At 39.7% G+C, this 136,222-nt stretch overlaps 2 protein-coding genes across 13 annotated transcripts; both read right to left on the bottom strand.

The window, feature by feature from the left end:
• Positions 1 to 11,577: 11,577 nt before the first annotated feature.
• Positions 11,578 to 49,051, bottom strand: LOC104611793 (uncharacterized). Of its 9 annotated transcripts, none has more exons than XR_016085803.1 (8): positions 48,849 to 49,046; positions 40,442 to 40,726; positions 39,556 to 39,690; positions 29,488 to 29,544; positions 17,236 to 17,370; positions 13,581 to 13,655; positions 13,381 to 13,470; positions 11,578 to 13,159 (listed from the first exon to the last, which is right to left on the bottom strand). XR_016085803.1 is itself a non-coding variant. In XM_088904166.1 (7 exons), exons 2-6 carry the CDS (start codon positions 40,721 to 40,723, stop codon positions 13,590 to 13,592), a joined length of 675 nt encoding a protein of 224 aa, XP_088760292.1. In that variant the 5' UTR covers positions 40,724 to 40,726; positions 48,849 to 49,046; the 3' UTR covers positions 11,578 to 13,470; positions 13,581 to 13,589. The 9 variants fall into 9 exon arrangements, 5 of the variants coding, with proteins under 5 accessions (XP_088760292.1, XP_088760293.1, XP_010277310.1 ...); XR_016085804.1 differs by having other exon boundaries at positions 11,578 to 11,946; XR_016085802.1 differs by having other exon boundaries at positions 13,381 to 13,655; positions 48,849 to 49,043.
• An 8,209-nt stretch (positions 49,052 to 57,260) lies between these two features.
• UNG (uracil dna glycosylase) lies at positions 57,261 to 127,300 on the bottom strand. 4 transcript variants are annotated; one of them, XM_088904376.1, is made up of 7 exons: positions 126,713 to 127,299; positions 126,402 to 126,622; positions 125,202 to 125,360; positions 119,726 to 119,756; positions 109,337 to 109,472; positions 108,692 to 108,775; positions 57,261 to 57,602 (listed from the first exon to the last, which is right to left on the bottom strand). In XM_088904376.1, the coding sequence occupies exons 1-7, from the start codon at positions 126,975 to 126,977 to the stop codon at positions 57,584 to 57,586; spliced, it is 915 nt and encodes a 304-aa protein (XP_088760502.1). In that variant the 5' UTR covers positions 126,978 to 127,299; the 3' UTR covers positions 57,261 to 57,583. The 4 variants fall into 4 exon arrangements, with proteins under 4 accessions (XP_088760502.1, XP_010277313.1, XP_010277314.1 ...); XM_010279011.3 differs by lacking the exon at positions 57,261 to 57,602 and adding an exon at positions 90,094 to 90,596 and having other exon boundaries at positions 126,713 to 127,298; XM_010279012.3 differs by lacking the exon at positions 57,261 to 57,602 and adding an exon at positions 91,948 to 92,247 and having other exon boundaries at positions 126,713 to 127,300.
• Positions 127,301 to 136,222: the final 8,922 nt, after the last annotated feature.

Genomic DNA, 136,222 nt, shown 5'->3' with positions numbered 1-136,222 from the left:
CTTGACCATAGGGGCCATACATGTTAATCTTCTAGTTAATTTCTATTATTAGGTAAAATTTCTCTCTTTTTCTTTTTTGTCCTTTCTTTTAGACAACAATTAGTGGTGCCTCTATTAAGTGGATTTTATATTTGAGAAAATTCATAATCACCATTAGGGGTGGCAACCAGTCGAGCTTTTCACGAGCTGCTCGAGCTCAGCTCGCAAAAAGTTTGGCCCGACTCGGTTTTAACCGAGCTCGAGTCCAATTCATTGGCTCGACTATAAAACAAGCCGAGCTCGAGCCTTGTAGAATTATTATAATTATGGAAAATAATTATTTAATATATATAATAAAATCATAAAAAATAATATATATAATAAAAATATTATAATTATTATAATTCTTATTTTTTTTAAATATCAAATAAAAAATAATTTTTTATTTTTATAAAATATTTTTTTTTCTCAAAATCGAGCTCGATCTTATGAATTTTTTACTTGAGCCGAGCTCGAGCCTTGTAGAATAGTCTTGAGCCGAGCTTGAGCCTCATACTATTTGGCTCGGCTCAACTCGAATCCACCCTAATCACCATGCTTTTATGGTGAAAGTAAACTTGAAGCCTTCATTGGATAACCAACATGTCTCTCTTTATCTCATTTGCTTAGTTGGGTTATTGATACTTTCTCATTCACTTAGTTACTTTATTGATACTATCATTGTATATTCTTATTCTATGAAAGAGTTGTTCATTTTATTGCAATATTTTGTACTTCTTTTGTGGTGCAAGTAGATTTAAAGCCTTTCATTACATAACCAATGGGTCTCTCTCTTCATTGTAAACCAAATATTTTCCCATGTTTTTTTCCTTATTTTTGCTTCTTAAATCAATGTGAAATTGTGATTAATGTTTCCCTCATCACATGAAATTGTGATTGAGATTCTTCTATTTATACTTGATATCAACCTGTCGTGGTGTGTAATTGTAACTAATAATGAGGAAACTTAAATCAATTTCAGGAACTATCAACCTATTAAGTGTTTTGGTTCTCTCAAGTGTCAATGAATCAATCACCCTTTATTCCAAAATGATTTTGTTGTTTTTTGTAGGGAACTTAAAGAACTTTAGAAATTATCAACCTCTTATGGTGTGTAGTTGTAACCAATAGTGAGAGTTAAGGTGAAAGAATTTTAATTAAAAGAAAGATAAAAATATAGTGTTTTGTGTCTCTCAAGTGTCAATCACCCTTTATTCCAAAATGATTTTGTTGTATTTTTATGTAAGGAAACTTAACAAATCATACTTTTTTGGTTAGAGTAGATTGTAGGTTAAGGTTATGGGTTTACCATTTAAAGAGATTAAAGATGCCAATTTCAACTATTGGACAATGTATGTTGTTAGCTCCAATCATATTGATATACATTGAGTTTTATGTATTAATAAAATTAGTACATTATTGTTTTATGTTCATATTAGTATGTTTCTGTGAATTACCCCTTAACTAGACATCTATAAGATTTATGTTAGTTTGAAAAGGTTTTCAGCCATTGGATAAATTTAGAGAGTTTATTCTGACAAGGTCAGCACTAATGTACTATCGAAATGGTGTAGTAGCTTATTTTAATTGTTGGGGTTAGACCCTAAGTACAGTTAGTGGGTGTTTATAAGAAAAATTGAGCATGGACCAATTTTTAATTATGCCATAGACCTTGAAGATGAATAGACAAAGTTGGAAAGTTGCACTTAACCCCGGACGTGATAATAATATTGCACTAGGTCTTGGATTGAGCTACTTTTGATATGCCAATCAATAAAAATCCTCTTAGGGTCAAACATATGGGTATGTTGAAGCAATTTATAATGTTACCTAAGTGGGTGACCATTGTGATAAGATCAACCCCTTCGCTAAACAAAGAAAAGATCAATGTTTACACTATCTCTAATGGAAAATTGTTAGTAGTGGATTTCAAATATTTTCTAAAATCTCTTTGTAAAATGTATTTATATTTATGATATATTATTTTATGAAAAATATTTGCAAAAGGTTTTAATCTCAAAATCTATCTAAGAAGAAGGTGTGACATTGTATTTAACAGTTAGGGATGAGGTCATTCCCTATAAGCAATGTTTTGATCATTTAGGGCTGAGAGATTAAGAGCAAAAAACCATTATAAGGTTGAAACCTGATGAACTTTATCCTATATCAATCTATAATCCTTAGGTTTCATAAGATCATAAGATAGTTGAAACCAATGTCACTTAGACTTAAGTGTTAGGCCTAGACTAAGCCCAATTTGATTGGCTTAGGGGTTCATTGCCTTTAGTTAGTGAATTCTATCTATGTGTTTTCAAACATGGGATGAACTCATATGGACTGATATGATACATTTGTGGGTCCCACACCATATATTATTAAGGCCTAATAAGGCTTGGAACAGTTACTTTAAGTGAACCACTTAAAGTAATAGACTTTAACCAATTAACTAATAAAACTAGTTGGACTAGTCACATGACAACTTAAATTGTCATGTGATTTGGATTGAATATGGGTATAGATATGGGCTTGGATCTCCATATTACCTAATGTAATTAGAGACCTACCCAAATATGATTTGGATAAGTCCTAATTACATTAAGAGGGTTTATTTAAAGAAACAAGAGGGAGAGTTTGAACTACTCTTGTCTAGCTAGTCTCTTGCATTCTTTCTCTTCTCTCTTGTTTCCTATAAACCCTTATTCGAACCATCCAAGAAGGACTTTGTTCCTTCAATATTTTTTGTTGTGTTTTGAAGAAAAAACATCAGATTTGAAGTGGCTCTCACAGCTGCATAAATCTCAAGTAGTTGGAGAACAAATTCAGTTGAAAGATTGACCTCCAACATTAACTGTGTCATCTTTAGTTGGGAGGTCAATTTTGGTCTAAGTTTTGGGTGTGAACTACCACTCTAGGAGCTACAATTTGTGGATTATGTATCAAGTAAATTCACTTCAATTTCAGATTCCAAATTTGGTTCAAAACATTACTAGATCGATCCTAGGAGAATCCAATTCACCTAAGTCCGAGAATCTAGTTCTTGGGTTCAAACTAAAAATTTTGAAAATCAGCCATTTAACCCTAGCTGGTTTGGTTATCAAACTATTTATTATTAGTCCGTTCTTCATCAATATTTTGGTCAGACGAATTAAGTTGAATAGTGTGAGAGTGGGTTTTTTCTCTTGTTTTTGTTCTTCGAGTTGAGTAGAAAGGGAGAACAGGTGTACAAGGGTTAAGGGTTGGTTTGAGTTACAATCCACAAGATATTTGTAATGCTTATCAGTTTTCTTTCATAGTTAATAATATGTTTCATCTCTCCCGTGGACGTAGGCAGTAAAGCCAAACCACATAAGTCTTTGTGTTCTTTGTGGTGCTTGTTTTTATTTGTCTTTGCTTGGATTTCATCATTTTTGCTACTATTAGATTTCTCGTGATTGCTATTTCAAATACCTTGTAATTTTATATTGTGGGTGGTTGTTGTGAGGCCTCAACAACGTGGTATTAGAGCTCCTAGGTTAGTGTTTACAAGGTGTTTATAAAATATCTTGAGAGATAATGGCAACAAAAGGTACAAATTCTCAGTTCTAGATTGGGAGGTTTGATGGCAAAGGCAGTTTTACCTTATGGCAAAGATGGGTAAAGGATATCCCGGTTCAACAAGGCTTGGCTAGAGTGTTGAAGGAAAAGGATGGGAAGCCATAAGACATGAAGGATGTTGATTGGGAGGACATCGAGTCAAGGTGTGCTAGTACGATTCAATTGCTCTTGGCTAATAATGTTATGGAGAAAGATTATGCACTGGAATTGTGGGATAAGTTGGAGAAACTTTATTTGGGAAAAAGCTCAACTATAAAGCTATATCTAAAGCAGAAATTGTACGGGCTGAAGATGGAAGAAGGTAAGAATCTCTTGGAACACCTAAATGTGTTCAACAATATCTTGGATCAACTAGAGAAAGTTGATGTCAAGGTGGAGGAAGAAGACAAGGCCCTTTTGCTTCTTACCTAAATTCTTAATTCGTATGAAAACTTGGTGGCAACATTGTTATAAGGGAAAGATACAATGAAAATGGAAAAAGTTACTGCATCTCTTCTATCCAATGAGGTTAGGAGGAAGCCCAAGTATAAGGGTAGGCAAGACTCTGCGTTGGTTACATTGGGAATGGATCGGAAATGAAGGTCGTCTGATAGGGGGTCTAAGAGCAACAGGTCTAAATCCGAGGCCAACGAAAAGGGCAAAGTACAATATTATAGATGCAAGGAATTTGGTCACATAAAGTGAGACTGTCTTACATGAAAAAAGAGTGGGGATGAATCCAGAAGTGTGGCAATTGGATATGATGATGATGGAGACATTTTCACAGTCTTCGAAGGTATGTGCAATTTTTGTCCAAATGAGTGGGTTTTATATTCTAGATGTTCTATGCATATTTTCTCTAAGAATGAATATTTTGACACATTCTTAGAGAAGAAGACAAGTATTGTTTCCTTGGGTGATAGATCTATGTGTAACATCACGAGTATTGGGACAATGGAAATCAAAATGTTTGATGGAACAGTTTGCACTTTGGGTGGTATCGCTTATGTCCTAAAAATGCACAAGAATCTAATATCACTTAACCAGTTAGACTCCAAGAATTGCAAGGTTTTTGTTGCAGGTGGAGCCATGAAAATCACACATGGTGGTATGGTCTTGATGTGGGGAGGAAAATGCAAGGGTTTGTATCATTTGGTTGGAAGTACAGTGGTTCCCAAGACCTCGATAGGATGTTAGAAACAGAATTTGCAAGGTAATGTGGCAACACAGAGGATCTCTTTTGCGGATAGAGTGGAGACAAATGCTACAAGTTTCCAAAGTATAAATGATGGTGAGTGGAAGATTCCTGTTGGAAGGGAGGAAGGATCGAGGTCCCTCTCTAAAGTTAACTAGGATTGTTAGCTTGGGTACAGTAACACAGGTACATTAGCCATTTTGTTTGCATCAGGTGGAGTCAGGACCAAATGATTCCAAGTTATGTGTAGCTAGCTGGTGATGTTTTACAAGGTGTTTGCGATATTTGCAAATAGGTGGAGGCACAAATAGTATATCTCTAAGGTGGAGATTATTGGAATTGTGTCTTATTTTACAACCGCAAGATTAATTTTAATCTAACAGTTGATGTGGTCCCTTTTTAGGTTAAAGAGGTTTTACATATAAAAACTTTCTTTTGTATGTAGGGTTAAGGATTTTTTGGAGAGAATATGTGAAAGAAAAATATAGAGTGCTCTTGGTGTGAGAGTGAGTTTTTTCTTTTGTTTTTGTTCTTTGGGTTGAGAAGAAAGGGAGAACGGGTGTACAAGGGTTAAGGGTTGGTTTGAGTTGCAAGTCACAAGATATTTGTAATGCTTCTCAATTTTCTTTCATAGTGAATAACAGGTTTCATCTCTCCTGTGGACGTAGACAGTAAGGTTGAACCACGTAAATCTTTGTGTTTTTTGTGGTATTTGTTTTATTTGTCTTTGCTTGGATTTTTTCATTTTTACTACTATTAGATTTTTCATGATTGTTATTTCAAATGCCTTGTGATTTTATATTGTGGGTGGTTGTTGTTAGACCCCAACAGGTATATAATGGCATTATAAAATGGTTGTTGGAGAATGTTTAAATAGATTTCATAGTTAACTATATAAATAAGAAACATTTTTTTTTAATTTTATTAATGTCTTTTTTAAATAGGTAATCTTGGTTTTTTTATTTCCATATAAATATGTATGTGATTACCATATAATTCTAGAGATTTTCGCTTGACTCCTATTGTGGATTATCAAGTTGGATCCCACCCAAGTTGCAGCCTTAAATAGGAGCAAAAGTAGTTTTGACCAATCTCCTTCCTCTTTCAGATCCAAATCATATAATGTTGCATAAAAAAGTCATCTCCCATTGTTTCTTCCTTCATATTTATTGGTCTAAATTTCTGAATGTATTTATTCTCACAGGTTTGTTGCTGATTGTGCATATTGGAGAAAGCAGCTGACCAATGTAGCATATGTGTTGTCAGTAAAACAACGAACTCAGCTATGTTACCACTTTCATGGAGAACTTAGTTCATGTGATTTGCCAAGGTATAAACTACTTGGGTTCTTTTTAGTTCTTACTTTTTCCCTCCTTTTTTTACCTTTGTTCTCATCTATTGTGGCTCTTTTGATGAAGTACAGTAACCTAAAAGATACCATAAAGATGCAATTCGAAACATATACATGTGTCAAGTTCATTGTTTTTTCTCCCATTGTTTTTTTGTAGTTTATTTTTTGCATTATTTTTTCTTGGGAAAATGATGTAAAGTTTATATTTCCTTTAAATCCCTTTTGTCATCATATTAAACATTGGGTTTTCTCGTGCATCCCATAGGTCCCCGCTAGCTAAACTTATATGTAAGGGTAAATTATAAAAACCTCTCTTGGGTTTTGACCCTAGCAAAATCCTCCCCTCTGATTTTGAAAAAAAAAAAAAAAGCTACAAAAAAACCACTTGGCTTTTTACATGGAAACGCTAACGTGATCCAATTATTTTTAAATATCAAATTTACCCTTAAATCTATCCATTTAAATTTACATGGAATATTATCTAAAACTTACCATGACTCTTTTTCATTTAAACTCACCATTTATTATCTAAAACTTTGGGTTCTCTGCAATTGACCTATGAATCCTCAACTTACCCACATTAAGGTCACTCCCCATGTGTCTCCCAATTACTATAGCCCATCCAATGCCCAAATTAATCAAAATTTAAAAAATGCCACATCTTCAACCTCTAGATCCTGCCCTTTCAGCTTTAGTCTTTTCAACTTTCAACCCCATGTCCAACAGCAACCAACAACACTGAATCGATATCCAGCCATTTAAGTGGAACACTTCCATTAATCTCAAATCAAACCACTCTTCAGCAATCTTCATAGCCATAAACAATGGAACCAAATGTATTTCTTGCACTTCTACCAATAATCTTACTGCAACTAAGTTTTTCCAAGCTTTAGTACTAGAATCTATTTTCCTAAATCTTCCACATGCATTTCCTACTGCATGAAACATTTGCATGCACCACGCATGGAGAGGAATCCGAAATACTTGATCCAGAGAAGACTTCTGCCTCCTACTTATACATTTCTTATAACTCCCACAAGAGGATTCCATCTGTCTTATCTTAGTTTAGGCAGACTAACTACTCTATTTAACTCCCGCCAAAGCACTTCATTTGCTTCCTCTTTTCAACTTAACATACCCACTTCAAAACCTCTTCCTCATCTGAATCCACATTAACATATTGACCAACTAAACACGTCTCCAGCAAATTTAATTGATCTGAGATTTTACCCACATAAGTTATGATTCTTGAACTATACTCATTCTATACAATTCATAGCATCACTGCCCATGTATGTCTCAACATGATCTTTTCTACATCAAAGTAAATGGAATGTACTTTTTATCAATGGAAACAAAGTTACAAACATGATAGACCGACATAAATTTTATTAATTGAAATCAAACTTACGAGGGGGACATAAAGACCTTACCTCTCTGAAAATCTATATAATAAGATTTCAACTCATTATCACATCCAAATCAACACCGGAATCAAAAGAAGAAGAAGAAGAAGTATGGGCTCTATTATCACAACCAAAGTTAACAAGGGCATTAGTCAAGTGATTACCTTCCCGATAGGAATGTTGGATAACCAAATCTAGATCCAACCGAATCTCCTCCATTTTAAAGCAGATTATTGAGGGGACTAAACAAAAATTGATTGTTGATAAAGATCATTAGTACTTTTGTTTTTCTAAAATCAAACTCATTGATTGTAGAATTAAATGGATGTTCCAATTTCTAGAGGCTTACTTTAATCCATAGATGAACCTATTAAGTTTGCATTCTATATGTTTCTATGCTTTGTAATGGAGCCTTTTAGTTGATGCACATGGATATTTATATTAAGATCTCCATTAGAATGTAGTTTTGACATCCATTTGTAATAATATAACTATGTGGTTGTTTGAACAACCGTATGACAAACAAATTAGTCAAACAATTGCTTTCGAACTAAATGTTCATTATAAAATGCTTAAAGTGAGTCAAAAGGGATGTGGAATGGTTAGTTGGTAATGATAAAAATATCAACTTCTAGAAAGATAATTGGATAAGATCTGCAACATGATTCCTGCCCAATACTGGTATGGAGATTGGATTCAAAGGGAATTTTCACTATAAAATCGGCTTATAAAGAAGCAATAGTGATGCACAGGGGTGTGGGTGGCCCAAATATGATGCTTAATAAAATTTGGGGGTTCAAGATCCACAAAAAAAATTAAAACATTTGCTTACTTCTAAACTAGGAGTGTTTCCATGCATTGATGGAAGTTGTTTTTGTAATGAAATGGAGGATATGGATCACATATTTAAAAAATTGTTCTTTTTCCAAACAAGTTTGGAATACTATAAACTCTTAACATTACGGGGCCTAGGGAAAATGTTTTGTCGATTTAGGAGTGGTGGTCAAACTTAGACAGTAAGACCATATCGGTTGAACTTTTGGCTCTGGAAAAAGCTTGCTTCATTCTTTGGCAGATTTGAGAAAACAGGAATTGAAAATCTGTTTCACAACCGGTGCCTCCACCTTTCAGCCATCATTGATAGAGCCTTATCCTTTTTTCACTAACTTTATTTCTGGAAGGGCGAGTTCAACAAATCAAAACATTAAAAACAATGTTGAAGCCCATTCTATGGAAGGCACCAAGAGTTGGCACCATTAAAATAAACTTTGATGCTTAGGAGGCCCATAAATGTAAGTGAAGCATGGGCACTTAGGAGGCCCATAACATTGCTCTAAACATCAAAAATCGTCCCATCTGTATTGAATGCGACTCTCTTGGTAATCTCCTGCTTGAAGAACAAAGTTAACATTCCATGGAAGATGGAAAATGAAGACCATTATAGAAGATTGCTCAAAGTTGGTTGACTGCCTAGATTGTAGTGTCACATACGTTGACACTTTCAGGGAAGGAAATCAAGCTACGGATTGGATGGCACATCAAGCTCTTATTTGTTCTCCCAACCATATTAGTTTCTATATTTCATCTCTTCATAGTGTGTTAATGTATATCTGTTGCAGTGATTCCTGGGGCAGAGCTACCCCCACCTTGTGTAGCTCCTCCTGAAGTCTTACAAATTTAATAAAGAATTGGAGCCAAAAAGGGGTGTCTAAAGATGCCCTTGTTTGATAGAGATTGTTTTACAACTAAATGTCAAATCTAAATAGACAGCCCATTTGGACTGAAAAATAGGGTCTACAAAATGAAGATCAATTTTATTATTGGTGGGACAAAAGATAGGTTCTATTAATGAATGTTGGGATTGTCACCTTGGGCAATCCTCGTAAGGATGGCAATTTTTCACATAAAATTATGGGCCCAATCTGCCCAACCTTGAATGGGGTTGGTTTTCCTTGATCATAAATGGGGATGGGGTTTGCATATAAATCCCTAAACCCACCCCAAACCTAGTGGTAGATTACTAAAATGCCTCTATACTTAACATTAATTTCTAAAGTAGCCTTGAGTATATAAGGTGACTTAGGATTCCCATAATCCCATTTCCCCCAAACTCCTAAAACCCTAGGACAAGGATGGGGTTGAATCCCTACCCGACCACTTGGGATATGGTAGGGTAGGGTATAGGATAGGGGATTTTTGCTACAAGACGGGGATGGGGAGGTGCCCACCCCACACTGCCTTGTTACTTCTAAGAAAGGTCAACTTTATTGTTAAGAACACATGAGATAGAAAAACATTGTTGATGGTTATTAGTTATTACCATGTCAAATAACTCTCCTAACAAAAGTTAAATTTATCATCCAAAGTACAAAAGAAAAAGCACTACACTTGGAGAAGGTCAAATTTATTATCATGGGCAACCCTCTTGATGAAGATAAGTGTTAGGCCCCTTTGTTTCGTGGTGAGCTACTTAGGTAGGTAAATGCCTTTACTTAAATAAGTGTTACCTATGAAAATGTTACCTAGGTAAATACATTTACCCATATTCTTTTGCCATGTGGAAAGTGAACAAACTTCCTAAAAGATCATTCTTTTGTTCTGACAGGAACATTTGCCAGTTTCCTCCCTTCGTGGATAAGTAACTTAACCACCTTCCAAATGGGCAAAACTTTTCCAAGAAAGTTGCCAAAAACTTTTCCATGTGAGCCCCAGTACTCAATTAGTAAAAGAACATGAAAAGTTTGGTCTAACTTTTTCATTGACCAACTTCCCTGCCCCCCCTATTGATGATTATTACCATCTCAAAGAGCCCTCCTTATGAATGCTAATTTTATTGTTAATAGTACAAGAATGAGACCATTGATGGCCATTAGTATATTTTTTCCTTGTTGAAGGTTGGCCTTTAGATACAAAAGATACTGCAATGGTCATTGTCACCTAGACATACACCAAAGAGAGATACCGTTGATGGTTATTACCATCCCGAGAAGCCCTCGTGATGAAAGATAATTTTATACTTATGCTGTGTTTGGTTGCAATGTAAATAAATTCGCACTGATGCAAAACTATGACAGTGCAAATGATTTGAGTGTAAATTCTGATCTATTTTTGTTTCAAATTTTAGCTTATTTTGTTTGATAGCAGTACAAATGAAGTAAATTAAGTCATGAATCAGAATAAAGTAAAATCCAAAACAAAATTTAACAAGAATTTGTATTTTTCACATTTGCACTCCCATGCATTTGTACTAGTGCAAATAAATTTGCACTGCAACCAAATACAACCTTTAAGAGTACAAAATGCATCTCTAATGACCGTAACCACCCCAGGAAAACCCCTGCTGAAAGTCCACTTTATCAACATTTGCACAAAAGAAAAGGAGAAACATTGTTGATGATTTTTACCATTTTAAGAAACCCTCCTGACAAATAATGTTAATTTTATTATAGGAGTATAAAAGGTATTATTGATGACCATTGCCACCCTAGGCAACATCCCTGTTAAAGGTCAATTTTATCAATATTGGTAGAGGAAAGAGAAATATCACTGATGGTTATTACCACCATCTTCAGGAACCCTCTTGACGAAGTCTAGTTTTATCATCAAGAGTACAATAGACATTTTTAATGGGCATTGCCATCCCAAAATCTCTATACTAAAGGTTAGTTTTATCAACAGGGGTATAAAAGAAAGAGAGACACCAATTATAGTTATTACCATCCTAGGCAACCCTTTCAAAGAAAGTTACTTTTATCGTTAGGAGTACCAAAAAAAAATGAAAACTCTATACAAGGTTAGTTTTACCAGCAGGGGTACAAAAGAGAGACACCAATTATAGTTACCATCCCAGGCAACCCTCTTAAAGAAGGTTAATTTTATTGTTAGGAGTAAAAAAATAAGTAAGTAAACACTTCATTCTCATGGTGTAAAACCTACTGGTGCCTAGGATGGTAAGAGAAGAACCACTAACAATAAAATTAACCTTCTTTAGTTTGCTTATATCTCCATGACGATAATATCAAATCTCACCTATAGGATTGAGGAGATTAATTCAGCAAATATATCTCCATGATGATAAAATTGTCGTTGAAGCTCCAAGGACATCCATTGACAATAGTCTCATTCAAGTCTTTACTGAAATTGAAAAAGAGAAGAACCACTATGGTAGTCCACCATGCGGGATGGAACAGAGTCTCCAAAAGTTCTCTTTAGCCTGCTTATTTCATTGGTAGACCAGTCAAAACTCCAATGATTAAGCACTTCTTCCAGTGGGAAGAACCCTTCGCATCTTTACTTTATGCCTGTATATTCCTTTGATCATCTGGGTTAAGGGTTACAAACTTCTGGACGATATCTTCTTCACCTTCATCATTTTTTGTTGTTTGAATCCATCAACACCTAGACTGATCAGTGGAGAGATTGACAAATCTCATACAATGGTGAGAGGGATGTAATCAATTGAACTTGGTAGAATTGGATCTATACATAATTCAAAATCTAGTGACTAAAAACAACCTTGTATCCCATAGACAAAGGTGAGTGATGCAGACAAAAGCATTATTCTATACTTCTTTTGAGTCAAAACAACATAGATGCTAGGCTTTGTTTACCATAATATATTTTACAACTATGGAATAACAAAAGCATAGAAAGGCACATTAATACAAAGCTTACAAGTATCATAAAGAGTATTGGAAAGACAATTTTAAGAGACATGTCAGGATGCATTTAAGAAATGGATGGATACGATGGAAGAATTGAGATACACATGCTTAACTCACATAGGCCCCACATAGGACTGTAAATAAATGAGATTGAATCAGATATACTTGTCAATATTTGGATTCAATTATACCTAGATTTAAATTTCATTTGTTAATATTCGGATTCAAATTGAATCCTAGATTTTGATTGGATTGAGATTACAATTGGATACTGAACCTGTGATTCTTTAGTGAAAATACAAAGTTCAAACCAATTTTACTTAGGGGTGCCAGTAGGAATGGGTTAGGTCAGGTTGATGTCAACAGTCAACACTAGCCTACTGCGCAAGCTGCTGAACCCCCAATCCTAACACTAATTAGGTTATACATATACACAATTATACATAGATCAAATTTGAATCACACTTGAGCCAATCAAATTCAAATTAGAATTAAGACAAACATATAACATTTGCAGCCCCAGTCCCTAAAGTACATCAAGATCATCAAATCTAAGCTAGAATGACTATAAATAAGGTATGAAAACAAAAGAAACATGCACATCAATAATTCATGTAAAATATGGACGACTGATAAAAGAATTAAAATATATATATGTATTTTTTAAAAAAAATATAATAAATATCATTAATATATAAAAGATATTAGTTTTAATTTTTATAAAAGGTTTCTTAAAAGATAAAACATAAAACCCATAGATTTTAACAAGTTGCCATTGTATGGTGCAATAGAAAGAACTCGTGCCTTCCATGTGATGGTCTGGGTTCAAACCCCTTTACTAGCATATAATTTTTAATATGAGAAGTTGAAATGAAGTTAGATGATGCCATTCCACCCATGCCACATGCTGGTAACCCAAAACAACCATGTAATCCGCATTGAAGCTTTAAACCTTGGAAAAACAAAGAAAGCACCTTGTTGAAAATAAAAACATCATAAATAGATAACTGAAGATACACATAATAGTATTCATCAAAAAAAAGAAACACATAATAGCCTTTGTTTACATGAAAGAACTGCTGATGGTAACGTAGAAGTGATTATACTACATTTGATTGCATATAAATATAAACGCTTAGTTGTATGCCAAAAGAAAAATGTAAGGCACCTAACCTTCTTTATCTCCATTGTTCCACCAGCTTCAGAAACTTCGACAAAACAATGAATCTTTTACTTCCACAATGTAGAGTGAATTGAATAAAGCTTACCAAATTTGATGAGTGATAGTAAGGTCAATTTCATGGGTAAGCATGAGATTTTTCATTACAAGAAAACTGGAACAGAGGAAGGGAATCCAAAAAAATCTGGCTCACCAAAATTATTTACTTGTAAATCCACTCATTTGCACGGCCTCCAGTCTCATCCATATCAATGAAAATACTAACAGCCTGAGACAATAAAAAACAGCAAACTAATTTTATAAAATACTGATGACATAATCAATGAGGATAAAGAAAACTTATCATTAAAACATGGATTCTCTACATTTGTACATCATCTATTCCTTTGACATATAAAAAAAGCCATTACCCAATGTTGGTCCCAGCTATCTAGGGTCTTGGGAGGGGTAGAGTAGGTATGGACCTAAAGCTTTTTGCATTTTCCGCACAAAGTGTCTGCGCTCAGACTGGAACCTGCATTCTCACGTTTGCCAGCTTGAGAATTTACCATTACACCAAGTAATGGACCCTATCTATTTGTTTTACATATACCTCCCATAAATGTGGATCAAGATGCTCATAAATGGTTATCAAAGACATTATTAGGTTTTCAATTACTATCATCTGTATACTGTTTTTTATAAGCATTTACATTATCATTTGTATAACAATTTAATTGAAATGGATTTATCACTCCACCATTTTATGCCAAGAGTATCACTTGGCTGGAACCTATCAGCATCCCTTAGCTAGTCCACTTTTGTGCATAGGTATGTTTTCTCCACTTCCCAACAAATCTTGAAAGAAAAAGAAGGGACTTCCAGGAAGTTGTCTTAATGGACCAGTTCATAAACATTCATTGTATTTTACTTAACAGATGTTTTATAAATTACATCTATTTTTCTCTTAAAACAAGCACTTACTAGAAAAGGGGGAAATTTTCCCCAAAAAAAAACAAATTTAGGGTGCATTAGGAAAAAGGATCATTAGTACCCATCTTGGGGGCTGAAGGTTGGAAAGAAAAGATAAAGAACCCTAAGGGCCTAAGGTTAACTACAATGATATTTGAGAACTGGAAAACTAGCAACTTGAATCAAAATGATCCTCTCTAGAAAGGAGGGAGCAAACACAAAAGCCTACATAAGTTTGCATCAGATGAACTGTTGAAAAAGGAAATGTGTTCAAAGCAACCATCCAATGACAAAGAGAAGAACGAGTTTTGTTGAATCTAGTTTGCATCTGGTGGGGGTATTGAGTGGAAAATAAGATTAATGAACCCACAAATAGATTGCTTCGTTTAAATGAATTCTATTGACTAATCTTTTTAATGCATTGAGCTGGTTGTTAAATTTCTAATTAAAAACAAAGGGTTTGTTGCTCTGCTCTTAGTTTAAGGCTGTAATTTGTTCAAAATAGTATGCATAGGAGCATTGGGAAGAGCTTGTTTCAACTAGTGAATAAAATTCTACTTCTACACTTTTTTGTTTCTAAGATAACTTTTTGATGTTTTTAAAGAATATCTTGTAGGAAATTCTTACAATAACTACCTTTAAAAATGGTATCTATATTTCACAGAGTATGTGTTGGATTTACTTAGAGATATAGGGAAGGTAGTTGGTAGATGATGGTTTGTGGAAAATAAGGATATCAGAAAGTTCCATGAAAGATTGGAGTTCCTGGAAGCTTGTCTGGTTGGAAAAATAGTTGATCTCAAAGAAAACGTGGACAAGGTAGAAGCATGGGCATCTCTCAAATGGAGTAAGGACAGGTTGATTGGAGTAAGAAGTTTGAAGTTTGAACAAAGGACCACTTCTTCTAATGTTTTGTAATAAAGAAGTGACTGAATTGGTGCTAATGCATGAAATTGAGAAAAATAAGGAGTTTGATGAAATGACAAGTGGTTTCCAGATTCTGGTATGATTCATGGTGGATGAGGAATGAGGGTGGTGTGGATTGGAGTTTGGGGATCCCTCTGCGTGCCTGGAGTCTAGGGGCACTTTTGGAGATCAGGAACAGGTGTGGAAAGTTTCTAACGTATGATGATAGAAATAGAAAAAAGAAAATGGTTGATTTTGCAAGGATTTGGTGGAGGTTATTGAATTGGAAGGCATTCCACCCACTATCAATCTCTCTAATGCAAGAGAGCTTTACGAACTTAGGGTTTTTGTTGAAGGGGAAGATTTTACAACATTTGAGGGAGAGACAATGGCAAGGAGAGAAATCAATGAGAGGCAGAAGCAGCAAGAAATTAGCACACAAGGGTCTGAACCAAAGAATTTGGAGAAGTAGAAAAGTCATTGCTAGAGGTTGAAGATGAGTCAGGTGGTGGCATGGATATTTCGATCAATTTGGAGGGGGTTTAAAGTTGGGACAGGTGGAGATTGGAGAAACTACAAAAAAATGTGTAAGGAGGCGGGGTTGGTTAGTTTAAGTGGGGAAGAAGTTGAGGGTTTTAAGGACTTAACATCGAATAGGGGTTTTGGGCTGTTTTAAAAAGAAAAGGATAAAGTTTTTAAAGTGGATAGCTCAAAGGAAATGGTTAACCGTTTATAAGGGGGAGTGCATTTTCAGAAAAATAAAGAGAAATAATAAGAAAGTGGGATTTAGCTCGAAGAGAGGGGATGACATAAACAGGAGAAAGTTAAACTTGAGGCAAACAGTTAAGGAGAACTGGGTTTGGGTGGTGACAAGATTCGAAAAGCAACAGAAGAAAGAAAAGCAGTAGGAGATCAAAGAGAATGAAGGCATCAAAGAGTTTAATACACAGCAAGGGTTAGAAGAACAAGCAGATGAAAGGGTCAGCAATTTTCATGCTGGTTCTGGAGATGAAAGGGTCAATCAGTGCACTGTAGAAGTTGGAGCCTCGATGGTTATGAAGAAATTCAAAGGATCAAATACTGGACATTTAGTTCACATTACAAATTTTTTTTATTGATTGAAAGATGGCCTGTTGGGTGCAGACCCCTATAATAAATTCAAGAAGGTATATAAGAGAAAGCATGTGAAGCCAAAAATAGAATTTGGAACAATGATGGGTGGTACATTTCTTCTGATAGTTTGCAAGAAAAGGTGGAGAAGATGAAGGTGACGAAGGAAAAAAAGATGACAAAGGAAAAGAGTGAGGATGAGGAAAAGAATTCTAAGGACCAAGAGGACAATGATGAGGTGATTTTAGACGAAGTGAGAAAAAGAAAAGGTTGGATTTGGAAAGAAAGTAGACACAGAAGTTCAAGTAAGCAAATGTTGGGACTCTTTTTTTCTGGAAGGGGGAAGAATTTGCAAGAAAGTATTTTTTGGAGATGGAAAAGAAGAATGGTTCTGGTTGATAGTTCTGGCATAGGGTTGTGATTTAAGGTGCTCATTGGATGAGGAGTGTATGGGTCAGGGGTGATGGTGAGAGTTGGGTTTCTTGTGTGGGTATGTGGTTTTCAGTTGTGTGGTGTTCTGATTTTGAAGGTCTAGTCTGGAATGAATTTTTTGTCCAAAGGTTTTATAGGATGGAGGATGGATTTGGGGATGATATTTATTTATTTGTGTGTGATATCTTTCACCTTTCTTGTACTCTTAAATATTCCTTTTTATTTACACCAAAAAAAGTTGGGCTTTGTCATTCACTTGGGCTGTTCTCTCTTATTTTTGTTCCAAGCAGTTTTATTGTCTGGATCATATGCTACATTGACCAATGGAAGTTGAAATATAGATTTTCCCTTCTATCAAGACCAAATGATAAGGATATGCATTTTTTTCAAAGTATAGATATATGGATGGTTATCATAGTGTATATGGAAAAATCAGAGCAACATTCTACCTTTCCTATTCGGGGCCGCTCCTTTGACTTTGCCAGGCTATTCCTTATATGTGAGACAGCTCCCCAACATTTCAGTGTGTTTGCAATATCATCAAGCCTCAGTAGATACTCTTCCTCAGTCAGTGGAAAGGATCTCTAAGAGGAGGTGTCCAATCAAGAAACATTGTCATGAAACTATTCTGGAAGTTTAAAATGTATGACTACATATGCATAAATTAATCTAAGTGCTGGTAGTTTCAGTCAAACCTTTTCATCAGTAATAGGCAATTACTTAACTTGTCAAAAAGCATGAGTAAACATTAGGGGCCCAGAATTATGAGATATGAAAAATTACAACAGATGCATGTCAATAATCAAAGTTGCATGAATCCAACAATTTAAACTGTTGCATGATGGGGAAAAGGTGAGAAGACATAGGGGTGCAAGTCGGATGGGCTGGGCCAGGTTTAAGCTTAACCAGGCCCAACCCTAAGAATTGGGCCTAAGGCCTAAGCCTGACCTGTGTAGAGACAGTGAGATCTAGCTGCAGGACTATTTTTGTACTTTTACTTTTCTTTGTTGTATAACTATTCTTTGTACTCTCTTTCTTTTGTACACTAAGGGCAGATTTGTCCTTTTACCTTTTTATTATAAATATATCTTTTAGGGTGTCGACTGACACAAGGGGTCACACCCACCAAATCTGTTGTCTCTTTCTTTCTCTCTTTCTGAACTCTCGACTTGACTCTGACATGGTATCAGAGCAGGTTACGACCTGATCTTCACATAACATCTCGTTGAACATCTCGGCTACTACTGGTTCAAGAACTCTCTAACAGTATTTGAGAAGTTCTTGAGTGTCTTTTAATCTTCTTCCTAGATGGGCTACAGATCTGTTACCTGGACTGTTGCGCCATCGGATTCACCTTTCTTCTTAGATCTCCTTGTAGAGACATTGGATCAGCCTGAAATTTTAGATCTAGTGTTGCCCAGAGAAGATCTACTGAACCCCTTTAGTTTGGTTTGGATCGGTTTTGTTTTTGAGGGGTTTTGATCCACTCTTCAGTTCGGCAGAACTATACAGTTGTCTTTTTTGGACATCAGCTGAAAGGTATTCTCCCTTTCTTTCTCTGGTTTGAATCTTGGTTTTTGGAAGTGTGTGTTGTTGCCTTTTGTCTTCCAATGGCAAAAAAAGGATGGAGGTTCTTCCTATTAAGTTCAATGGTACGAACTACGCATTATGGAAGTTCAACTTTCAGTTCCATGTCGAAGCTAAGGGTCTTTGGGATATCTAGATGGATCTGTATCTAAACCTGATGACTCTGACATTAAGGGACTTAATCAGTGGAAGATCGACAACACAAAAATTGCGTCATGGATTCTAGGTTCAGTCGAAACTGATATTGCTATGCCTATGAGAGGGTACAAGACAGCCCATGAGATGTATCAGTATCTCGAGAAAGTTTATCAGCAATCGAACACTTCTAGACAGTATCAGATAGAGATTGACATCTTCTCATACTATCAGGGAGACAGAAAAGTCCAAGAATATTATGCCAGATTCATCAACCTTTGGATAGAATATGAGTTAGTTCACATGGGAAATGATCCTTTAGACTATTGTGTGAAGTACATGAAGGAACACTTTGACAGGAGGAAAATTATGCATTTCCTAATGCATCTAAGGCCTGAGTTTGAAATTGTCCGATCTAATATCCTAAGACGAGGAACACTTCCTAACTTAGATACTATCCTTGGAGAGATTTTGAGAGCGGAAACCAAATTGACTACACAGACTGCATTGGATGGAAGGAAAGATTCCAACATTGATGTCGTCTTCCTGGCAACTAAACCAAAAGGGAAGAAGGATTTTTCTAAGATACAGTGTTATGAATGTAAGGAGTATGGGCACGTTGTCTCCCATTGTAAGAAGAAGAACACATGCACCTATTGCAAGAAGGTCGGCCACATTATCACTGAATATCCTACCTGGCCTTAGAAAAGGTAGTGGATCAAATCAGAAGAAAGGCATATCAAACTATTATAGATGGTTCAGATGCCTCCTCCTCTATTACTTCTGTAGTTGGTCAAAATGACACCTCTAGCAGCATGTCTGAAGAATGGATTCAACAGCTCATGTCCTCGGTCATCTCTTCAGCCTTCTCTACTATTGGTCTGTCTGGTAAGTCATCGACCTATTGCCCTTTACCGAACCACCTCTAGTATATTGACTCAGGAGCCTCTAACCATATGACAAAGGCCACTCTCGGTCAGTATCCCAAACCCCATCTTCCCAATAGACATATTATCACTACAAACGGTGAAAAACTAGACATACTTGGTTGTGATGATTTGTATTTATCTACTTCTAAATCATCACTGTTTCATTTATCCAAAATTTTATTTGTACCTAAGCTTACCACCAATTTGATTTCTGTTAGCCAACTTGTAGAGGAAGGTAGCAATGTCTCATTCACTTCCGATGGTTGTTTGATACAGGACCGGCAAACTAGGGAGGGGAAGGGGAAGGGGCGTAAACTGGGAAGACAATTTGCTTTAGAATTTGAGAAGAATAAGACTGCTCCTGCTTCTACTTCGTGGTTGCTTTCTACTACTTCTAGCTCTGGATCTTTTAACTATAATAATGATTGGCATTTGTGGCATAAACGCCTTGGCCATCCATTTTCTAAGAAACTTGATCAATTATTTGCTTCTAGTAGTTTACCTGTTTCTACTGTTTCCTTTAAGAATGTGAATAAAGATTGCATCACTTGTGGTTTATGTAAGAGTCATATTTTACCTTTTCCTTCTCATTTCGAGCATGCAACAATTACTTTTTATTTAATACATAATGATGTCTAGTCGTCTCCAATTGTCTCACGGCAGGGATATGAGTACTTTGTAACCTTTATTGATGACTGCACTCGTTTCACTTGGGCTTATTTTCTTTGAAAGAAATCTGAAGTGTACACTTTATTTAAACATTTTCACACCTATGTTACTACCCAATTGATGCTCGAATCAGTGTGCTACAATCAGATTCAGGGGGAGAGTATATTGATGGGAATTTCCAAAATTATTTAAAACAAAATGGAATTTAACCCCAAAAATCCTATCCAGGCACCCCACAACAAAACGGGGTAGCAGAAAGGAAGAATGGGCATATCTTGAGTGTAGTCAGAACTCTTCTACAGGATTCCCATGTACCCTCTTGGTTTTGGGTGGAGGCGGCCAGCACTGCTATGTATCTCATAAATCGTCTTCCATCATCTGTTTTGAATAACTCTTCTCCTTTTCAATCTCTCTTTCAAAAACCTCCAAACCTATCCATGCTCAAGGTCTTTGGTTGTGCTTGTTTTGTCCATCTTCCACCTCATGAACGCACAAAGTTAACTACACAAGCAGCTTTGTGTGCCTTTATGGGGTATAATTTAAAACATAAAGGGTTCCTTTGCTATGATCCTTCAGTTCGTCGTCTTAGAATCTCTCTTGAAAGTGTCCTTTTTTGAACATATTGTAAAATTCTTAGCTCCTTCTATTTCCTTGTTGCACAATTTTGATTCTACAGGTACCTCAAATATTCCATTGTCACCTCTGCAACAACTTCAGACCTACTTCAGGAAGCAACGACCTTCTTCAGTCTCCATCCCCCCCCCCTTTGCTTCGCCTCCAATTGCTGATCCAGTCACTCCAGCTACCTCAGTAAGTGTACCAGACCTTCCTCCTGAACCCAATGCTCCCACTTTACGCCATTCCTCTAGAATTTCTTACCCACCTAACCGTTATGGTTTTTCACAAGACATAGCTCATTTTTCGTTGTTTTATCTACCACAAACATTCCCAGATCTTCCTAGCAGACTATAGCAGAACCACACTAGAAAGATGCCATGGACTTTGAGATTCGAGCCCTTCTTGAGAATGACACCTGGGACCCGGTCAAAGCTCCACCTGAGACATCTCTTATAGGAAGTCAATGGGTCTACTCTGTGAAACTAAATCTGATGGAAGCCTAGGTAGATACAAAGATAGACTGGTAGGCAAAACTAGAAAGTTACACATAACCCCTAGACTCGATTATGGTACTGCACTGGGTGTCGGATTGGGCTGCCTTTGATATGTCAATCAGTGAGATCCTTTGGGGTCAAAACCTGGGTATGCTAGGGCAGTCTAAGAATTCACTCGAGTGGGTATTCATAGTGATAGGATCAGCCCCTTTGTCAGACAAAGTGAATGATCGGGACTGCACTCTCTCTGATGGAAACCAAAACTTCCGGCAGTCAATTTCAAACTTGTTTAAGACTTGTTTTGCAAAATATATTTATATGATAATATATATATATATATATATATATATATATATATTATGTTTTAAGAAAAATGTTTGCAAAAGGTTTTAATTCTCGGGACCCATCCAAGCAGAGAGTGTGACACTGCACCTTGCAGCCAGGGGAGAGGTCCTTCCCTGCTGGGCAGTGTTGGATTATTATGGGCTGAGAGGTTAAGTGTAAGAAACCATTTAAGGATATTTACCTGATGGGCTATATCTTACTTAAGTTCATTGTCCTTGGGCCTTCATAGGATGGCTGGACTCAAAGATCATTCAATGTAAATGTTGGGCCCATTAAGAGCCCATACTGATGGACTCAGGGGTTCACTATACTTGATAGTGAATTCGGCCAGGCCTTTTCACAGAGACTGGCTGAACCCATGTGGGCTTATGTAAGGTCATTGTTGGGGTCCCACGCCATACAAAGTGAACCAAATGGGCCAACAACTACGTAAGGACGCGAGCCACTTGCTTAGTGGGCCTAAAGCCCATGATTAATAAGATTAATCAAGATGTCACATGACTACTTAAGCTGTCATATGACATGGGGTGAATCTGGGTATGGAGCACCTAATCTTATAAGAAGATAAGGTCTATCTCTAAAGAGAGTCCAGATCTGATTTAGATCTAGATTATCTCGTAATTAGATTAGGAGATAACTCCATAAGAGGTTATAAAAGAGGAGGGGGCGGACCAGTCCAAGACAGTTTCATATTTTTGCAGTTTCTGGTCCTCTTTGCACCCTTTTGTCTCCCAGTTTTCTCCCACTTCGACTACAACTTTGGGACTGATAAAGATCAATTCTTTCTCTGAGTTTTGCAAGAAAAATTCAAAGAAATATCGTGCTCACCTCCCTTCTTCGATCCAAGGTGTTGGATCACAGTTTTGCTGAAAACTGTGTTGCTAAACCTTTTGCTGAAAATATCGTGCTCACCTCCCTTCTTCGATCCAAGGTGTTGGCTTCAATTCAAGCTGCGACATCTTCAGTGGAAGCTGGTTTTGGAACTCTTTGGGCGTGAACTACCACTTTGGGAACTACATTTGTGGAACCCATATCAGGTATACTTCTCCCTTTCTTTTGGTTTCAAATCTGGTCCGGTTCGGCACAAGAACGATCCTTAAAAAATGTGATTTTTCTAAAACTGGGAATACGATTCCCGGAAGGGTAAAAGAAAATTTTTGAAATTTCGCCCAGACATCTAGCATGGTTCAGCCATCCATATGATAGATTTCCCCTTGCTTCAGTGATATCAGAGCCAAAGGTTCAATCTTGAACCAAAATAAACCAGATCTGAAGCAAAACCCAAATCAGTTAGCAATTTTCTGAGAAATCGGTTCTCATATTTTGAGCGATTTGATCTGAAATTAATTTTATTATATTCTGATATAATTATAGAATTGTTCTATTATATTTTCTTTGATTCTTGGGTTGTCTGTGTGATGGAGATCGAATTCTTTAAATGGTGCCAAGATCTGCGCACCCGAAATTATTTATTTGATCTTTGGTCTGTAAATAATTTTTTTCCTTTTTAGAAAAATGTATTAGGATTTATTCTGATGTAATTAATAGAAAATTAGGTTTTTCTATTTTTTTACATTGGAAGACTTGTTGGAGCACGCGGAGGAGAAGAAAGTTTTTGCAAAAAAACTGCAATCTGCGATTAACAGTTTTTTGTAGGTTTGCAGTTCGTCCGGATCAGATTTGGACCATCACACTTGCAGCCCTAGATTATTTGTTTTTGCTGTGATTGATTGTCAATATTCAGCTATTAAAAATTTCAGATCGATTTCTCATGAATTGTTGCATGTTTTGGACACCAAACCCTAGGCTGATTTGACCTAGTTTGGTCCAAACTAGTTGGACCAAACCAATGGTTCAATGGGGTCTGATCTCAGCCCCATGGGTCACATTTTAGGTGGCTCAAATTCAGTTATGGGCCAAGGGTTTGATGGCCTATCACATGGACCAATTCGGCCCTCTCTTGAAAACCTAATTTTTGTTAAGTTAAAGCAACATCAGCCCATTTCAACATAACAGCTATGTGGGCCGAACTGCTTTTTGCAGTTTAGCCCATATACCTAGATGAAATTATTGGATAATTCATGGGCCTTTATTGGGCTGATTGTGTCTTAACTTAAATTAATTAAGGTTTTACAAGCCTTTTAATTGATTGGATCAATTTATGTGTGTGCTTGTGATGTGCTGAATGTGATTCGTTCATGGGCCATAAGTGCTTGGCCCATGTTTAATCGTATGTGGCTCTCTGTGAACATCATGGCTGAATGCACATCATTGCCATGATGCCCACAGATCATTAGGTGATCTCCCTTTTCAATGGGCCCCGTGATTAGCTTCCTCCCCAAGAGGAACCCCACGGAACCTTAGCCCATTTTGGGCCCATTTGAATCTGACTTTATGAAAGTCAGTGGGAGCCACTTTGGTATGACCTAAACCAGACCTAGGGACTGTTTTGCTTGTTCCCTCTAGATTAATATGAGTGCAAGAGAGAGGGAATATTATATGATGAATTCTCTAAAGTCTTTCCGTCATTAGCATGAAAGCGGGCTGAATCGATGGGTGGAGATGCACCATAAAATTGGGTTATCCATTTTGTTGGTCCAGTCAGTGGGATTGCTTCATGAGATGATAGGGACGTCATAGACCGAGGTGGGAGAGGCCTATCCTAAAATGGAACTCTTTCACGGTACCTTGGGGTCCACGATATGACAGGTCAGCACTTACCAGACAGAAAGGTTTAACCTAAAATGGCAATGAACCTTGTTTGATGGAGAACAAAGGGAAAGCTCATTGGATGGGTGGATATGATCCTTCACAGAAAGTGGTGGGTTTTACAACTGAAACAGTTGGCTCCATGCACCTATGTGATTTCCCACATTTCCAGGGACATGCGATGTGTCATCGTCACTGAGATAGGAGGGAAATCTCAGAGATGAATCAATGGAGATGGAACATAGATAAAAGACCATTCTATGTAAGATAACATGAAACAATTTTAAGTTGTGGACTAATATCTGTTGCCTTTTATCAGAAATGGCACATAGACAATTCACCAAACTGTTGGATGGCAACAAACTTAAGGGACCCAACTATGCTGACTAGTACCGTAACCTTAACCTGGTCCTTATGTCCAAGAAATTGGACAAGGTTTCCAAAAACCAAGCTCTGGAATGTCTGGGTGACAGGGCATCTGAGGCCCGTAGAAGGGAATATCAGGAATGGGAAGAGAAAAATTCTCTTACCTGGTGTTACGTTGTGGCATCTTTAAATAATGCTATCCAAAGGCAATTCGATAAGATCGAAGTTTGTAAAGACATTCTGGATAGTCTAAAGACTATGTATGAAGAGCAGAATCGTTCTGCCCGGCAGAAGGTCCTCAAATTGTTGATGACCATGAGGATGACTGAGAGTCAGCCGGTTCATGACCACGTCATGCGGATGATGGAGTACATTAACGAATTGGAGGCACTTGGATCCCGACTTGACGATGACACAAAGACTGATGTCGTCTTAAACTCTCTGCCCTCCCTCCTTCAATCAGTTTGTCATGAATTACAACATGAACAAGTTAAAAGTAAGCCTTTAGGAACTCAGCAATATGTTGCAGAGGGCCGAAGGACTGATCAAGAAGGATAAGCCAGTAGCCATGCTTGTTGAAGGTGGAAAATCGGGCAAAAGAAAGAGGAAGGGCAAGAAGAGGCCTCAGAAGAAAACAGGCAAGCCGAAAAGGCAAAAGAAAGTAATCAGATGAATGTCACTTCTGCAAATAAACCAGACACTGGAAGAGGAACTGTGCTCAATATCTGAAATCCAAGAACAAAGGAGGTAATTTCGAATCTCTTGTCATAGAGACCAATTTGTTGGCCACTTCTGCACCCTGGTGTATTGACTCCGAGGCTTCTACTCATGCATGTAATACATTGCAGGGGTTCAAAGAAAGCAGAAGGCTGAATGACGACGAGGTGATTCTTTACTTGGGGACTTCTGCAACAGTTGCAACTACAACTATAGGAACTGCAGATTTAATTTTCAGAGAAGGAATTGTAACTCTTAAAGATTGTCTTTATGTACCATTACTAAGAAGAAATTTGATTTCAGTTTCAAAATTGTGCAAGGATGGTTATTCTGTTTTATTTAGTGATAAGATTACTATTAAATTGAATAACAAATTCCTTACCTATGGAGAACTTGAGAATGGTCTCTATGTCCTTCGTCCTTCTCTGGAAATGAACATAACCGAAACTACGTTAGAAATTATCCCCAAGAAAAAAACACGTGATACGGTTAATCCCACGTGCCTGTGGCATTACCGACTTGGCCATATTAACATAGATCGTATCACAAGATTGGTAAAGGATGGTCCTTAGGATTTTCTAACTGTAGAAGATTTTCCAACTTGTGAACCTTACCTTCAGGGTAAGATGACGAAATGGCCATTTCCGAGAAAGCCTGAAAGATCTATGGGCACACTTAACCTGATACAAACTGATGTATGTGGTCCCATGAATGTTAGGACACAGAACCAGCATTGTTATTACATAAATTTCACTGATGATTACTCTCGATATAGTTACTTGTACCTAATGAGACATAAGTCTGAATCCTTTGAAAAGTTCAAAGAGTTTAGACAAGAGGTCGAGAAACAGTTGGGGAGACACATCAAAACCCTTCGATCAAATCGAGGAGGTGAATATCTCTCCAACGAATTCAAGGACTACCTAAAGGACAATGGGATTGTATCATAGTTGTCTCCTGCTACACCACAATTAAACGGTGTGTCAGAAAGGAGAAACCAGACTCTATTAGATATGGTTCGATCACTTCTCGTCCATTCAGAACTACCTATATCCTTTTGGGGACATGCATTGGAAACTGCTATATATGTGCTAAACCGGGTTCCAACCAAATCCGTTCCTAAGACTCCCTATGAGCTATGGACCGATAAGAAACCAAGTGTAAGACACTTGAAGATTCGGGGTTGTCTAGCACATGTTAAAAGAACAAGTGCAGACAAATTGGAATCCAAGACCAGTCGTTGCCTATTTGTAGGCTACTCCATAGGCTCTATAGGATACCTTTTCTATGACCCAAAAGAGCAAAATGTGTTTTGTAGTCGAAATGCCTAATTCTTAGAAGAAGATTACATCTTGAACGATCATCATCAGGAAATTTTTCTTGATGAGGAGAGCTCAAGAGTAGTGGGAGATGTCTTAGTTGCTAGGGTAAGACCCGTAGCAGATATAGTGCATGTTTGATTGAAACACTGAACCCGGACCATTTTCCAGTTATGCCCTGGACCTTGGAGACTGGTGGGCAAAACTAGAAAGTTACACATAACCCCTAGACTCGATTATGGTACTGCATTGGGTGTCAGATTGGGCTGCCTTTGATATGCCAATCAGTGAGATCCTTTGGGGGTCAAAACCTGGGTATGTTGGGGTAGTCTGAGAATTCACTCGAGTGGGTGATCATAGTAACAGGATCAGCCCCTTTGTCGAACAAAGTGAAGATCAGGACTGCACTTTCTCTGATGGAAACCAAAACTGTCAACAGTCGATTTCAAACTTGTTTGAGACTTGTTTTGCAAAATATATTTATATGATAATATATATATATATATATATATGTTTTAAGAAAAATGTTTGCAAAAGGTTTTAGTTCTCAGGACCCATCCGAGCAGAGAGTGCGACACTACACCTTGCAGCCAAGGGAGAGGTCCTTCCCTATCGGGCAGTGTTAGATCATTATAGGTTGAGAGGTTAAGTGTAAGAGACCATTTAGGGATATTTACCTGATGGGCTATATCTTACTTAAGTCCATTGTCATTGAGCCTTCATAGGATGGCTGGACTCAAGGATCATTTAATGTAAATGTTGGGCCCATTAAAAGCCCATATAGATGGACTTAGGGGTTCACTGTACTTGATAGTGAAGCCTTTTCACAGAGGCTGGGTTGAACCCATGTGGGCTTATGTAAGGTTATTGTTGGGATTCCACGCCATACAAAGTGAACCAAATGGGCCAGCAACTACCTAAGGACGTGAGCCACTTGCTTAATGGGCCTAAAGCCCATGATTAATAAGATTAATCAAGATGTCACATGACTACTTAAGCTGCCATGTGACATGGGGTGAATCTGGGTTTGGATCTAGGTATGGAGCACCTAATCTTATAAGAAGATAAGGTCTATCTCTAAAGAGAGTCCAGATCTGATTTAGATTTGGATTATCTCCTAATTAGATTGGGAGATAGCTCTATAAGAGATTATAAAAAAAGAGGGGGGGGGGACCAGTCCAAGAAAGCTTCATAATTTTGTAGTTTCTGGTCCTCTCTACACTCTTTTGTCTCCCAGTTTTCTCCCAGTTCAACTACAGCTTTGGGACTGATAAAGATCAGTTCTTTATCTCTGATTTTGCAAGAAAAATTCAGAGAAATCTCGTGCTCACCTCTCTTCTTTGATCCAAGGTTTGATCACAGTTTTGCTGAAAACTATGTTGTTGAACCAGCTTCAATTCAAGCTGCACCATCTTCAGTGGAAGCTGGTTTTGGAACTATCTTTTGGCATGAACTACCACTTTGGGAGCTACATTTGTGGAATCCGTATCAGATATACTTCTCCCTTTCTTTTGATTTCAGATCTTGTCCAGTTTCGGTGCAAGAACGATCCTTGAAAAATGCGATTTTTCTAAAACTAGGAATACGATTCCTGGAAGGGTAAAAGAAAATTTTTGAAATTTCACCCAGCCATCTAGCATGGTTCGGCCATCCATATGATGGATTTCCTCTTCCTTCACCGAGGACTGAAAATCCAAGCCCAACTAGTAAAATTGTGAGCTGGGTCAATCCGAGCTCGGGCTGGGTCAATCCGAGCTGCACCCCTAATAAGACATCAAATATTGTTCCTGTAATTGAGAAGAGGAGAAAATAGTTTTCACTTTTTTTTCTTTTTTAAATCAGTGGAAAGATGATTGATTGTCTCTAAATTCCCTCCTTTTTAATATAAATTTCTCCAAGAAATGGTTGTTCAATGATGGCATAAGCTGCTCCATACTCTCCCATCTATGACATGCCAATGAGACACGGTTTGCCCCAATCTCCCTTGTTAGGCACCTGGTTTCCTTCACAATCTGTCTATGAGTCCAGATCCCCAAGCTATTTGTTTGCATACACTTTATTACCAACTTAGAATCCCCCTCCACTTCAATCTGTTAAAGGCCCGGCTGTTTAGCCAATCTCAAACCTTGGAGAAGAGCCATCACTTCAGTTCTTAGCGAATCTCCCACCCCTATTGATCCAGAGTATAAAGCCAAAATGGGTCTACCCGACCCACCCATCAACAATCCCAACCCCAAGTAACCTTGACCAACATTGGGTAGTAGTCCTTATTAACTTATTTATGAGATTACACCAATATTTTATAACTTAGAATATCTCTTGTTTGCACTCAACTAGTCATTGCATCAACCATAGGGGACCAAGTGTCTATTTGCCACCTTACCATATTGATAACACTGTTTGGTCAGCTTGGAGTTCAAGGACAAGAGACATTTACAGGGAAAGGGTAATTCTATGGTCCCTCATAGATATTCTAGGTAAAACAAAAAGGTTGAATAGGTTGACAATCAGATTGATGACATTTCTAACAAAAATATAATAAACAAATAACAAAAAATTAAATTAGAAAAATAATGGAGAGAATAGATTAGCACGTTATGAGAAATGGACTCTATAAACTAGCTATCTTCCACTTTTCATCAATATTAACAAACTCAAAATGGTGCTCTTTTTGGGATCTCAAGGCAATTTCTTTGAGCCATTACAACAAGCTCAAAGAATTGCTACTACTACTACTAGTGATTGTAATTACATCTTAAAGAACCAAAATCCATTTACAAATACACATACATGTCATACTAGAATGCAATTACCTGCTCCATGTATTTCCACATTACATTTAATGCCAAGAGATTTCTTCCCATGAACTCCTATGTCAAATCATGGAGGTTAGTAACAACCAACTACACATACACTTCCAAAAAGAAGAAATTTTCAGTTACAAGAGAAAAAAGATGAGAAGAAGAAAGAATATTTTCTGGAAAAGTATCTATGGTGGCTGCCCCACTGACTTATATATTAGGGTGTTTAAAGAAAAGAGAAAATTACAATAGTACCCTTGGTTACAAATTAACAAAGAAAAATTAATAATAACAGTCTATTAAGAGCCTAGCAGTAATTCTAACAACAATCTTTTATTAGGATGAATGAATAAACAACATTAGCAAATAGGGGGTTCTCAGAGCTTCGGTTAGCGAGTGAAGTGAGTAAAAGAAGACCAACGGGTCATTTCTGCAAAGAAATTTGATCTGATTGATAATCTAGGGCATCTTCTTGTCTATATTTTAATGACATTAAAGTATCTTTTTCGGTTTCCTCTTATATTGGCTCTCAAAAAGGACTCCCTCTAAGGAAGGATTTATATTTGCTTTCCTTGTCTTGTGGATTATACTCCCTAGCATCTAAACTAGTGCATTTCTTCAACCAAACTCTGGTTTCTATGTTGCATATCAACTATATGATTAATTGTCTTAAAGGCTACTTGTTGATCATTTAGTTAAGTTTGATATTTTCTTTGGGAGTTCTGACTTTTCAAAGAATTGTTATAGAAGCTTTGAAACTTCTATGGTCTATTTATGGTTATCACCATCAACATGTGATACTGGATCTCAAGGTGACTACTTGATGTTTGAGAAAATGTCTCAACTCAATGGTGCAAAATTTCTGCATTGGTCCTCCATTGTTATGATCAGTTCTGATCTGATCTTGTTTGTGACTTGATTTGATATTTGGACTAGATTGGTGACTATTGGATCTATTATCATTAATCAATATCTAGTTTATTTATCTCATATATGTTTTGCATGGAAGATGATTAATGAAAATTTCAGCAATGATCCTTTATTAGGCACATCAGTTCTGAGTTATTGTTGAGGAAATCCTTGGGAGTTTTGATCTCCATAGGTGACATGATATTTTGATTTAATAATCTAGTTGGCTTTCCATTGTCTAACTTCGATTCTTTGACCTAGTATATGGATTTCTAGTTGGCAATCCATTGGCCAATTCCAACTCTTTGATCTGGTTTATGGAGTTAATAGTTGGCTTTCCATTGGCCAACTCTGATTCTTTGATCTGGTTTATGGAGTTCATAGTTGGATTTCCGTTGGCCAACTCCAATTCCTTGATTTGGTTTATGGAATTCATAGTTGGATTTTGGTTGGCCAACTATGATTCTTTGATCTAGTTTATGGAGTTAATCATAGTTGGCTAATAGTTGGCTTTCCACTAGCCAACTCTGATTTAGTAATTCTGTTGACATTTATGATTATCTAATTGTTTGACATGGTTGATTCTTCAATTCGGTGATTGTGATTGGCCTTTTGATGGCTAACTTCAGTTCTTTGGCATGACATGTGTTGGTTTTTCGTTGGCCAATGTCAATTTGGTGATTACTACATGACTTGGTTCTACCCTTGATTTTAGACACGAGTTCATATCATTTTGCTACCTCATTAAACTTTCTAAAATCCAACTTTGGTTTCTAAGAGGCTACTTCAACATCTCAAGTTTCCTGGCTGCTATTTCATCAATTTCCGTGGAGGTTTCTTACATCCTTACTTGCAAACTCAAGCAGGCTTCCCCATCTCAAGTTTGAGGGAGGGTGTAGAGAGACGTATTTGAGTTTTCTACTAAGGAGGGTGTTGGAGGTTATAGGAGTATATTTGGGTTTTCTGGCTCTATAGTAATAGGCAAGTTATTAAACAAAGTCACATCACTACCCGCAAAACAATCTCCAATGACCACAATCAAAACTAAAGTAGATCTCCAATTTTCCTTTGCTTTTGGGCACAACCTCTAGGGCATCATCCTTGACATCAAAAAATTTTAAAATTTCTCTGAAATTTTCTAGAAGTCAGGCAATTTAAAGATTACATATGATTACTATTTTAAGAAAACAAATAATACCACTTATAGTAATTTACTAAGTTACTATTTATATTTTATAGTAATTCCTAAATTACTATTTTTAGTAAAATTGTGACTTGCTAGTTATAGTAAAAACCATATCTGATAACAAGAACCCCAAGAGGAGAAAGATTTAGACTAGAGACATCAAACTACCAAGTCTTCTGTTTTTGAAGGACAAAGAGAAAATTCATTAACATAAAAACAAGAAGTACAACAGAAGGTGATAAGATATTACCAAAAGCATGAGAGGCAACTCAGGAGACCCAATAAGGCCCAATACAACCGCAGTTTACAACCAGGAGCATTGCCTAAACACCCAAAATAAAAACGAAAACACCGACCCAACACATATCCCCATAAAACAAGGGCCACTAGCCTGACACTAAACAAAAGCAAAGATCCCTATCCCGAAGCCTGCATCAGTCTTCATCTGTGAGCATATCTTCTTGGGTTGAGAAATCCTCATTCCATTCCCCTCTCCATTGCAAATGAACTTTGTTTTTCTCTTTCTCTTCCTTTTTTCTTCTTTCAAATTCCTCAAATGCCTTCCTAGAAAATTCTTCATCACCCCAAAAAAAAATAGGCCCAAGCTTTTCCCTATCCTAACTTCTCTGTCAAGTAATTTCTGTAAAGCCATGCCTTGTGATTCTTCTTCAACTACATCAATATTCTGCGGTGGCCAGATCACACTAGAGTCAGAAACATCACCACTCCTCTTGTCTTCCTGATCCTCCTCCTTCTCTTCATGATTACTCCTTCAACCCAACCTTCCGACCTCAACCTCCTCACAATGCAGACCTTCTTCAACCTACCTTTCAGCTTGTCCTCCAGTGAGCTCATCAATATAAGAAATTTCCTTTCCCCCAACCTCGCCCTCAATTTCCAGCTCAACTTTGGTGCTAAATATCCTTTCCTGAGCCTTTTCCTCCCCCTTCCAACCTCACTGTTTCAATGGAGGCCGCATCCTACGAAGGCAGTAAAACTGGGCTTCCAGAATCGCAGCTGATCTCTAGAGGTGTCTTACTTGTTCCCCCGAGCTCTAGGGATACATAGTTCCCATCAGGCTCCCTACTGACCGGAGATAGAAGGCCAGCATCACCATTCACAGGAGATGGACCATCATCGAGCAGCTTTCTTGAACCACCAATGATCCTCTTCTTACCACTTTTGCCAAACTTGGCTATTGCTCAAACCCACCTCTCTTACTTTCCTTTTCTAGCCTCAATCCAGACCCTCTTTATTACTCCATTTCTTTTCAACATTGGCTTGATAGGCCCTAGAAGCCACCCCTTGCTGTCATTCTTGTTCCTGAAGTGATTTTCCATCCTGCCCAAATGCAAGGCAGCTTTGAAAACTTGATCACCTCTCAACCTTCCTAATGGGTGAGAAGAGTCTTTCAGGTGAGATCCCTGATCTGCATCCAACAGAGAGCTGTTAAACTCAATAAGTTTGATACCATTAAACTCTCAAGCATCCCTTTTAAAAGCGTACTCACCAGGATAATCTGATGAGTTGCTAAAGTCCCTCTGAATTCCACCTAGGTCGAAGCAAATGCCCTTGATACCTCATACCTGACCCGCTCTCTTCACCTAACCTATCAACAGAATTTGAATTTTTGATGACCTTTCTGCTTTCAGAACCAATCTTTCTTTAAACTATCAAGTCTAACAAGGGAGAGATCAAAGCATCAAAGAAACTTGTTAGAGTGAACCGAATAGGGGTAGTTTAGTAATCTCATGTCAGTTAGGTACTTTGCTTATGTGGCTGTTTTATTAGAGTACTCTGCCCCACACTTAAGTGAGGGCAGTTTAGTCTTTGTAAGTGTAATTAGAACCTAATAAACATTAGGACATGGTATCAGAGCGAGGTTTCTGACCTGCTTCTGCTTGTAAAGCATCTCAGCTGTGTTCGTGACACCTTCTTCGTTTCTGGTTAGTTAATGGAGAGAGCTGGTTCGCCCTAGGTCTGAGACATCACAGCTTGTTGCTCTCTGCTGCGCACAGTTTTCTTCATCAAGGAAGGTGATTTCAGCAGTGAATGGTTGGCTGATACTCTCAAAGGAAGGTGTTATTTAGTCCTTTTGTGTTACTGGTATTTCTGGGTAGGAACCCTTCAAGAATCAGTTAGTACTGATTAGAACCTAGAGAACTAGGTTCATTGTTGCCCTAGGAAGGGTTGTGTGTGCAGTAGCCAAATGGTGTAGGGCTGCTGTGAGTTGTTGAGTGGTGTTAGGGCTGCTGTAGGTGGCCGAGTGGTGTAAGGTGGAATGCAGTGACCTTGCCAAGCTCCTTGTGGTTGTGTAATGCCCTCTTAAGTGTGTTAAACAAGTCTGAAGTGGGTGTAACAGTTTGACTGTGTTGTGGTGCTTGTGATGCACAATTTTTTTTACTGAGTGGTTGTAAGAGGGCCTACTGTTGTGTTGTGGTGCTTGTGATGCTTATGTGGGTCGTAGGTGTGTGAAGTCAGCAGTAGTGTGAAGAACAAGTGTGCGCTCCCACTGTTGTGTTTAGGGGCTGCAATAGGTGCTGAAGCATCAAACTGTGAACAACATCAATCAGCTTGTAGCTGAGAAGTAAGGTTAGAGGCAACTGTGAAAGAGTACAATGGCAGCAATAGGAGATGGCTACAATGATCAGAAACCTAGTGTGGTAATTTCCTCCGACTACCTAGGGGTACAAATGACCTCAATTAAGCTGAATGGGGAGAACTATGTTCCATGGGCTAAATCAGTGGAAGTGTTTCTCAAGGCAAAAAAAAAGAGTAAAGCATGTAAGAGATGAGAAGCCACTGGAGGACTCTCTAGGGTTTGATGATTGGGAACAAGAAGATGCTCAAATCATGACTTGGTTGTGGAATAGTATGGAACCCAAAATTAGTGCTAACTTCATGTTCCTTGATACGGCTAAGGATATATGGGAGCATGCTAAGAAGCTATATTCTGGACAAGATAACATAACAAGAGTGTATCAGCTTTATCATGAGTATTTTGATTTACAACAAGGAACCAAAACACTAGAAGAGTACTATGCCTGCATGAAGAATATAAGGAATGAACTCAATGTCTATCACCCCCTTACTCCAGATATTAAAGTTCAGCAACAGCAAAGGGAGCAACTAGATGTTACAAGATTTTTAGTGGGGCTGAAGTCGGAATATGAACCAGTTAGAGCCCAAATATTGGGGGGCTCTACTCTTCCTACACTTGAGGAAGTATTCTCAAGGCTTCGTAGAATTTCTTTGGGACAGACAGAGAACTCCACATAGTCTGATAGATCAGCACTTGTGACAGCTAGAGGGGTTGGACATAGTACAAGAGGGGGAGGTCATGCTCCCCGAGGAGGTCGTGGCAATTCCATGATTAGTCAGGGTGGTCGTGACTCAGGGGGAGGCCATGGCAGAGAGAAGAATAACTCTACAAGGAAATGTACTCATTGTGATAGAGAGGGACACACAGTGAATTTCTATTATGATCTACATGGCCCTCCCTCTAAATGGGCTAATCATGCTGTAGCAGGTGAGGTTGATATCAGTGACAGTAAACCGGCAGACCAAACTCCTCCCACATCTACATCTACCTCTGGGAGGGAGATGGTGAGCGTACCGCGTGATGAGTATGAACGGTTCCTTCAAACTACTTCACAGCATACCACTGCCACACTTGCCCAATTAGGTATTGCTTGCATGTCATCCAAAACCTCTCCCTGGATTATTGACTCTGGAGCCTCAGATCATATGACCGGGACTCTAGGTGTGTTCTCTTCTCTTTCTGAAACCTCCACATCACAAACTGTTACACTTGCCAATGAGTCCTCATCCCCCATATGTGGTGTTGGTAATGTTGACATGGCTTTTGTGCCCTTATCATCTGTCTTATATGTCCCTAAGTTTCCATTCAATCTTACGTCTGTTAGTAAAATAACCAAAGCTCTTAACTGTTCTGTTTCCTTCTTTCCTTCCACTTGTGTTTTTCAGGATCTCAAGACGGGGAAGAAGATTGGTGGGGGGCATGAAGCCAGTGGATTGTATTATCTTGACGGTGGTGGATCTTCAATTGCTCTTCAGACTTCACTTACTCCTCTACAATGGCATTGCCGACTGGAACATCCATCTCTCAAGGCTCTCAAGATTTTGGTCCCGTCATTGAGTCATTTGTCAGTTTTGCAATGTGAGTCATGTTAGTTTGGGAAACATCGTCATGTGTCCTTCAGTCCAAGAATTGAGAGTCGTATGTTGAGTCTTTTTCTTTGGTTCATTCAGATGTTTGGGGTCCAATCAAAATAGAGTCTTATAATGGGTACAAGCATTTTGTCTCCTTTATTGATGATTGTTCAAGAATGACATGGATTTACTTAATGAAAGAAAGAAGTGAATTGTTTTCCATTTTTCAAAAATTCCATGCTGAAATACGTACACAATTTGGTGTTCCAATCAAAATTCTCTGTTCAGATAATGGTCGTGAATACTTTCTTACTTCATTTCAACAGTATTTAGAACAGCATGGCATTATTCATCAGACATCATGTGCATTCACCCCTCAACAAAATGGGGTAGCTGAACGGAAGAACCGTCAGCTTCTTGAAACTACTCGGACTATTCTTCACCACATGAATGTTCCTAAACGGTTTTGGAGTGATGCTGTACTCATTGCATGTTTTCTCATTAATCGGATGCCCTCCTTCATCCTTCATGGTCGGTCCCCCTTCTCTATCTTGTTTCCCACTTTATCTCCATTCCCATTAATTCCTCGTGTCTTTGGTTGTGTGTGCTTTGTCCACAATCTGAACCCTAGAATAGACAAGCTAAATGCACGCTCAATTAAATGTGTCTTCCTTGGCTACTCACGGACTCAAAAAGGGTACAAGTGTTATAATCCCATTACCCGGAAGTGCTATGTCTGCCCTGATGTCACCTTTTTTGAGTTTGTCCCCTTCTTCTCAAGTCCTGAAGCGCCTTCGTCTCCACCCGTACTTCCTCTTCCTCTTCCTGTCAGTGATCCAGTTCCAAATGTTGTTGTTGAAGTAGACTCATCACCTCATCCCGTGCAGATCACCACCGAACGTCCACCAATCCGGCAAGTGTATACATGTCGAATGACACCGGCCCCTCCTCCAGCTTCTACCTCATCTGCGGATCCTCTCATGGCTCCTATTGTTGAACCTTCAGACCTTGACCTACCCATTGCCTTACGGAAAGGTAAACGCAGTTCTACCCTCCATCCCATTTCCAATTTTGTTTCATTATCTTGTCTTTCTACCTCACATCGCCAGTTTGTTTCCCTTTTATCCTTTATTTCCATACCTAACAATGTTCAAGAAGCTCTCAGTTCACCTGATTGGCGGCGGACAATGGAGGAGGAACTTTCTGCTCTTCAACATACTCAAACGTGGGAACTTACTACTCTCCCACCTGATAAGAATGTTGTGGGCTGTTAATGGGTGTATATTGTGAAATTCTTGCTAGATGGTAGTGTGGAGCGTCTGAAGGCCAGACTTGTTGCTAAAGGTTACTCACAGTTGTATGGAGTGGACTACATGGAGACATTCTCTCCGGTGGCTAAGATTGGTTCTGTTCGTGTACTAATTTCCCTGACAGTTATGTATGATTGGCCTCTGTTTCAGCTTGATATAAAGAATGCCTTTCCCCATGGTGATCTTGTGGAGGAGGTATATATGGAGCAACCACCTGGGTTTGTTGCTCAGGGGGAGGATGGCAAGGTATGCAGATTGAAGAAGGCAATTTATGGGTTGAAACAATCGCTGCGTGCTTGGTTTGGGAAGTTCAGTGAAGTGGTGAAGAGTTTTGGAATGAAGCAGTGCCAAGTAGATCACTCAGTGTTCAGCTATGACTCAGAAGCTGGGAAGATTCTATTAGTGGTCTATGTGGATGATATTGTCATTACTGGCAGTGATAAATTGGGGATTGGCAAATTAAAGGTATTTTTGCAAAATCATTTCCAAACAAAAGATCTTGGAACATTGAAGTATTTCTTGGGAATAGAGGTTGCCAGGTCAAAACAAGGTGTAAATCTATGCCAAAGAAAATATGTTCTTGATCTATTGGAAGAAACAAGACTGTTAGGTGCAAAACCGGCTGAGACCCCTATGGAACCAAATGTTAAGTTGAGCAGTGATACAGGAGAAGTATTTGAAGATCCTGGAAGGTATAGATGACTAGTGGGGAAGCTGAACTATCTGACTATCGCGAGACCCGACATATCCTTTGCAGTCAGTGTGGTGAGCCAATTCATGCAGAACCCTCGTATACCTCACTGGGATGCAATTCTTAGAATTGTGAGATATCTGAAAGGAGCTCCAGGCCGTGGACTATTGTATAAACCAGGAGGAAAACTTGAACTAGTGGGGTATACAGATGCAAACTGGGCAGGCTCAGTGAATGATAGAAGATCTACTACGAGCTATTGCACATTTCTTGGAGGAAATCTTGTGACGTGGAAGAGTAAAAAGCAGACGGTTGTGGCCAGAAGTAGTGTTGAAACTGAGTATAGGGCCATGGCACATACTACCTGTGAGTTAGTGTGGTTGAGGAATCTTCTACAAGAAATTGGGTTTCACATGGATAAACCTATGAGACTGTATTGTGACAACCAAGCTGCACTCCATATCTCATCCAATCCTGTATTTCATGAGAGAACAAAGCACATAGAGGTTGATTGCCATTTTGTGAGGGAGAAGGTCCTTGTTGGAGAGATAAACACAGAACATGTGGGCTCGAATGATCAATGGGCAGATTTGTTTACAAAAGCTCTAAACTCAGGGAAAGTGAACTATCTATGTAACAAGCTGGGATTATATGACATATATTCTCCAGCTTGAGGGGGAGTATTAGAGTGAGCCGAATAGGGGTAGTTTAGTAATCTCATGTCAGTTAAGTACTTTGCTTATGTGGCTGTTTTATTAGAGTACTCTGCCCCACACTTAAGTGAGGGCAGTTTAGTCTTTGTAAGTGTAATTAGAACCTAATAAACATTAGGGGGTCGACTGAATGGGAGACTAATCAATTTCGACTAAACCCTCCTGTTCTCTCTTTCTCTTGTCTTCTTCCTCATCTTCTTCTTCCTTCTTCACTGGTTCGGGTTACTGTAGCTGCTCCAAAACAAAACTAAACAAAAGCTGAATGGAAACTAACCAAAAACAATAACATAAGAAAGAACAAACACCAAAGAAACCCCATAGTCAAATTTGTTCATTATCAACATTTGTGTCATCATCTGAGTCCTCCTCTGATACCATCTTGTTGAAAATGGTGTTAAAAGAACAAATAAAAACAGGTTTTAAAAGAAGAAAATACATAAGAAGAGAAAAAGGAAGAGAAAATCAGATCATAGGTCCTATAATGAGACCCCTACTTTCTTATATAGCTGCTGGAAATGTGTGTAAAATTACATAAGTAACCCTAGTAAGGCAACAGTAACAAAAGACCAAAAATAAAATAGGACCATGGCCAAATAACTATGTCCATAAGAAACAAAAGAAAGAAAAAACAGCAATGGAAAATAGCCAATAGGTGCATTTCTGTTTCAACTTTCAATAGTAAGAAATAATTTAAGCACTCATAATTTAACAATAGATATGGCACATTGGCACTGAATAGAAATGGAATGGCGAAACAGGAATCATGTAGCTGACCTCATATGGTTGGGACTTGGGACAAGGCTTAGATAATAAAATGATGATGATGACAATTATTATTATCGCCACTATAACTATATTAGTATTTTTTTTTTATCATTTGAAGGGCTACACAACGGGGGGTAGTAGTAGTAGTAGTAGTATGAAGACTCAATTTCAGTTCTCATTTATTGTAGCCATCAGGTACAAAGTGATTAAGTAATTCAACTCATTGATAATAACTCAATATCTGAAAGAAAAAACATGTCAAAAAGAAAGAACAATGACCAAGATATTTTTTAAACATTTACATAGCCACAAATTTCCAAAGGCAAACAATACCTTCTTTATTAATTGAACATCATAGGACCTCCCATACTTATTTCTAATAAGAGTAGCAAGGTCTATTCCACTGAAGGTTGAATCATCTGTCCCAACAATTCTCTCCAAATTTTCACGAAACAATTCATTGTTTGCCTGAAAAAAGGATTGAGAAAGCTAATATCTTAAAAATGTATTCTTCCTCATGTTATAGATACAAATACAGGTGGAATATACACATCATATAGGGCTTTCTGGTGCAGGAAAGCATGCATATGAACTTAAATGAAGAATTACATTTCATGTGATGGTAGACAACAGAAGTATCAGTCAATGACAGCTCATAAGTGGTGCATATGATGAGAGTTGGACATCCCAATCAATGAGTTTCAACCCACCAATTAAGATTAGGTTAAGTCAAACCAACAAAGAACTTCACCACTTTAAAAAAAATTAAAACACAATTTTGCCTTGGAAAAATATGTTAATGGAAGAACCAATGGTTTTTTATGACATTACAGCTGCAAGAGAACCTTGGAAATTTAAGTGAAATATTGGCTCAGCTGGTACTCAATCAATATATAGACACGGTCAGTCAGTTTTATGGGTTAAAAATTATTCAACAACTAAAGTATGGATGGAAGACCTTGATAGAACAAAGAAAATGGCAGATGATGATAATTGGCAGAAGCCCTATACAATCAGCAGCTAGAATGTTAAGACCATTCAAACTTTGGACCAAAAGCTGTAGACCATGTTATGATTAGCCCCCAGCAATAGACTGGTCAGAGTTGTCAGTTTTTCTGATTATGAGAGAGCAATATTCCAACCAGACACCAGAGTTCTCATCCAAGTAATGTTGCAAATTTCACCAGGTGCAAAGGAAACAAACAGGTGTTCAACATACTCTTCCAATTTCATTTTTTGGAGATTCTTCCTCTCTACTTTTGTCTTCTGAGTCATCTGGTTCAATACCATCGTCCACTGCACTGGAAAATACAGGTCTATGGAGCCTAGGCCTTTCCCTGTAGCCACCAAGAACAAGGAATTGACCATCAAATACTGATCCCCCGAAAGGGAAATGTAGGCCTGAACATCCTACATATTTAACATTATCAACTCTGCTCTTAAAACGATTCTCCTGAACTCCTGGCCAATTGCAGGAGTAACTTGATAAAATGCTTGTCATATCCTGCAAAGCAAAGTTTCATTATAGAAGCCAGTCAACATATCCTAGGAAAAAAATACATCAAGTTTTTGATAACTATTGATAAATACATGGAAGTTGTGCTTAACTAAACTATAATCTACCTCCACGAATAGAAGATAGAACCAAAACCCCAGAATCAACAATCATAATACCAAATTATTATCAGTGAACGAACCAGTCGAAGTATTTCCAGGAAAAAATAAGTCATTGAAACAAACAAGATGTATAATTAAGGGAAATTTAATATTACAGTTTAGTCCTATCTAATTTGTTCTTATACATGCATCTTTGTCACAAACTGGCATATAAGGATTAAATTTGTCCAGTTCTGTCCACATACTCCTTAAGGATTCAAAGTAACTCACCAAGGGTCTCTCCCCATGATAACAATAAGAGTTATCCCGGATCAATTGATAGATATGTGCATAATTCTTCACTGGGAGTATGTTAATGTTCCTGCTGCTGCATCGCAGTTCTTTTGCAATTCTCTGCTGTAGGATTACAGCAGACAGCCACTTGGAAATCCATTTACAACATTTCCATGTCCTTCGTTTGTTATACAAGATTTGATGCTTCCCACTGGAAAAGGATGAGATTCTGGGAAGATTTATAGTGGGGAAACAAACCCTTGAAAGACAAGCTCCCATCTCTTTATTCCCTCTCCCTCCATAAGAACAATTCTATTGCTTATTGTGGATCTTCTCAGTCTGGGTTCTCTTGGGATTTGGGATTTAGAGGAGGATTGAGAGATCCTGATTCCTGAGTCTTCTCTTGCTATCAACCTCCTTTGCTCTCTTAATGGTGTTTTCCTTGACCCATTGAACAGTGATCATCTTGATTGGATTATAAATCTTCATGGTTCTTATCAACCTCCTTTGTAGGACCTCTGTTGTATTTCAAGCTACAGAAATTTGGAAAGGACCAATGCAACCCAACGTAAAGGCTTTTTGTTGGGAAGTAGCACATAGAACAATCAATACTTGTGAGGTCCTACAAAAGAAAAGGCCCAACTATTGCATAATGCCAAGATTGTGCTTCCTTTGTAGAGCAAGTGCTGAGACTAATTCTAACTTATCAATCTCCGGCCCCTACACTTATAGCATTTGGGAGCAAGTCTTATCTTTGTTTGGCTGCAGACCAGGATCCACCCAGCGATGTGAGAAGATTGTTTGATGAATCATTCTTTAAAACTTCTAAGATGTGAGGGAAGGTTCTTGGGGACTGTGTAAGGGGGGTGATCCTCTGGATTATATAGCAAGAAAGAAATGGGAGGATATTCAAAGAGGTTTCTTACTCAAAGGAGGTGGCATTTGAGAATATCTTGATTAAGGTGGATAATTGGGTCAAAACTGTCTTTGTATGACCCATTTTCTATGAATGACATTGCAAGAGGATCGTATGGTGTAGCCAACTTTTCAATCACATGGGCAGCATTTTCCCCTAAGTGGAAAGCTCCTAGTTGTAATCTAATTAAGCTTAATTTTGTTGAAAGCAGCATGGGTAATCCAGGAAAGACTGGTGATTTCAAAGAAGAAGAAAGAAGAGAGGGAGAAGAGAAGAAGAAAAATGGAGAGGCAAAAAGTGTAGGCTGGCAACGCCAGCTTTGTATTTATATCTTAGGGTAGCCGAACATAACAAAAAAATAAAGGAAAAGACAGCCCTTGCACCCTTGCGGCACATAACAACTGAACATTACATCACTCCCCCTCAAGTTGGGGTGTAGATATCAATCATCCCCAACTTGTCACAAAGATCATAATGCCACAAGGAGTTCAATCCTTTGGTGAGAACATCTGCAAGTTGCTCCTCGGAGCTGACATATGAAGTGCACACTTCTCCCTTCTCCAGTTTCTCTCTAATAAAGTGTTTATCCACTTCAATGTGCTTGGTTCTATCATGGAGAACAGGATTGCCTGCAATATTGATGGCAGCCTTATTATCACAGTAGAGTGACATGGGACCATCAAGGGAAAACCCCAATTCACCTAACAGGTTTTTAATCCATAGTATTTCAGCAACTCCATGAGACATGGCTCTGTACTCTTCTTCTGCACTAGATCTGTCTAGTCACCACACTTTTTTGTTTCTTACTTCTCCAAGTAACAAGATTCCCCCCACAAAGGTACAATAGACACTTATAGATTTTTTGTCATCTATAGGGCCAGCCCAATCTGCATCAGTGTAAACCTCAACTTTCATATGTCCATGATTCTTGAAGAGGAGGCCTGTCCCTGGGAATTTCTTCAAGTACCAAAGAACCCGATCTACTGCTTCTAAGTGGGCAGCCTTGGGAGCATGCATGAACTGACTAAGGACTCCTACTGGATATGCAATATCAGGCCTGGTCATAGACAAGTATAGGAGTCTACCTACAAGTCTTTGGTACTGCCTTGCATCTTTTATGGGCTCATCATTGCAGTCCCCGAGTTTGTGATTTACGTCTATAGGATTGTCGACCGGTTTGGCTCCAAGTTTTCCTATATCTTTCAAGAGATCTAGGGTATACTTCCTTTGAGAGATGAAGAAACCCTGTTGGAAGTGAACAAGTTCAATTCCAAGAAAGTAACGAAGAGGTCCTAGATCTTTTACCTCAAATTGAGTGACCAAGAAGTTCTTTACCCTCTGAATATCTGAGACCCAATCACCAGTAATGACTATGTCATCCACATAAACAATCAAGGCTAATGTTCTTCCTTGTTCTTTCTTCACAAAGAGAGTGTGATCAGTCTGACATTGTTTAAAACCCATCTGTTGAACTGCTTGATGAAATCTGCCAAACCAAACCCTTGGTGATTGTTTTAGACCAGATAGAGACTTTTTCAATTTGCATACCTTTTGTTCACTGCCCTTAGCACAGAACCCAAGAGGTTGGATCATGTACACCTCCTCCTCCAAATCACCATTCAGAAAGGCATTCTTGATGTCTAATTAATGGAGTTCCCAATCCAAATTTGCTACTAAAGAGAGAAGAATCTAGATAGAATTCATCTTTGCCACAGGTGCAAAAGTCTCTACATAATCAACTCCATAAACCTGAGTAAAACCCTTTGCTACCAAGCGAGCTTTGTATCTCTCCATTGTTCCATCTACCTTATGTTTCACAGAGAACACCCATTTTCACTCCACAGGTTCCTTTCCCTTAGGAAGATCTACTAACTCCCACTTGCCATTTTTGTGCAGGGCATTGATTTCTTCCTTCATTACATTTGTCCACTCAGGAACACATAAGGACCCTGCAACACTCCTAGGAAGAGGGTATCAATGCCAGAAAGAAAGGCATGAAATGAGGGTGAGATGTTTTCATATATAAGAAATGATCCATAGAGTGGTGGGTAGTGCACAACCTAACATCTTTCCTTTTTGCAATAGGAAGGTTCAGATCACAAATATCAACATCAATAGGTTTAGCAATAACAACTAGAACAATGGTACCTGGATGGAGCTAGGGATCTAACCTCTAAAAGTCTGATGGCATTGGTGACATAGTTTCATGTTGCTCCACGACTGTTGAACCTTGTTGGCCTTGGTTTTTGTAGCACTGTCTATGGAAGACACGGAATGGAGGAGGGTTAGGAGGAGAAGGTAAAAAATCCTATGTTTGTTTCTGTTTCTCCTCACCTGAACTCTCCCCCTAAAGAGAAACGGGAAAAAATGAACATTTTCAAAGAAAGTGGCATCCATGAACACAAAGTATTTTTTTGAAGTAGGATCAAAGCAACGATAGCCCTTTTGAGAAAGAGGATAACCAAGGAAAACAAAAACAATAGCCTTAGGGTCAAACCACGAGTAGAGGATAAATCATGAACAAAACACTAGCAACCAAAGACTCACATGGGTATAGGAAATAATGGGGCCTTAGGGAAGAGGAGTTGATGAGGGGAGTTATATCCCAGTAACCGAGATGGCGACCTATTGATAACATAAGTAGCAGTCAAGACTGGATCCACCCAAAATCTTTTTGGAACATTAATCTGCAAAAGTAATCCTTGAGCAACTTCAAGAAAATGATGATTTTTTCTCTCTACAACCCCATTTTGTTGCAGGGTTCCATAGGAGCTCAGATAAAGGGAGCCACTGGATGCAAAAAATTCTGTGAGATCACCATGGAAGTACTCTTTTGCATTGTCTGATTGAAACACAAATTTCCGTCTAAAATTGTGTATAGACCATGCACTAAAAATCTCTCACAAGTTTAGAGACTTCTTCTCGGGAGTGCATAGAGTAAACCCAAGTGTACCGAGAATAGTCATCTATGAAAGAGATGAAGTATTTGTAACCATTCTCAGTTGGAATATTAACAGGGCCCCACACATCATAATACACAAGATAAAAGGGAAAATCTAATCTTTTATTACGTAAAGAAAATGAAGTTCTACAATACTTACTCAACTGACAAACTTAATACTGAAAATCATCAACCGACACAGATTTGAACAATTCTAGAAATAAGTATTTTAAGGACTCAAAAGACATATGGTCCAAACTATGGTGCCACCAAACAACTTGACTCTTACTCAACTAGCACACAAACTCTAAGACTACAAGACCAACTTTATTCTCCAACACATGGAGGCCATCAATCATGTTTCTTAACTTTCCTCTACCAATCGTCCTCCCAAAGGCCAAATCTTGAAAAACACAAGAATGTAGAAAAAAGGTTACTGAACAGTTCAAAGAGTGGGTTGACTTACCAGTCATGTGGTTTAAAGCACCTGAATCAATAATCCATGGAGATTCTAGAGTGTCACTAGATACATGGAAAGCAAAGGCTGAGTTACTTGAGGAGGAAGCAAAAGAAGTCAAAGGTGTGGATCCAGAATCAATAATCCATGGAGTTACTTTACCTTTTTCCAAAAAAAATAATATCCTCCCTGAGATCAGAACTAGGAGGGCAACCTTGAGTAGAACTCATTGTAGAAACATTATTCTAAGACTCTTGAGATGCTAAGTTTGCTAAAGTGAACTTCTTCTGACTTGGTTTCTTGTCCTGTTCCTGTGTTGATTTCTTGCTCAGTTCTTATGCCCATTTAGGTTTTCCATTCAGTTCCCAACAAGTCTCACAAGTATGCCTGGATTTCTAGCAATGGGTGCACCACAACTTATCTTTATCATCCACTCTTTTCTAACCTCCCCCCCCCCCCCGCTTTTTGTCGAGCTTGGGTTATTTCTTACTACTAGAGCAATAGACTCACCCTTAGGAGCATTCATGGTTGATCTCCTACTTTCCTCAAATTGCACTAGAGAATACACCTCTTGGACAGAAGGGAGGTCCTTATTGCCCAAAATCTGCACTCTGATAGGTTCATACATAGTAGAAAGGCAAAGACACGCTGTTGAGAGACCAATTGTTCATAGGCTTTAGCATCTTTCTCACTCTCCCACTCAATACTTTGGTAGTAATCTAACTCTTCCCAAACTTAAGTGAGTGCAGAATAGTGAGCTGATAAACTCCTTTCCCCTTGCTTACATGTTGAGGATTCTCTTTGAAGCTGATAGATTCCGGCATAATGTCTTTGTTTTGAGTAAGTGGCCTTTGCTTGGTCCCATATTTCTTTTGTTGTTTCAGCCCAAATAAAGTTCTGCTTAACAGAGGGTAACATGGATGTCAAAAGCCAAGGCATAATCAAGCAGTTCTCTTGGTCCCATTTGTCATATTCAGCACTGCCAGCCCTAGGTTCTTTCACTTTTCCATTTATATATCCAGCTTTACCCCTAGCTATAATGTACAGCCACATCTCCTTGGACCATCCCAAGTAATTTCTACCATCTAAGGGGGTAATAGTCATTGGGAAGTTTGTTGTATCATGGCCACTGTTCAAACCACTCTGATTTAAAGTGGATCCTGAAGTTGTAGTCTTCAAAAGCCATAAGTAATCACTTATCAATGATCACCAATTCTCCTACAGTCCGCACAGAGGACAGCAGCCCATACTTCGAAGAGTATTTTTTTCTTTGAATCAAAAAGAAGTTACACACATTAACAGGTCTACCAGACCTCACCGAGGCTAGTACAGGCCACACAAAGCATCAATAGGGCTGCTCTAGTACTTCAGTAAATTGAACCAGGTCATTCGTGACCTACAGAGGTTCAACATTCACAAAATTCTGGATCTACAAATCCACAAATAGAGTTTAGGCCACCCTTATATCATTCGGCCAAGGCAGACCACTGCCTGTTCTTGGTAACCAGACCAAGAACAAAATGATCAGAATGCTTTAAAACTTGATCTACCCAGTATATGCAGATGTACTCAATGGTAAATGTTGAGAATTTACAGTTATTTGAACCATCTATCCTCAATGAGAGAGATAACACCACCATCTTACCGACAATACATGATCCGTTCCCATTAAGCAGGCTACAAAAGGCCTTGTACTTGGTAATAAGACGAGAATGACAAGAAATGGAGAAGAAGAAATCTTGTGGGTATGTCTTTTTTTTTAACCCCAAAGTGGTTTTCCATGGAAAAGGTGAAGGAAAAATTTCCTCATCTAATTAAGGAGCTTTTGAGGAACCAAAAGCTTTCCAATGGGAAAGGCCTGATCTGAAATTGATAGGGGGAAAGTAGGATGTGAGGTTGGTTCCATGACCACAACGTTCCCAATGCTCTACATGGGCGTAAGAGCATAGATGTCCAACACTACTGGCAAGTCTGAATGGGTGTGCAAAACAGCCACCCTATCCGATAAAGCACTATGAAACGCCATCCTTCAAATATCTTGATATGTGAAACAGCACCACAGACAACAACATGTGGCCGAGTCTGCATTTGGGAGATGTGCATGGACCTAAGAAAAGATGCTCAGTCTAGTACCATCCCACATTCCTTTCCCATAACTACTTATGCTGACCTGACATATCTAACCGGGATACCTTTCTGACAAAAGATATTCCTATGCCAATCATAACCTCACTTTTCTCGTGGCACCCTAAAGGTGTGCAAACAACTATACAAAAAGATTAATCGAGAAGCTTCCAAAACAAGAATAAAAGCGCAGATCATATCTCATTAGAGACAATCAGAACAATCTAAAAAATCAGAACAGTCAGAAAATTCAACCACTCTCAAAGAGGCATCAAAGCGCTCATTTCCATCTCTCTCACTCCTAGGAGAACTACACTCTTCTCCCTCATCTCTCAATACAGCAGAACCATAACTCCCTTGATTGCCAGATTGAGAGTCACCTTTCCTCTTTCAGCTTAAATCTCATCACTATCTGCAACTTTCAGAAATTCCACAAACCACAGCCGCTCCATCATCCCACTGCTGGCGAAAAGGGAAGGACAAAAAAAACAGAGGTTTTGGGAAAGGAGGATAGTCTTTGGGTTGTTCAATGACTAGTACCCATAGGTAAGAGGTTTGTAACCATCTCTCCTGATTGTACTTCTTTTTTAATCATTTTAGTGGAAACTTTGAAAAAAAAAAAAAGTATGGAGAAGAAAAAACAGAGGTTTTGGGAAAGAAGAAGGATGGAATCTTGGGGTTGTCGAATGACTAGTACCCATTGGTAAGTGGTCTGTAACCACTCTCCCGATTGCACTTCTTCCTTAATCATTTGAGTGGAAATTTTGCCATCTATTGGCCGTGGATGTTTCCCCAGTTTGGGGTTTCACCACGTTAAAAGAACGGTTCTCTAGTCTCTTGTGGATTGTAAAATGTTTGCTTAATTTTCTGTTCATGTTCATTTTGTTTAATTTGATTACCATATAAAAACAAGGAAAAAATTGTCCTGGTTCGCTATTGGGTTTAGTGGATGAAATTGTAGTGGTACGAACCACTCAAACTCCAATAGTCTCTCTACATGCTGCAAGAACTTCCATTGTTTTTTTTTTCTTCAGAAAAGCCAGAATTTTCATTCCTACTTCAGTTGTCAACCAAGTCCACTGAGTCATTCAAGCAAATTCTCAAAGAACCATAACAGCGGAACAGAAAAAACAAGTAAACAAAAAGGAACGTATGGAAGATCAGGAACTGTGATCAATATTTCAAGTAATAATCAAATTCAAGATAAGAACCAATGAAGCTCGGATCTTTGTATTGAAGTTTGTTTTCTGTCCACATATCAAACCAAAAGAAAATCAGATCAGAAGTAGAGAAAAAACCTGGCTGTGAGCATAAAACAGGAAACCAGAGAAGAGGCCGCTGACGAGACGAAGCAACTTCCGCGCGCAATACGGACTCCAAGCGAAGATTGTGATGAGTCTGGCTGGGATAAAATACGAAATGGCCTTAAATTTCTTTCCGATTAATTGGAACCTTGAGTCTTGAGATATTCAAAGAATAATTGTGACCGTCGATCAGATATTGTGAAATTAGAATTCTTCAGCAGTTAGTTTTTTTTTTGGGTAACGTCTTCGTCCGGTAGTTTGATTCAAGTTGCCACTTGTATGTCAAAGCAGAATCCCTTTCGTGAGTTCAGATGGGCTTATCAAGAGACACGTGTTAAAAGGAATCTTAAACCTGACGTAGACCTGGCAATCGGTCGGTTCGGATTGGGCCAATGCATTTTCTGGTTAGTTTCAGGTTGGGTTAGAGAATGCTAGACCCTGGCCCTAAACATTCAGGTTAGGGTTGACCTATGGGTCAATTTGGTTCAACTCTATCAATTATTGAAATTTTAAAAAATGAAACATGAAGAATTGAAGATGCCAAATAAACTATTAAATGAATTAATCTAAAATTCTAATATTGAAAAGAAAGTTTGCATTCAATTGATCTTTATGAAAGGGAAGATTGACTCTCCCTCTAATAAATTTACCAACAACTACAAAAAACTATAAAATTAAAAAAGTCAACAATAAAAGTAAAGATTGAATACCAAAGAAAAAAATTAACTTAAATAGATGATTACTAATTAGATGGCCAAAGGATATATGCAAATGTTATAAACTTCCAACAAAAATTAAATAAAAAATCAAAATAACTTTAAGTTCAAACACATTCCATCATTTCTAAATTTGTTCCTCCTAAAACTCTAATAGACTTGAAACTTCAAATGATGATCCTTCAAGAATTTTTTACTTAGAAAAGTGCACCTCCAATCCCTTCGATTCCTTGGTCTCATTATCATCAACTACACTAAATCAAAGAAGATAAAATATTAAAGCATTAAAAATGGAAAAAATATATATGATAATTAAATAAAGGGTAAACCTCTTAAATTACCCCTGTTGTTTAGCTAATTGGCATGCGGTACCTTCACTGTTTAGCTATTGCCTTGTTGTACCTATAAGTTTTCTGACAATTGTCATCGTCGTTAAATTGAGACAGAAAAGTTGATTTTACGTTTTTACCCTTCCATTAACTCTCACTCAAATTGAACCCATTTTGCAAATTACGTTTTTACCCTTCCTTAATGAGGGATCGATTAAAGGATTATTCTCGCCTGAATGTTGTTTATCATCATTCTAGCGGAGAAGAATATCATTGTTCTAGCAGAGAAGATCCACAGTCACCTTCCATGACTTTCGCTGCAAATTCCAATAGGTGGTATGACGGTGCACAACAGGTTTGTATGAAAAACCATGCGTTTCCGTCATGTTTTTTCAGTGGAAGGATGACATTTGTCATCTCTCTGAGCTAGTTCTTAGAATTTTTTCTTACAACTTTTTACTGTTTTGCAATTGGATTCAAATATTAAAAGCTTGCGTTTTCTATCATCACAAGGGTATGGTACAGCTTTTTATATGTTTTTTAGCTAGTTTTTTGGGGACCACTTATAGGGATTTGTTGACAAATCCAGGTAAAATGGCACTTGGAATTGAGGTAGATAGCTAGGTTTTGGGGGACCACTCATAGATCTAGATATATGTGGTGTGTTGGAACCCATGTGTCTGTTTTAATTCATACACATGGGATCCACACGTGGGTCTAGGTGCTCGACAAAATGTTTGAAACACTATTTCAAAATGAAACTGTCAATACCAATAAATAAATGTAAGGCCCATGATTGGAATGTTATAGATGAGGAATTTAGCTTGTGTATGCTTATATGTTCTAGTTCATAGTGTAGCTTATGGTGTAGATTGTAGTGTAGTTTATTTTGTAGAGTATGGTGTAGCTTATGTTGTAACTATATTTGCCCCTATCTATGATATAGGTGATAGATGGGAGTAGATATATGTTTATCATCAATTATAGTGGTCAGTGGAAGACCACAGATGGGAAGTTATCATACGTAAGTGGTTAGGTTGGACATGTGGATAATGTGGACAGTGATAGAATATGTTAATTAGACATCTTGAATGACTTCTGCTCATTGACTGTTATACCTCCTGGAAGCACAGTGACTATCAACTACAAAATACCAGGATGGGATTTAGATGAGCATTTAAGTGTTCTTGGTTGTGAAAATGAAGTGATGGAAATTTTTGCCATCCACAAGGACCTCCGTGAGATAATGTTCTATGTTACTTATATCGAATCCAAGTGTGTTAGTATGGATGATAGGTGTAGTGGCAAGGGAAATGAACAATTGCAAGATGATGTTGGCTGATATGTAGTTGATGATGAAGGAGGTGTAGCTGATCATAGTCATGGCAATGATGAGGGGTTAGATGGTCATCATGATGTTGATGATGGGGAATTTGAGGGTTTGTATGATGATAGTGAGGATTATGAAGATGATGATGGTGGGGATCAAGAGGGTTTGGGTGGTGGGGATCATGAGGGTTCGGATGATGATGGTGGGGGCGGTGGTAATGAGGGTGTACATGATGGTGGTGATGCTTATTTGTCTGACTATGAGCCTATCAGTGAGTATGACAGTCCAAGGGAAAAGGGGCAATACAAGAGATTTTGACTTTTCCAAACCAAGATTTTGGGTTGGTATGGAGTTTATCAATGTAAAAGAGTTTAGGTAAGCATTGAGGCAGTATTATGTGGTGGAGGGTATAGAGATCAAAAGAAAGAAAAATGAGAAGTGTAGCTTTACTAGGGTGTGTGCTGCAATTGACTGTGGCTCGATGATTCATGCATTCCTTAGCCATGATGGAGGCAGTTTCATAGTGAAGACCCTCAATGATACACATAGTTGTATCAGGGTGATTACAAATAGGGAGGGAACAAATACATGGCTATCAACAAAGATTGAAAGGATGTTAAGGGTTGATCCTACCATGTCAAACAGCGTGCTTAGATCTGAAATTAGGAGAATGTTTGGGATAAATGTCACCTAGAGGAAAATACATAGGGCTAGCTTAAGGTTATTGATAGGATCAGGGGATCATTGGTGGATTTACATGCAATACTCCCTCAATACTGTACAACCTTGCTTGCAAGCAACCCTAGGTCTATTGTGAAGCTACATGCCCCACTTATCTCAGAAGAAGACACATATGGGGTTTTCAAGAGAGTTTTCATATATCTTGCAGGTCCAAGGGATGAGTTCTTGGATAATTACAGAAAGATTATTGGACTGAATGGTTGCCACACCAAGACTGGTGCAATAGGGGGTATAATACTCATAGTTGTAGGGATTGATGACAATAATGGCATTTTTCCTATTGCACATTCTATGGTGGAAGCTGAAAACAAAGACAATTGGACATGGTTTTTGGTTGAGTTAAGAAATGCTCTGGGTATTGATGACCCGCACAGGTGGACACTTATGTCGAATAGACAGAATGTATGCATATATTTGTTTGTAGTTAATGCATAATTTCCTTTGTTTTGATTACAACTAACACTAATAAATGTGATGATTGTTTGCAAGGCATTGTTGAAGCAATATCATGTTGCATGCCTGGTGCAAATCATAGGTTTTGTCTACAACATTTATATAGCAATTTAAAAAAACTCTTCAAGGAGAAGGTATTGAAGGATGCCATATGGTTTGTTAGGAAATCATATACCCATACTGACTTTGTTCATTACATGGAAGTAATCAAAAGCATATCTAGAGATGCATTTGAATGGATTAGCAGAATCCCCCCCTGATACATGGTCTAGGCATGGGTTTGACCCATTAGTTAAGTCTAATAACATAACAAACTACTGGATAAAGTCATTTAATGTGTGGATTGGGAAGGCTAGAGTAATGCCTATTGTTGAAATGTTGGAGGACATAAGGAAAAGATAGATGCAGAAGATTTATTATAGACACAAGGCATTCATTGCACCTAGGTCTGATCTGTTGCCGAAGGTGCAAACAATCATTAACAAGAGAAGAAGGGAAGCTTGGTGATGTTTATTGCCCATATACTTGTTGTTTTTGTTGGCTTGGGCAATTCATTATACATGTATTTACTTATTGTGTAATGCATTAACAAGTCTGTTAAGGTTTTCCAATCAGGACAATATGAGTATCAAACACTAGGAGCTGACTTGGTTGAAAATGCCACCAAGATAGAAGTAATGTCATGCACATGTAAGGTTTGGGATATAAGTGGCATACCTTGTGCTCATGCACTTGTAGTGCTTACTTTTACAAGAGGTAGGGTGGAGGACTTATGTGACAAGGCCTTCCACAAGGCAACCTATGCAAAGGTGTATATTCATTTTATTTATGCTCTTCCGGGACAAAAATACTAGCAACAAATGCAACACCACCCAGTTAGACCTCCCATAGTGAGGAGGAGGCTAGGTCGACCCCTAACCAGAAGAAGAAGAGAAGATGATGAAGCAACCCCATTATATTGTGCCCCACTAGAACGTAAGACAATCAGGTGTTCAATTTGTGGTATAACAGGGCACAAACAGAAGGAATTACAGAGCTCCTCCTCGGAATATGAACAAAGAGACTCCAATGGTAAAATCACACAAGCCTCAACACAGATGAACTTATGAAGGGTATTTTATTTGTGTACTGTGTACTATGTAGGGTATTTGAATTGTAGGTACAGAGAGGCCTTTTGCTGATCATGATTCTACCCAGACTGCAAGTAAGAAAGTCTTTCCACCTAGGAGAGGGGCTATTTCTACACAAGTTGTTGTAGACTCATACATGCCCTATCACACTCCAACAACTTATCAAGTTGGGTCATCATCAAGAACAACAAATGGTAGTACAAGTGGAATGTCTGATAGGGGTGGTAGAACAAGGGGGAGGGGAAGTCTGTTAGGGGAGGTAGAGGTGGTAGAGCTGACATGGGGAACTTGCAACATCTAGACATTACTTCATTAGGAAGATAGGTGAGGACATTTTAGTTATCATAATAATTTAGTATTTTAGCTGAAGTTTGTGCTGACATTCATTCCAATTGGTGTGTGTAGGCAAAAGAACAGAGTAGTCAGGATTTGATATACTCCCAACCGTGAGAGGGCCCATATGATGACATGGGTAATTTTAGACGTATAACTTTAAATTGCGTTATTTTTTGAACTTTGGTATATTTTGACACACCCATGTTGTGATATATTTCAGACATAACTTTTAGAATTTAAACTTATACTTAGTTGTGATGGTTATTATTCTACTCAACAGAACAAAATGTAAACTTATACATAGTTGTGATGCTTGTTTTATTATTCTATTCAACATATCAAAATTTAAACTTATACTTAGTTGTGATGGCTGTGTTATTATTCTATTCAACAAATCAGAATTTAAACTTATACTTGGTTGGTTTTTGGTCCATTATGTCTCCACAAGGCATCCAACATATCAGAATTTATAAGTACATAGTGGAGATATAAACAGTTTATATCACTATTCAAGAGATAACCTTTGATCCATTATGTCTCCACAAGGGGTTGTGTTATTATTCTATTCACTGTTCAAGAGACAGCTGATTGGATGAATGGGCTTTCTAAATTAGCTCAATTCCATCCCATGAATATGGATTCAAGAGACAACTTATTTTCTTAGAGGTTCACATCATGCTACCTACTGTATAGAAAAGGATTATTAGGTTCAAATATATTAGAACTTGTTTTCTTATAGGTTATGGGTGTGAGTTAAATATATTATAGCTTGTTATCGATGTGAGTCAAACAAAATGTTTTCTAATTTGAAATTAACTTTAGAAAAGAAAGAAGGGGTACCGCATGTCAATTTCATGAAGATTCATGCCAGAGAAGCATGACGGCTTAGCTTATTTAATGGCCAAGATAGTAGTGATATTTGTTTCAGAATGATAATTGGACAATAAACATATTGTAGTATTAGACTTAACAATATATGAAAAAAAGGTTCACAACTGTTCAATAAAACATATATGAGAGAGAGAGAGTTATGAGAGTCATTTCTACATATTAAACAGACACCTTCAAACACTAATGCAAAATTAGAAAGCCACATCATGCATCTTTTATGCATAAATCCTTGATACGCTTCAATAATTTATCACAAAATTTGGGCATCCTATCCAAACTATCATTCTCAGATTGTACAACAACTACTACTTCATCCAATGTGTCCCTAGATGACCTTTCATTTATTTCAAAAGGTCTTGAGCCATCATCTACTTTCATGGTTACACTATCCACTGGTGTTACCCATGAAAAGAATTTACAACCACTTGCATCATACAAAAATAATTGAATTTTCATAAGTCATTGAACAAAACAATTTTGGAATAACAATTTTTTTTTCTTACCTGAGGCTTTATGCACACCCAAAACTGTTTTCCTTAGCTACTAGGCTTTTTCGATGTGAACACTCAGCATAGCCCAATGCCACAAGGGCACATCATTGCTTCAACTTTCCATAAGAAAAAGTTGCATCGTTTATCAGGGGCAACCTACAACAAATACATGTTATTTAACATAGAACATGTTAACCTACATAGAACATATTGGGCAAACTATAACAAAATTACCTAACTGATAACCTACATAGTAGTGGCACTCATAGAACTGTCGGCCAACGTTCTTAAACTTTCTATGCCTAGCCACAACAATGATACACTCTCCACCGCATGGACACACCACATTCACAGTGATGGATCACAATTGGTGTACCTACAATCATTAGAAGAATATATTAAATGTCACATATGGGTGACTGGGCATACGGGGTGGAAGGGGGGGGGGGAGTTGGGCGTGCGGCATGGGGGGCTGGGCGTGTAGGGTGGGGGGTTCGGCGTGCCAGGGTGGGGGGCTGGGCATTTCGTCGAACAGATGATAGTCAATGACTACATCTAGTCAAAATCTCACTGTCGTTCTCCTCTCTTCTCCCCCACACCGCAGTGCATTGGTCACTGCCATTATCCTCCTCCACATCGCAGTTCCAAAACACCACCAGTTTCAAAACCCTCCTTGGGGTCACCAATGACGGTGCCGATGTTGCAAGTTAAAACGGCACCGTCGTCGTTCTAAAAGAGGATGTTGGTGACAAGCCCTAATCTAAGAAAGCGTCCACTGCATCGATGATGCCGATGTTGACAAACAACGGTCAAGTGCTGGTGACTAGCAATAGGACGCCAGTGAGCCCTACACCATAGTTCCAGTGCTGGTGACAAGTAACGGTCCAATCGGTCCAATGCTGACAGAGCTAGCAAGCCCGAACTAAAACCAAAAGGGTATTTTTGACCTTAAAAGGGTAATTTGAGAATTATGGACAAAATTATCAATCACGTGGTGTCACATGCAAACAGGACCCGATGGTCGAGTAACGGCAAGGGAGGACTTGGACAATTGTCAGAAAACTTAAGGGTACCGAAAGAAAATAGCTAAACAGTAAGGGTATCGGTGTCAATTAACTAAACAATAAGAATAGTTTAAGAGATTTATCCTTAAATAAAAATATATATGATCATCTAAATAAATTATAATGTTTGAAACAAATCAAAATAAATGTTTATCTGACAATAATATCTAAATAACCAATTACGAGTAGTGACCAAAGCTTGTGCATTTTTTGGCAAAAGAGAAGTTCTCCATTTGGTTAAAACTCTACCTCCCATACTAAAAGTTGACTTTGAAGCAACAATAGTTATACAAATACTTAATAAATCCATTGCCATATAGATTAGGAAACCGACTTGGTTATCTTTCCACCAAGAAAGAACATTGAATTGTTGCATGTGATCAAGTCTATGTTCATCCAAATATACATCCAGCTCTGACTTATTTGAATTTAATTGCTCTTTCTCAAAGTAATTAAATTCCTACATAAAAAATCAATAGTCATAATTCTTAAAATTATAAATGTAATGAAATATAAATGAATTAAATTACATTATACACACTAAACTTATAGGAATGTCGTCATATTCATCTAAATCAATTCTAACATCACTATTCTTTACCGAATGTGTAATTGATGATGATGCACTAGAGTTCTTGTTTGCATATTCATTAATGAGCCTGCACAACTGATTATAAAGATAGGTTGATTTTGCATTTGCAGTTTCCTCATTTAATTTTTATAAAAAAATTTCACAAGTCCCATTTTGTAATGAGGATCAAGTATCATAGTAAATGCAATTACCACATTATAGCAATCCAAATACTTATCAAATTTACTCTTCATTCTTTGTTCCATATCACTTATAAAGAGATCTTCTTGATTGTCCATTTCTTCAAGTAAACACAACTCAATCTTCCAAATACTTTTTAAGTATAAATTTGTTGTTGGGTATTCAATTCCCGAAAAAAGATTTGTAATATCATAAAAGGGCTTCAAAAGATTATTAATCTTTTCAACCCTTGACCAGTCTTCATCTGTTGGACACCAAATATAATTTTGGTCCACATTTTGCAAATTAACAAAGGTACGACGATAGATGAGTGCCCTCTCAAGCATCATATAAGTGTAATTCCATCTTGTTAGACAATCCAACCATAAACCCTTGGACAAATACAACCCCCATGCTTTGCACAATTTTCAAACTTTATCTTCTTTGCTTTCGAGTCTGTCACATATTTCACTCTTTCTCTTATTTTATATATAAAATCACCAATCACCTTCAAACCTTCATGTACAGAAAGGTTCAAAATATGAACACCACATCGAATATGAAAAGAAACCATTACAAGACAAAGAAGATTTAAGTTGATCACACAAAATATCTTGCATATTATCATTGCATCTTGCATTATCTAAGGTGATTGTGAATATTTATGCTCAATTCCCCATGCTTTCAATAAGTCATACACTTTTCCATATAAAGCAAATGCATTGTGTGGATGAAGAACATGACAAAAGTTCAAAACTTTGCTATTCAACTTCCAATTATGATCCACATAATGTGTAGTGAGGCAAAGGTACCCCTGAGTAAAGAAAGAAGTCCACATATCACATGTCAAACAAATCCTACTAGGAACATTATTTAAAGAAAGTTAGGTCTTTGTTTCTCTCTCTTATAGATTTTCAAACAATGTGCTTTAGTAGTGCTCCTAGTCAATGTTTTGACATCTTCATTTAGATAACACCAAACATTTCGTCTCTTCATGCTCAACATATGAAAATGGATATCTATGTTGTATAATAGATAATGCTATCAACTCTTTATAAACCTCAAAATCAATTTTTCTAGCCAATTTCCCTCTTTATTTTTATGAGTTTTATTTTTGAATGAATTATTCATTGGCTAAAAAAAGCAGCAAAAACATTTTGGATCAATAAAATTAAAAAAGAAGATTAAAGAACATTCGAATTTTAAAAAGAAAATGTACAAGATTAGGAAAAAATCAAAATTAAAAAAAACAAGCAAGTCATATTTTTCATTCCTTAAATTATATTTTTAGAGAAAAATGAAAAAAGAATTTTATGAAAATTTGTGTTCATTCATCATTAGGAAAATATAACTAAAATCATTAAGAACTATTAAAAATAATTAAATAGAAAAGAAAAGATTAATTATATCATTCATCATTCTATGCAAAATAAACCATTAAAAATAATTAAATAACTAAAATCTATTAATGAAAAATTAAAAGACAAAAATTAGATACATTAAATAGAAAGGAAAGGAGTAAGAAAACAAACCTTGGAGTTTGTGATACCTCGTTGTTCAACACCAACATTTTCGAAGTTCTTGAAAAAAATACATCTTATTTCTTTTGGCTAAAACGTAAAAGTGAGAATGGAGAAGACTAAAGAAGAATACAGAGTATTAAGAGAGAGACTTTTGAAAAAACAAAATTAATAGAAGAAAGTAAAACACAAACGACTTGGTTTGACTCTAATCCTAGACTCCTAGACTCCTAGCCTCCTAGGCTTATTGTTAGGCTTTTAGCCTAATCCTATTCCTAGCCCCATTGGTAATAGGACTCATTTATAATTATAATTACAAAATTACCCACCCCATCCAAGCTTTAATTTTCACTCTACAAACCTTGCTTTAGGCTGACCTAACGGGTGACTCGTGAGCCAACCCAACACGACCCGATCTTTTCCGGGTTGGGTCGGGTCAAATGCACTTTCGGGTCAGAACATGGGAACCCTAACCCTATTTTTTCAGGTGGGTTAGGGTCGGGTTCACAGGTTGGGTCAACTTTTTGTTGGGTCTAACCTGACATAACTCAATAATTGAGCCCGCGTCTACTACCCACAACCACAAGACGCTAAAACGGTACATCCGGAACATGTCCCACATGGGTGGAGTCCCGCGTCTATTACCTGCCATTAAAACACGTTCCAACCCTCTACCAACATAATCTTAAATTCTCACACTACACATCTCATACATAGCGGGTCCCACTTTTATGGTAGGTCCTAGACTTATACTGAGATGTGTGGTGTTAGATCAAGTTGGTAGAGGATTGTAATATGTTTTGTTGACAGAAGATCTCAACTCACATGGGTGGTGTCACTCAGGGAGATGTTGTGATGTGCAATGTACGGCTATGATGACTTGTGCATAGAGTATGAGCACACAGAAGACCTAAATGTTTAGGGGTATAAAAGGGCTTAGCACCTACGATAGGAATTACAACCAAGCTTAGGCCTTGCCAAAACTGGATTCTTGTTGTTGGGTTAAAAAATAGGGGTTTTTATTGTTTCATCTTGGCAGAATTTTTTATGCCCCAGGTCACCATACAAGATAAATCGTTTGGCTGCCCTCCTCTTTAACCAATTTATTTATAAAGGGATGTTTTGTAGTGTGGATGAAAAAATGAGTGATGTATTTTCATTCATACCACACCTGTGGCGTGGATGCATCCACACCAAATCATAATAGGGTTTCTAATTTTCATAGACAAAAAATGATGGACTGAACCACCCCACACCCTCATAGGCATTCTACAAGATGCAATGTAGCTCAGTCCACATTATGGTTTTATTCCATGCATCTCACCTACAACATATGAGATGATTTACACTATTAATTATAAATAAACAACATATTGTTTGTAAGCAATATAAATTATAAAAAAATAATATAATTAAATCATAACAACACAATATATTGTATTTTATTTTTGACTAAAATATAAAAATTAATAAAAAATACACCAAAATATAAGAATAATTTCTTATTCTTATAAAAATAAATTGTCGAGAGCAATAATTTTATAAAAATTAATAATTCTATGACAATTAATATTTATTTATAAAAATTATAAAAGATTAGTAAAATATAGACATATTCAATAAAAATCTATATGACAATAAGTATTATATAAAAAATCTACATTAGAGATGTCGAGAACAAAGGCAGTAAGGGTGAAAGGAACACTTGCTGTTGTCATGTGGTGATAAGGACGATAGAAAAGAGGAGGGATAATGAAGAAAATAAGGGTTAAGAATAAAAGAGAAAAGAGCGACAATGAGTGGAAAACAAAGAAAACAAGGGTGACAAGGATGAATAAAAACTTATAGTGGCGGTCATGGAACGACAAGCGGCAAGCGGCAAGCGGAGGCCACCTTCTTCCAGTGGTGGGCTTGCAACAATGAGGCAGAGTGATGGGAGAGCAAAAGCTACAACGGTAATATTTCTTAGGGTAAAACAATGATACAAAGCAAGTGATCAATGTATCTTAGAGTTTTCCACTGTTGCGTGGAGTGGTCCATGATAGGATTATTCTACGATATATTGTGGTTCGGCCCACACCACACTACAACCGAATGACACAAATGAGTTGTAGTGCGTTTCTAAGTGCAATATATCATGGACAACCACAATACCGAATACCACCTTATTCTTTAGTGTTTCGAGTCACTAGTGGTACATTTGATGATTTGTAACCAACATATCAAAATGACCCCTGAGTCTTACCTATCCAATGGCCCCACTTTCTCCTACCAAACCCAACAACCACTCCCCTCGCACGCCCTTTGTCTGTATGCTCCATTCTTGCATGTTCACCAGCTTCAATTTATTGTTTAACCACCAAACCCAATGACCACTTCCCTTTCCCCCTCCATCCTTTACTTGTTGTACTCCATTCTTGCATGTTCACCGACCTCAATCTATCACTCCACCACCAAACCCAAACAACCCTCCCACCCCCTGTCTTTTTCTTCCCTTGTGTTATATTGTTGGAAAATAATAAAGAAGGCAGGTGAAACTTATCGTTAATTGCTTTCTAAACCGAGCACCTGTAGGAGTGTGGTGTTGCAGAACTGTGAAACAAAGATAAGGAGGGCTGAGTCATGCCATTTGGTCACTCTCCTTAAAACTGCATTTCCCCCTATGGTGCAGTCGAGTGATCACAAATCAGTCGGCAAGATAAAACAGCCCACAGGCTACTGGTAGGCATGCATTCGCTTACTAGACCTCCACGAACCACAAAGAGATGATGCTCAGATTTGCCCAGAAGACAGAGAACAAGACTGTCAAAAATATTGGTGTGTGTAAACTGGGTCGACCAACACTCCTTTTATAAAGTGTTCTCATACCCGAATGGACACATGGGTGTTCGTTCAGACAAGTGCCTCTTCAGAATAGTGCACCTATTTGAAGAGACATAAAAAGGAAAGAGACATGAACAGGAAAAGAACTCCATTCAAAAAGTAAATTTAAATTTTAAGGTCAAATGGTTAAACCAATAAAAACAAAAAACTAATTCAGTGCATCGCGTACGGTACAGGCACCCGCACCCTCACCCTGACCCGGCCCGGCTCGGCTCGGCTCATCCCACGCTTGTGAAAAGCACCCCCAACCCCCCTTACATGCATGGGATATCTATAGTGCTTTCCTCTTATGGGTCCCTACCCATAGAGAGAGCAAAGCTATAGATATACGTTACCTCTATTCTTTTCCCAAGCAATGTCGGACAAAGAGTCTTCCCATGCATTCAAGAGTGGGAAGAGGAAAAGACAAAAACTTAAAATAAGAAAGGGAGGATAGAGATTCTTGAAATTTTGAATCTCCCTCCAACAACTCCCTACCCATAGCCCTTTTCACTTCCCAACCTTCCTCCAATCCCCTTCTTTCTTCCTCTATATTGAAGGTTCTTTGGGGTCATTATCCAAACCGTACGACTCTCCCACCCCCTTGTTCTTTCGTCCTAATTCGGTTGTATGGTAAAGGTTGGATGGTGTTGTATGTTGCAAGGAAGAAATCTAGATCTCACTCTTTTGCGATCATTGAAGATAACCCATCACCTAAATGGAAGGACAAGCCATAATATTTCTTCCCTATAGGTGAGGTAAAGCTATAAGTTGCATTGTTGCAGTCTAAATCTCACCCTTCTTACAGTGGACGTTGAAGATGCAATTTCTATAATCATTTGTTGAACCACCACGTCTGAATATTTGCAAGTTCATCCTCTCTCTCTCTCTCTCTCCTAACTCTTATTAATTGTTACCTTGATGGTTCTTATTAGTTTCCATAATTTCATAAATGATGTGATATTTCAGACAGAATATGAAGTTATGGTATCTTAGAAATTTAGAATGACATTTGTTTATCATTAATAGTAACTTTGATATGTGGGTAAAGGAAGGTGTTATTGATTCGATCTGCATTGGTTTCAATCCTAGAAGGAGAAAGAAAAAAAACAGAAGTAAAAGAGAGAGAGAGAGAGAGAAGGGTTAAAAGAGAAAACCTTGGTTTGATCTAGAGAGAAATCAATACTTTCTCTCTAGTTGGATAGGTTATATTTATATTTTCTAATATAAAGTACAATGATGTTTAGTTATGCCCCTAATTAAGTATGGGGCATAACACTTAAAGTGAAACATAAAAGACATAACACTACTCAATTAAAATGAGATAAAAGGACCAAACTACTCTTTAACAGCCGACTCTAACACTCCCCATCAAGCTAGTGAGTATATGTCATATATTCCTATATTGTTACATATGTAATCCACTCTTCCCTAACTCAATCCTGTGGTAAATAAATCTACCCATCAACTTCCTATGTTCACATGTGTAGTACTTATCACTATTAAGTACTTTTTCTCTTATAAAGTGACAATCAATTTCTATGTATTTTGTTTTTTCATGGAAAACTGGATTATAAGAGATGTGGATTGCAGTTTGTTTGTCAGAATATAAATTTATAAGGTTATCAATCGAGTACCCAATCTCTTGTAAGAGGTTCTTTAACCATACTAATTCACACGCAGTGTGTTCCATGGCTTTATACTTAGCTTTAGCAGTACTCCTTACTACTATAGTCTGCTTCTTACTCTTCTATTTCACCAAATTCCTTCCAAGAAACGTACAATACCCTGAAGTGAATCTCCTATTAGATATTGAACTTGCCCAATTAGCATCTATGTAGCCTTTTATCAAAAGACTTCTTTGAGTCTTGTATAACAAACCATGACCTATAGCTTCCTTCAAGTATCTTAGAACTTTATACCAATGTGGAACCCAATGATTCTACATGAACTAGCTTACCACACTAACTACAAATGATAATCAATTTGACAATTGGCTCCACGAGTATTTCAGCTGGTTTGGCACCCAACAATCATGTCTTCTCTAGTATGTCAAGAACATTGATTCCTTTAGAACAAATTAATCTCATACTTCAACCTTTCTACCTCTATTTAAAAAAAATGCTTTAGTTTACCAAGGCCCTTTGTTTGGAAGTGATCATGCTAAAGGGTCTTCATTCTGTCATCTACATATACCACCAACAAAATCTTTCCAACATCCAAATCATAGTTGAACACTGAATGATCAACCTAGTATTATCTCATGCCAAGATCTTTTACCACCATAGTTAATCTACCAAACCACACACACAAAGACTGCTTGAGCCCATAAATTGCCTCCTTGATTTTGCACATCTTACCATTCTCTCTCTAAGCAACAAATCTTGGTGGTTGCTCCATATAAACTTCCTAAAGAAGATCACCATGTATAAAGGCATTCTTATTGTCGAGTTGAAACAAGGGCCAATCATACATAGTTGCGAGGGATATCAAAATAGGAACCATGCCAAACTTAGTAATAATAGAGGTCTTTGTATAATCTATTCCACATAAATGAGAGCAAGATTCGATGTATCAGAAACATAAGATGTATTGGTAAGGCAATTTTAAGAGACATATCAAGATACTCTTTGGATGCTAATGGATACGGAAAAAAGTCTAGATACGTGTAGATACACTAGAAAATTCAAACAAATCATAAAAAATATAATAATAACAATAAATATAAGTTCTGTATGGCTATTATTGAGTTATTTAAACATAAAAAACCATACTTTTAATGATTTATATACATTGTGACACATTAGAACACATTTGATAACTATTGAAAAATGATGGAAGAATTAAAATTTTAATGTATTAATCTTCATAAAATCAATATATTTTTATGTTATTTTTTATTTGTATATAAATGCTAATAATCAATTTTAGCATTTATTATGAAGATTCCTTAAGAAGAGAAAATTTACTTAAGAATTGAAGTACATATATTTATGACAAGCAACTATAATATGGTGCAATGGTAGACTTATGACCGTTACGAATTAATGACTAGGGTTTGCAAATCAAGTCCTATTAATTTCTTTTAGTATTTTATCCTAAGAGAGTTCTATGCAAAAAAAAAGGTCCAATTAAGTTATTAGTTTCTCTTGGATAAATCAAGTGGAAATTTTCTTAATATTCTAATTTAACATCCCAAATTTGTTGTTTTTCTCATTTCTTTTCCTAATGGATTCATTTTCTTTTTATTTATTTATTTTTGCATAGATCAAATCAACTAAAGTGTTTCTTTTCTTCCCAACTCTTGGATGGCCATAAATCCAATGTCCATTATATAGATGATTCTTCATATGAATAATTTCATAAGATTGCATTTTGAAATATAAAATGTAAAATTCTTATAATTGTTAGATGATTAATTATTATTTTAATTTAATGCTTAAAAGTTAAAACATATTGCTTATAAACTTTTATGTTATGGATATTTATACCTTTCAGCATTCTTACTTGGTATGTTACATGTTATTTTTATCATTTATAAAATTTAATTATTTTTTTCTTAATTTTTTAGACTTATGTCTCATCATTTTGAGCCTTTACACCTCAATTATGCCTTTAGCCTTTTAAAACCTTGCTCTCATTTATAGTTTTTATTAATGAATATGATAAATTCAAATTTGAATATTGCTTAAATGTAGCATTAAATAAAGGAGTTATTTTAAGGCATGTTTAAAGGCATGTGATAAATTCAAATTTGAATTTGAATATTGATTAAATGTAGTATTAAATAAAAGTAGGTGGTGTAAGAAATGTTTAATGTAGCATTAAATAAATGAGTTATTAGAGAGAGGGAAAGTAATTATAGGGGTACTTATAGATAGAAAGGGAATAGTCTTTCCATAATAAAAATTTGGAATGTATCGGCTGATACAACATAGTGTTAACTTATATTAATTGGGTCTATATCAACCAATATAGGTCCGAAATGACTCGATACAGGCTTGTATTGAATTGATACAAACAAAAAAAAATGAAACCTGCGATTTTTTTTTTGCATTCCACAAGACTCTTAACCACTCTACATTGCCATTTGATAAGTATTTAATAGTGTATACCCAGTTACAGCCTATAACATGCTTGTTAGAAGGAAGAGTGGTGAGATCCATATGTGATTATGAGCAAGAGCAGAGTTTTTCTTCCATTGCTTGGTGCTACCTTGGAGAGATAAGAGCTTCATGTACATTATATTCTCAGGAATAAAAATAGGGAATAAAAGAAAAAAAAATTGGCAATGGGAAGTAGAAAGGTGAGAAATAGAAATATAATTAAAAATAGGATGAAGAGTGTAACCGTGTTTACCTTTCTACAAAGTAATGGGAAAATCATAGTTAGAAGGAGGCAAAATTGATGTGGAACCAACTGCTAGATCTATCGGCGGAGAAGAATTTGGAGGAGACAGTACATGTCAATGAGTATACAGTGGCCTGATTGGTGGTCGTCCGATAGGAAGCTGAACTAGAGGCAAGGGATAAGTCACAAATAGAACAAGAAGAATGAGATCATCAACTAGAACAAGAAGTGGAAGTACAAAAGGAGGAGAGACATTAGACCCAATAAAGAAAGGAACAAACTTGAAGAAAGTGACATCCAAACAAACAAATGAATGTTAAGAACTTGGATTATAACACTTATACCATTTCTAGATCCTATAATATCCAAGAAAGACACGTTGTAAATCATGCATCTAATTTGTCCATCCCAGGCCCTGGATAATTATGAACAAAACATACACAACCAAAAATCCTAGGAGTGAGAGGGAAAGGAGATAAAGTGGGAAATAAAATAGAGAAGGGAGAATGGCCTTCAAGAATAGACATGGACATTTGATTAATAAGGAAATAAGATTTAAGTACAACATCACTCCACAAATGCTTGGGAACACTCGTGTGATGCAAAATTGGCCAAATTGTTTCAAGGAAATGGATATTCTTTTAGGCACCCCGTTTTGTTGAGGGGTGTATGTGCAATAAGTTTGATGAATAATGCAATGCTATTCCAAATATTTATAAAAAGGTGTATATAAGTATTCTCTACCATTATTAAAATGAAGAATTTTTATGTAAACATTAAAATGAATGTGAATTTTAGCATGAAATTTTTGGAAAATGGAAAATAATTTACTCCTTTCTTTTATAAGATAAAGTTATGTCATCCTTAAATAATCATCAACAAATGTTACAAAATACTTGTAACCATTGTATCACACAATTTTATTTTGACCCCAAATATCCAAATGGACCAAAGTAAAAGGACTAAACATACGACTATCAATTCTAGGAGTGAAGTAAAATGAATGATGTTTCCTATGCTAACATGACTCACACTCCAAAGTAGAAAGATGACCCAATGATGAAACAAGTAACTTAAGTGCCTTAAGAGGCAGATAACCAAGCTTGCAATGCCATTAGAAGGGAGAAAGATACAATCGAATATCTATAGTTGACCCACCACCATCAAGATAATACAATCCACTAGCCTCATGCCCTCGACCAATCTTCATCCCCTCCCCACGAAGAGATCACAGTTCAAAAAATGGCTCGTGATGGCTCGCTTTAGATTATTGAGGGGGCCGAGGCTGAGGCAAAGGTATGCGAGAAACGTGCAACTTGCTTGGCTCGTTTTCTCCCAAGTGTTTACTTAGGCTAGGCCGAGGTGGTCTGCCAAAGTATGGGAGGGAAGCCGAGGCTGAGACGTAGCTTGTTTGACTGGTCTCTTTCACAAGTGGTTACTTCGGTGAGGCCAAGGTGGCGCTCCAAGGAGGTCGGGTTCTCGAGCTGAGGCGAACCGCTGAGTTATTCGAGGTTACCATCTATTTAATTGCACTTAGTATATACGACCAGGAGGCCATCTATCGCCAAGGTGGATAGCGAGGTGTGCGATGCCTCGACCGTCCTGGTATATTTTAGTTTGGCAAGACATTAAGTTAGGGTGTTCATCGCAAGCTATGTGCCCTGGCGACAGTTCGGCATGAGCACATGGTCCTCGGGAGAGGCTACGCGCTTCAGCCAGTCGCAAAGATGAGGGGTCCTGGGGACTTAGTGAGAACACACGCTAAACATTGAGCCAAAGAGGAACTTTGCATTTAATTCATCACAATTTGCATTTACTGGTATTACATCCATAGGATCTTCGAGTTCCACATCCGAAGGATGGGTCTTCCATCTAATTTTTTGAGGCGGAAGGTGTCGGGGCCGATCACTTGCTTGACTCTATAGGGGCCTTCCCAATTGGAACCAAGTGTACCCACACTTGGGTCGGGGACCAGGACTTTCCTGAGGATGAGGTATCCCTCTTTGTAGTGCCTGTCTTTTACCCTTGAGTTTTAGTAGCGGGCCACCTGTTGTTGATAGACAGGCCCTTACTTGTTCTTGTTCTCAGGCTTCTTCTAGTAGGTCTATGTTTGCTCTGAATGCTTCACTGTTCTCGGCTTCGTCGTATGCTTCAATTTGGAGCGTCGATTAGCCGATCTCTACTGGGATAATGGCTTCCATACCGTAGGTTATGCCATACGGGGTTTCTCCCGTGGCCATCCGAGGTGTGGTCCGATATGCCCAAAGTACACTACTTAGTTTGTCAGCCCATAGGCCCTTAGCTCGATCAAGTCCGGTCTTCAGTCCATCCAATATAGTTCTATTGGTGACCTTGGCTAGGCCATTTGTTTGGGGATAGCCTACCGAGGTGTACTGCTGCTTGGCGAAGGGCCAAGAGCTGCTGAGAGCTGAGAGGGTTGTGGCCGGCTGATGGAAAAGGTTGGCATGCCTTTAGCATTGGTCACACTTCCGTACTAGCTCAGCTGCATCTTTGTGGAGGGTCGGCCAAAAGTACCCCTACCTAGTGATTTTTGGGCTAGGTCTCAGCCGTCAAGGTGGTTACCACAAATGACTTTGTGAATTTCTCGGAGCACGTACTCGCCCTATTCCTGACGGAATCATTAGAGGTAAGGCAAGGTGGAGGATCTTTTGTACAATTTTCCCTCTAGTAAGGTGTAGTGGGCTGCCTGACGTTGGGGTCTCCTGACTTCATTCCTGTCGTCAGGCAGTTGTTCTGTCAGTAGGAAGTCGATGATGGGGTCCACCAATGATGGTTTGACCTCTACTGGAAGTATGGGCTTCTTCTATAGAGGGCCAAGGTAGCTTCTCTACGCGGATTGTATGGCCGAGGGCTACATCCGAGGTGCTTGACAACTTGGAAAGGGCATCGGTTCTTGTGTTCTTGGCTCGCAGGACCTACTGCAGGGAGAAGTGTTAGAAGTGGCGGGATAGTTCTTGAACTTTGGTGAGGTACTTGGACATGCTTTGCTCTTTGGCCTCGTACTTGCCGTTGACTTGGTTCATCACCAGTTGTGAGTCGTTGAAGGCTTCGGCGTGTAGTGAGTCGCTGAAGGCTTCGACGTGTAGTGAGCCAAGATCCCTAACAAGCTGCAAACCAATGAGCAAGGCCACGTACTCTGCTTCGTTGTTGGATGTCGAGAAGTCGAACCTTAGTGCATACTCAATGACTTCGACATGAAACGGTTGAAAGCAGCTATCTGGCTGGTGAGTCTCTGATTCTCCTTCACCGACTAAGGGGCTGCCATGCCCAGTATGGCTTGTATCTTGTCAGGGTTAGCCTCAATGCCTCTTTGAGTAATGATGAAGCCTAAGAACATGCTTAAGGTGATGCCGAAGATAGACTTGTTGGGATTAAGCTTCATGTTGAACTTCCACAAGGTGTCAAATGTTTCGGCCAGGTTCGAGGTGTGCATCTTGGCTTTCAAGCTCTTCACCACCATATCATCTATGTAGGCTTCAACATTTCTCCCCATCTGATTTTTGAACACTTTGTTGACAAGGCATTGGTAGGTGGCTCGTGTATTTTTGAGGCTGAAGGGCATTACTTTTTAGTAGTAAGTGTAGTGCTTGATGATGAATAAGGTCATCTCCTCGTCCTCTAGGTGCATCTTTATTTTGTTTTATCTGGATAAGGCATCCATGAAGTTGAATAGCGCGTACCCTGCAATGACATCGACGAGGTGGTCTATCCTCAGCAAAGGAAAATCATCCTTAGGGCAGGCTTGGTTTAGGTCTCTCGGATGAAGCCGACGTCAAGTAGCTTGCCAACTTCCTCTCTTAGAGCTTGGGTCCATGCTCAGCTAGTTCGAATAGGCTCTCTGGGGAAGGTTGGACCCGACACGGACGGTCTTCTCGGGCTCAGCCTCATCTAGGGGAATCGAGACGGGGTCCTTCGCTGGCTGGCCTTGGCTCGCTAGTTCCTCCCTAAGGTTGAAGCCCTCTAGTGGCAATGCTTCCTTATTCTTGCCTTTTAGTGCTACCACATAGCACTGGTGGGCCACTTGCTGGTCCCCTTGAACAACTTCAACGCCATGCTCGATGGGGAACTTGAGGGCGATGTGGTTCTATGAGATGGTTGCCCTGGGCACGTGAAGGGTCAGCCTCCCCATGATCGCTTTGTAGGGTGAGTCGATCTTCATGACTTGGAACTCGTTCATCCTCGTTACTTGCCAAGGCTTAATCCCTACCGTGACAAGTAGGGTATTTTTTCCCTTTGATATGACCACGTTACAGGAGAAGCTGGCTAGTGGAACATCGGCTGGCTGGAGGCGCTCCGGTGCTATCTTCATCTTCTGGAAGGCTTTGTAGAAGAGGATATCCGTCGAGGAGCCACTGTTGACAAGGATCCTTTTGACTACGAAGTTTGCGAACACGGCCGAGATCACTAGAGAGGGTTTCCTGTTGCTTTGGATTCTTGGGGGCAGGCCCATGTTTGTTTAGGTGCCTGGCGTAGGCCTTGCGGGCCGAGGCTGAGGCTCCACCTAAGGCCTTGACCTCAGCGAAGACGTCGATGACGCTGACTATTTGTTGATGCTGCTATTGCTGCTATTGGGAGGACGAGGCGCCAACCTCGCCCACGACGTATTGCTTGAGGTGCCCACGGCGGATGAGAGACTTTAGCTCATTCTTCAAATCATAGCAGTCGTCTGTATCGTGGCCAGTGCCACAATGATACTTACAATACTTCTTCAGGTTCCCCCTCTTGAGGTTCCTATTCATCTTCTCAAGCCACTTCATGAATTTCTCCTCCGCGACCTGCATCAAGATCTAGGTCCTGGTGAAGTTGAGTGGTGTGTATTGGTTGTAAGCCAGGGCATAGGCCAGTGTCTTCTTCTTGTCCTTGCTGCCGTTGTTGTTGTGGTGGTGGTGGTCTCCACCCTTCCTCTTCTTCTCAGGGGGCCCGTTGTGGCGCTCAACCTCCTTTTCTTGGTGGTCCCCATACAACACCTCTTCCGCTTCTTCAGCTGCAATGTACTTTTGGGCCTTCTTGAGGAATTCTAGCTTTGTCTTCGATGGGGTCTTGGTGACTGAACACTTTAGGGCCAAACCGGTGCAGAGCCCATTGATGGCAGCGTGCATTTAGATCCATGGGGTTGAGCCGTGAACCTTGAGGTCTTCCTTTTTGAAGAGGTCGATGTAGGACCACAAACTCTCTCCCTACTTCTGCTTGATAGACATTAGCAAGACGACACTCTTCTGGCATTGTTTGTTGCTGATGAAGCGAGCCAAGAATAGGTTGGCAAACTACTCCCATGAGCTGATCGACCGAGGCGGCTGAAGAACCAACGGCGAGTGGCTCCCCTGAAGGTGGCCTGGAAAGTCCGACACGTCAAGGCATCGGAATACCCATAGAGTATCATGAGCACTCTGAAACATTGCAGATGGTCATCGGGGTGGAGGTATCCGTTCTCCTTGTTGGATGGTTTTGACTAGCCGAGGCATCAGCTCGGCTCTCTCGGACTTGGTGGAGCTTGTCCTTGATGGCCCCGAGCTTGGCCCGTAGTTCTACAATCCAAGGGTCAGTTGGACCTTGCCACCCATCTCTATCTTCGTGGGCATGGTGAGGGTCTGCAAGAACTCTGGAATGCTCTAAGCCAGGATCGCGTGCTTCTTGTCTGGCATGACGTTCGTTCAGGATGTCACGGAGGTTTGAGACTGACGTGGGAGAGGTGTGGCATCGGCCCTCGGCCCTTGAATGGGCGCTACGACAGCCGAGTTGCCCGCCCTCATCCCGGGGGTTCTTCCTCCGACGATGGTGGTGTTGCTCAGAAGGTTGGTGGCTGTCTTCGGGCCGCACCGACTCTTCCTCCCTTTGGCTGGGAGGTCTCTCATTCCTACGTGGTGGGTTGACGGGTCGACTGTTGCCAGACTCGGTGGGCTCGACCCGTTGGGGGTCAGATAGGCCAGGTGCTGGGGGCTCGACGTGCTCACGCCGGCCCTGGTGATCTGACACCTCGGTGGGACGGTCACCTCGAGAGGGAGGCTTGTTCCACACGCTATGTGAGGTATTCCAGATGGCCAAGGACATTCTGAAACTATTCATTCGTGACCACGTTCTAGGGGTTCCTGGCTCTTCGTACCATGGTGTTTGAAGTTTAGGAGAACTGGAGTTTTTAGTATCTTGGGGGAATCGTCTTAGCAACGGTTCCCACATATGACTTCAATTGTTGATGCTCGGTTTGGCCAAGGGCAACAAAGTAAATTCGCTTCCAAGCTTTGAAGGAAGGCTGAAGGCTTTGAGCGTCTAGAGGAGATGAGATGAGGCTGAGGGCTAGTACTAAAAAGGGCTTCTGAGGGAGGACGAAGTGATGATCCTATAGTGATGAATCTGCAAGGGAGAAGGTGTCAAAGGCCTTGGACGAAAACCCGAGGCGAGGGCTCCAATGGTCAACTTAGTATCCATGCAAGGTAAGCAGTGAGTCTAGAGCTGAGGGGTCCAAACGAGGTCTCAGATAGTACTAAGTCCTTAGAGGAGGAGAGCAGTAGTGATCCCAAAGGTTTTTTGAATCCCTCACCTTTTTGGGGGGGGATACATTGTATGGGTACTCGCAATATTTCAAAATTTGAGGATACATGGAAGTTATTGTATTGGATTTTTTAAACATTTTTAGGATCATTGATTAAGTGGGATTGGATTTTTTTAATATTTTTTGGATCATTGATTAAGTGGTCTTGAGTATGTATGTATTTTTTTGAACAATTATATCTCCTAGCATCTGTTCTTTTAGTTCCAATTATAATTTTAGTCACAATTCACATTGGGGAAATTGGTTCCTATCTTACACATTATGTAGGTTGCACCTTCACGAATTCCCTGGCCACGACAAATCAAATCATAGCTTTTGTAGAATCTTTATTCCACTCTGTCCATTGGATCGGTGCCATAACACAACGACATTGTAGGTGGGGGTGGGGGTCATAATTGACAATGTGTAGGCAGACCCTCACCCATTCCGGCTGTTCACAAATAAATTCAAACCGACCAATCCGACCTGACCTAATCCGATTTGGCTGGTTTTTCTTCACCATCGATTGGTTTCGGGTTAGAAAGTTGGATAAACCGATAATTCGGTTTGGCTTCAGTTTTCGCACATGAAAACTAAAGCCGAATAAAACCAAACCGAGTTATCTATAAATATATTCTCACTGAAATATTATACATAATATGTATATTTCAGTTTTAAATATATTTCCAGAAAATATATTCTGAAATATTATATATATAAAGCTTTAATATATATTTCGGAAATGTATATATTTAAACCAAAGCCGACCCAAACCAACCTAAACCAAGTAGGTCGATTTTGCTTAATAGAGGGTCTATTTCGATTTGTTCTTTAGGTAACCCGACCATGTCGGGTCGGATGAAAAAAAAAACTAGTAAACTGACCCAACCCGACCCATGAACAACCCTACACTCGACTAGCTCCACCCTAATTGGGAAAAATGAAGGCTTTGTGGAATCCCTATTTTGCTCCATCTAGTGAGTTAGAAGAAACAGATAGGTGCCAAATCACATCAGAATGTGGGTGGAGTCATGATTGACGAAGCCAAAGGAATTCGATGAGTCTCAATCACACTTGCACATAGGCAAAATCATGGGGAAAAGCTTTAGCTGTTGGGGGCCGAGAGAATTTGTGGAAATGCCATGTTACCATGAGAATGGATAAATTAGTCATTCTATCTTAATTTATTTTAACTAAAAACCAAAACATGGGTGTGCCCAAAAACTGTCTCAACTGGTAAAGTTAACCCAAATCATGATTGAGGGATCCACACTTCCACACCCATTCCCTACTTGGCCAACCACGACGGAGAACTGAACGAAGGTTTTATAGAATCTTTTTTTTACTCTATCGACTTGGTCAGAGGAAATGGGTCAATGCCAAATCACATCAACATGTAGGCGGATCCATAATTACTGGATGCATAGATAGAACCTCCCTTTTGCACTGTCAATCGAGTCAAAGGTAGAGTCATGGTTCACAATGCAAAGGTGGAGTGGCATCCATTCAAAATCTCTTTTTAGCTATGTCGAATGGGTCAGAAGAACTGCATTGTTAATCATTAACTATTCTTACGTGTTAGTGCAATTTGGCAATCATTTAGTTTCTTGAGGCATTAAGTGAGGGTGTTCATCGCTAGCTATGTGCCCTGGCAATGGTCTAGCATGAGCGCATGGTCCTCGAGAGAGGCTACGCACTTCGGCCAGTCGTGAAGCTGAGGGGTCTTGTGGACTTAGTGAGAATACATGCTAAACTTTGAGTCGATGAGGAACTTTGCATTTAACTCAACAAAATTTGCATTTACTAGTAGTACATTCAGGTTCTCCGAGTTCCACATCCGAGGGATGGGTATTCCATCTAAGTGTTCGAGGTGAAAGGTGCCTGGGCCGATGACTTGCTTGACTTTGTTGGGGCCCTCCCAATTGGCACAAAGTTTACCCACACCTGGCTCGGGGACCATGAATTTCTTGAGGACAAAGTTTCCCTCTTTATAGTGCCGCTCTTTTACCCTTGAGTTGTAGTAGAGGGCCACCCATTGTTGATAGGTAGCCACCCTTACTTGTGCTTGCTCTCAGGATTCTTCCAGTAAGTCTATGTTTGCTCTGAGTGCTTCACTGTTCTCAGCTTCGTCGTATGCTTCAATTTGGAGCATCGGCTGGCCGATCTCTATTGGGATAATGGTTTCCATACCGTAGGTTAAGCCAAACGGGGTTTCTCCCATGGCCATTCAAGGTGTAGTCTGGTATGCCCAAAGTATACTACTTAGTTCATCAGCCCATAGGCCCTTAGCTCGGTCATGTCTGGTCTTTAGTCCATCCAGTATAGTTCTGTTGGTGACCTCAGCTAGGCCATTTGTTTGGGGATAACCTACTGAGGTGTACTGCTGCTTGATGCCGAGGGAGGCACACCACTCCCAGAACTTGGTGTCGTCAAATTGCTTCCTGTTGTTAGTGACTAGCATGTAGGAAAGGCCGAAGCGTCGAATAATGTTTTTTCAAAAGAAGCTCTAAACTACTTGAGCTGTGATGGTAGCCAGGGGTTCGGCTTCTACCCACTTGGTGAAGTAGTCCACGACAATGACGATGTATTTCCTGCCCCCCGATGCCTGAGGGAAAGGGCCAAGGAGGTCCATTCCCCACTTGGCGAAGGGCCAGGAGCTGTTGAGAGCCGAGAGGGTTGTGGCCGGATGATGGAAAAGGTTGGCATGTCTTTGGCATCGGTTACACTTTCATACCAGCTCAGCTATGTCTTTGTGGAGGGTTGGCCAAAAGTACCCCTACCTTAGTGATTTTTGGGCTAGGTCTCGGCCGCCGAGGTGGTTACCACAAATGACTTCGTGAATTTCTCGTAGCACGTACTCGCCCTTCTCCTGACGGAAGCATCAAAGGTAAGGCAAGGTGAGCGATCTTCTGTACAATTTTCCCTCTAGTAAGGTGTAGTGGGCTGCATGACATTGGGGTCCACCAATTTTCCCTCTGTCACTAGGAAGTCAATGATGGGGTCCACCAATGACGATTCGGCCTCTACTGGAAGTATTTGTGTTTCTTCTATAGAGGGCCGAGGTAGCTTCTCTACGCGGATAGTGCGGCCGAGGGCTGCATCCGAGGTGCTTGCCAACTTGGAAAGGGCATCGTTTCTTGTGTTCTTGGCTTGTAGGACCTGCTGCAGAGAGAAGCTTAGAAGTGGCGGGCTAGTTCTTGAACTTTGGCGAGGTACTTGGACATGCTTTTCTCTCTTGCCTCGTACTCGCCGTTGACTTGGTTCACCACTAGTTGTGAGTCGCTGAAAGCTTCAACATGTAGGGAGCCGAGGTCCTTGGCAAGCTATAAACCAGCGAGTAGGGCCATATACTCGACTTCATTTTTAGATGTCGGGAGGTCGAACCTTAGTGTATACTCAATGACTGCATCATCTGGGGTGAAAAGGATGAGTCTTGCTACGCTTCTAATGAGAATGCAAAATATCATATTTTTCTCCATTAATGTTTAGTCTTTTATACTTATTTAGTGCCTAAATAGGCTCATTATTCTTATATTTTGCTTTAGGGCACAAATGGAGGCGTTAAGTGAAAAACAAGGTTAATCGGGTAATTTTGGACAGTTTCGGCACCGCGTCGTAATTTCGTAATAACTCTCTCATTCGAACTCCAATTGAGATAATTCAATATGCGTTAGAACAATAAGGAACATCTCTACAACTTTCATGTTTTGAGTTTTGATAGATACTAACTGAATCGAGGTTGAAATCGGGGAACATCTCTACAAGTTTTCATATGCGGAAATCACCACTCTCCTACTTACATTAGAACTTTGTTTTATCTTATTTTTGATATTTTTCTTGATAAGTCAGACTTGGAGACTGTTATCTAGAGAAATTTTAGGAGATTTTGTAGGCTTCTCTTGGGGGGAAGTAGAGAGAAAGAAAGGAGAGGAAAAACAAGAAAGAGAATAATCAGACCTAGGCTGCCGCACCTCTCTTCTCTTCTCTTCTCTATTCTTTGATTTTTCTTGAGTTTTCACCGTGACTATGCATGGCTAAATTCTGATACTTGGTCGAAGGAAACAGAAGCCTCAGAATCAACAAACTGTGAGATCTAATTTGATTTTTACTATTTGATTTATGCTTTGAATATTGAATGTTCTGCTATGTTTATGTTAATGATTGTTTCGTCTGATTGCTAGGAGGCCTACTAGTTTATTATTCGTTGCAATCTACTGTTAGGTTAGATATCAGATCCGCAATCTACAAAGCAACTAGGGTTTAATGATTTGCTACATCAGAAATTGTTAGATCTTAGGAGGAACACTTGACTGAATTAAACGCAACCGCTTGTGCTTGTGTTGTTTAGATTCATCGATCTCCAATTCTTAATGCTGCTACTGGATTAAATCTTGAACGCTTGTTTCAGGTTGTTTAGTAGTAAGGGTTAAGTAGACAACTTGTTTTCTAATTAACTGCAAAAAGAGAGATATAGGAAAATAATTCCTACGATGAATATTCAAAGTCTAAATTGATATATCTTTACATCGATGAGCAGTAGTGAAATTCTGGTGGTGGATGTTGACTTAGACCAAGACTCATTCTTTTGATTAGTTTCAGTACTTTGATTTGCAGTGTTTCTCATTTGATTTTCTTTCTTTTTAATTCTAGTTTTCGTTATACTCAAAACCCCCCTCCATCTTTGTTCACGCAGCACAAAATCTAGGATAGATACTCTTTGATTTTTTATAATGTTAACCATTTTGTTTTTGTTTTTTATTTTATTTAAAAAATAAAAATAAAATAATTAAAATTTACAATCCTATTATAAAAGATTCAAACATATTCAATCATATTTTTAAAAATATTAATATATAGATGTATGTGTACATATATACATATATAATGTATGCATACATATGTACATATTTATTAGTAAGGATCCCATGGGGCAGGGAGTGCTCTCTCCATTCCCGCCCCATCCCCGCTAACGAGGATGAAAATTTCTCCATCCCCGTCCCCGTTATGGTTGGCTGATTGGGGCATGAATGCAGATTTGACTTCATTTCGTTAATCATGACTCCACCTACATGTCGATACGATTTGGCACAGATCTGATTCTCTAACCAACTCAACAGAGTAGAATGGATATTTTACAAGTGGGAATGGCTGCGGGTCCACCTCAGCATCGTCAATCATGACTCCTATCTACGTGCTTGTGCAATTTGGCACCAATCCCGTTTGTATAACACACTCAATGGAGCAAAATGGAGATTTTGCGTGAAATCTCGATTTTTCTCCATTGGTGCCGGTCAAGTGGGGAACGGGTGCTGCTTTGTCTGTGATGAAATCTGCTCCTCACACATCCACCGTGCATTGAGAATATCTCCCATAAATAATAACAAATAAGTACGAGAAATATTTCCAATGCATGATAGAATATGTATGTTGAACACCTGTGAGGAGCAGATCCGGTCTCGCTTTGTCTCCACTTTGTCAATCATGATTCCATCTACGTGCAGTTGCAATTTGGCACCAATTTGGATCATCTAACCCAATCCAGAGGGCAAAAAATGGATTCTACAAAACCTTGGTTTTTCTTTGTTGGGGCTGACCTAGTGGGGAATGGCTGTGGGTCTGGCTCAACATCGTCAATCATGATTGCAATTTGGCACCAATTTGATTAATTTGACTTGGTTGACGGAGCGAGATTGAGATATGCAAAACCTCCGTTTTTCTTCATCAAGGCCGGTCGAGTGGGAAATGGATATGGGTCCATCACCTACGTGCCGGTGCAATTTAGCAGGTACCAATTCCTGTGACCTAGTCTACAGAGCGAAATGGAGATTTTGCAAAACCTCCATTTTTCTTCATCGAAGCCAGCCGAGTGATAGTAATGGAAACCACTAGCCATTTCGTTGGTCAGAAAGTTTAAATTAGGCAAGTAATTTTTGAGAACGATATCTTCAATAGTTCAACTAATCAACAACTTGAGGAAGACAAGGATTATCCGATTAAAATTTGGTACAAGCGGCAAGGTTTTAAATTTTGTAACGTATCGGCTGATACAGGCCAATACGTATTGTAACGCGCCCATACATATCCAAAATGTTAATATAATTTAATTAAATACTCATTTAAGTTACTTTGATTACAACATTTAATATATCATTAAATGTTATTTAACTAAAATAACTTGTTAAAAATCATAGATAACAAGTTTCGAACCTAAGTCATTTGGTTATAACAATAATTAATTAACCGTTATGCCAACTTTAACTACTTATTAGAATAATATATTTTTTTTTTATAATTAAACTAATCTTTCTTGCCTTGGTGGGTGTTTCCCAACAAATGCTATAAATTTGATTATTAATATTTATGTAATAATAAGATGAATACAAGTTATATTTATTTATTAAAAATTAAGGTATATATTAACTTGTATACATAAAAAATATTATCTAAATCTATATATAATCAAGGGGTGACACATATCGGCCCACATCGGCTGATACGTATCATTTTGGGACCCCTCCGATACGCCCCTGCAGTGGGTGTACCAGAGGTCTGACCGGTTCAGGGTGGAGACCTAAACTGGCCCCCCTGAACCGATTTCAGAAAAAAAAATAAAAAACTAAAAAAACAGTATTGATTTGCCCCATACACCCATACCGACGCATTGGGCGTATCAATATTTTGAACCTTGTATATAATAAATATTAACTAATAAATGATTTCAAAAAAATATTAACTAATACATATTAGTATATATACACACATTTTAGTTCTATTATTTTTAAATGCTTACTAATTATATCTGATGTAGGGTGATTTGGCCCGACCTATTAATAGGGGGACACGTGGACACGACCTAACTAGTAGGATGACAGCTCAATCCGACGCACCAAGTCTGCAATGGATCGAGCTCGAATAACCAAACCACCTCGGGGCAAGTCCACCTCGGGACGAGTTCACCTCGATGCACGATCGCATCAGGACCACCTCGGTCCCAAGGCACTTCAGCATTTGTACCAGGTCGGATCCAAAGGGCACTAGCTCGGGTAATATTGATCGACCACTGCATGGCCACCCCGAAGATCTCGCCACTAGATTCCACGCCTTACGGGATCACGCCTCGTAACAGCTAGCATTATCTCCCCTGCCCGATTCGAGCGAAAGTGATAAATCTTATCAGTTGGCAGCATTATCCCCAATTAACGTGAAACGGACCTCATCATAACGAGGATCCCGGAACCGCTCCGCGAAACCTGCGAAGGCTCCACTATATAAAGGCTCCACCCCCCCGGGGGTGAAAGGTACGCGTAATCTCTACTCTCTAGCTTTCTTGCATTCTAAGCTATTATCAGCTCGCAACCAAGTACTAACTTAAGCATCGGAGCGTCCTCACCGGGTAAGCAACCCCGGGTTCTCTGATTCGCTTTTTGCAAATCAACTGAGTCCGTTGTCTACTAGAAGCCAGATCACCTCTAGCTGAGAGCAGCCGGATTGCGCTACATCATTTGGCGCCGTCTGTGGGAAACGGTACAAGAAGCCTTTTTCCACGAAAAGCATCCATGGCATCCTCCAGTAACGCCGGACAAAATGCTGAAATGAACGTCTCCGGGGGGCAACCTCAGGTCCCGGCCGTGTGTATCAGACAGTTCACTATGCCTCTTTCTACAGATGGGATTCCAACATTGAACGTGCCTCGAGTCATAGCACCAGTGAATGCCCCACTACTGAACCCTCTGTGATCCCCCTTGCAGCCGGGCAAAATCAACTTGATGACCTGGTACACTACATGCGGACTATTCAAGTCCAAATGCAACAGGTCCAACAATTCCAGCAATACCAACAACAGGTCCTGCACCACTTTTACCAATAGCAATATCAGCAACAGTTCCCTCCATTACCGTAGAATTAACAGCCGATTCCACCTCGAAATCCGGCCCCACAGCAAAGCAGATCCCGTCATCAGAACACTCGCCCTCCTCGCCGAGGACAAACTTCCCAGGTTCCACATCCCCTTGGGAGCCAAGTCTTGTCTCGCGGCAGGAGGGACAGACACATTACTCCTACTTCGGATAATGTCAACAGATCGGGAGACACTTAGTCTACCAGGGTCGTTTCACCTAGGCCGTCGCGTCAAGAAGGTCCGTTCGTGGGGAATCAGTTTAGGGTTCTAGCCGCGGGCTCCAGGTGAGGTCCCTCCATTCACATCAGCCAGCACCAGCAATCTGAACTACCCCGTGTCCGCACCATACCCGATCACATCGAAGTTAGCAGTACAAATGCAAAACCAGTCAAGAAGCGGCATCGTAAGGCACACCAAGCTACAGTTCCAAGCCAGCTCGTTGGACCAAGGCAGCCCGAACAGCCCAAAGGTAAAGAGGAGGCGAGCTTAGGAACCACGAAGACCGCTCCCCTCCTCTCCGTGCCATCTCCTTTATCCTCCAAGCTCCTCGCCACCCCGATGCCGAAGGACTTCAAAGTACCTCCGCTGGATAAGTACGACGGGTCATTCGACCCAAATGATCATGTAGACTCCTTCCAGTCCCAGATGCACCTAGCTAGGGCTGATGAATCTTGCATGTGCGTTGCCATTTCTACAACCTTCAAAGGAGTAGCTCGCACGTGGTACAGGAACGTTGCACCCGGGACGATCAAGAGTTGGGCGCAGTTCGTGCAGATGTTCACGTCACACTTCATCACCAGCAAGAAGTGTCCGAGGTCACAGGAAAGCCTCCTCAGCATAGTCTAGAGGGAAGGAGAGTCGATTCGAAACTACATTAAATGCTTCAACGACACTTGTCTACAAATTCCCGGCCTAGATCCCGTTGTAAGACTCACGGCAGCGGAGAGAGGTATCACTCACAGGGAGTTCAAGTGGCACGTGGTAGCCAACAAGCCCAAAGATATCACCGAGTTTCTCAAGCTCGCTGATCAGTTCATCAGGACAGAAGAGGAGATGAACCAGAAAAGTGAATCCAGCGAAGAAGAGGAAACGAGAAGGTGACACCTCGAACAACGGGAACAACAAGCGAATAAAGAGCAAGTCACCAACTAGGGGGGGGAACAAGTTAGATCAGCATTCCCGAACTCCTCCGGTTGAAAGGACGAACTACACGCTCCTCAACGCGAAGCGGGGTGAGATTCTCATAGCGATCAAGGACGCCTCTTATGTGAAGTGGCCACCCCAGTTGAGGGGAGATCCCAACACAAGAAACAAAAATGTATACTGTCATTTCCATAGAGATCACGATCATAGTACCAAAAATTGTAGAAACCTCCGCGATGAGATTGAAGAACTTATCCGTCGTGGATACTTGAAAAATTTTGTACAGAAAGATAATAAAAATCAAACAAATCGGTAGGGGGAGCAAAAGAGAGATGCTCTTGAGTCTAGTAATAGACAGAGTGAGCAGCCGCAAAGACAGCTGCCCGAAGAGAGACCAATCCGCAGGGTAATCCATATGATTATTGGTGGGTCTATTGTCGCGGGCTGCACCTCGACAGCGGGAAGACCTCGGTTCGCGAATTAGAACGAGAATAACAAAATCCTCCGAAGCGACCAAGGTTCAAAGATTCCATATTCTTCACAGAAGACGACGCGCATGGGATTCAATACCCCCATGATGACGCGCTAGTCATAAAGATGAGGATCAATGACTTTGAAGTTAAGCGCGTCCTATTGGATTCAGGGAGCTCGGCTGACATTTTGTTCAATGACACCTTCGACAAGCTCCAGCTCCAAGAAAGCGACATCAAGCCCACAAGTACTCCTCTGATAGGCTTCAGCGGAGAAGAAGTCAGGCCCCTAGGGCGAATTTTAGTACCTGTGGAGGTTGGAACGTGGCCTAACATTGCGAGATTCGAGCACACTTTCCTAGTGGTCGCGACTCCCTCCACGTACAATGCCATTGTAGGTCGGCCCATCACCCATGCACTTCGTGTAGTGGTGTCCACCTACTATTTGGCTATGAAGTTCCCCACAGACTTCAGAGTAGGGGTAGCGTGAGGTGACCAGCTCGAGTCTCGCAAATGCTACGTCACTGCCCTCAAAGGGAAAGCCAAGGTAGCGGATGACCTCGAGCTAGAACGACCTACAGAGTATACCGAGGAGCGAGCTACATCGACAGAAGAGACAATTCACGTACCTATTTCAATAGAAGATCCAACTAGAACTCTCCAAATCGGTGCATCGGTCAAGGAGCCTCTCTGTTCTCAGCTGGTAAGTTTTTTAATTAAAAATTTAGATATATTCGCATGGTCCGCGGCAGAGATGCCCAGTATAGATGCAAAGATAATAACTCATAAGTTAAATACTGATCCTGTAGTCAGGCCCATTAGACAGAAGAAACGCAACCTCGCCCCGGAGCGCTCGAGGATAGTCGACGAGGAGGTCGGGAAGCTCCTCACAACCGATTTCATCAGGGAGGTCCATTACCCGAGCTGGGTAGCTAACCCCGTTCTAGTAAAAAAGGCCAACGGTAAATGGCGCATGTGTGTCGATTATACCAACCTGAATTGGGCTTGCCCGAAGGACTGTTTCCCACTCCCTAAGATCGACCGTCTAGTGGACATGACCTCAGGGCACGAGTTGCTGAGTTTTCTGGACGCGTACTCAGGATATAATCAGATCAAGATGGACCATGCTGACGAGGAAAAAATGACTTTTATAACTGAACTAGGATTGTACTGTTACAAGGTCATGCCCTTTGGACTAAAAAATGCTAGGCCGACCTTCCAAAGACTTGTAAACATAATCTTTAAGCCATTGATCGGCAACAAGGTTGAGTGTTATGTAGACGACATGGTCGTCAAAACCCAATTTTCAAATTGTTTAATAAATGATTTGCATTGTGTTTTTGAAATTTTGCGCAAATATAATATGAAGTTAAACCGTAACAAGTGTGTCTTCGATGTCACATCGGGTAAATTCCTTGGTTACATAGTTAACTGACGTGGCATCGAAGCCAACCCTGAAAAAATAAAAGCCATCCTAGATATGAGGTCACCTCATAAATTGAAGGAGGTTCAGAGGCTAAACGATCGTATAACCTCTCTGAGCCGCTTCATGTCTAAGTCGGTAGATCGTTGTCTGCCTTTTTTCAAGGCAATTAAGAAAAGTAAAGATTTTGAATGGACCAAAGAATGACAGCTCGCCTTCGACGAGCTGAAAAAATAGTTAGCTAGCATCCCGGTTCTGACCCGACCCGAGGAGGGAGATGTTTTGAAGCTGTACCTCTCCACGAGTGATGAGGTAGTCAGCTCGGTACTGATAAAGGAAGTGGATCAGGTTCAACGACCCATCTACTATGTCAGCAAAGTTTTGTAGGATGCCGAAACAAGGTACCCAAAGATCGAGAAACTGGCGTACACGCTGGTCATTGCAACTCAGAATCTTCGTCCGTATTTCCAAGCCCACACCATCGTCATCCTCACCAACAAACCTCTGAGGCAAATCTTACTCAAGCCCGCGGTATATGGCAGACTGACGAAGTGGGCCATCAAACTCAGCGAGTACGACATCCATTACGAGTCTCAGACGGCGATTAAGGCCCAAGCCTTGGCCGACTTCGTTGCAGAATGCACCTTCAGCATCGCAATCCCCGAATTGATTGAGCTCGAGCATAGAGAAGAAGCTTCAACCAGTGCGGCACCAGTCCCGATTAGAGCAAGGCCAACCTGGGACGAGGAGCCTTGGATCCTCCATGTAGACGGCTCATCTAATCAGCAAGGAAGCAGAGCCGACATCATTCTGTACGGGCCAAGCGAGGTGAAGCTGGAGTACACACTTCGGTTCGAGTTCGTAGCCTCCAATAACGAAGCGGAGTACAAAGCACTAATAGCCGGGCTCGCTCTAGCGAACGAAGTACAAGCCAAACACGTTGTCATCTGCAGCGACTCCCAGCTCGTGGTCAACTAGGTTACCGGCGATTACAAAGCTCGCGACCCCACCATGGCTGCTTATCTAGCCAAGGTCAAGGAAGTTCTACGCAACTTCCAATCATACTTCATCAAGCAGATTCCAAGGTCCGAAAGCGTTGAGGCCGATGCCTTGTCCCGGTTAGCCAGCACGAGTAGCAACACCATGAGGACCGTGTATATAGAGAACCTACCTCGGCCCAACATTCTCGGGGGGGCAGAAGAGGTCACTCCTGTTGCACAAGCAGAGCCGAGCTGGATTGACCCACTCACGAGCTACCTGCTTCACGGGACCCTCCTTGCAGATCACAATGCAACCAGAAGAGTAGACTGCAAGGCAACCAAATACGTCATGATAGACGGACGGCTGTACCAAAGATCCTACACGCTCCCCTACTTGCATTGCTTGCGACCCCCAGATGCCGAGCTCGTTCTCCGCGACACTCATGAAGGCCTGTGTGGCAGACACTTGGGGGGCAGGGCCCTCACCCATAAAGCGCTACGATAGGGGTACTACTGGCCCACAATGAAGGCAGACGCACTCGAGCTTGTCAAGAAGTGCGATAAATGCCAAAGGCACGCCAACATCCACCACCAACCTGCTGCCGACCTGAAGTACCTCACTAGCCCATGGCCCTTCGCACAGTGGGGGATCGACATTCTTGGACCATTCCCGTAAGCGACAGGACAGAGGAGATTCCTGGTGGTAGCAGTGGATTACTTCACGAAGTGGGTGGAGGCGGAACCCCTAGCCACAATCACAGCACGAAGTGTACAAACTTCTTTTGGAGGAGTATAGTATGCCGCTTCGGGCTACCCCGGGTGCTTATCTCCGACAACGGTAAGTAGTTCAAAGATATCAAGTTTCAGAATTGGTGTGCTGAGATGGGGATACAGCAGAATTTCACTTCGGTGGCACACCCTCAAGCAAACGGGTAGGGGGAAGTCATGAACAAAGCTATACTCCGTGGACTAAAAATCCGCTTAGCCCGAGCTAAGGGACTATGGGTAGACGAGCTGCCTAATGTACTATGGGCTTACCGAACCACCATCAAGACCGCCACAGGTGAAACCCCCTTCAACCTCACGTATGGCACAGAAGCGGTAATCCCTGCCGTCATCGAGGTGCCTACATTACGCCTGGAGGCATACGATGAAGAGGCAAATGATGACGAGCTCCGTACCAACCTCGACATGATGGAAGAAGTACGGGACCTCGCATATATCCGGACCGCAGCCTACCAGCAAATAGTGGCTCAGTACTATAACGCCCGGGTCAAGAAGCGGCACTTCCGTGTCGGATACCTGGTCCTTCGGAAAGTTATGGTGCCTGAGCCCAGTGTCGGTAAGCTTGGACCGAATTGGAAAGGCCCCTACCGAGTAAAGCGGGTACTCGGGGAAGGTATGTACGAGCTTGAAACCTTAGAAGGAAAATAGGTACCTCGAGCATGGAACATTAGCAATTTAAGGCGATACCACCTGTGATCGTCGAATTGGAGAGCAGACCGCGAGTCACTCACAAAAGTCCAAGGACTAAAAGTGCCGAGTTGATAAAAGACATCGGCATCCTATAAGTCTCAGTCGCCTCTTCGGCTTGGGCGAACTAGTCTCAGTCGCCTCTTCGGCATGGGTGATCAAGTCCCAGTCGCCTCCTCGGCATGGGCATATAAGTCCTAGTCGCCTCCTCAGCATGGGCATATAAATCCTAGTCGCCTCCTCGGCATGGGCATATAAGTCCTAGTCGCCTCTTCGGCATAGGCAAAGTACTTCTAATGCTTAAAGCGTAGACAACTTGGGTGTAAGCCTTACGATGTCTAGCCCACTTCGGCATATATCAACAGGTTGGGCCCGTTAGGGACAATCGACATTTAAATGAGTAGCCCGTGTGCGGACAGGTCGGGTATATACCCTGCAATGTCGCTCACATCGGCGTTCATTACGTAAAGTTGCCCCTACTAATAGTCCAAGTAGACAGTTTGGGGTAACAAACACTTAGGTAAATTTTTACTTTGGTTATCCTTACTTGTTGTCCAGCTCGGTAGCTCGACAATTCGGGTAACCTATACACTTGTTGCCCAGATTGGGAGTCATTTACATTTAGAATATTTTTGCACAATGATTGCTCAGAAAAGTTCGTATTTCATTAATAAAAAGAGTGTAGGTACAAAGATTTCATTGTAACCCGAGCTCGGTGGCCTCAGGGCGTACATCCAAAACACAGAAAGAAGAAAAACCCAGAATCACTCATGCGGACTATCATTTGGGTCAGTCTCCATGTGCTCTTCTACGTCCTCTTGACCTAAGGGGCCCGCCTCTTCGACTTCGTCGTCGCTCTCCTCCTTTGATGAGTCGGGCTCTTCATTCGCCGCCTCTGCCACCTCGGGGGTAAGGCTTGACATAGAGACAACTCCGAGATCAAGATCAGGGAACTTCTGCCGCACCAAGTACCTGCACAGCTTGAAACCGGAACAATAGGAGCTCGATCCATATTCGACCTGGAGATCGTGAAACTCCAAGGATTCCTTGAAGCATTCGATGGCGAGGCTTCTTTCTTCAGCTCGCGCCTCTTGAATGGCGGTCTCGAAGATCTTAGTTCGCTCCTGGATCGTCACTTCGAGATTCTCGATCTCTCGTTGAAGCTTCACCTTCTCCTCGGTCAACGTTGAGATTTGCTCTTGTTGCCTCATTTTTTCCTCGGTTAGTGTAGAGATTAGTTCCTATTGCTTCTCCTTCTCCTCAGTCATGACCAAGATTAGCTCCTGCTGGCTACAAGCTCCATTATTGGCCCGAAGTATCTCGCCTCGAGCTATGTCCAATTCGCGATGAAGCTATCGTGCCTTTTCCTCAGCATCCCGAGCCTGCTTCAGACGAATCTCGGACTAGCACATTAACGAATGAATGGCGGAGTTCACCTAGCAAATAAAACCGAGGTAAGTACATTTGAAATTGACAAAGAAATAAAATGTAAAGTAAGATACTTACCACCATGCAATAACCGGCAGCTCGGCTTCCGAGCATGGCTGTAGACATGTCAGCCCACTCTGCGACCTCGTCAGGAAAGATGACATCCCTACTCTTGCGCATTCCGAGCCGAAGAGTCATTATGCTCTCCTTGGATGACTTGGATCTCGGTGCAGAAGCGCTCTCTGGCCTGTGAGGTTGGACGCTTTCCTGCTCGGGTACAGAAGTGCTCCCCGGTTCATGAGGCTGAGCATCCTCCTCCTGGTCGTCATCCAGGTCCACTACGGAGGGTTGAGGACGAACCTCCTCCTCGGGGAGCTCGGCAGAGATCGGCTCCATGGCAAGGACTTCGGATGGGGCAGGGGCTGAAGGATCGGCCTCCCAGTGAGGCTTCTTCGAAGCCTTCCTCTTCCCTCTCTGAGCGCTCTTGAGAAGGTCCTTGGCATTGACCTCCGGCATGGTAACTGCAAGAGCAAAATGTTAGCCGCGAATTAAAGAGAACCTTAAAGTAAAAAACCAAGGTGGAAACCTACCAGGAGGGCTCAGACCAGCTCGCACAAGCTTCTCCTCGGCCAAGAAATCTTTCATCTCGAGGCCGAGGTCCCTCCACGAGTTGATAACTGCCCTAGTTTCCGCATCTAAGCTCACCCTGGGATCCTTAATAGCCACCCTCCAGTGAGTTGGAAAAGACCACCCTTCAGGATTTCGAACAATGAAGTACCTCCTCCTCTAGGCTGGAACCTTGTTCGGGCAGCCGAACAGGATTTTGAACCCAGGCCAAGGAGAGATGTAATAGCTTTGTCTGACGTCCCCGCACAGACAAGCAGAATTTTTCTTGATCGCATAGATTGAGTTGAAGGTATCTAGGGACAGAGGTCGGCTATACGTGTGGAACAAGGAGATGGTACCAACTATATTCTGGATGAAGTTCGGATGTAGTTGGTCGATGGTGATGTTACTACCTCTATGATGAACGGGTGAAGCGGGAAACGCAGCCCGGCCGCGAGTTGCTCCTCAAAAACCGCGAGCTCAGGGTGATCTGAGGTCAAAGTAGAAGGACCAAAGTTGTCTGGATCCCAACCCCGGGAAGTACACGGGGCCTCCGTTCTAGAGGACGGACCCTCTTCCCGAACCTCGGTCTCCTCAAGCCGAGATGGCTCAACTTCAGGAACGGAAGTTTCCTCTAAAGACTGAAGAGGGGAATACCCAGCGGCGAGCTAACCTCCCCAGCAAGGGCTGCGGATTGCACCACGACACCCTTAACTTCACTAGAGCTACCTAAAAGCCTGTCTACGCTAGAATAAGACATGATTAAAAAACAAAGGAGAAACAAATGAAGGAAAACACAAACTCACCAAAAAGGACGACCTCGGAACACAAAGAGAGCGACCTGAAAGACTTCGGCACGACCTCAGAAGAGCTCAATCACAGAATTTGTGGCAAGAAAAACGAGTCACGGACCCCCTATTTATAGCCGCTATGTCCGAAAACTAACGGTCGAGATCGAAGAAATCCAACGGCTCCTAGGAAAACCGGCTGCACGATCCCCGAGGATAAAATCATTTTAGCGCATTTTTTGATGTTCACGAAGTTTAAAGATTGTGTGACGTCTACGCGTAGGCCAGACGCGACCTAGGTTTTTCCTGGTTGAACCGGGTAGCCGAACAAGTCCGACCCGTGATTCATCTGGCTATATGCCTAGACCTCGGACCAAATCCACTTGGCTCATTATGAACTCCCTGCACCGGGTCAGGGCCCCTGGCTCGAGGAGTGGGGGGTAATTGATGTAAGGTGATTTGGCCCGACCTAATGATAGGGGGACATGTGGACACGACCTAGCTAGCAGGATGACAGCTCAATCCGACGCACCAAGCCTGCAACGGATCGAGCTCGAATAACCAAACCACCTCGGGGCAAGTCCACCTCGGGACGAGTTCACCTTGGTGCACGATCGCATCAGGACCACCTCGGTCCCAAGGCACTTCGGCATTTGTACCAATCGGATCCAAAGGGCACTAGCTCGAGTAATATTGATCGACCACTGCATGGTAACCCCGAAGATCTCGCCACCAGATTCTACGCCTTACGAGATCATGCCTCGTAACAGTTAGCATTATCTCCCCCACCCAATTCGGGCAGAAGTGATAAATCTTATCAGTTGGCAACGTTATCCCCAATTAACACGGAAACGGACCTCATCGTAACGAGGATCTCGGAACCGCTCCACGAAACCCGCGAAGGCTCCACTATATAAAGGCTCCACCCCCCGTGGGTGAAAGATACGCGTAATCTCTACTCTCTAGCCCTCTTGCATTGTAAGCTATTATCAACTCGCAACCAAGTACTAACTTAAGCATCTGAGCGACCTCGCTGAGTAAGCAACCTTGGGTTCTCTGATTCGCTTTTTGCAGATCAACTGAGTCCGTTGTCTACTGGAAGCCAGATCACCTCCAGCTGAAAACAGCCGGATTGCACTACATCAATATCCAAATACTTTATATAAATCATTAAAGAATGGTTTTATGTTTAAATAAATTAGTTATACTCACATAAAACTCATTTTTATTATTATTCATATTTTAAGGATTTTTTTTTAATTTTCTAGTGTATCCATGCATATCTTGATTTTTCGTTCATATCTATACGTTTTCAAAGCGCATCTCGATACGTCTCCTAAAATTACCTTTGCGATACACCTTACATTTCCAATACTTTGAACCTTAACAAGCAGAAAGATATTTTAAAATTATTGAATGGTCTAAGGTGCAAGTTTTGTTTTGTGAAGCAGGAATAAAACAACTTATCAAGCAACAAGAAAAGATTTAAAATGATCAAGAGCCTATCTGGAGTCAATCTGTGCTAATTAAAGATGATCCAAACAGTGATCGAAGGATGGCATCTGAAGATCCAAGTAAAGAAGTTTGTGACTATTGCATTGTTATAACAAAACATACATGATGGGCAAAATAAAACATTGCAAATTTGCAGTCACCAGTTGGAGCAAAAGACTCGTTTGCAAGATTTGCAAACAATGCGAACTGCAAGCGGATAACTGACCCATTGTTGTCTTTTCTAGCCAGTGATACCAGCTCTTGTGGGAGAAGCATCAACAAGATTGTTAATATTAACACTATATGAAATGGAGGCATTTACAATACCAGTAGAGGAAATCCAAAAATATGTTATATCTTAAGTTCTTAACAATCCAGAGCCGAGAGAGAATTTGTTAGGCATTCAATCGTGAACCAAAAAGAAAGAAGCAACAAAAGATTAGGTGACAAAACTCAGTAGGATTAGAGTTGCCAATCTATAGGGAGAATACCCAATTTCTCCAAAATCTGGTTTGTCTGAGAAAAATGCCTGTTACAACACAATGAGAAAGAGAAACACCACAAATTATAAGATAGCACTATAAATATGAAAAATTTGTAATGCTACTATTTCTACATTAGTTGCACTACATTGTTACCATGTGCTATGTGTACATGCATAGCATCATCCACACCATTATATATAGGTTAGCTCTTAACTCCCAAGTACTTACATGGAACAAAGTAGTTTTCATTTAAGCACTGCACTTATCTCCCTCCCTACAAGGATTTAAAACTCAATTTTCAACCAAGTTTTGACCTGGCTTGGAACTGAAACTTTGATACTGGTTTTGCAGAAATTTCAAATTATATATAGTTAAAATTTGGATTTTTTTTAAGGATGGTAATGAAATTTACAGCATTTTATATTATCACTTATCTATATCTATATACTAAAACAATGTATGCCATTTCAAAGGTCGTCTGCTTCCTTCATTGCCCCCTCTAAATTTTCCTTTTCTTTATTCTTTTTTTTTTATTTTTCTCAAAGAATATTCACTCATGTTCCTAATTTCTCCTCGTAATCACTTCACTTCCACTTGCATTTATCCTTTCCTTGAAAGTCTCTCCTTAGACCTTTCCCCCTCTCCTAAACCCATACGATCTCTTCCCTATATTGCCTTTTGTCTTTTCACTTTTCTCCTATAATAAAGTATCCATTAATTAAGGTACCATTTGGATAAGCTTTTATTTATGGACTTTCAGCTTTCAAAAGTCTGAAAATCCAAAAGTTAGCATTGTTTACTTGGTAGCGCCTACTTTCTGGAAGTGTCTAGAAAGCCAAAGTCACTTAAGGGTTGACATCCCAAAGTAAAAAAAAAAAGACTTCGGGCTTTAGACTTTTGGCTTTTGGGGTGAAACAACTCTTAATTCTTGCCATCGACTCAAGAAGATTTTAACTCCAAGACTCAAGAAGACATGTGGTTAATAAGGTAGGTAGTTGGTACAACTGCGTCACTCCAAAACTTCACAAGAACATGGTTAGCAAAAAGAATGTTCCTTGCAACTTCCACAATGTGTCTATTTTTCCTCTCCGCTACTCCATTTTGTTGTGGAGTACGAGCACAGGAACTCTGATGAATAACTCCAAACTTCTCAAGATAGGAGGTAAGGTCCTCAAAATATTCCTTAGCATTGTCTAATCGGAATATTTTGATGCAGGTATTAAATTGAGTATGTGTTCATGGAACTGCTGCACAAGTTTAGGCACTTCAGCCCGAGAGCGCATAAGGTAAATCCAAGTATATCGTGAAAAATCATTAATAAATATGATGAAATATTTATACCCACCCATACATGATAAATGGTAAGGCCCCCACACATCGTAGTGAACAAATATTAAAAATGAATAGTTGATCTTTTATTACTTGAAGGATAAGTGCTCTTACAATGCTTTGAGAACTCACAAGATTCACAATGAAGAGTCAATAGACTAATTCCTTTAACTAACTCTGGAAACAACTGACTCAATGAAGAAAAGGACAAATGGCCCAAACGACTATGACATGACATAATACGACTAGTGGACTCTAAAACAAACACAATTCTCTTAGGTCGCACTTGGCTCTACTTAGGCATGTCTAACAGTAGATCCCATTCGCCTCATGGCCACTCCCAATCACCTTCTGAGATTCAATGTCCTAAAAAACACAATATGTAGAAAAAAAAAGGTCACACTGCAATTCAGGGAGTTAGTCAAATTACTAACTAAAAGCAAATTGGAATTAAATTTAGGCACATGAAGAACAGATGATAAGGTCAGGGCATTAGAGGTCTTAATGTCTCCCTTTCCTATGATAGGGGCTAGGGAGCCATCAACAAGGGATATCTTATCCCGACCAAAAATAAGTTGGTAAGAGGTGAATAATTATGGAACACGGGTCATTTGGTCAAAAGCACCAAAATCAATTATCCAAGGGGTTTTATGAGTACCTGAGACAAAAGCATGATGTGCAGTGGCATGAATACCTGAGTGAGCATATGCAGAGGAAGGAACAGTCTTTGAAGGAGCTATAGCAATGGACTCCAAGTGACTGATGATTCAACCATACTTCTAATATTCAGCTCTGGCGGCTGCAAGCTGTTCTTCCATTGACTTCTCTCCACCCTGTCCTTGTTCACCTTGTGAAGAGGTGGCTACATTTGCATTTCCACCTTTTCCAGCTTCAACCCTTTTTCCACCATTTTCTTTCTTGAATCTGCCAGGAACGAGCTTTGGACGCAACTTCCAACATGTGTCTTTAGTGTATTTAGGCTTCTTGTAGTATTCACAGATAACATCTTTTTTTCCCAATGCTAGCCTTCGGTTTCATCCTAACATTAGCATAGTGATCAACCTGTGGCTCAGTAGACCAAACCTGTCTTCTGCTCTCCTCACTACTCACCATAACATATACCTAAGACAAAGTCACCCCATCCTTTGCTAATACATTCTGCCTCACAATATCATACTCCAAGTTGAGTCCAGTGAGGAACTCATACTCAATTTCCCTCCACCAACCTCCTATATGTTTCTGCATCCTTTGTGCAACCCCAAACAACAATCTCCATCAGATCAATCTCTTGCCAAAGAGATTTCATCATAGAGAAGTAGACTGCTAAGGGCTTCTCCCCCTGTCTAAGATTATTCACATCATGCTTCAACTTGTAGACCCGAGCAACATTAAGCTTTTGGGAATAGATCTCTGTGACACTATCCCACACTTCTTTTGCAGTTTCCATCCATAAGTAATGCGGATTAATGTGCGGTTGCATAGAATTCACTAACCAACCCACTACTATGTAGTTTTCTTGCATCCACCTTTCATAGATAGGATCATCCTCTTCCGGTTTCTTCTTTCTCCCGGTAATATAACCCCATTTTCCTCTACTATACACATGTATCTTAATAGATTGAGACCAAGCTAAATAATTGGTCCCATCTAGCTTCACAATAGTCATAACCCCAAAAAGATTCTCCACTGACCCCCCATGTCCTAACCCGAAATCTGTAGAATATTTGGTCTCTCCTCCAGTTTGCTCCATTGAGTAAACGGATGCAAACGAAAATCAAATTAGGGCTTTACTAGGCTAGATTTACTGTTATAAGCAAAGAACAACCTTTCAACCCCCCAAAATTAGGGTTTCATAGGGTCTTGCAAGATGAAAAGAAAGAGAAAAATTTCAACCGCCCCTTCCAGAGGTTCTAGAGTTCAATCCAACCAAAACTGCCCCTAATAGAAATCAAAAGGCTTACTTCTGATCCCTAAGCGCCTAGTTCAAACTATCTTTACGACCTGTAACAAGGTTTCTCTAGTTATCTAGGGGTTTTGGGAAAAAACTCCAAGAACCTGCCCTAGGCTTCAACTAAGGGTGAAAAACCTCCACAAAGCTCTCCAAAAACCTTCCTAACTAGGCTGCATAAGTAGCTGATTGATCAACCAACCAGTTCTCCATACACACTATGTATGGGCAAAGAAAGGAGAAAAAAAAGTCGAAAGTGAGAACCCGCTCTGATACCAAGTTGAAAATTACACCTACAGTAATTCAGATAATGCAAGAAAAGAAGAAAAAAGAGAAAGAGAAAGAAGAAAAAAGTTTCAGCAATAGGTTGTGGAAGAAGAAAAGAAGGGAAGAGAGAAGAACTCAAACCTCTTTCTCTAGCCCCCTTTCATCAGTTGCACTCTAGACTTCCCTCACTCCTCTACAATGGCATTGTCAGCTGGGACATCCATCTCTCAAGGCACTCAATATACTGGTTCCGTCTTTGAGTCATTTGTCGTCTTTACAGTGTGAGTCGTGTCAATATGGGAAACACCATTGGGTTTCCTTCAGTCCTACAGTTGATAGTCGTATGTTAAATCCTTTTGCTTTAGTTCATTCAAAAGATTGGGGTCCAATTAAAATAGTTATATAATGGTTACAAGTATTTTGTCACTTTTATTGATGATTGTTCAAGGATGACATGGATTTATTTAATAAAAGAAATGAGTGAATTATTTTCCATTTTCAAAAATTTCATGCTAAAATACGTACGCAATTTTGTTTTCCAATCAAAGTTCTTCGTTCAGATAATGGTCGTGAATTCTTCACTTCTTTTCAACAATATTTAGAAAAACACGACATCATTCATTAAACTTCATGTGCATCCACCCCTCAGCAAAATGGGATGGCTGAACGAAAAAACTGTTATCTCCTTGAAACTGCTCAGTCTATTCTTCATCATATGAGTGTTCCTAAACGTTTTTGGAGTGACGCTGTGTTTACTACTTGTTTCCTTATTAATCAGATTCCCTCCTTCATCCTTCATGGTCGGTCTCCCTTTTCTATTTTGTTCCCCACCTTGTCTCCCTTTCCATTAACACCCCGGGTCTTTGGCTGTGTGTGTTTTGTTCACAATCTGAATCCTAGGTTAGACAAGTTGGATGCACGCTCTATTAAGTGTATCTTTCTTGGCTACTCTCGGACCCAAAAAGGGTATGTGTTACAATCCCATTATTCGGAAGTTCTATGTCTGTCCTAATGTCACGTTTTTCAAGTTCGTTCCGTTCTTCTCGGGACCTGAGGTTTCGTTATCTCCACCTTTGCTTCCTCTCCCTCTTCCAGTCCGTGATCCCGTTCCAAGTGTTCCATTTGGGGCTGAACCATCACCTTTTCCAATGCAAATTCCTATTGAACAACCACCGATCCGGCAAGTTTATACTCATCAACAGACGCCGGCACCCCCTCCGACTTCTACCTTGTCTACGGATCCTGTTGTTGCTCCTGTCCCAGAATCTTCCGAGCTTGATCTTCCCATTGCTTTACGGAAATGTAAATGTAGTTGTACCCTACATCCCATTTCTAATTTTGTTTCAATCTCTTACCTTTCTGCTTCACATCGCTCGTTTGTTTCTCTTGCCATCTATCTCTATACCTAAGGATGTCCAGGAGGCCCTTACTTCACCAGGGTGGCATCAAGAAAAAGAGGAAATCTATGCTCTTCAGCATACTCACACGTGGGGAACTCACTACTCTTCCTCCAAGTAAGCATGTTGTGGGTTGTAAATTGGTGTATACTGTTAAATACTTGTTGGATGGTAGTGTGGAGCGTTTGAAGGCCCGACTTGTTGCTAAAGGTTATTCTTAGCTATATGGGGTGGACTATATGGAGACCTTCTCTCTAGTGGCAAAGATTTGCTCAGTTCGAATCTTAATTTCCCTGGTAGTTATGTATGATTGGCCCTTGTTTCAATTTGACATTAAAAATGCCTTCCTTCATGGTGACCTCATGGAGGAGGTATATATAGAGCAACCACTTGGGTTTGTTGCTCAGGGAGAGGATAGTAAGGTGTGTAGACTGAAAAAGGCAATTTATGGGTTGAAACAATCTCCTCATGCTTGGTTTGGAAAGTTTAGTGAAGTGGTGAAGAATTTTGGAATGAAACAATGTCGGGTTGACCACTCAGTGTTCAGCTATGATTCAGAAACCAGAAAAATTTTATTAGTAGTCTATGTGGATGACATTGTCATAATTGGCAGTGACAAATTGGGGATTGACAAACTAAAGGTCTTCCAGCAAGAACATTTTCAAACAAAAGACCTTGGGAAGTTGAAGTACTTCTTGGGTATAGAAGTTGTCAGATCAAAACAAGGTGTAAATCCGTGCCAAAGAAAATATGTCCTTGATCTGCTGGATGAAACAAGACTACTAGGTGTGAAACCAGCCGAAACTCCCATGGAACCAAATGCTAAGTTGAGCAGTGATACAGGTGAAATATTTGATGATCTTGGAAGATACAAACGGTTAGTGGGGAAGCTGAACTATCTGACTATCACAAGACCAGGCATCTCCTTTGTAGTTAGCGTGGTTAGCCAATTTATGCAGAATCCTCGGATACCTCATTGGGATGCATTTCTTAGAATTATAAGGTACCTGAAGGGAACTCCAGGCCGTGGGTTATTGTACAAACCAGGAGGAAGACTTGAGGTAGTTGAGTATACAGATGCAGATTGGGAGGCTCTGTGTTGGATAAAAGATCTACTAGAGGTTACTACACATTCCTTGGAGGCAATCTAGTGACATGGAAGAGTAGGAAACAAACTGTTGTGGCAAGGAGTACTATTGAAGCCAAATACAGAGCCATGGCACACACTACATGTGAATTAGTATGGTTGAGAAACCTCCTACAAGAAATTGGATTCACAATGGACAGACCTATGAGATTGTACTATGATAATCAAGTTGTAATTCACATCTCATCTAATCTTGTTTTTCATGAGAGAACGAAGCATATAGAGATTGATTGCCACTTTATGAGGGAGAAAGTCCTTACTAGAGAGATAAGCACAGAACATGTGGGCTCAGGTGATCAGTGGGTAGATTTGTTTACAAAATGTTTAAACTTAGGGAGGGTGGACTATATATGTAACAAGCTGGAATTATATGACATATATTCTCCAGCTTGAGAGGGAGTGTTAGAGTTAGTCGAATGAGGGGTAGATTAGTCTTTTTCAGTCAGTTGAAGTTATATGCTTATGTGGCAGTTCTAATTAGACTTACTGTCCCATACTTAAGTGGGGGCAGTTTAGTCATTGTACTTAATTAAACCCCTATTCCATATTATGGTCGAATGGTAGGGTTTAGGCTACCATGTTCGATTGATTTCTTCTTCTTCTTCTTCTTCTGGTTCAAACTGCTGAAGCCACTGAACAAACAAGATACAAGATGGTACGGATAAAAACTACTGATGTATCCCAGAAGTTTACATAACTCTAACACGCTTTCTTCAAGAAAAATAGCATGTCAATGACATGAAGCTTGGATCTTAATGCAACAAACTTAGGTGGTGGTAATGTTAGACAATGTATGCCCTTAGCTCTAATCAGCATGATGTACATTATGACATTTATTGTAAATGAATAAAATACATATTTGATTCATGTTATTGTGGTGTATTTCTATGTAATACCCTTAAACTGGACACATATGAGACTCATGTTAGTTTAGAATCTTCACAGCTGTTGGATAGATCTTGGGAGATTTATCCTGCCAAAACTGACACTGATGTACCGCCAAGTTGGTTGGGGTGGCTTGTCTCAGCTGCTAGGGTGAGACCTGAGGTACATGCAGTGTGGGTTTCCTTGAAACCCTGAACCGGACCAAAATTCCAATATTGCCCTGGACCTTGGAGATAGATGAGCAAAACTGGAATGTTACACCCGACCCCTAGACTCGATTATGATACTGCACTAGGTGTCGGATTGGACCGTCTTTGATGTGCCAATTAGTGAGATCCTTAGAGGGGGTCAAAACCTGGGTATGTTGGGTCAGTCAAAGAATTAATTTGAGTGGGTGATCATAGTGACATGATCAACCCTTTTGTCGGACAAAGTGAATGATCGGGAAAACGCACTCTCTAATGGAAACATAAATGTCGGTAGTGGATTTCAAATGTGCTTGAAATTTGGTTTTGCAAAATATATTTATATAGAGATATATATTATGGTTTCACAAATTGTTTGCAAAAGGTTTTAATTCCCGAGATCCATGTGAGTAGAGAGTGCAGCACTGTACCTTGCAGTCGAGGGAGAGGTCATCTCTTGTCGGACAGTGTTTGATCATTAAGGGCTGAGAGGTTAAGTGTAAGACCATTGAGGGTTATACCTGATGGGCTAATATTGCATCTACCCACAATCCTTGGTCCTTCATAAGATGACTGGACCCAAAGACCATTTAGTGTAAATGTTGGGCCCATTAAGAGCCCATGGCGATGGACTTAGGGGTTCACTGTATTCGGCGGTGAATTCGGCCAGGCCTTGTAACAGAGGATAGGTTGAACCCATGTGGTTGATGTGTAGATCAATGTTAGGGTCCCACGCCATACAAAGAGAGCCAAACTAGCCAACGTTAAAAGGAAGTGAGCCTGAAAGCTTAATGGGCCTAAAGCCCATTTCGAACTACGTTAATTGGATTAATTAAATAGGGGCGGATCTGGGTTTGGATCAATAGATAAGGATAAGAGGATAACTCTTATCCACTCAAAAAGTCCAGATCCAAATAGAGATTTAGATTAAGGAACTCCTAATTTGATTAGGAATAATTGATCTTTATTTACAGATAAGATAAGGGATTATCCTTATCACTTAAAGAGTCAATATCCAAATAAAGATTTGGATCAGGAGACTCCTAATCAGATTAGGAGGTTGTCTCTTTAAGGCTATAAATAGAGAGCATGGCGGATATGAAAAATACACACAAACATTACAGAAGACAACTCAGTTAGACTGATTTTGCCTTTAGTTCTTTTTCTCCCTGCTCTTGCCACCCTACCATGTTCAATCTCCAATTATTGGAACTGATCAAGATTTGATCTTGATATTGTTTCTTGCCAGAAGAAACAATTCAGAAGCTGTGCTCACTACCCCATTTGATTCTTGCTGAAGAATCACATGTTCTTGGTGAAGAACTACCTACTGATCCTGCCTCATCCTAAGGTATGTCATCTTCAGTGGATGGAGGATTTGGTACACTCTTTTGGCGTGAACACCTACGTTGGAAGGAGCTTTTTGCGTGGATTCTGTATTAGGTATATCCCTCCTTAATCTTGGTTTCAGATTTGGTTCAGTTTGGTTACAAGAACGAACCTTAAAAGTGCAGTTTTCTAAATTGGGAATACGATTCCCGAATGGGAATAAAGAAATTTTTGAAATTTCGCCCAACCTTCCTACAAGGTTCGGCCAACCATATGATGGATCTCCCATCCCTTCAGGTAACCCTTTGGTGAAAATATTCACCAATTAATCAACAGTAGCGAACATGCAACATCTTCTTGGTGACAAGGTTGCAACCAAAGTGAAAATTTACTTCAATATGCTTGGTCCTTGCTTGAAAGATAGGACTAGCTGCCAAATTTAGTGCACCGACATTATCACACCATGCAATGGGTGGTCCACAGGAGGAGACCTCAAATTTATCAAGAAGTTTTTGAATCTAGAGGATCTTGGTGACCAACAGTAGCAAGAGCCCGTAACTCCAATTCAGTGCTGGAGAGAGCAACAATGGTTTACTTTTTGGCACTCCATGCTATAAAATTGGGCCCAAGAAAGAGACCAAAACCATAGGTGATTATTTCCTTCATGTAACACGAGATGCATTTGACAACAGACATATGGTTGACAATAGGACGGTGAAGGTATTGGCTACCTTGTTCACTAGAAATAAAACATCTCGTTGTGTCAACGTGGCGCATTGTAAGCTTCCTACAATGTTTCTATTGAGTGTAGGATCAATCAATACTTCACCATCATCCCATGAGAGTAGAGCATTGGGCACCATGAGACTTGAAATTGGCTTGGCATGCTTCATGTGACAATGTTAAGAAAGTATTTACTGTTGGGTGAGGAACATTCCATCAGAGTGATGGAGCTGAACACCCAAGAAGAAATGCACCTCGCCAAGGTCCTTGAGAGAAAAAGCATGAGACAGGTCACTAAGGAGTTGAGTGATGGCTGACTTGTTGCTGGCGACAAGTATGCAATTAACATATACAAGAACAAATGTAGTAGCAGCAGGGGAGTGCAGATAAAAGAGAGAATTGTTTGAGGAAGATCCCTTGAATCCCAGCTGAAGCAAATAGTGCTAGAGGCAAAAAATCCGGGCTTGGGTGCCTGTTTTAGGCCATATAAGGCCTTGGATAACTCACAAACATGTGTGAACTGAGAGGGGTCCTCAAACCCAAGCAATTAAAGAAATAGGAAGGCATTTTGTACATCTAGTCGATGCATGGGCTTGCCAAATGAGGCGGCCAGTGCCAAAACAATCCTAATAGCAGTTTGATTCACCACAGGATTGAAGGTGTCTCCTTAGTCCAGACCTGGTTCTTGTGTGAAGCCTCACCCCACTATGCATGCTTTATTGGGCCATAGTACCATCATTGTTATGTTTGATTTTAAACACCCATTTGCAGCTAATTATAATGGCTCCATAGTCCAGCCAATTAGATGTAGCAACAGGTGCACAATCCATGATATCACTAATGGGTCAAGTATGACATGGTGGCGCCTCGGTAGTAGCAGTGGGAGGGGAGGGAGGTGTTACCGACTCAGCTGAGGAAGAGACCCAGATGTCAAGGAAAAAGGCTCAATGGACTCATGAATAGAGTGATCTATAACCAGTTCAGTATACTCATGGGGAGTGATCTTTAACAAGCCCATGCGAAGAAGTTGGCCCTTTGATTGGTGACTATGCTACTGTAAATGGCAATAGAAACAATGGCCCCTGTAGGAGGAGTAGCCACTAGTTGGGATGTTGTAGCAGTATATGGGAATGTATCTTCATTGAACATGACATTCTATGAGATGTAAAGCCTACCAGTGGAAGGGGAAAAGCACTACCCTCAATGAGAAGAGTTGTACCCCAGGAAAATGCAGTCGTGAGATCTATACTCAACTTTGTGCTTTTTTACAGCCTGAGATAGGAGTAGCAGCACATCCAAATACCTTTAAGAAGGTGAAGCTAGAGACTCAATTGAATACCTTTTCCATGCTGGGAACATTACCAACAGTAGCTGACAGTAACCTGTTAACAAGGTACACTGTCATCAACAGTGAAAACTGCTGTAACTAACCCCTCAACCCAACACTAGCTCTACCATACTTCTCCAAGTCCTTCGTACTAGAATGTGATGCATCAGGGGGAGGTATAGGAGCAGTGCTAATGCAGGAAAACAGCCCATTGCCTACTTCAGCAAGGTCCTCTCAGGACGGGCATGTGCAAAATCAGTTTATGAGAAAGAGCTTATGGCATTGGTGACAGTAGTACAAAAATGGCGCCACTACTTAGTGGGCCACCACTTCATCATCTGTGCAGATCATAAGATCTTGCACTATTTGTTGGAGAAACAGATCCACACTGACGAGCAGCAACATTGGGCTCATAAACTCATGGGTTATAATTACACCATCAAGTACAAACTCGTTGCATCAAGCCCAGTTTATAACTTAGCAATACAACTCAAAGAAGAAGCAAAGACTGATCCCAAGCTTCAGGCTATATGTAGTAAATGGGCCAAGAACCCAAATACTACACCAGGATATACAGTGGTGGATTCAATCCTCCTTTACAAAGACAGATTAGGTATTTTGGCCCAATCAGCCCATTTGCAACAGCTCTTGGAATTGTTCCATGCATCACCACAAGGAGGACATTCAAGGATTCTCAGGAGATACAAATGCCTCTCAGCCCATTACTTCTGGATTGGTATGAAAGGCCATCAAGACCTATGTGGCTGCATGTGTCATTTGCCAACAACAAAGTGCCAAGCCCAACAACCAGCTGGACTATTGCAACCTCTGAAAATTCCAGAACAAGTATGGGAAGAGGTAGCTATGGAGTATGGACTTTATTTCAGGGCTCCTGCGATTGAAGGGAAAAACAGTGATTTTAGTAGTGGTTGACAAACTCTCCAAATATGGGCATTTTATTCCATTGGCTCATCCTTGCATAGCAACCACAGTAGCTTAAGTATTCATATGAGAGATAACAAGCCTCCATGAAACTTCTATAGTTATTATTTCAGATCGGGATGCCACTTTCCTCAGTCACTTCTGGCATGAATATTTCAGATTGCAAGGTATGGCATTACACCACTCAACGAGTTATCATCCTCAGTCTGATGGCCAGACAGAGGTCCTTATTCATTGTTTAGAAATGTACTTGCGTTGTTTTGCCGGTGAAAATCCAAACTCATGGGTTCAGTGGCTCCCCTGGGCTGAATATTGGTACAACACCACTTTCCAAGTATCAGTGGGAAAGACACCTTTTAAAGCTCTCTATGGAAGAGAACCCCCCTCTATTCTGCCATATGAGAGAGGCTCCACTGTGGTGGCAGCAGTAGACCATCATCTGACAGAACGTGACAAATCTCAACCAGTGCCAAGCATACATGAAATCCCAATACGACAAGAAGCATCGACCACTAGAATTCCAAGAGGGGGACAAAGTGTTTCTCAAGCTCCACCCATATTGACAGACTCCACTAGCAAAGAAAGGGTGGCACAATGTTTTAAAACGTGGAGGCATGACGCGAGGTGTTCCACAACCTAGAAACATGAGGCATAGTTCAGAATGTAAGAGGCAAAAGCCTCCTGAACACAAAGAGGTGTAAGCCTTCTTAAGAGGAGGGGGATAGGGCGGAAGGGGAGGAGGAAGAAGATGCAACTTGGGAGTCATGTACAGAGGTGTGAATGAGGTGCATGAGGCATATGCCTCTAATACACCTCATGAAAAAAAGTGTATGAGGCGCATGCCTCTTGCACCTGAGGCGTACGCCTCAGAGGTGTCAATGCCTCTGGCATATGCCTCAGAGGTGTCAGTGCCTCTGGCATATGCCTCAGTGTCACAGGTGACTCCTTTGTCGCGCCATCAAGCACCTACAGTGAGCCATCCGAGTGCCAACCGCATCCCTTCATGGTGTCAACATGTGTGTCATGGGTGGGCTTTGCTTGTATTTTGTAAGGGGGACCACCAATGGCATTATTGTAATTACTTAGTATGCTTTTCCATCATTTTGATGTTTCCTATTGTCACTCCCCCAAAAGCTTAACGTACTCTTTGAGGGGAGGTAGGTAGTCGAGTGAGCTCATAAGCGTGTAAAGGTTAAGCACGAGATCCCCTCGACACTGTACTGTGTGCTTGTGCTTACCACTGATTAATGCAATACAAATAGCCTTTTGCTAATTCGTTTGCCATCTTGTTGCCTTTGTGTGTGTGTTTGCTTTGTTTCGTAGGCTTACTCGCCCATTTCGAGTGCCGCACGGGGCCCCAACGATTACCCCCGTGATAGTTGGTATCAGAGCAGGTGCTCCTACAAATACTCTGGACCGTCTTCGTCCCTACATCAACCCAATGAAGAGCAATCGGGGCGTTTCCAATGACACACCACATGGGCGGATTCAAGCCCACGATACTGACGAAGCTCCACTTGACGAACCTACCAAGACACAAGCCCCAAAGGGGCGTACAACCAAAGCTAGCAAGCACGACAAATCAGTCGACCAACTAGCTACCGTGGACATGCGCCTCCTACGTTGTGAGGTGACAGTGGGAGAAACCCGAGGATCGGGTTGATGAACTCCACCTCAACCTAGAGACGGTTGAGAATGCAGTGGTGGAACTAGAAGGACGTTTCAATGGTGCCTTCAGAGACATGCACACCACCATACAGAATTCGGGAGTTGGGCCTTCCCAAAGCAGCCTACAGGGCTTGCTAGACAGATTCCAAGCGCAATTGGATGAGATGAGAGATGAGATGACTCTCCTAAAGAGGGCAGTGCCCAACACACCAAGCACTCCCTCCACCCTAGCTTCCATGAACATCAAGATCTGAGAGCCAACACCTTACTCGGGTGCTCGGGATGCTAGGGAGCTTGACAACTTCTTGTGGCAATTGGAGCAATATTTCTCTGCCACTGGCATCATTGACAACCAAACTCAGGTACGTACAGCTGCTATGTATTTGACTGATATCGCAATGCTATGGTGGCGTAGGTGTTGCCAAGACATTGAACGTGGAACCCGTACCATTGAACGTGGAACCCGTACCATCGACACTTGACTATGTCAAAGAGTTTTCGGCCTTGACACTGGAGATCACTGACATGTCAGACAAGGATCTTGTGTTCAATTTTATGGACGGTCTCAGGCCATGGGCCGAGCTCGAACTCCAGCGACGTGGGGTTGAGGACCTCACCACCGCCATGGCCATAGCTGAACAGCTTGTTGATCTGAGAACACCTAAGGAAGATGTGCAAAGACCATCCAGCCCAAGTACCATGAGTTTGAGTGGGGGAGATCCACAATCAACCCCTACAAAGGAGAAGCCAGTGCCCGCGGACAAGCCCTACACTTACCAACAAGGGAAGAAGCCACAAGGAGGCCCAAGCTACCAGGGCCACCAATCCACTAGGAGACCTCCTCCTGCGCAGTGTTACCTTTGCAACGGGAAGCATTGGACGAGTGACTGTCCAACCCGAAAGAAAATTACTGCCCTCATCGCCAAACTTAGCGATAGTGAAGAGAGCGATGAGGAGAAACCCACAGCGGCGCCCAGAGTAGGCGCCCTCCAACTCATCAATGCCATGGTCAAGAAAGAGGCCACATCAAAGCGGCCCACCAAAGCCCACAAGGGGCTGAGTTATGTAGACATCACCCTCGGCGGGAGGCCAACCCAAGCCTTGGTGGACACTGGGGCCACCCATAACTTCATTTCGCTTGCGGAGGCAAAGCGACTCGGCTTGACCACCACCAAACAAACTGGGTGGGTCAAGGCTGTCAACTCCGGGGCCAAAGCAGTAGAAGGCACGGCCCGTGGAGTAGAACTCCGAGTTGGACCATGGAAAGGACCCATCAATCTATCTGTGGTTCCCTTGGATGATTTTCAGGTGGTTCTTGGAGTGGAGTTCCTCAAGCAGGCGGAAGCAGCACTTATGCCACACATCAACAGTTTGCTTATTCTGGACGAACACTCCCCTTGCATGGTTCCTGTCTCATCAGCCTTGCAGATACTTGGGAAGTAGCTTTCAGCCTTGCAGTTGTACCAAGAAACTATCAACCACGAAGACAGCTCTGCGTCAACAAGGAAGAACCCCTGTCAAGTACCTCACATCAACACTGGAACTGGTTGGGAAGTCGTCACCAGGAAGAAGTCACCCCCAAGACAGTTCCATTTTCAGCGCCAACACCAATGCCAGCGCCCAAGTCAACACCAGCAGCAGCATCAGCTTCAACGCCAACCACATCAGCAGAAGTCGACTTCGCAGCAGAAGCCGCAAGTGCCCGCAACTGGTGGGCCCAACAAAAGAAGACCCAAGGCCGTGTCAAACCTTGCCCACATCTACTACCACAACCACCGGGGAGAGCGAGTGCCACCCAAGCCATCTAGGGACCACATTCACATCATCCCTAAGGCTAGTTCCTGTAGTAGCCCTGTGAGATACCCTTGGGGAAAAATGCATGGGAATCCACACCTTAATAATCCAAAACACCATTTTGATCCTTACCTGGCCCAAACCTACCCCTTAGCCAAACAGAACCAGCCACTAACATACCTTGAGGCTGCCAGGAAAGGACTTAGCCATAGGAAACCCCAACAGCCAGTTCGGGGAGCAGCAGAAGAACCTTCCTTCCGCAACAGTGACTCTAAGGGACCAGCCGAAGCCGATCTCCGAGGACGTAGATCGAATTGAGTGGGGGAGAATGTCACAGGTGACTCTTTCGTCGCGCCATCAAGCACCTACAGTGAGCCATCCGAGTGCCAACCGCGTCCCTTCATGGTGTCAACATGTGTGTCATGGGTGGGCTTTGCTTGTATTTTGTAAGGGGACCGCCAATGGCATTATTGTAATTACTTAGTATGCTTTTCCATCATTTTGATGTTTCCTATTGTCACTCCCCCAAAAGCTTAACGTACTCTTTGAGGGGAGGTAGGTAGTCGAGTGAGCTCATAAGCGTGTAAAGGTTAAGCACGAGATCCCCTCGACACTGTACTGTGTGCTTGTGCTTACCACTGATTAATGCAATACAAATAGCCTTTTGCTAATTCGTGTGCCATCTTGTTGCCTTTGTGTGTGTGTTTGCTTTGTTTCGTAGGCTTACTCGCCCATTTCGAGTGCCGCACGGGGCCCCAACAATTACCCCCGTGACATCAGGGCATTTTGGGGGCGCCTTGCTTGGAGGCGTGCCTCCAGGCATACGCCTCCCACACCTTTTAAAACACTGGGGTGGCATAAGCTAGCACCAAAATATTATGGTCCGTATACAATTTTAGAATGCATTGGGTCGGTTGCTTACAGATTGGACCTATCTCTCACCTCATGCATCCATCCAGCTTTTCACATTTCCCTACTTAAGAAATGTTTAACCCCCCACACCACTCCGTGTTTGGTATTACCAGAATTTAATGAAGAATGTATGCTGCAATTACACCCCCAAGACAATTCTGAATTATCATTGGGTTAAGGTGGGAAGCCAGATAATAAAAAAGCTATGATTGAATGGGAAGGCTTACCAAGAGAAGATGCAACTTGGGAATCATGTACAGTACTGAGACAGCAATTTCCTCAATTCTCCCTTGAGGACGAGGGCAATTCATTAGGGGGAGGGCTTGTTAGGAACACAGGTGGATCCGTGACCAAGCCAGCTATGCAACAAGTTTATTCAAGAAAGAAGAAAAGTCTTCTACTCACCAACCCTTTCCGTCAAAAGAAATTTGGTGCAGGCCAGTTCCCCAAAAAATTATGGCGTTTTGTTGGGAAGTATTCCATGGGAAAGTAAACACTCTAGATAACCTACAAAAGAGAAGACCTTTCCTCTGTATTTCTCCTAATTGATGTATTGCAGACCTTTGGGCTTGGCTACATTCGTTGTTTGGGAGTAGTTGGAGTCTACCAGCAGAAGTTCACATGCTCTTCAACCATTCTACCTTTTATTGGCCTACAACAATAGGGAGAATTATGTGGAGATGTGCTCGTGCTGCCTTGATTTGGACTCTTTGGGAAGAAAGGAATATTAGAATTTTTCAAGAAAAGGAAAGGAGCATTCAGGAATTGAAAGACTGTGTTAAATAGGGCAATCTTGGAAATCTTTCATCAATTCTCCTTTAATGACCTTTGGAGAAATTGGTCAGCAGTAGCAAGGTGTTCATCTCTAAAGGACAAATCAATTACAAGCTGGTCTCCTCCATCCGAAGGCTCACTAAAGTTGAACTTTGATGGAAGTAGCATGGGTAATCCAAGATTATCCGGAATGGGAGGTGCTTTGAGAAATGAGAAGGGAGAGATTTTGTTGCTCTACTCAGGTCCCTTGGGAATTGGGGACTCCATCAAGGTAGAACTTTTAGCTGTTGTACAAGGGGGTGCAATTTGCAAACCAGTTGGGGGTACAACACCTAACAATCGAGGGGGATTCCAAAGTGGTGGTGGGTTGGTTGAAAAATCCTGAAGAGGCTGTGGCATTACAAGAATGAAATGAAGAAGTTTAATTGGTTGACAAGGAATATGTTGGTTAGGGCTGTTCATAAGAAGGCCCAACCCGACCAAACCGACCAACCCGAACCGACCCAACCTGAGTCGACCGGGTTTTCATCAGCACGGGTCGGTTTCGGGTTGTGCAAATTCTTAAACCGATGATTCGGGTCAGTTTCGGTTTTCACACAAGAAAACCAAAATCGATCCGAACTGAACCGACTTAGTTCCTAGTTAAAACATGAAGTTCCAAAGCCCATTAGGCCACTTAGTTTTTGAGTGGTTGCAAGAAACTTTGGATTAGTGAATAGTGATTAATGAACAACTTTTGTGATTAACTTTTCATTTAAATTTTATCATAGGAGATGACTGAAATGATGTTCAATTTATGACTGTTTTTAAAATTAGCAAGATTTTATCACAGGGATGAACTTAGAACCGAAACCGACCCAAACCGACCCAACCCGACTCAAACCGACCAGGTCGGTTTTGCTTAACATTGGGTCGGTTTCGGTTTCTATGTCAGGTAACCCGACCAAGTCGGGTCGGTTGGAAAAACCGCAGTAAACCGACCCAACCCAACCCGTGAACAGCCCTAATGTTGGTCACTGTACAGTGGGTGGGGAGATCAGCAAATATTTTGTCAGATGTGTTAGCTAAGCAAGGGGTAAATAGGGAAGAATTGTTTTGGGCTCAATTGTGATTCTTGTTTTTCTTTCCTAGTTTACTTGTAAGATTCAAGGAGGGGCTGCAGCTCGCGCCTCTCCCTGGGATGTTGTATGAACTCACTCTAAATCTGCTTCTGAATTAATAAATTTATTACCATTCATCAAAAAAGAAGAAAAGAAGTCATTTGATAAATTGAAACAGATTACCTGAAAATTGTAACTACCAATCTTGATTAAAGTCTATAAAAGGCCATGTAATAAAGAGAAGAGGGGAATCCAAGTTCCATTATTCCTTCTCTCTCTCTCTCTCTCTCTCTCTGAATATTAGGAGACTCACCCCTTCAAAGCAGTGGCTTTAACAGAGGCTAACAAAACTTCAATAAAAAAAATCCATTTCAGAAGAATAATAATTATGTTAATTACATATAAAACTGACCTGCACCCAAAGAAACCTCTGTTTGCAGACAAACCAGAAGGATGAGCAGCTTTCAGAATATGATGCTTTGACTGGTCAATCAATCTGCATAACATGATTCCTTTCTAGTAAGCAAAGACATAAGCCAAAACAATACCAAGAATTCAAACTTATTAATGCATGATGTCCAGCATGGAGCTGTAGAACCCAAAACCAGTAAATTCTTACAAAATAGATAGGATTATAACCCCGATACAACATAGAAGGATTAAAGGATGTTGTCAACTGACTATATCTACGTAGAAACATCCAAACAGGTTCAATCAGATCCTAATCAAAAGACTGACAGAAAACAAATACAGTTTTATCATCACCATCATTTGATGGTTCTTTCCATTATAAAGAAATCTCAGGGGAGGGGGAGGGGACCAATTTGCAGGTCTGGAGCTTGCTAAATAAGTGCCACGCATCGATTTGGCCCTGATTTGAAAATCTCAATTGCAGAAAATAAGAGAGCATTTGTTTTTGGGACACCAGCCATGAAAAATATACAAATAATTGACATAGAGCTCAGATGCTAACTTCATATAAAATATTATATCCCCTTCTTTATAAATGAATGAACTTATCTTTTCCAAATCCCATCTAAGCTAATAAGGAACTTACTTTGACTTCTCTTGTGCAGAATTTCCCCAAAGAAGAAAAACAACTCCACTTTTCTTCTCAGAGATTGTTCGAATTACAGCATCTGTAAATGGCTCCCACCCTTTCTTTGCATGAGAGTTGACCTGATGTTTCCTCACTAAAAAACAAACAAAATTATAAACAAAACAAAAAAAGAAGGAAAATTTGCCACTATATAGAGGCCTAGGTAACACAAAAGGCAAGGTGCTGATTTCTCTGCAAATTCACCATATCATAACAGGAACAAATTCTTGGATGTTAAAAAGTACATTTTAATTTAGTGGTTATCTCATGCTTGTTTAAATTGAATAATTAATGAGGAATTAGTGAATGCAGAACCACTTCTCATCCTTTATCACTTTCAATTGTCAACCTAGAAAAACAAAATTGACCATACACAGAGGCAGCACCATAAGTTTTCATAGATAAACGGTGAAATTGATTTAGTCTAGGTTCAAAGTATTGATACGATATTCCCTATCAGGCATATCATTCTGATACACCTATTTAAAGGTGTTTCCAGGAGACCGATGTTTGTATTGAATAAACAATACAAAAATGTGTAAAACTGAAATTTTGAAAAAGAAACTAAGAAAAAGCATGGGGTGAAAGGTATTGATACACCCCTGCCAGCATATCGAGGCGTATCAGTACATTAAACCATGGATTTAGTGATGCTTACCTTTGGTTTGTTCTTTGGACATTTAGGAGGGGATAAAACCTAACTTGCACTCACAAGAAGTTAGAGCATAATTGACAATTTCATTACTTAATATTTTACCTTACACTCACAATATCATTACTTAGTATTTCTCAACGAGTCATCAAAATAATCATGTACTAATGCGGGGTTGGAGGAATAAATAGATCATGCTGTCATCCAGGACTTTACCATCCCAGTTGTCCTTCAAATAGAGGGGTAAAAGATGCTTCACTATAAGTCAAGTGATATAGGACAGGATTGAGGAAAATTTGAAAAAGGAAGAAAGCATCACTTTATTTTGGTGAAGAAAGACAACTAAAAATCAAAATCTGTATCTTCTTGTAATGTGGCTATGGTTGTTGAAATATTTTTTTCTTTTTTATATTTTCCATTATGTTCTTTCTAGTTATGATTAGCCTACTATTTTCTGAAAATAGAAGAAAAATAGAGAGAAATGGCCCTAACTCAGACCAGATTGAAGAGAGAATAAGGAGAAGAAGAAGAAGCATAAGGCTAGCAGAGAGAGAAATGGATGGTTCTTTCTCACCCAATTAGGGTTTCACTACACCTGGCTAAATGGGAGAAAATGAAGAAGAGTAACCACTACTAATAGAGCTTCCCAAACTCTTTCCAACTTCAACTTCCCACTTCTAGAGATCAAAAGAGACCCCCAAGCTCTGAGCGCCACACTCAAATTGTTTCTTTACCCTGTAATTGTGACTCTCTAGTCGGCTAGGGCTTTGGGCAATAAATCAGCAGAATCACTTTCTTGGCAATCCACAGCCAAACTCTGTCTCTCCAAACCCTCTACCAACTAGGGGCAAATGTTCTCTAAATAATCAGCAACTCATCTCTCCATACACTCTTCTGATCGAAAGGTGTATGGGAAAAAAGGAAAAAAAGAAAAGAAAGGAATAGGTGCTCTGATACCAAGATGTGATTCAGTCCAATAAACTTGTAAATAATCTCAATTTTCAGCAAAGAAAAGAGGAGAAGATAGAAAAGGAACAGCAGGAAAAGAAAGAAGAAGATGAAGAAGGAAGGAGAAAGAAGTTCAATGTCTTCTCTCCTTGCTCTCTAAACTTTTATTAATCCCACTTAATTAGAGATAGTTACAATTCTGCCCTTAAGTGGGCAGCCAGCTCATAATGATACTTAAAATAAACAAAAAATGGATTAGTGGGCCCATTATCAACCAATCACAAGTAAGAAACAATAATAGCAAAATACAAATCACTTGGGCCCATTCGGCCCAGTCTCTCTACAGCAGTCCCTTTGCATTGTTTTCATCTAGTTGGAAGTGGTTCCATCAATATACCCCCCACCCAGACCCTTTCCTTCAATATAAAACTAAAAATGGAATTGCCATATGGCATAGTTGGTCCCATCAAACTTAGTAGGAAACACATTACTTCATTTGGAAGCCATCGGAAACAATAGAGTAATGAAAACAATCAGTGGAAGTGCTAAAAGTTGCTGAAAACTTCTCAACAATCAAAAGAGGAAAGGAAATAGATATGTCAAACAGAAGAAGGAATCAAAACCATAACAAATCAAATTCAATCTTCACCAAAAAATATAGGCTGAAGAAACAGCCTAGGGTGACAACAAATCTAGAATTTCACACCAAATGGAGAAGTCACTTGAGAGAAACAAGAAAATTACCAGACTAAATGGCATCTTCACCAAATAAACCTTATACCTTGTTCTGATTGAAACACCCCCAAGAAGATACTAACCACCAATGCAAATAAGCAATCTAAAATCCCTATTCGATGCTCTAGTAAAGAGGAATAACCTTGTTCATCAGCCCGTGAATGCTTTCTATAACCTTGTGCCACAACTTGTCTCTTTTTTACGGAAACCTCCAAAGCCACTTTCCTAACAGAGAAGTATTTCTATGAACCAAGTCCCCCAATCCTAGACCTCCCTATTCCTTTTGTTTTGCTGACTTGTTCCCACTTTACTAGGGGTGAGCATTATTCGGTTAAAACCGAATAACCGAACCGAAAATTTTGGTTTCGGTTTTTTCGGTTCGGCTTTTTCAGTTTTTGGTTAAATCAGTTCGGTTTTTCGGTTTTTGGAATTAGAATTTCGGTTAACCGAATTAACCGAACTTTTCATTATTATATGTAATATATAATATATAATATGTAACATATAATATATATAATAGAGTATATATTATTAAAATTCGGTTTTAACCGAAATAACCAAAATTTTCGGTATCGGTTATTTCGGTTTTTCTAAATTTCGGTTTCGGTTCGGTTTTTACTTTTTTAATTCGTTTTTTTAAATTTCAGTTTATTTGGTTCAGTTTTTAACCGAATAAACTGAATGCTCACCCCTACACTTTACTAGGTGATCCCTCTTCTCATCCCTAGGTTCCCAGAGAAAATCCCTCATAAGTTTTTCTAATTGTTCTGCTACTTTAGTTGGAATTCTAAATGTAGACAGAAAGTAGACTAGTAGGTTTGCTAGAGTTGCTCTAATCAGGATTACTTTCCCACCCAAGGTTCAAAGTATCGACACAGGCCGATACGCCTGTATCAGTGCTTTTTTTATGTTTTATTTATTTATTTTTTCAAAACTGGTTCAAAGGGGTCCGTTCAAGTCTCAGCTACCCTTTGAACCATGGTCTGACCCAATACAACCCCTAGAGGGGCGTATAGGGAAGCCATCGGCACAATATGTATTGGCCAATACGGGCCGATACGTGTCGATACTTTGAACATTGCTCCCACCTATGGATAGATAGTTCCTCTTCCACAAAGCCAACTTCCTTGCAAACCTCTCCACCACTAGCGTCCAAAAAACTTCTGATCTTGGATTCCCTCCCAACGGTAGACCTAAGTACTCCAATGGCCATTGTTTAACCTCAACCCCAGAATCTCAACTAGCACTCTAAAACTTTCATCTTCCAAGTTAATGCCTACTATATAAATTTTTCCCCAATTTATCTTCAACTTGTAAACCAATTCAAATGAAATAATGAGCTTGTTAACAGCTGTTATTTTCTCCTATGTATAGTACCACAGGGGTACTATTGTACTTTTGCTCCTTTTTCTATTTTAGTTGTTGTCGCCCTAGTATATATATTAAAAAGCTGCGCTGCCACCAATATCTTTGAGCTCTCAGTTCTCTCTTCTTCTCTCTCTTTTCTCTCTTCTTTCATTCTTCTCTCCTGCATAACATGGTATCAGAGCAGGACTACCAGATCTGAAAGGAGAAGTCGAGCGAACAGTCCTTTTTCTTCTTCACACCAGATTTCCAAATCTTCCGCCCTCATCTGCTGTTCGGCTGATTGAAGATCTCACACATTGAAGTAACCTTTCTCTCTCTCTCTTACCTTTTTTTCTGGTCGTGTGCCAGGGCAGAACCTGTACTAGGTCTGCCGATTGGATGTGAGGTGATCAGCACCTCTTTGTTTCCTTTTTTGTGGGGTCGACTGATCCCTGAGAAACTGTAGGTCGTGAGGACCTTTTTTGTGTGCTGCAACAGCAGCTTTTATGGTGAACTGTGGGTCAGAAAGTGATCAGTACCTCTTGTGTGCTGCAACAGCAACTTTTATGGTGAACTGAAGGTCAGAAAGTGACCAGTACTTGCTGTAACAGTAGTCCTATTGATGCATATGTTAAGAGATGACCTGTATGCATTGTGGCAACACTTGCATTGAACTTGTAAGTCAAGGGATGACCTGTTAGTGCTGTAATAGCACCTGTAACAACACTTTAAGGCTGTGTACCCCATTTAAGATTTGTTTTTTTAATCTAAAATCATGAGTGGTGAAGATTCTGCTACATCCGGTGTTTCCTCAATGCTGAATGGAATGAGTGGGGGTGTGGACCTATCATTTCCCATGACTGTATCCCTCTTGATGGTTTAAATTATTTAGAGTGGTCAAGAGGGATCAAGCTGTACATCACTGCAAGGGGAAAAATAGGTTATATTAATGGGAGAATCAAATAACCACATTCTGGGAGTGCTGAATATGATAGATGGAACCAGGAAAACACCATGGTCATGTCCTGGCTTTTAGTTTCTATGCAACCTCAAATAAGAAGGAATTTCATGTGGGCTGAAACGGCAAATGAAATCTGGGAATAAGCAAAATCAACATATTCGGAATTGCAACACTATGCAAAAATCTACCAGCTACAGGCAGAATCATCTACTTGTAAACAGGGGGAGAGGTGTCTATCTGTGTACTACTCAGACTTGACCTCTGTCTGGAAAGAGTTAGATCATTATCAGAGTGTGGACTGGAAGTGTGATGAAGATGCAAAACTATACAAAAAACTCGTCTCCAGCAGAGAGTGTTTGCTTTCTTACATTGAACCCTACATATGAATCTATTAGAGTTCAGATCCTAGGTAGCAAGGATCTTCCATCAGTTCAAGAAGTTTATGCTCTTGTACAATCAGAAGAAAGCAGAAGGAATTTGATGAACAGTTCTGGAGGAGATGCAATTGTGTTGGCAGCGAAAGGGAGTGTTACTACCGGTGGGGGAAATACTTCTAAGAAGGGAGATCTTCAAAAAAAGATGGATGACAAGGACAAATTGCGGTGTACTCATTGCCAGAAACCCGGACACACCCGAGACACATGATGGGATCTTCATGGGAAGCTGAAATGGGCTCAAGATCTGAATAAGAAGCAAGGTTCAGATATGAACAAAAAGTCAAGACAGAAAGGTACAAGAAAACACACTATGGCAAACATGGCTACTCAGGAGAATCAGCCCCCCATTCATACTGTGACTCAGACACATTCATCTGGATCTAACCCAAGGGAAGATATTATAAATTCCTTTTGTGACCATTTAGAGCTCTATGGTAGAACAATTCGTCAGATGGATGCTCCTCCCTCAACTTCATTTGTGTCTACATCAGGTAACTCTGCCACAGCTTTCCATGTTGCTTCTCATAACCCTAACACTCCCTAGATCATTGATTCTGGAGCGTCAAAACACATGACTGGTTCGTCCTCTTACTTTCAAACCTATCACGTTCTTTCTAGAAGAGACAAGGTGAAACTAGCTGATGGATCATATACTACCATAGCTGGTCAATGAACCATTTCTCTCCCTCTCAGCCTTACCCTCTCTGATGTTTTACATGTTCCGAAATCTCCCATTAATTTGTTCTCTGTTAGTAGTATTACTAATTCCTTAAACTGCTTACCTTTTTCCCTTCTTACTGTGTGATCCAGGATCTAGCCTCGGGGAGGACGATTGGTAGAGGATGTATGGTTGATGAACTTCACATGCTGGAGAATAAGGCTGGTCTTCAAGTCACAGAGTCTAAGATTCAGTCCTGTAAGAGTCAAGTTTATTTATGGCATTGTCGTCTTGGTCATTTATCTTTTGAGTCTTTGAAAGTGGTGTTTCCAGAATTGTTTAAGTCAGTGTCCGTTTCAGATTTCTCTTGTCAAACTTGTCAATTGAGTAAGCAGTGTAGAACTCATTTTCTTTCAAAAAATAATAAATCTGAATTTCCTTTTCACATTGTTCATTCTGATGTGTGGGGCCCTGTTACTTTACCATCTGAGAGTGGCTACAAGCATTTTATTACCATAATCGATGATTATTCTAGATATACATGGGTATATCCCATGTGAACCAAGGATGAAGTACCCAAAATTATCCAAGATTTTCAGCGAATGGTCACAAAGGCCAACCAAATTCAAGAGCTGTGGAGAATCTAGAAGTTATACCTCCAATGCCATTAAACTCTTCAGGGACGGATCATACCCACTCAGGTATCTTGGTTCCCATTGATGTTCCTGACCCCATTGTAGTTGATACCTCTGTTGCTAATGACCTTGACATTCCTATTGCTCACAAGAAAGGTGTTAGATCGTGCACCACTAAACACCCCATTTCCCACTTTGTTTCCTATGAAAACATTTCACCTTCTTTTCGAGCCTTTCTCACATCCATTGACAGTGTCCCTATCCCTAAGAATGTGGCAGAAGCTCTTTCAGTACCTGAATGGACAAATGCTATGAAGGAAGAAATTAATGCCCTTCATAAAAATGGCACATGGGAACTTGTAGATCTTCCTAAGGGAAATGATCCAATTGGATGTAAATGGGTGTTTATAGTCAAACATAGGGCTAACGGCACGGTGGAGAGGTATAAAGCTCGTTTAGTGGCAAAGGGGTTTACACAAGTGTACGGAGTTGATTATGTAGAGACTTTTGCACCCGTTGCCAAGATGAACTCCATTAGAGTTCTATTCTCTCTTGTTGCTAATCTTGACTGGAATCTACATCAACTTGATATCAAGAATGCATTCTTGAATGGTGACCTTGAAGAGGAAGTTTACATGATACAACCCCCTGGTTTTCAGGCTCAAGGCAATGAACAAAAGGTGTGCAGGTTGAAGAAGTCTTTATACGGGCTGAAACAATCACGAGAGCCTAGTTCAGCAGATTCCATGCAGCGGTTCAGCAGAAAGGATACAAGCAATGTCAATCTGATCACACATTGTTTGTGAAAAGAGGAGAAGGTAAAATTGCTGCTTTGATAGTATATGTTGATGATATAATTATCACTGGTGACTGAAAGGATGAAATCCAAAAGTTGAAGAGTTTTCTTGCCACACAGTTTGAAGTAAAGGATCTAGGTCCTCTAAGATACTTCCTAGGAATTGAAGTTGCCCCCTCAAAAAGGGGTATCTTCATTTCCCAAAGGAAGTATGTCCTAGATTTATTCCAGGATACAAGAAAAATGAGAGTGAAGCCAGTTGATTCCCTAATTGATCCTAACCATAAATTAGGTGACAGCCAAGGTGAACCTATCAAGGATGTGAAGCAGTTTCAGAGACTTATAGGGAGATTGTTATATCTTTCTATGGCCCGCCCAGACATTGCTTATGCAGTTGGTGTCCTTAGCAGGTTCATGCATGCCCCTATGACCACTCATCTTGAAGCAAGAGAAAGAATCCTCCGATACCTTAAAAGGTTTCCAGGTGCTGGCTTGTTGTTTGAAAGGCATAGACATTTGAAAGTTGAAGTGTATACTGATGCAGATTGGGCAGGATCCCTAAATGACAGAAAGTCAACTAGTGGCTACTACACCTTCATAGGAGGAAATCTAGTTACCTGGAGAAGCAAAAAGCAAAGTGTGGTGGCTAGATCTAGTGCTGAAGCTGAATATCGAGCAATGGCTCATGGAGTGGCTGAAATTATGTGGATAAAGAATCTGTTGAGTGAGTTGGGTTTTCCGGTGGACAGACCTATGACCCTATTTTGTGATAACAAAGCAGCCATAAACATTGTTGCTAACCCTGTTCTATATGATAGAACTAAACACATCGAAGTCGACAAGCATTTTATCAGAGAGAAAGTTATCACAGGGGAAGTGTATACTCCCTATGTCAGCTCTGAGGATCAACTTGCAAAGATCTTTACAAAAGGACTACACCACTTAAGACATCATGATTTATGTGACAAGTTGGGCATGATTGACATCTATGTCCCAACTTGAGGGGGAGTGTTAACAGTTGTTATTTTCTCCTATGTATAGTACCGCAGGGGTACTATTGTACTTTTGCTCCTTTTTTTTATTTTAGTTGTTGTCGCCCTAGTATATATATTAAAAAGTTGTGCTGCCAGCAGTATCTTTGAGCTCTCAATTCTCTCTTCTCTCTTCTTCTCTCTCTTTTCTCTGTTCTTCCATTCTTCTCTCCTGCATAATAAAGCTCTTGCAGATTTCTTATATTCTCTTGATTATGTCCCTCACAGACTAATATGATATCATTTGCAAACTGTAAATGTGTGACTCACCTCAAATTTTCCTATCCTCCAACCTCTAAATAGGTTGCTTTGATCAACCTCCACGATCATCCTACTTAAAACATCAGTAACTAAAGTGAATAAAGAAAGGGGATCACCTTGCCTCAAACCTATTTTCGCTGGGAAGTAATATCCACACCATCAATCATGATCGAGTACTGCACTAAACTAAGGCAACCCATCATCCACACCCTCCACTTCTCCCCCAACCCAATTATCCCCATAATTTCCAAAGAAAAGACCAGTCCACAAAATCATATACTTTACCTCTTCTAAAAAAAGGGAACTAAGCAAATTTTTTCATTTCAATTGGTAATTTTAGTTTTTTATTTTGTGAAATCCTTGTCACCTAGGAAACTAGGCACCCCACTGTCACTTAAAATTGCCTAAACACCTTGACAATTATGGTTGTTAATTGTTACTTCCTAGCAAGGAAGTGTTTCAGCACTTGGTGGACAGGCTAATACCTTTTGTTTCTTTTTTTTTTTTTTGACTCATGGGGCTAATCAAGTTCGTTCTGTTGTTGATCTGGAGTTTGGTAGAACTTATTTTTTCAGATGCAAAATGTTAGTTCAGAACCAAGTTGGAGAACCAAGAGCATCCTTTACCAATATAATGTACACTATTCCAATCCATAAAAAATGAACAGTAGACATGACCATAGAACATAAGTATGCCGATCCAAATCATATCTGCATCACATGTGGGAAACAGTTAAAATATAGTGAAACAAGCTGGGTGGTAAACATGGTGTAGAAAAACCATTGTTGACAACTCAAATATTATCCAAAGCAAACAGAACCAGATTCCAATTTATAGCCTTGAGCACCATAACTCCTAGCAATTACATCGACAGAAACATCAAAACTGATTTTTCTTGAAATTCTTCAAAAAAATCCGACAAAAACTATCATCTCTTCACAAATAAAATTCTGAAAATTGATACTTGGACACCTAAATCATTCTAAACAAGCCATAGAAAGATCCTACTCTATAGGGCTGGGTGTCCATGTGGCTACTGACATCATGGTAACATCACCAATCAACAATGCACACTGATGAGTCAATACCTCTCCTCGCTCTGATACCAAGTTATAATCCAATAACCAGTGCTGTTCTTGAATAAGAAATAGAAGAATGCAAGGTGCCAACCAGCTGGTTGATAAGGTCTCCTGCTGGTCATAGCGGAGACTTGGGATCAAATCCAGCCTGCACCTGGGTGGGGGTGGGGGGGGGTGGCGTTATGGGTTGGGGGATGGGATACCCCCTGTTGTGTAGCCCTTCAAAAGAAATAAAATATATATATATATAGAAGAATGGAAAGAGAGTGTGTCAAGAGGGAGGATTAAGATTGGAAAAACAGAATAGATTGATACATCAGTCTATTTCCTAACTTTATTAACTTAAGAAGAGATACAGTTATAATACTCCCATTGTTGTATCTAAGTCATACAATATAATCAATACTCCAAAATGTCTATAACAACACATTTCTAGCAATCCTAGTTTATACTTTTGACAAATGTGCTTCTAGATTATCCTATCTTCTAGGAAGATACATGGGATCCATTTCATAAGCAATACAAAAATGTCTAGAAGGTAAGTTCAAGAAAACTAATCTTTTAGAAATTCTAATAAAAATTAGGCCATGAGGCTAAAGAATGAGAACCTACAAGTAACTACCATAACAAAAGAATTCCTAAACAACTTTATATTTCAAACTAACTCAAGCTACACTTTTGCAGCAACAGTAAGTAATCAATATTAATTGAGAAAGAATCCCCTCCCTAGCAACTTTCAAGATTTCATTGCATAGTAGAGAATCACATAATTTACAGGTCATTTGGTCAAGAAAAAAAGTTACTTACCAGTAAGTACAGTGTTGAGCAATAAAACACCCTACAATTAAAAGGGAGAAAAGTTATTGTAGGAAAGGCACCTTCATTGACAATATAACTTGGATGCATGCTCTGTTTCAGCCATTTCTAGGGAAAAATATCATTTCAAGAAGCACAATATTGATTTTGGTCTCGTTAAATAATTCAATTACAAATCCAAAAAGCCCACAAATCAGACATAAATCAAGTTATGGCCAATTGTGAACACCGAATGAGTAGATATTGAGAACCAATTGTGATCACTTAAAAGTGTATTTCACCTTTGCACCTGAAGCACACCTAATGCAAAAGGAAGAAAAGGGTTTCAGGATCTTCAACAATGAGAAAAAGAGATTTGAGTGGCTGACTAAGGATATGGATGTGCAATTCAGTTGAGTTAAAAGGACTGCAAATGCTTTTGCTAATGTTTTAGCAAAACAAGAGGCGGGAAGAAATCAATTGTTTTGGTCTCAATTGTAACTGTGTATTTGTTGTGGAAAGGTTAGACAGCTTACCTCTCTCAATCCTGTAACTACTTTTATAAATCTAATGAAATTTTTTTTGATAAATAAAATCATCTTCCATTAATTTAATGATTGGTTACATGAAAATCCCCTTAGAGGCGCAAGGTGCCGCCTCTCCGAACAGGAAAAACAAAAACTACAACAGAGATTACATGAATGTTGATGTTAAACAAGAGTTACAGTTGTGCCCAAAACAATGTTTCCCTATTTATCCCTTGTTTTGCCAAGACATCGGCAAATGCATTATCCATGTGCAATGAACTTCGATGTCCTTAGTCAGCCACTTAAACTTCCTCTTTTCATTGTTGTAAATCCAGAGCTTAGAGCTATCCTCTTTTAGCCAATTCACCACAATTTCAGAATCACCTTATATGATCAGTTTTTTAATATGCATGTCTTTGGCCCTTTGAATCCCTTCAAGATCTCCTAGAATCTCAGCCCTTAGAGAATCTCCCACCCCAATTGGACCGGAATACATAGCTAACAAGTTCCCTTTTTCATCTCTTATCACTCCCCCTATTCCGGAAGGCCCCGGATTGCCCATGCTGCTGCCATCAAAATTCAGTTTGGTAAACCCTTGAGGTGGAGGTGTCAAACAAGAACTTGAGGCCTTCTTCACCGGAGCTGAATCTGCAATCTCCTTCCAATTTCTTATCATCTGATCAACTGAGAAACAGTTCTAAAGTTTTCAACTAATGTATCACCCTAACATGGATACTCTCCAAGATTGCTTCCAAGCTTCTCTCCTTATCTGAGAAGATCCGTGAATTTCTCTCCTCCCAAACAGTCCAACATACTGCAGCCCTAACACATCTCTACATGATCTAGGCCCTTTTTGTTGTCCAGCGAGGCATGGATGTGAATAAACTTTGCACATTCAAAGGAGGGGTCCACCTGCACCCAAACAAAGAAGTAAATCATTCCCAAATACCTTTAACAAACTGACAAGAAATTAGTAAATGGTATCCAGACTCACCATTTGAATTTCTTTAACTCATTTTTGTAGCCCCAAGTGACATCCTCCGGATTATTTAACCAGTCCACCACTATCTTAGTATCTCCTTCAATCAGAAGCTGCTCCACGCCCACTTCTTTTGCAAGAAGTAATCCTTGTATTGCAGCTAACAGTTCTGCCCAGATAGAGTTCCCAACACCTAAAGGGCCAGAGTAGAGTAAGACAACCTCTCCAGCCTCATTCCTCAGTACACCTCCCATCCCTGAGGGACCCGGGTTACCCTGGCTACTCCCATCAAAATTCAGCTTCAAAGAACCAAGAGGAGGGAGGATCCAACTAGTCAATACCCTTACCTTGTAGGAGGAACAGCTTGCTACCAACTTCCAATCCTTCCAACAATTAGTAAAAGAGAAATGGTTAAATAATTCTAGAGTCTTTAACCAATGTATTGACCTGTACATAATGCAGTCCTTTAAGGCTTGACTGCTCCTTCCTTTTTCTTGGATGATCCTGGCATTCCTTTCTTCTGTCCATAACAATGCCGCTCGTGTGCACCTCCACATTTTCCTTCCTCTTTTATGGGGACAAGAGAAAAAAGAAGGGTTAAAGATTGTGCTTACTTTTACTAGCATATCCCAACTACACCCAAACAAAGATAGAAGCCAAACCCAGAGCTCTGCAGTTACACTACAAGATAAAAATAGATGATTACAATCCTCACCATGAGATCTGCAAAGAATGCACCAGTTTGGTGAAATACAAAGGATGGGTCTTCTCTTTTGTAGGTTATCCATCGTGTTTACTTTACCATGCCACACTTCCCAACACAAAGCCATAACCTTGGGGGGGATTGGCCTACACCAGACTTCTTTGGAAGGGAAACTTTGTTGAGAGGAAGTTTGGCAGAGGAAATTGAAAAAAGGAGCCACAAGAAAAAGACCCATTGGGGTGAATGGCCCAAATCCTTTTATCAGGCTCGAGGGATCCAGCCAAATCTTATCAAGGAGACATAAAAGAGTAGACAAACACTCAAATTCCCCATCCCTTAACCCTCTATAGAAACCAAAATCCCATGATAACGCTGACAAATTTAAAATCAACAGAAGGAATTTTGAGATCACCTCCTTTTTATACAAAGAAACAGAGTACAAAGAAGGAAAAAGGTCGTTTAGAGGGAGATCTCCAACCCAAATGTCCTCCCAAAACTGAATAGAATTACCAGAACAAGCATCATACCTAACAGAACTGAGGAACTGTGGAAGAATTTTGTGAATTGCTTTCCATGGTGTGGCTAGGTTAGCCCTCCTTGATGCACCAGCATCCCAACCACTCTCTATACATCCATGAATACTCTTCACTACTTCGTGCCAAAGTCTATCTCGCTCCAAAGGCCACCTCCACAGCCACTTCCCTAACAAAGTTTTGTTCTTTTTAAGCACATTCCCGAGCCATAATCCTCCTTCCTCTTTGCTTCTACCCACAACCTCCCAATTAATTAAGTGATCTTTTTTTACCTTCTCTCGGTTCCCAAAGAAAATCTCTCGTCAATTTTCCAATTTCTTTGCTTCCCTAGACGTTATCCTAAAAACAAAGAGGTAATAGGTAGGTAGATTCATGAGGGTAGCTTTTATCAAAGTGATCTTCCCACCCAAAGAGATATAATTTTTCTTCCACACATCTAATCTCTTTTCGATCTTCTCCAAGACTGGGGTCCAGAACCTACTCTCCCTAGGGTTTGCTCCTAACGGAAGCCCTAAGTAGGACAAAGGCCAGGAAGAAATGGAACACTCAAGACAATCTGCAACCGCCTCAATCTCCTCAAAGTCTAGATTCACTCTGGCTATGCAGCTTTTTCCTAGATTGATTTTCAAATTGGAAACTCCTTCAAAAGCTCTAATCAATTCTTTCAGGTTTTCCACCTTCTCACCGAATCCTCCATCACAGAAGATCATCAAGTCATCTGCAAACTGAAGGTGAGTTACTAGAATTTGGTTTGTGCCTACTCTCCATCCCCTTATCACATCCTCCCCATCAGCCCTAGTGATAATTCGACTGGACACATCAGCTACAAGGTAAAGAGAAAAGGTGAAAGTGGGCCCCCTTGTCTAATACCCCTACTAGCTAGAAAAAAATCCCTCACCACCTCATTTACTAGGATGAAATAGTGACAAGAGCTGGCACAACCAGACACCCAACTACACCATCTTTCCCCAAACCCACACTTCCACAAAACCTCTAGTAGAAACTACCAGTCCACCAAGTCATAGGCTTTCTCAAGATCAAGCTTACAAACAAATCCTCTTTGCTTGGACCTCTTCATCTCTTCCACACATTCATTGGCAATCAAGATCTGATCAATTATCCGACGCCCTTGGATGAAAGACCCTTGAGCCTGACTAATAATGGAGGGAAGGATTTCTTTAATCCTCAAAACAGGACCTTGGCCAGGATTTTATAGATACTAGTCACCAAATTAATTCGACCAAAATCTTTAGGATGGATAGCATCAGCTTTCTTTGGAACAAGGGCCAAGAAAGTAGCATTAATGCCTCGGCTAACTATATGCTTCTCTGCAAACCCATTAAAAACCTCACAAATATCAACTTTGACCACCTCCCAACAATCTTGGTAAAAAGCCATTGTAAAATCATATGGGCCTGGAGCTTTGGATCTATCCATCAAAAACACCGCCTTCCTAATCTCTTCTTCCTCAAAATTTCTTTCCAACCATCTAACCTGATCTTCCTCCAAACTTGGCCAATCTACCCCTTCTATTTCCATCCTCTCTTCCAAGGGTCTTCTGTAAATCGATTTGAAATTATCCACAAACTTCCTGTCAATATCATCCTGATTAGTGAATGCCTCCCCCCCTACCTCTAACTTAGACACAAAGTTCTTTCTCCTCCTCCCATTTGCTACGTCATGAAAAAACTTAGTATTTCCGTCACTTTCCTTAACCCACCTATGCCTCGATTTCTGCCTCCAGCTTATTTCTCCCCTCAGTAGGACCTCTTCTAGGTCCTTCAATTGTCCCCTCAGATCTCTCTCCCCCTCCTCCATTCTAGATTGGGCCTCTCTTTCATCCAACTCTTCTATCATAGAGATTAGATTCACTTTTTGCTCCTCAAGTCTTCCAAAGTGTTCCTTGTTACAAATCCAATCTTTTATTTTGGCTCTTAGCCTCTGCAGCTTCTTATGAATGCTGTTCAAGCTGCAGTTTCTAATGAAATTCAGTTATTGATAAAAAAAAAAAAAAAAAAAAAAAAACTTCTCTTGTGAATGCTGTTTAAGCTGTTAACTCCCCTAAATATCAATCTGATAATAGCTGTTAGCTCTCAGTTATCAACCTAGTGCATTCACTCCAAATCACATTTACATCCTTCCAGTCTTCAAATGAAAATACCCATCATCCTCCCTATCAACATCCCTCAATGTTAAACCATAGACAAACAACAAAGATGCATATTCCATCAGTCCTGCACCTGATCTCCTTGGCTCCCTTAAAATTACCAACTCTTTCCCTATTATGTCAACAATGTACTTGTACCCATCCCAGACCCCCTCCAATTCATCATCAACCCCATTAAACACCTCCAAAGCTTGATCAATATATAAAAATATTAAGTTCAAAGGCTTTCCATACTATTTTTTTTTTGATCAATAGCTTTCCATACTATTTGATTTGCAATAGAGTGGAGCCGACTGTATCCCTATCATTTTTAGCATCCATAGACTGTCTTCTGTGTTTTCTAAAGCTCAGAACACCTGTTTGTGACTCTATGTAAGATAATTATTTACCATGGAAACATAAACTCTAACTCAACCAATCACATCTCTGCTAAGTATTCCTCATAGTATTATTTGCTGCAACAATTTTCTAAATAAAATAAGGAAGTGATATTAAAACACAAAGATGTAGGCAGTAAACATTAAAAAAATGTCTGAAAGATGAAAAGGAGGCGTGCAAGGACTAAAATGTAACTTTTACCTGTACAGCCCATCGCTCTAAGTTCCCATGAGATGGAACTGAACAACCCAGATCCTTCTGAAGTTCCTTAAATATATTAACCAGACTTGAAGGGACCTTGATTCCCTCAGGCACAGAGAAAGAAAGACCCATTGCTTGACCAGGACCATGATAAGGGTCCTGAGAAGAAAAAATACCACTGTAACAATTTGTAATTATTTATTTAATCAATATAGAAACTACAAGTACAACCCAAAGGCATGCAATAGCCACAATATTTCCTTTTTCTTCACTCCATCATGACTCTGAAATCTGAATGCATTAATTTAGATGTCAAGAAGAACAAATTAAAACCAAAGTTCGAGATAAGATCTATTTTAGTTCTGGCCCTCTGGGGAACACAATGTGTCCTAGTTCTGCATGTGAGGTTAGTAGCTACTAAAATCCTGGTATAGTTATAGCATGCAAGGACTATGTTCATGATATGCAACAGATAGCAAAATTAGAGGTTTCCATCAGTAAATCAACAATAGTCATTCTTTCGCTCTTTACATCATTATTATTTCAATCTCATACCCAGCTCTTGGGCGCCAAAGTCATGAACAATAACCACTAAGCAAGATTTCATCTTCAACCATAGTACAATATCTGGTGGCAATTAAATTTCTCCAAATAACACTTTCTGAATCATATTGGAACTTCCCAATCATCGAAGACATAACTGAAGCAAGTTCATCTGACTCTTTTATAAGTTTCATGTCCTTGATCCTCCTCATACATGCATCAAGTGATAACTCAAAGATCTAAGACAAGAAAAGTATTAACGAAGTTATGATTAGCTAACTTGCTACGATAATGTAAGAACTAATAAAACCTCCATCAAAATTTTGCGATGGATTCCTTTTTTTATTATCCTTGCTTCATTAAACTTTTCTTTTAACATTTTTGGCATTGAAGCGGCTCTGCTTGGTTGTGGGAACAGGAAGGTGGATTCTGGACCTGAGCTTATGGGATGAAGCCCCGGTGCTCCATAGCCTTTTTTTTTTTTTTTTACTTTTTCTTATCAGTAACAAAGAAGAAATTATTTTAAACTAGAACAATAATATACAACTTTATACAAGAGTTAGGGCATAGACAGGCTATCCCTCCCCACAAAGAATGAATGCTCCACAGGCTTTACAACTTAGAAAGGTCGCATCTTCTGAATAATGTAAGTCATACCTGACCGATAATCACAGCCTTGACTCGGTCGAACGGTGTAGTGTTAAGAGCATTAAATATCAGATGCGGAGGCGGATATATCGGTACACTGCCATGCATCTCTCGTTCGACAAACTTGCATAGACTTTTGGCATAGGGCTTCTGCAGCTCTCCAGGAAGAGCTTCCAACCACGTTTGCTCCACCAAAAGATCTTCCAGTTTCACATAATCCACCCCTTCAGCTGGCACATACAAAACCAAAGCTAGATTACATTTTCACGTATGATCATAGAGAGCATAGAAAGAGAAAGGGCACTAGAAATTCCAAGTACCTTTGGATTTAGAGACTCTCTCGGTGCAGATCCTGAGGTTCCGTTTCGATTTTGCAAGGGATTTGTTGAACTCGATCCTGGTTTTCTGCTCGACGGTGAGAGTGGAAGGAGAATCGGTTCCGGTTCTGTCAGCGATGTTGTGGTCGCCGGTGGTGGAATGGCAGATAGAGGAAATGGTATTTTTAGAAGCTGGGGTTTCGCAGACCTTTAATCGCTTTGCGGGTTGGAAGAGTTCCATCAGGGTTTTGGAGGAAGACATGATCATGACAGGTGAGTACGCAGAGCAGGGGAGAAGAGACGAGACTCGCAAAATCCCATTCCCCCACCAACGGTTTGTGGCGGGAAAGTAAAAATTTTGGGACGCGATTCGATTGAGGAAGGTTACCGATTCCCAATTCTCATGTCCCGTGACGTTAGTAATTTAGGGTCCGTTTGGTTTCTGGGAATAGGAGTCTGGAAGAACGGTACAATCTTGGCTCGGCGGAATCCAAATCCAACTCTCGATCCTAGCGGAATTATCATTCCTTCATCTTTTCCCTTCCTTTGGGAACGAGAATCCCAGTCCAACTGATTCCAATTCTAACGGATTTTGACTCTAATTCCAGGTATAAATCAAACGGACCCTCAGTATTTATGTTCTTCCTAGATGTGTAAATCGGGTCATATTGGGCTGGCACGGTGCCATGCTGACCCATGGGCCGAGTCAAGTCATGCTTCTCTCCCTGAGATATTTTGGGGGTCAGCCCGACACGACCCATGACCCAAGCTCAAGCGGGCCCGTGTAGTGCCACGGGCCAGGCTAGTTTGTAGGGCGAGTCTTAGGCCAGGCCGGGCCAAGCCATCTTTTTTTTTTAATTTTTGAAAAATAATAAATATTTTAACATAAATTAAAAATATATACAAAAAAAATATCTTAAATTTTTATTTTATATGAATTTTAATGTATACACTTGTTTATATATGTAATAATAAAATGAAATATTTGGATTGTATTGGACAGGATCAGACCACGGGTAGCACAATCCACTTAGTTGTGTTGTGTCGTGTCGGCCCATGGACCTGAAAGAGGGGATCTTGTTTCTCCCACTAAAACCCAAACATCTGTCGTCTATAAGGTATATCGAAATACCTTTATCATTAATGTCACGCATCTGTACTTTCAAAATTTCAGAATCTTCAATCATTTCCATTTAATTTGTTAGCCTATGATTCCATTGAGATCAATTCACCTCTGTGTCTACATTTTCATGTACGAGACCTTGTATTTGAGTTTTCATGCCTTTTTTCTCAAACTCAAATAGAAATAAGAGACAAAAGGAACTGAGAATCAAATCATTTAGCGGAGAATGACATAATCTATCAAGCATATATATGGAGTTGAGTACATCTTCAAGGGTCTGAGCTATTGAAGGTTTTGCAAGCTAGCTAGTTTCTAATCACCTGCCTCTCCTCCATCACCCTTCACTTTCTCATCTTCTCTGTCCCAGAAACCATTTTCTTTCTTTAAAACACCAAGCCTCAGAACCCAATTTTCTTAAAGGAGAACTAATCATTCTTCAAAATAGAGAACCAGATGAAGTATTATATTGTATAAGCAAGAGGAAAAGGAAGAAGAAGAATAGAAGTGAAGCAATTCACAGCTCCAACACACTGTCTTTCTCTCAAGAACCACTACAAAACCCAAAACAATCTTACAGAATCATCTCCTTCAATTTTTCTATCACTTTCAAAGAAAACCCATGATGAATCGGAGCTCGGTTTTGCTTCAAACCATTGCTTGCAATAGATTCTCTGAAACACCAACCATCACAAAGGATTTCTCTTTCTTTCAGTGGTGGTTCTGCTTCCTCAACACTCTAAACCCTCCAGGGCTCCTCTGCTTTTGTTTGGTGAAAACTCATTCCCTCTGCACGATTCGTCCGAACCCCTCCAATTTAAAATTATCCAGAACAAATTAAAAAAAAAAAAAAGGTAAAATAGATAATTTCAGAAGCTCGGTTGGTCGTTCGATTAGGCTCTAAATCAATAGATTGTTCTGCTGTACAAAGGAGATTTTATGAGAAAAGAACCAAAAAATAGACAGGAAATAGTGTATATACTCTGTAAAATGCTAACTTGACAAACTGGAACATGGCTCTCTGTCTCTTGTTAGAGATCACATGGCAAAGTTATAACAAAAGCAATGTCTTTACTCTGGATTTCAAATCTGGAACTTGTATCAGGAACAAAGATGCCAATACTCACCAAACAATGATTCTGCCCTAGCCAATTAGAAGGAATAATGCAAATACGTGCCTTGATCTGGACAAAAGTGATGGCACCAGTGTCGTTGCTGCGCAGGTTGTCAGTGGCATTTTTCATCTGCTAGTGACACAAGGGTAAAATTAGTATTTAAAAAAATCGATGCATCAACTAACATTGTCCCGTCTGGGTCAGTGACGGAATGGAGGTTTTTATCGAGTTTCTTAAAAGTTCAGGGGGGGAATTTGTTATAATAAAACTATAGGGAGGTTTTTGTCGAGTTTCTCAAAAGTTCAGGGGGGAATTTGTTACAATGAAACTAAAGAGAGGTTTTTATGATTGTCAAAAACTTCAGGGAAGGTTTTTGTATTTTACCCAAAAATGTATCGCATGGGAAAATGAACTATTAGATTCTAATCCTAGGTTATCCATCTAGAAAAATATTCTAATCTTAGTTCAAGAAGGCATGGAAAGACAATTACCAAAAAGGACACTGATAAACCACAGTAAATTATAATCATACTAAAAAGGACATTAGTAATATTTATATATAAAATATAGAGTAACGAATGCACATAAATTATGTATAAATAACATATACATTTGTAGGCTTGATGCAGGTTCAGACCTGAGCCATTGAGCTTGAACACAAAACCTAGGCCCAATCCTAGAATTGTCAGGGTGGGCTGGGTTGGACTGAAAATGATTATCCTACCTTTGCCCACTCTCTCTTTATATTCAAGGGATAAAAATTTAAACCTTCCCTAAGTTACCTGACAAATATTTAAACTTCCCCTCTATTTTATTTTAAAATTTCAATTTTATTCTTTCATGGTTAAAAATGGTGCTTAGTTTGCAACCCAAGAGGGGTGAACTGGGTTACTCGATTGTGCAAGTTTTCACACTTAAGTTGGTCTTTTGTTTAGCTTCAATTGATGTTAAGGAATGAAAGACAATAATCTACTCAAGTATGATAGCAATAGATATTCAATTAACCAATCCCTATCAATTGTTTGAGCAATTAAAGCAAACAAGTAATTTAGTATATATTTGGACACTTAAATCTCAGTTTCAAACCTTTTCAATCAAATCTAAGAATATATTGAAGCATGCACTTACAATGAAGTTGAGGCTGAGAAAGAATGATAGAATAGAAGAGTAGAAAATGGCATCACGACTTATACAAGTTCAGCCATTCCTAGGATAACATCCTACCCCTAAGACAACCATCTTGACATTTTGCAATCTATTAAATAGTGAGTTTCACCAATACCAACTAAACCATTTACCTCAACTAAATAAGCTTCATAGGTGTAATCCAAACCATTTCCCCATCAACTAATCTTGATGCATACATGAATAATCTCATTCTTGTTTCTCCTTACAATTTTCACAAAAGATAAACAAATACAATGCATAGTAGTAATCCGTTTATTGGATTGAAGCTACCAATTATATCTTAAAAATATTGAGCTCAAAAAGATAGAACTCACTTGCTTGAAGGGATGCCTTGAAGAGGGGATGTCACCTTAAGGTTTACCAATTTGTCTCTTCCTTTTTCTTTAAGATAAATTTCAAATTACAATACTATTCAAATCAAAGCACTTTTTTTTTCATATTGATTTTCCAATTGTAACTCCTAGTCACTTTGACATGGAGTTCAAGCTTTTATACTCAATCAGCTTTTCGGTCTCTCCAATGTTTCTCTTGTTTTAGAAGGCTTCTCTTTTTGCCTTTTGAAATAACTTTTCAACCTAAACAAAAATATCATAAAACTTAAGAATCTTAACCTTTTTCTTATTGGGAAAGTTTACTTTTTGTCTTCTAAGAAAAATATTATTAAAACAACTTCCTAGTGTCCTTCAACAAGTCATGGGTATACTTCCTTTGGAAAATAAAAAAGCATTTATAAGACTAAGAAACTTCAACGCCAATGAGGTATTTCAGAAGACCAAGATCTTTTAATCAAACTATGAGGCAAGAAATCCCTTCAATTCTTGAATTTTTTCTTTCCAATTTCTTGTTATCACAATATCATCCACATACACAATCAAAATGGTAACCAACTAACATTAACACTGTTGAACCTCTTGAACCATGCCCTCAAAGATTGCTTCAAACTATATAGAGACTTTCTCAAGCAATAAACTTTATCCTTGCTACCATGTATTTAAAATCTAGGAGGTTGTGGCATATACACTTTTTCATAGAAGTCACCATTCAAAAAAGCATCCTTCGCATCTAGCTAATGAAATGACCATGAGAAGTTGATTGCTAAAGATAATAAGACATGGATAGAATTCATCTTGGCAATGAGAAAAAAAGTTTCATTATAATTCACACCATGTGTCTAAGAGAACCCCTTTGCCACTAGTCTTGTCATATACCTTTCAATAAACTCACTTGGTGCTTTACTATAAATACCCACCTACAACCTACTATTTCCTTTCCCTTTGGAAGATCAACAAGGTCCTATGTATGATTTTTATGAAGGGCATTAATTTTCTTATATATAGCTACTTTCCATTTAGGTAAATCCAATGCCTTTGCAATACTTTTTGGAATAAAAACACTATGAACAAAAAGATAAAAGCATTATAATTGGGAAACAAAGAATCAACGGAAGTGAAATAGGCAATAGGGTGTTTGGTTCAAGTCCTCACACCCTTACAAAGTAGGTTCAAGCGTACCTAAAGGATGACAAATGTAAGGATTTTCCTCATGAAAGTCTGATGGCAATGGTTGCACAACAAATGGTGCCACACCTGTATTCACTAGCTAATCTAACGATGGACCTTTATAACACTACTAGGGTATTTACGAGAAAAAGTATGCCTTTACTCTCCCCCTTAGGTGGGACAAAAAAAATGGACATGACTTAAAGAATGTGACGTCCATAGAGATAAAAAATTTTTGAGACATAGGGTCAAAACGCTTATACCCCTTATGAGTAGTAGGGTAATCAAGAAACATGCAAGGAATAGTACAAGAACCCAACTTACTAGATGTAGGAAACAGATTTTGAACACAACATTGGCAACCAAACACCCAGAGAGAAATGTAAAACAATGGGGATGAAGGAAAAAAAAGCAATTGATGTGGGGCTTAAGACTGCAAAAAACATGATGTCATGAAATTTATCAAGTATGCAACAATGAGAATAGAGTTAGCCTAAAAATGTTTTGGAACATTCATCTGAAAAAGTAAACCATGAGCCACTTCCAATAAATGTTTGTTCTTCATCTTATCAACACCATTTTGTTTAGGTGTTTTAGGGCAATAACCTTGATGTAATATAACATTATTCAAAAAATAAGAAGCATTAACATCCTTAGAAAAGTACTCCTTTACATTGTTTAAATGAAGAATCTGAGTATCAATATGGAATTGAGTATATGTCATACGACGAAAGGTTTTTATAACTTTAAGGACTTCATCATGAGAGTAAAGTAAATATGTCCATGTGTAGTGTAAATAATCATCAACAAAACTAATGAAATATTGATATCCCCCTTCAGGAACAATAGCACAAAAACCCCATACATTATAATGTGCAATGTGAAAAGGAAAATCAATTTTTTTTATTAATAGGAGGATATGAGCTTCTTTAAAGTTTACTTAACTGACAAGTAGAACATTTCAAAGATGACAGAGTCACTGACTTAAACAAGTCTATAAACAAACAATTAGAGTAATCAAAAGATAAATGAACAAGATGACAATGCCGGAGATAAATCTCATCTTTATTAGAACAACTCTTTTGTAGACTCAACTGACTCAATAAACTAGTGCTTTTATAAATGACACTAAATCTAAAATGTAAAGTCCATTTATCATATGTCCCCTACCAATCATTCTCCCTAAAGTCGAATCCTGAAACACACAAGAATCAGGAAGAAAAGGTACAAAACAATTTAATGACTTAGTAATACAATTGATAGAAAGAAGATTCATAGTCATTTTTAGAACACAGTAAACATCATACAAATTTAAACCTACAGGAAAGGAGACAACTCCCTGTCCAGCAATGGAAAAGAAAGAGTTATCAGCAAGCTTATCTTTATCTTTTCTAGACAATACACAATAAGAAGAGAAAATAGAAGACTTATTGATCATATGATTTGTAGCTATTGAATAAATGATCTGAAGGAAATTGAGAAAGTACGAATGAAATATGAAAAGCATTGGTATAGGCACCTAAGTTTGCTACATATGAAATGGAGGGAATAAAAGAAGTTTCCTCCAATTATCTAAGAACACATCCAAATTAATCGTGCATGGTACTTAGAAGGCCTTTCTTAGGTGCAATGGGTACACCATAATTTATCCTTATTAAAATCACCTCTTTTTTGCATATCACCCCTCTTGTTTTCACCCTTAGCAACATGACTTGCTCCGCCTCAAGATGATTCATAGTCGTTCTCCTACTTTCCTTGGATTGAACCAAAGAAAGATTCATTCAAGACCTGGGAGTTTTTTACTACACAAAAGCTAAAACTGGATAGATTTATAAATGAAATTCAAACCTGCTAAAAAAGCAAATACCCTTTCTTAAGAAAGTAATTTTCTATAGGCAGAAGCATTATTATCATTTTTCCAGTCAATAATCCTATAGTGATCCAACTCCTTCCACATAGATGTGAGAGAAGAATAGTAGGTTGTAAGAAACTTGTCCCTTTGCTTACTTGTAATTGATAGATTATAGCAAAATGCCTTTGTTCCAAATATGCTGATTTTGCTTGGTCTCAAAACTCCTTAGCCGTTTCGTCCCACATGAAACTTTTTTTCTAAGTGAAGGTTGAAAGGAAGAAACAAGCCAAGACATGATTAGATAGTTTTCTTGTTCTCACTTATCACAATCAGCTCTTTCTATATTATGCCTCTTCATTTTCCCAGTGACATACCCCTACTTTCCTTGGCTCCAATAAACATTTTTTTACTTTTGGACCATTCTAAGGAATTTAATCCATTAATAAGGATGATGGAAATTAGGAAATTGGCATTCTCTATGTTTCTATTAGCACTACTTTGCCCTCCAAAAGGATTAGATGTAACTAAAGTATCAGTTTACATGGCTTAACAAGCTATTAACAACACACCTTCAGGTCACAAAATTAGTCATACAACTAACACACTTCTAGGAAGAACACCAACTCAAACAACCACACAAACAACTCAAGGAAACTTTTAACACTAAGGAAACCTTTAGTCAAATGGTTGGAAGGCAACAAACATACCAAATTTCAAACCTGTTTATTGCATAAGCTAGGTGGAACTACTACTAGACTTCACATAGTTATCAACCACCTTGAACACGAAGAACACCAAAAAACTTTCCTTAGAATGTCACACAACCTTTCTACATGTGTTGAAAGGTGAAACAACGCCCACAAACAAAAAACAATTGTCTTATGACCAGAAAAGAGAAAGATCTAAAGAGATAAGAGTTGATCGTTCCAAGGAGGTTATAGTGCTATGCCCTTCAAGAAATCATATTGTTGTAGAAGATGAGAAGAGAAAAAAAGGGTTTTCTATGACAGATTATGATTTGATACCATGTAATCTATCAAAGGTAACTCACATGAGAAGAAAGAAATAAGAGAAGAGAATAGAAGAGGAGGCAACAAAATGAAGAGTGAATCTATTTGTTCGCAAAGAGGACCCCCCTACAAACAAAAAAATTACAGGAAGGCCCCCTATGCCTAAAGCATACAATAAAAATGCTTTACAATAGACTCCTTGACAAGTTGTTGTAGCAAATCAGTCATCAATAGCTCCAAATTCTTTAAGTTTTTGAAATATCTTAATGGTTGGTCTCTTTGAGCTTGTTCAGCTAGAGAGAGGACAGTGATGGTGTAGATTCACATTGAAGCATAAGTAAGCACTTAGCAAAGCTTCTTGTACCCATTAAGCATAGAGAAGCTTACAGAAGGTGTTGCACACTTATTTACAACATAAGTTCTTTTAATGTGTTTGTTATCATCAAAACACATAAGATCAACAATCTACACTTAATTAACTAGTCATATATTTTTATTCTCAACCATTTTTATAGGCATGGATAGTGGGAATCCAAAAGTGGGTTGCGCAAAATAGAAAATCTAACTAGCCTCTCATACATCTCTTATGATGAATCAATATGTAGTCAAAGGATATAGGAATATACCAATGAATAGGGTAAGTACTAAAGATAATAATTGATCTTTTATTCTCATAGCATCATATATCCCATCTTCTTTCTAAAAGGCTAGGTACATGGTTGACCTTTTAACCTCATTTCCTTACTCTCCTCCATGGTATCTATATTTGGTTGACTCTTCCCATCAACACTAGCCATCCTATTAGGCTATGCATGGTTGCTTTTATAAAAAAATAATTAAAAGAGAAATAACTTTTTAATATCTCTTTGTTTCTCTCTTATTTTCTATCAAACCAAATAGAGCCTTAGGATTTTTCTTTCTTTGGTAGCTTGAATACCTTTGATATGGATTTCCTTTCTATTTTTCCTTTTTATTTTTCTTTTTTCCTACCCTTTTTATTTTTATTTCCTTGGGGGATTCATTAAATTAAAACTCCACTTAGAAAATTAATTATGTTGCTATTAGATTGGGAAGATGAATAGAAATTAATTAAGATATGTTTCTATTCTCAGGGAGACACTTTAAAAGCTCTACCCCCACCTCCTCACATCTTTATGCCCAATAAGTTTGAGGTGGTGGTAGATTGGAATGTGGGGTTGGTGCAATCCCAGTAGTTCCAACTTCCAAAATGATTGACCTTATTGTCCCATCTCCCTTGGCTGGGATTAGTCTCAATTGGGATGGAAACTAGGTGGAACTAGTATGAACCCACAAAATGTAACAAAGAAATTTAAGGTACATTGATTGTGTGAAGGAAAAAGAATAAGGGGGAGAAATAACTATAAATATAATTATTTATACTATATATAAAAGTGGATATGTAGAGTGGAGGTTTTTTGGACTAAAATTACCCTCCATTTCTTTGTTTAAGAAAGGGTATAAAAGTTATTTTATTAAAGCTTTTAATTTAAGCTTTAATGGATATTAAAATGTCCATATTTGTCTATTTACTCCATCTCTAATTGTAAGAGTTTAAAATGTAACTTCAATTATTACTTTTCACCTCATTGAATCCCTTCTCATTTAGTCTTATACTTAAGGTACTAACTCTCATTTTCTCTTATTAAATCCTATATTTAAGTTATTTTTTTACTAATAAATGCTACTAATTAGATCGATGTCAATATTT

This window comes from Nelumbo nucifera, chromosome 4 (genome assembly GCF_055504915.1).
Source record: "Nelumbo nucifera cultivar China Antique chromosome 4, China Antique-T2T, whole genome shotgun sequence".
Classification (NCBI taxonomy): domain Eukaryota; kingdom Viridiplantae; phylum Streptophyta; class Magnoliopsida; order Proteales; family Nelumbonaceae; genus Nelumbo; species Nelumbo nucifera.
Note: the sequence above shows the minus strand (reverse complement) of the source record. Positions and strands in the feature narration are given on the sequence as shown.

Coding starts and splice junctions, on each gene's coding strand:
- LOC104611793 (XM_088904166.1), bottom strand. CDS start 40,723: ATGACAAGCATTTTATCAAGTTACTCCTGCAATTGGCCAGGAGTTCAG. Junction 29,545..39,555: donor ATGTTCAATTAATAAAGAAG/GTATTGTTTGCC, acceptor GATTTGACATAG/GAGTTCATGGGAAGAAATCT. Junction 17,371..29,487: donor TGTGGAAATACATGGAGCAG/GTAATTGCATTC, acceptor ACCTCCTCTTAG/AGATCCTTTCCACTGACTGA.
- UNG (XM_010279011.3), bottom strand. CDS start 126,977: ATGATCATGTCTTCCTCCAAAACCCTGATGGAACTCTTCCAACCCGCA. Junction 109,473..119,725: donor GCTCAACACTGTACTTACTG/GTAAGTAACTTT, acceptor TTTGTTTTTTAG/TGAGGAAACATCAGGTCAAC. Junction 108,776..109,336: donor TCTGCACAAGAGAAGTCAAA/GTAAGTTCCTTA, acceptor CATGTTATGCAG/ATTGATTGACCAGTCAAAGC.